Source organism: Ranitomeya variabilis, chromosome 5 (genome assembly GCF_051348905.1).
Source record: "Ranitomeya variabilis isolate aRanVar5 chromosome 5, aRanVar5.hap1, whole genome shotgun sequence".
Classification (NCBI taxonomy): domain Eukaryota; kingdom Metazoa; phylum Chordata; class Amphibia; order Anura; family Dendrobatidae; genus Ranitomeya; species Ranitomeya variabilis.
The window spans coordinates 328,296,478-328,440,656 of NC_135236.1; the positions used below are offsets into that span (position 1 = coordinate 328,296,478).

General features: G+C 44.9%; 1 protein-coding gene across 2 annotated transcripts; it reads right to left on the bottom strand.

Annotated features, from left to right (window-relative positions):
• Positions 1-7,466: 7,466 nt before the first annotated feature.
• On the bottom strand, positions 7,467-88,103 carry GNAI1 (G protein subunit alpha i1). 2 transcript variants are annotated; one of them, XM_077264679.1, is made up of 9 exons: positions 87,563-88,032; positions 50,096-50,138; positions 49,854-49,995; positions 33,447-33,604; positions 27,232-27,360; positions 22,133-22,262; positions 11,197-11,350; positions 9,551-9,757; positions 7,467-9,099 (listed from the first exon to the last, which is right to left on the bottom strand). In XM_077264679.1, exons 1-8 carry the CDS (start codon positions 87,678-87,680, stop codon positions 9,567-9,569), a joined length of 1,065 nt encoding a protein of 354 aa, XP_077120794.1. In that variant the 5' UTR covers positions 87,681-88,032; the 3' UTR covers positions 7,467-9,099; positions 9,551-9,566. The 2 variants fall into 2 exon arrangements, with proteins under 2 accessions (XP_077120794.1, XP_077120793.1); XM_077264678.1 differs by having other exon boundaries at positions 7,467-9,757; positions 87,563-88,103.
• Positions 88,104-144,179: the final 56,076 nt, after the last annotated feature.

Sequence of the window (144,179 nt, forward strand, 5' to 3'; positions counted from 1 at the left end):
ACTTAAATACGTGGCACTGAAATACGTGGCACTGAAATACGTGATACGTGGCACTTAAATACGTGGCACTTAAATACGTGATACGTGGCACTTAAATACGTGGCACTTAAATACGTGATACGTGGCACTTAAATACGTGATACGTGGCACTTAAATACGTGATACGTGGCACTGAAATACGTGATACGTGGCACTTAAATACGTGGCACTTAAATACGTGATACGTGGCACTTAAATACGTGGCACTTAAATACGTGATACGTGGCACTTAAATACGTGGCACTTAAATACGTGATACGTGGCACTGAAATACGTGGCACTGAAATACGTGATACGTGGCACTTAAATACGTGGCACTTAAATACGTGGCACTTAAATACGTGGCACTAAAATACGTGGCACTTAGGCTATGTTCACATTTGCGTTGTGCGCCGCAGCGTTGGCGCCGCAACACACAACGCAAACAAAAACGCAGCAAAACGCATGCACAACGCTGCGTTTTGCGCCGCATGCGTCCTTTTTTTGATTGATTTTGGACGCAGCAAAAATGCAACTTGCTGCGTCCTCTGCGCCCGGATGCGTGCGCTGCAGTGACGCATGCGGCGCAAAACGCAAATGTGAACGTAGACTTAAATAGCTGGATAGAGCTGGATCCGCGGGCTGTGATCTGGCCTACGCTCAGCACTCTGCGGAGCGCTGTCATTCAAAACACGTCCAACTCATTTTGGTGTTTAGTCCCAAAATGGAGGATGGAAGAAGAAAAGGGTTGGACAAGGAAATGACATCATTTCTTTTTTTTTTTCCCCCCACTGCAGTTAAAGCTTTATTTGTGTCAAACACAGACAATCTGCAGAGAAAACTGCATAAAAAACCGCATCAAAAACGCACCTGCGTTTTCTGCCAAGAGCTGCGGTTTTAGTCCTCAAAAAAAAGGATTGAAATCAGGAACGTGTGAACATACCCTGAAACATTAATAAACAGCGGAGTACATATATTCAATGGAGCACCAACACACTAGTCCCTTATATGCAGGAGCCTAACCGTCATATTCGACTGTATCCAGCAAGTGGGGTATTTTTTGTACAAACCACTCGTATAAGAGAAACCAACTATCAAATCCGTTCATGAATACCAGGCGGTTAGTAACGTTCCTAAAAGAATGAACCGATTTTGTTAAGTTACTAACCACCTGGTATTCATGAACAGATTTGATAGTTGGTTTCTCTTATACGAGTGGTTTATGCTTAACATAATCTGAAGTTTCAAGTTTCACAGCCCATGGCGCTAACTAATCTGCCTGGACTTGGATGGCAGAGAAAAAAAAAAAAAATTAATAAAATATATATATATTAGCAGCCGGACTGCGCCTGTCGCTGATAGTACAGCCACGTAGTATATAGCACAGCCACGTAGTATATAGCACAGCCACGTAGTATATAACACAGCCCACGTAGTATATAACACAGCCCACGTAGTATATAGCACAGCCCACGCAGTAAATAACACAGCCCACGCAGTAAATAACAGCCCACGCAGTATATATTAGTCACGCAGTATATAACACAGCCCACATAATATACAGCAGTGTGGGCACAATATCTCTTAAAAAAAGAATTAAAATAAAAAATAGTTATATACTCACCCTCTGGCGTCCACTGAAGTTGTCCCGATGCGTGCGAGGCTGCCGCCAGCTTCCGTTCCCAGAGATGCATTGCGAAATTACCCACATGACTTAGCGGTCTAAGTTATCTGGGTAATTTCGCAATGCATCTCTGAGAACGGAAGCTGGCGGCAGCCTCGCCGCTCGCGCGCATTAGTGGACGGCGGAAGGTGAGAATAGCACCATTTTTTATTATTTTTAACATTATATCTTTTTACTATTGATGCTGCGTAGGCAGCATCAATAGTAAAAAGTTCATCACACAGTGCTAATAGCAGCGTTAACAGACTGCGTTACACCGCGGTGGAACGCAGTCGGTTTAATGGACTGCTAAAACACTATGTGGGCGGCGGGTGCTGCCTGGGAGGGGAGTATGGAGGGGGCACTGACTGCAGGGGAGTAGGGAGCGGCCATTTCGCGGCCGGACTGTGCCCGTCGCTGATTGGTCGCGGCCGGCTGGCCACGACCAATCAGTGACTTGGGATTTCCGTGACAGACAGACGGAAATGCCCCTTAGATGAGACATATATATATATTTCTCGATGAAAAGCTGCAACGCAGGATAGTCTGGATGGCGAATAAGCAGCCACAATCAAGTTCTAAAGAAATGACTCATGGTGCATCTGTATCAGTGCAAACTATCCGTTGACATTTGAAAGACAAAAAAAAAAAGAGCTAGACTGCAGTTTGCCAAAACATATGCAAGCTAAAATCCTTCTGGGAAAGTCTTTTTCAACAGATGAGACCAAGATAGAGTTTTTTGATAAAGTACATCATTTTACTGTTTACCAAAAACAGAATGAGGCCTACAAAAAAATTAAAAAAGTACCTACAGTCAAAGATGGTGGCATTTCAAAGATGTGTTGTGGTCTTTTTTTTTTTTTTTGCCTCTGGCACTGGGTGCCCTGACAGTTTGCAAGGAATCATGAAATCTGAAGATTACCAAAGGATTTTGGGTCACAATGTAATGCCGTGTCAGAAAGCTGGGTTTGCGTCCAAGGTCATGGCTCTTCCAGCAAGACAGTGGCCCCAAACATACTTCATCAAGCAACCAGAAATGGATGAAAACAAACCGCTGGAGAGTTCTGAAGTGGCCAACAATGACTCTGGATCTGAATGCCCTTGAACACCCATGGAGAGATCTTAAAATCGCTGTTTGGAGAAGGTGACCTTCAAATATGACCTGGAGCAGTTTGCAAAAGGAGAATGGTCCAAAATTCCAGTTGAGAGGTGTAAGAAGCTTGTTGATGGTTATAGGAAGTGATTGATTGCGGTTATTTATTCCAAAGTGTGTGCAACCAAAAATTCAGTTGAGGGCGCCAACAATTTTATCTGGCCCTTTTTGGGGTTGTGTGTGACATTATGTTCAATTTTTTTTTTTTTTTTTAATGTTGTTCCAATACACACAAAAGAAAAAAACGTGTCATTTCAAAATTTTTCCTGGAGAAATACTTCATTCTCTGGAACAATTTCAACGCTGCCAACACTTTCTACCATGGCTGTACATTACAGGAGACATGAGGCTGGGACAGACAGAATTATAAAGTGCTGCGAAATATGTTGGCGCTATATAAAGATTACACTGGTCAACAGCATTTTTGGTGCCAAAGATATTTCATCGAATTTAGGGTATTTTTGGGGTGCTGATTCTGAATATGTCATCAGTTTTGCCAGATTGGCTCAAGTTTTTGAGATTTTTGGTATCTTATTTATAGCACTTGTTGGTAAATGCGACGCATCATCTCATTAATTTCTTTGGATTAGTACTTGAACTGAGCAGTTCTCAATATAGTTTTGTGTTAATTAGTGTTCTAAAAGTTTGTTCATAGCTTGATTTTTGCACTAACTTTATGTTGTTGTCTGTTTTCCAGTGAAAAGCATGAACTCATCAAGAAGAAGTTGTCTTAACGATCCAGACTCATTCTGTTACATTTGTGGTGAATACACACTGCCAAAACATAGAAGAAACATAACAGACTTCGTAAAAAAAAGTGTATTTTGCCTATTTTGGGGTTATGCTTGGGGACCAAGACAAGTTTTGGGCACCACACATAGTGTGCAAAGCATGTATCGAATTATTACGAAAATGGAGCAAAGGACAAAGAAAAAGCTTCAAATTTGGTGTTCCAATGGTGTGGAGAGAGCCAAAAAATCATCATGATGACTGTTATTTATGGTAAACACAGGTACAGGCACATCTTCACAATGAGGGACAGGCCTTCTTGCAGATTCCATGTTACTCCCATTTTCGTTTCTTATGCTTATTGAATCCTTGCACTTGCACTGCACAGAAATAACAGTCATCATGATGATTTTTTGGCTCTCTCCACACCATTGGAACACCAAATTTGAAGCTTTTTCTTTGTCCTTTGCTCCATTTTCGTAATAATTCGATACATGCTTTGCACACTATGTGTGGTGCCCAAAACTTGTCTTGGTCCCCAAGCATAACCCCAAAATAGGCAAAATACACTTTTTTTACGAAGTCTGTTATGTTTCTTCTATGTTTTGGCAGTGTGTATTCACCACAAATGTAACAGAATGAGTCTGGATCATTAAGACAACTTCTTCTTGATGAGTTCATGCTTTTCACTGGAAAACAGACAACAACATAAAGTTAGTGCAAAAATCAAGCTATGAACAAACTTTTAGAACACTAATTAACACAAAACTATATTGAGAACTGCTCAGTTCAAGTACTAATCCAAAGAAATTAATGAGATGATGCGTCGCATTTACCAACAAGTGCTATAAATAACATACCAAAAATCTCAAAAACTTGAGCCAATCTGGCAAAACTGATAGCATATTCAGAATCAGCACCCCAAAAATACCCCAAATTCATTAAAATATTTTGGACACCAGAAAAATTTTTTTTTTTTGTTGACCTGTGTTATTATTATCACAGGAGACGCTGCCACTACTGTCTTCTACACAGAAAACAAAAGTCAGAAAAGCAGTATATATCACAGCGGCCAAGAGAGGAAAAACCTCACTCCCAATATAGATTCACCTAATTTCATAGAGAAATGTGGAATACTCCCAAAATGTATGCAAACCAAAAGGACGGAGTACAGAAACACCACCAGAAATGTAAAAACCATAAGTTATTTTATTAAATATATTGTATCACATATAAATGTATCATACAATATGGCACAGGGAGGAGAAAAAGATGAGGAAACAGACTGGTACAGCAAGGAGAGAGCGGGCACCTAAATAACCAGGGGTGCATGGGAACAAATAGTTTAATAAGAATAGTACATAGAAGGAGCTGGTGAGCAATATGCACACAATCACAGCTGTCACCAGACTCCTAAGACATAAGGAGTTAACCCAGCTTACCCACAGAAAGTGGCAGTGTGCGCTTGTCTCCCTGCGTCCCCTTGATGCGCGTTTCGCGTGGAAGCTTTATCATCTGCAAGGAGTTTATATGTTCTCACCGTCTATGCATGGGTTTGCCCCAGGTTCCTCGCATGCTCAAGACACATACTGATTGGGGCTCACAATCTAGATTCCTGCTGTGCCAATAATGTCTTTAAAGCGCTGTAGAATTAATGGCGCTATATAAGCGAGTAAAATAAAATGTATTTTTCTGTATCTCTATTCCTCCTCTCTGTAAGAACTATTCTATCCTCTCTCCCATTTTATTACTTCAGCCCAGGTCATTTTCCACATTTATACAGACTTAAAGTTTGCAAATGGGACTCAGTAGCATGTCTCTTTCTCAGTGGTGGGAATCCAAAACGATAAAAATCAGTGTGGGTAAAAAATTCATTTTTTTTCCCCCTAATAAAATTCTTCAATAGGAAGCTGAGGTGGATGTTTAGCTTCACCACTAAAGTTCCTTTTGGCCTGAAGCTTCCGTTTCCTCTCTTGTCTCACTGGTATACACGGTCTTCAATATTATTGTAATATAGTATTCTGTTTCCGAGAGGAGTTAAGCAGGAGGCATGATACTTCCCCATGATGTCAGCCAGGCTTGCAAATTATTTGCCTGTACTTAATTAGCTTGCTCCTGAGCGTACCAGAACCAGAAACTATCTTATAAATGACAGCAGTGGGAGAGTTAAAATAACCATCAGTAAGTTCACGGTGCCAGAAACGCATTGATGGTACCACAGATTTCTAGGGAATTGTAGCCATTTTAACTTTCTAATAAAGCAGCAAAAAATGTTACACATAGGTGAGCGGGCCTGATTATTTCCTTCAAACTGTCACCCATCTAGCTGGCTCATTGTCCTAAAGGCTTCGTTTACTAGTTCCACAACGCAGTGGAGTACGCACGTGAACCCAGCTATCAACATAATGTATATGTACAAAATATATATAAAAATGAAACGTGGTCATCAAATCAGGCCAGCTAATTCTATAACTCCATGTTGAGGTACTAATGCTCATATGTCCATGGTAGGTGTGTTCAGCAGTGGACTGGAGTCAGCATGTGCACGTCGACTGATCAAGTATGGTCAGCCTTCGCTACTCATGCTCCTTAATGAACATGGACAGACCATGACCCTGGTTCACCACCTGCCCTTTCCAAAGAAAAAAAAAAAAGACACTGTTTGTGGCGGCGCCAATGCAGTAGCCATCTATTGCATTCCAAACTACTGTGCAGGCATGGTCGGCGCCATTTTGAGGAAGACATTTTTTTCCCCTCAAGAAATTTATATTACTAAATAAAATGAATATTATACATCCGATCATGCAACAGTGCAGGTGCTGCCGCCTGCATGATGAATATATTTTTTTTACCAAGCAATAAGATATACAGTATGTAAAGCCATAAGCCATACAGATGAATATGTAAGCAGAGCACTACATAATGAACCCCCCCCACAGGCCGACCCAGAATCTCATTAACTTTAGACTGCAAATACAGATGAAACAACAACCACAAGACGGATTTCATCACCTAAGATATCATTTTAATCAGTATAACGGTGCCGACCTCATACTGTCTGTAGGTTACTGTGCTCAATCCTGCTGAAAGGTTCCCTTTAAAGAAGTTCTGCCACACTGAATGTATTTGGGCACACAAATCAAGATTAGCGGCTGGAAGCTCCTTTTGCAATTGTTGACCAATGACACCTCAGATCAGCTTACTGGCAGACAAGTCCAGAGACGTGAAGGCTCATCTATGATTTTCATACGCTCCTTTTCCTGCATCACATATGACTGGTTGTTATGTGATGATCGCAAAGCAGAATCCTAACTGCATTCAGCAGGCTATAGTGCTGAACTAAAAATTAGTGCTGCTCTAGATTAATCTTTCATGTGAGATAAGCTTTGTGTCCATGAGCCCACTTGAGGGGCACATCTCATAACAGATACACTTTTATCTAATATAAGCTCATTCAAAAAGGTAATGTCCATGAAAACCATAAAAATAGCCACAGAAAAGCCTTTATTTTAAGGACTTACCTAGTCTACTTACATTGTCTTCTTAGGACTGACACATATTCTTATCACCTTATTGGGTGAAGACATCACACTACTTTCCCAAGGCACAAAGCCATATTTTTATGGTTTCTAGCTGCAGCAAAGGGAGCTATACTACCACAGGTTATCTACAGGGAATACCCAGATGTTGAATGGTGACTATGTAACACCTACAGATAGTATAGGATGCTGGAGATCTACTGTTGGCACTTAATGGAGCGGCTCAGGTAGTTTCCAACAAATATCTTACAGATCTCATCCAGATTTCTGGTAAATATTCACATGGGAAATTCTGGTTTCAGCACAACGTTCATGCAATAGTATATTCCTAAAAGTAATATCTAAACACTTAACAGATCAGATGTAAAACCTGAAAAACTGCAAGGTTTATTAGGATTCATTAGCAACATGGTTTTACATGAAAAAGTCAAGGAACCCATCAATAATGTTGAACAAAGCTGTGCTCTATTATATACAAGGTGAAGATGACAACATTGATAAGTCAATACATTGTTACAAACATGTATCAGGTTGTCTGCTGAATACTTTTATTTAAATAAACAAAAAAATCATTCAAGGCACAAAGAATTCATCTGTAACTTTAGTAATTATTAATCACCAAGAATTCATTCCATATAGTGAAGTACAAAACTTTAATGAAGAAGGTAACAATGAGTACAATTCATTATTTTTATTTTTTTTACAAGTTCTGGACAACACAAAAAAAAGATACTTGTGAATTTCGGGTAAAATGTGAGGCAACAACCTTTATGCTTTGTGAAGTCAACTGTCAACCTACAGTGAGCTAAAGGGTGGAGATCTTATGAAAAAAGTGTCCCAATCGCTGATGTTTTTTCTAGTGAGTACCCATATAAAATTAGAATGGCTCAAAAAGGTGCAGGATTAGTTCACCTGTCTTAAAAAATAAAAAATATATTAAAAAAAAAATGGTCACAAGATTTAGGAATATCTTGATTTCCAGTGGGGAGGTTTACAACATAATACCATCCAAAAAGTTTGCAAGGATGAAGGAATGATAGGACTGTAAGACTAAAAGGAACAGTGAGGCAATTACAAAGACAGCATCACAAAGCCAAACATTAAAACGGAATCAAATGGAGAGTCATCCGGCTGCACATTTCAATGGAAAAGCTGAGGTGTAGTAAAATGGAGCACATATGTGGAATTTAATTAATGCCAGACTGACTCATCTATACAAAGTACTGCCATGGTCCGCATGCCAAGTACAGGATTCTTCCAACGAGAATAAGATCATCTCAAAATGTTTGTTTGCATGTCAGCAGCCCACAAAATGTTCTGGACAAACACCTGAAAAAAAATCTATTTACAAATAAAAGATTACTTGATTCTTAAAATGTATAAAAAAATGCAGTTTTGGCACCACCTGTAAGGCAATGCGCAAGAGAATATTACATAATAAAAATGCACAGTGAAGGCTCAGGCCAACAGGATGATTCTGTGTTACATGCCCCAGGATTGTGCAACTGTAAGGTGTCCAGATCTCATTCTGCTTCAGTATACATAATTATATCTTACAGGCTTGCAAGGAAACATTGCAGAACACAGAATAAGGCAGCATGCATGCTTAAGAGGGAAGAAAAAAAAAATATTAAAATAAAATATACATTATCTCTTTAAATAACCTAACAGGCGAGAAAAGAAATGTCCTCTAACTGCATTTCATAAAACAGAGGAGCTTTTTTTTTTCTTGTTTTCTTTTTTAAACAATTCAAATTATTAAAATATTCTGTTCAATGTCTGTACAAATAACATTCCTACAATTACAGTATACATACAATCAAGATACCTTCTCCATTGTGTGGCCTAGGAAATAGCGGTTACTTCGGAAAATTTACAAGACATGAACATAAATAAAGCTAATAAAACTGGCAAAGTACAGTACTGGTCCGCCGTTCATTGAGTCTTAAATCACTCCAAAAGCCATCAAGCTATAACAGGGTGAAGTCAAATGCAATCTACAGGAGAAAGTAGATATAAGCATCATTAGATGTATGAAATACTGGGGATTTATTACACAGTGAAAACTGTTCTTAATCTCGGTCTCTGAACCACCCCTATTATACCCCCAAAAAGAAAATAAATTAAAAAAATAAACTTTTCATGTATGGCCTTATATCAATTTATGCTATACACTAGTAACTGGGCTGTGTGATAGATCATATTGAATTAACAACTCAAGGGTCCATATAACCTTGAACAATAAGCTACAAAAGGGATCGAGTTTTCAATTGCAGCTCAGGTGGCGGACACATGAGCTGCGGGTAAAGCTGAACCAACAAGCTCTTACTATTGCATCCGAGTCCTAAGCAGACCGATAAAGACAGGGATCAGAAAAGAAACTAATGGTCTCATCAGGAGTCATATTTGCATTGGTAGCTCTACCTGGTAAATATCGAACCATCTTACCATATAATGACATGTTTTAGAAAAGGCCACAGTCTTTGAGATTGTTTTTTATGATGACATCAGTCACTGCATCAAACACAAACTGCACGTTCTTGGTGTCCGTCGCACATGTAAAGTGGGTGTAGATTTCCTTTGTATCCTTTCTCTTGTTAAGATCTTCAAATTGACACTGAATGTATGCAGCCGCTTCTTCGTACGTGTTTGAACCTGTAGAGTCAATAAGTGTTGAGTTTTACACTTTTTAATAAGGAAGAAAAAAAAATAAAATCACAGCATCCAAGTAGTCTGCATCAAAGGCAAAACATTTAGGCAGGAGTAGCTGACCACCACCTTATGTGTACGAGAGCCTCCCGGATTTCCCTGAAAGATATCGGAGGAGATGAGGATCAGGATGTTAGATCTCAAAAGCCAGATCCGTTTGTTCTCCTGGGAGATCAGTCACTACTAGTGATGAGTGAACATACTCGTTACTTGAGATTTCTCGAGCACGCTCGGGGGTCCTCCGAGTATTTTTTAATGCTCGGAGATTTTGTTTTTCTTGCCGCAGCTGAATGACTTAGATCTGTTAGCCAGCATAAGTACATGTGGGGGTTGCCTGGTTGCTAGGGAATCCCCACATGTACTTATGCTGGCTAACGGATGTAAATCATTCAGCTGAGGTTAGGAAAACATTCTCCGAGCACTAAAAAAAATACTTGGGAGGACCCCTGAGCGTGCTCGAGAAATCTCGAGTAACGAGTATATTCGCTCATCACTAGTCACTACCAGTCAGGCTGAGGGTCTCTCAGCTCTTCATTGACAACACATGAACACTCTCCCAAGCCTATGTTTCTGTATAAACGGGAGATGGAAGAGTTGTCGGTTGAACGGGTCTGGCTGACATCTATACAAGAAGAATGTACACCTTAAAAGGGTTTTCCACTACTAGGACAACCCCTTGTCAATCTGAATGATTGCCCCCCGTTAAAATAAAAACACCTACTCTCACTTCCCGTGCCGACATCATTCCAGCACTCTTGTTCCCGGGGTTCACATGAGACTTGCACCCACCACTGGAATGGCGCCAGCAGAGGAAGCGAGTATTTGTGTTTGTTTTTTTCATTTTAACGGGGGAAAACATTCAGATTAATAAGGGGTTATTCTAGTAATGCACAACCCCTTTAAAAGGGGTGTCCCGTCTTCTGTCACTTTATATGAATGCAGAATTCTGAACCCTTGCAGCGTGTACACTGCACACTGTCAGGATATCCAGATGTTGCCCGTGAGGTCACATGACCACAAGTATTGAGCTGCATACATGTGTAACGTGCAGACTTTTAGTGCTTGTTCTCACTCAATACAACGGCGTTTTGAGACTGGAGTAAGATTTCTGATGCAAGACATGCTGCACCTAGTCTTAAAATTAGATGTGCGGGCGTTGCGATAACCATGGGCCCCTTTTGGCTGAGGTGTCCAGAACTAGCTTAAAAATGTGTTACAAAACGTTTGAAAATTTTCAATGCAATTTATTCTGCCATAATTGCTTTGATGAGTTGGGGCCTTAAAGGCGAAGGACACGAGACTGTAGATCCCACTAGAAGGGCTCAGGCAAGGACCAGACATGAGATTCAGTATGCTCCACGTATCAGCAGAAGGCAGAAACGTACCTGCATATTCTGGGTAACAAATTGTTAGCGGACTCCTCTTGATTTTTTCTTCAAACAGATCTTTTTTGTTTAGGAAAAGGATAATGGAGGTGTCTGTAAACCACTTGTTATTGCAGATGCTGTCGAAGAGTTTCATACTTTCGTGCATTCGGTTCTAAACATAGGAACAAGAAAATTTAAATCACCAAAAAGGCAATAAACAGTACAATTTCTTGATGTGACGTAAAACATACACTTCATAAAAAAGTAAAGAACAAAGGGCTTTTCATAAATAAGATGATGACAATTTATAAAGGGTTAAACTACGAAGAACTGAGAAACAAGGATCTTTACTCATTAAATCCATCAAAGAACAGGACAGACTAAGGTATACTGTAATAAATGCATTGTCTATTGTGTAGAGGTTATGTGCCTTATTGCAGTTCCCATTCCCTTCAATGGAGCTCCGAGGTACTACCAGACATGTCCTGTGGACAAGTGTGGAGCTGTTTCTGGAAGACAAAGCTTTTTTAAATCCCACAGATCCCTGGAGCACACAGCGCTGATGATTTGCAGTAGGTATTGCCCACTACTGTTTTTTAAGCTATGTGCCATTTATACAGGACACTAGTTTTTAACCATATAATGTCAATAACCTGAGAGTCATGTCAGTAATAAATTCTAGTATAGTTCTATTCTTGAATCCTCTTTGGTTGAGGTATTCAACACATCAGTAATTCTGACACCCAAGAGCTTAAAGGAGTTGTCCAAGCTGGCTATATTAATGATTTATTTTGAAGATCGGTCATCAACAACAGATTGTCGGGAGTCCGATTCTTGGCACACGCACCGACAGCCATTTCAGCTTCAGCCACAACAGAATGTAATGAATGAACAGAGCCAAACACTACAGCTACTCACTCTGTGTAGTGGCCACTCTCAGCTACGGCAGCTTAGCTCCTACTGAAGTCAATGGGAACAGAGCTGCAATACTTCGGAACGGCCTCTGCACAGTGTGAGGATCTCTGTTGTTCAGACCCCATACACAGATTATGGCTGCAGCTGGACCTGCAAACAGCTGAGCGGTAGAGGGTCCACAACCTGCAAAAATCTGATTTTGATGACGTCCATTAAAGGAGGTTTTCTACTACAATGTGTAGGGAGCAGATCGATTTAAGCCTTGGAAATTAGGCTCTCTTTAACTACATTGTGTTTCCAATTGTACATTTTTAAAGGGAACCCGTCAGTTTCTTCATGCCATCCTACCCAGCAGCATTAACATATATGCCTACATTCTCAGCCTATCCACCCCTGTATAATGCTATTTACTCAAATCTATGTTTAAAGAAAGTACACTTAACCTCTGCTTTTCGAATGTTAATTAGGGCTTTGACTAGTCGATACGGCATTTGTATCCCCAGACTAGTCTTTCCATGTTATCACTCTCTGTGCGTGATAACAATTTACATGGGACAGTATCAGCGCCAGCCCCTGCAAATCTCACGCTGCTCATTTTGGCATCATCTGTATCCAGGTGTACAATTCTCCGGCTTCAGAGGCACACTGTGCATGCAGTCTTCTGCACTTCCGGTCACGCTCAGTGCGCCTCTGAAGATGGGAGCGTACACCTGGCTACAGTGGCGCAGTGATGCTGCCGAAATGAGCCGAGCGTATGTGCGAGATTTGGAGGAGCTGCTGATGACACCAACTTGTGCAAATTATTTTATAACACCCACAGGGATGTGATAACATGGTAAGAGGGCTGACTAATCTGGGGAAACTAAAGCCCCATCGACTAGTCAAAGCCCTAATTAATTAGCAGAGGTTAAAACTGCTTTCTTTAAATGGGTATTCCCGTCTCTAGGATCCTATCGCAATATGTAGTAGAATTAATAATAATAAAAAATATCACCACATACCTCCAATTAGAAATGTAGTATAGTTTTTCTGATTCGCTATGTCTTTCCTCATGTGCAGGCATTGCAGGACCTTAGGTATCCATGGTTACGGACACTAACAACTAGCTAACTATATCAGTGGTCGTAACCATGGATACCTAAGGTCCCGCAATGACTGCACATAAGGCAAGAGACCTAGCAAATCAGAAAAAATATTCTACCTTTCTAATTGTAGGTATGTGCCAATATTATTATTACACCTACTACATATTGGGAAAGGATCTTGGAGGTGGGAATACCCCTTGAAGCATAGATTTCAGCAAGTAGCATTACAGAGCTTGTTAGGCAGGGCATGTAGTCATGTATATGTTAATGTTGCTGGAGGGCATGGGGGACCCTTTAAGAATCGCTCATCAATATAAGAAGTCTGGAAAACTCATTTAATTCAGAATAGCAGCTAGCAGACAAGTTAAGAAATATACTGAACAAAATCTGTCTTTTCAAATAAGTCAGCAACGTCTTGCAGGGCCAAGCTATCCAAGGTATGAGGTTCAGCTTACAATCAGTGTGAAAAGGTCACAAAAAGTCCTTATGACAAAAAAAAAAAAAAAAAAAAAAAAAGAGTTTACAACTTTATAAGTGAAGACGCTGTAAACACTTTCCGTGTAATTGCATGTTTGCGGGTCGTCATGTGGTGTCATATGCTCCAAAATGGGAAGACGACCACGTGTGGCAACACTGCCTGCACCTTCTGTTAGGGTTGGTGGAAGGCACCAAAATAAAATATAATTAGGTGCGTTCACAACTCGGGGTCAACCGTGCAGAGATGTTAGCTGCTGCTATGTGAGATCGGAACCAGATGTTGGGTGAACAACGAACACACGCGGGTTAAACGTCACCCGGTGTGAACTGCAGCGACCTCTGATAATTCACAGAACCGCTGCAAAGAAGTATAAAGACGCTGTTCCTTGTTAGCTGTCACAGGGCACAGCAAACTTAGCGCAAGACTCCTAGGACGTTGGGGTTAGAGCCGGACTGGACTTACTATGCGCATGGCGTCGCGCTGGCAATGCCACTACTCGGCGCTGTCTTTTACTCCAATCTCCCTAAACGCATACACAACAAGAGGGTAGGGGATCATTAGGAGCTTGCACCAGAGACATACACACACCTCACATGTTTGGACTCTACTAGCGCACGGCCGTGAGATCCTTTTATAGATGCCAGTCCGCAAGGACCTTGGTAGTGAGCCAATCCGGACGCGCTTGAGGACATGGGCATGTGACCTCCGACCACCAATGAGTGGTAGTCTCCCGGGCAGCTTCCCGCTGGTTGCTATAGCTGAACCTGTAGAGGTAGCAGCAACCAGATGCACAGCTCAAGTCTGAGCAAGACGCTAGGACAGACGTTTCTGCTGAGCAGGATCCTCTGTGGCCGAGATTGAAAGGGAGACTGCAGAAGACACAACTGGGGATTCCTCCTGTGCAGTGGCGGGAACTCGACACCTAACACTTTTTTATGGTGATCTGGTGAGGTCAGACGATTTCTCTGTCGTTCTTCTCCACTAATATTAGCTCACTCATGTGCTACAAGGCAGCCCAATCATTATACTCTGAGAGAATCCTTGTGGTTAGACCCACGCGTCTCAAGCATTCAATACATTTTTAATGCCCCGGTCTGTAAATGCACGGCTATATGGAGGGAGGTCTGGCCATGTTCACAGCCATCAGGAACAGATAAAAAGGGCAGAGGGCAAATTCCTCAAGGAGAGAAATGCAAAGTTCAACATTGCTATAGTAACATTTGCTTAAAGGGGTTTTCCATTTTTGGAAAAGCTCTGTTCCCTGGCTACTGTTAGTTTTAAAACAAAAACAAAAAACACACACACACTTGGCCGTCAACTTGGCCAAAGCCGCTAACACCGACACTAAAAAGCAGGGTAGGAGATTCAGTGCTGGACCTGGGGAGGACGAGCAAGTAAAGTAGAATTTTTAAAAAAGTTTTTCTGAAAAAAGACCACCCCTTTAAAATGATGAAACAAAATAGATGGACATTTTAACCCCTTAGTGACAGAGCCAATTTGGTACTTAATGACCGAGCCAATTTTTACAATTCTGACCAGTGTCACTTTATGAGGTTATAACTCTGGAACGCTTTATCGGATCCCGCTGATTCTGAGATTGTTTTTTCGTGACATGTTGTACTTCAAGTTAGTGGTAACATTTCTTCGATATTACTTGCGATTATTTATGAAAAAAATGGAAATATGGCGAAAATTTTTAAAATTTTGCAATTTTCAAACTTTGTATTTTTATGCCCTTAAATCAGAGAGATATGTCACAAAAAATAGTTAATAAATAACATTTCTCACATGTCTACTTTACATCAGCACAATTTTGGAAACAATTTTTTTTTTTGTTAGGGAGTTATAAGGGTTAAAAGTTGACCAGCAATTTCTCATTTTTACAACACCATGTTTTTTTTAGGGACCACATCACCTTTGAAGTGATTTTGAGGGGTCTATATGATAGAAAATAACCAAGTGTGACACCATTCTAAAAACTGCACCCCTCAAGCTGCTCAAAACCACATTCAAGAAGTTTATTAACCCTTTACGTACTTCACAGGAACTAAAACAATGTGGAAGAAAAAAATTAACATTTTACTTTTTTTTGCAAACATTTTACTTCAGAACCATTTTTTTTAATTTTCACAAGTGTAAAAACAGAAATTTAACCACAAATTTTGTTGTGCAATTTTTCCTGAGTACGCCGATACCCCATATGTGGAGGTAAACCACTGTTTGGGCGCACCGCAGAGCTTGGAAGTGAAGGAGCACCGTTTGACTGTTTCAATGCAGAATTGGCTGGAATTGAGATCGGACGCCATGTCGCGTTTGGAGAGCCCCTAATGTGCCTAAACAGTGGAAACCCCCCACAAGTGACACCATTTTGGAAACTAGACCCCCCAAGGAACTTATCTAGATGTGTGGTGAGCACTTTGAACCCCCAAGTGCTTCACAGAAGTTTATAACGTAGAGCCGTGAAAATAAAAAATCGCATTTGTTTTCACAAAAATGATTTTTTCGCCCACAAATTCTTATTTTCACAAGGGTAACAGGAGAAATTAGACCACAAAAGTTGTTGTGCAATTTCTCCTGAGTACGTCGATACCCCATATGTGGAGGTAAACCACTGTTTGGGCGCACCGCAGAGCTTGGAAGTGAAGGAGCACCGTTTGACTTTTTCAATGCAGAATTGGCTGGAATTGAGATCGGATGCCATGTCGCGTTTGGAGAGTCCCTGATGTGCCTAAACAGTGGAAACCCCCCACAAGTGATACCATTTTGGAAACTAGACCCCCCAAGGAACTTATCTAGATGTGTGGTGAGCACTTTGAACCCCCAAGTGCTTCACAGAAGTTTATAACGTAGAGCCGTGAAAATAAAAAATCTCATTTTTTCTACAAAAATGATCTTTTTGCCCCCAAATTTTTATTTTCACAAGGGTAACGGGAGAAATTAGACCACAAAAGTTGTTGTGCAATTTCTCCTGAGTACGTCGATACCCCATATATGGGGGTAAACCACTGTTTGGGCGCACCGCAGAGCTTGGACGTGAAGGAGCACCGTTTGACTTTTTCAATGCAGAATTGGCTGGAATTGAGATCGGATGCCATGTCGCGTTTGGAGAGTCCCTGATGTGCCTAAACAGTGGAAACCCCCCACAAGTGATACCATTTTGGAAACTAGACCCCCCAAGGAACTTATCTAGATGTGTGGTGAGCACTTTGAACCCCCAAGTGCTTCACAGAAGTTTATAACGTAGAGCCGTGAAAATAAAAAATCTCATTTTTTCTACAAAAATGATCTTTTTGCCCCCAAATTTTTATTTTCACAAGGGTAACAGGAGAAATTAGACCACAAAAGTTGTTTTGCAATTTCTCCTGAGTACGTCGATACCCCATATATGGGGGTAAACCACTGTTTGGGCGCACCGCAGAGCTTGGAAGAGAAGGAGTGTCGTTTTACTTTTTCAATGTAGAATTGGCTGGAATTGAGATCGGACGCCATGTCACGTTTGGAGAGCCGCTGATGTGCCTAAACAGTAGAGACCCCCCACATATGACACCATTTTGGAAACTAGACCCCTTAAGGAACTTATCTAGATGTGTGGTGAGCACTTTAAACCCCCAGGTGCTTCACAGAAGTTTATAACGTAGAGCCGTGAAAATAAAAAAATCGCATTTTTTCTACAAAAATGATCTTTTTGCCTCCAAATTTTTATTTTACCAAGGGTAACAGGAGAAAATGGACCCCAGAAGCTGTTGTACAATTTGTCTTGAGTACGCCGACACCCCATATGTGGGGGTAAACCACTGTTTGGGCGCATGGCTGAGCTCGGAAGCAAAGGAGCGCCATTTGACTTTTCAATGCAAAATTGACTGGAATTGAGATCGGACGCCATGTCGCGTTTGGAGAGCCCCTGATGTGCCTAAACAGCAGAAACCCCCCAAAAGTGACCCCATTTTGGAAACTAGACCCCCCATGGAACTTATCTAGATGTTTAGTGAGAACTTTGAATGCCCAAGTGCATCACAGAAGTTTATAATGCAGAGTCGTGAAAATAAAAAATATATATTTTTTAACAATAAAGATTTTTTAGCCCCCAAGTTTTTATTTTCACAAGGGTAACAAGAGAAATTGGACCCCAACAGTTGTTGTCCAATTTGTCCTGAGTATGCTGGTACCCCATATGTGGGGGTAAACCACTGTTTGGGCGCATGGCAGAGCTCGGAAGGGAAGGAGTGCCATTTTGGAATGCAGACTTTGATAGAATTGTCTGCGGGCGTTATGTTGCCTTTGCAGACCCCTAATGTACCTAAACAGTAGAAACCCCCAACAAGTGACCCCATTTTGGAAAATAGACCCCCCAAGGAACTTATCTAGATATGTGGTGAGAACTTTGAATGCCCAAGTGCTTCACAGAAGTTTATAATGCAGAGTAGTGAAAATAAAAAATATTTTTTTTCCCACAAAAAAGATTTTTTTAGCCCCCAAATTTTTATTTTCACAAGGGTAACAAGAGAAATTGGACCCCAAAAGTTGTTGTCCAATTTGTCCTGAGTATGCTGGTACCCCATATGTGGGGGTAAACCACTGTTTGGGCGCACGGCAGAGCTCGGAAGGGAAGGAGCGCCATTTTGCAATGCAGACTTTGATAGAATTGTCTGCGGGCGTTATGTTGCGTTTGCAGACCCCTAATGTACCTAAACAGTAGAAACCCCCACAAGTGACCAAATTTTGGAAACTAGACCCCCTAAGGAACTTATCTAGATATGTGGTGAGAACTTTGAAAGCTCAAGTGCTTCACAGAAATTTATAATGCAGAGTAGTGAAAATAAAAAAATATATTTTTTTCCAACAAAAAAGATTTTTAGCCCCCAAGTTTTTATTTTCACAAGGGTAACAGGAGAAATTGGACCCCAAAAGTTGTTGTCCAATTTATCCCGAGTACGCTGATGCCCCATATGTGGGGGTAAACCACTGTTTGGGCGCACGGCAGAGCTCAGAAGGGAGGGAGTACCATTTGACTTTTTTAGCGCAAAATTGGCTGTCGTGTTTGGAGACCCCCTGATGTACCTAAACATTTCCGCGGATGCGTGGCCGTAACTCTGCCCCCTCCTCCCCAGGACATAGACTGGGCAGCGGATGCGTTGAAAAACTGCATCCGCTGCCCACGTTTTGCACAATTTTCACAACGTGCGTCGGTACATCGGGCCGACGCATTGCGACCGCCCCGTACCGACGCAAGTGTGAAAGAAGCCTTAGGCTACTTTCAGACATAGCGCATTTTTGAGCGCTATTTTGCGGGCGCTTTTCAAAAATGCGCAATGTCATTTTCGTCTGCCGGCAAAGTGAATGAGAAATTCACTTTGCCGTTCAGACACACCGCAAAAAAACGCGGCGCTTTTGTCTGCAAACACGCCGGCGTAAAAAGAATTGACATGTCAATTCTTTACGCAGCGGCGTGTCTGCGTATCCCCCTAGGGCCCCATATTACCTTCCACACACAGCACCTTTGTCCTGGGTGTCGGCGTCTTTGTACGGAGGGGTTGACACCCAGGACCGGACGTGACGTCGGACAGGAAGAGGGAAGCCCCCGCCCCCCAGTGAAGCAGCATGGAGTCCTTCTGTGTGTGTGTGTGTGCGTGTGTGTGCGTGTGTGTGTCCCCATGCGACGCTAGTGCCACCATTGTGCTAAGTCGCCGTATGGGACTACTACTCCCATCCGGTATTAGGATGGGAGAGTTGTCCCTGTGTCCGGCGACTTAGCACAATTGTAAAGTTACACAAAACACCTACACACAATACACATACATGACACACAGTACATACAACATATAACACAGAGTATATACTCACCAACAGCACACTTGTAGGCGAAGCCCTCGATCCTCCAGGAAAAAATCCAAAAATAATAAACCAAATTCATACTCCCTGTCCGCAGAATCCATAAAACGAGTGTCCCACGCCGATCGGCTGCTCTCCGGCGATACACTGCCAGGAGCGAAGCTCCTAGCAGTGTATCGCGTACTGTTCCGGAGTTCAATGACTCCGGCGTCTCGGTTAACAGCAGTACAGCTGCGTTGAACTTTCCCACGCAGCACTGCCGTTAAGCGAGAGTGCCGGGGTCAATGACCGCCGGTAAACTCGCTCGCGCATGCGCAGTGACACACCGACAGGAACTATGGCTCCTGTCAGTGTGTTGCTGCAGCCGTGGAGAGCTGACATATCTCTGGATGTGTCTGTTCTCCATGGAAAATCTTGATACGTGGCACTTAAATATGTGGCAATTAAATGCGTGACACGTGGCACTTATACGTGATACGTGTCACTTAAATACGTGGCACTGAAATACGTGATACGTGGCACTTTGATACGTGGCACGTGTCTCTTAAATACGTGGCACGTGGCACTGAAAGATGTGGCACGTGGCACTTTGATACGTGGCACGTGGCACTTTGATACGTGGCACGTGGCACTGAAATATGTGGCACGTGGCACTTTGATACGTGGCACGTGGCACTTTGATACGTGGCACGTGGCACTTTGATACGTGGCACGTGGCACTTTGATACGTGGCACTTTGATACGTGGCACGTGGCACTTTGATACGTGGCACTGAAATATGTGGCACGTGGCACTTTGATACGTGGCACGTGTCACTTAAATACGTGGCACTGAAATATGTGGCACGTGGCACTTTGATACGTGGCACGTGTCTCTTAAATACGTGGCACTGAAAGATGTGGCACGTGGCACTTTGATACGTGGCACGTGGCACTTTGATACGTGGCACGTGGCACTTTGATACGTGGCACGTGGCACTTTGATACGTGGCACGTGGCACTTTGATACGTGGCACGTGGCACTTTGATACGTGGCACTGAAATATGTGGCACGTGGCACTTTGATACGTGGCACGTGTCTCTTAAATACGTGGCACGTGGCACTGAAAGATGTGGCACGTGGCACTTTGATACGTGGCACGTGGCACTTTGATACGTGGCACATGGCACTTTGATACGTGGCACGTGGCACTTTGATACGTGGCACGTGGCACTTTGATACGTGGCACGTGGCACTTTGATACGTGGCACTGAAATATGTGGCACGTGGCACTTTGATACGTGGCACGTGTCACTTAAATACGTGGCACTGAAATATGTGGGACACGTTGCACAAAAAAGTTACATGTAGTTTTTTTTGTGTTGACGGTCCGCCGAAGCACGACGCATCCGTCGCACGACGGATGCGACATGTGGCAATCCGTCGCAATGCGTCGCTAATGCAAGCCAATGGAGAAAAAACGCATCCTGCAAGCACTTTTGCAGGATGCGTTTTTTCTCCAACGACGCATTGCGACGGAAGCCAAAAAACGCTAGTGTGAAAGTAGCCTAACCCTAGCCCTAACCCTAAATTTAGCCCCAACCCTAACCCTAACTCTAACCCTAACTCTAACCCTAACCCTAACTCTAACCCTAACCCTAACTCTAACCCTAACCCTAACCCTAATTTTAGCCCCAACTTGTCTTCTCCTGCCGGCCGGCAGATGGCAGCAGATGGCGGGCGCACTGCGCATGCGCCCGCCATGATGAAAAAGCCGGCTGGCAGGAGAAGACAGAAGAGGACCCAGGGACCCCGGGTGAGTATGATAGGGTCCCCGAATCCCCCTATTTCTCTGTCCTCTGATGTGCGATCACATCAGAGGACAGAGAAATAACTGATCGCTTTTTTTTTTTTTTTTTTTTTTGCGGTCGCCGGTAAACTGTTAATTACCGGCGATCGCAAAGCAGGGGTCGGTGCAAATCGACCCCGATCATGTTCTTTGGGGTCTCGGCTACCCCCGGCAGCCGAGACCCCAAAGAACATCCGGGTGCCGGGCGGCGGGCGCACTGCGCGTGCGCCCGCCATTTTTTCCCGGAAAAAAGATGGCGGCGCCCATGGGGAGACACGAGGAGCACCGGGGGAGGTAGGTAAGTATTGGGGGGCTATTGGGGGCCATCGGGGACCACATTTCTCTGTCCTCCGATGTGCGATCACATCGGAGGACAGAGAAATTAAACGGCAAATCGCGTTTTTTTTTTTTTTGTTGCGACCGCCGGTAAACGGTTAATTACCGGCGATCGGAACTCGGGGGTCGGTAAAAACCCCCCGAATCATGTTCTCTGGGGTCTCGGCTACCCTCGGCAACCGAGACCCCAGAGAAAATCCGACTCTGGGGGGCGCTATTCACTTTTTCCACAGCGCCGTTAATTAACGGCGCTGTGGTTTAAGTACCCTTAGCGGCCGCCGTTAAAAGGCGTATCGGCGGTCGTTAAGGGGTTAAAAGTGGTTTAAAAAAAACAAACAAAAGACAAAGCAGAGAGTCAAGTAAAAGGTTAAATAAAGCAATGTATCTGAATGTAGCAGATAGCTGTAAGTATAATCCACAAAGCCTAGAAATTCCCTCTACAGGTAGTTGGCACCTTCTGCAGTTTGCAACCTTCATACTCACCATTTCTTCATCTTCAGCTAGGACCAAGTCGTAATCACTCAGTGCCACACAGAAAATGATTGCAGTAACTCCCTCAAAGCAATGAATCCACTTTTTTCTTTCAGATCTTTGGCCGCCAACATCAAACATCCTGAAAAGAAGGAAAATGATCAGCAGTCAGTGTCATTGCTAAATGTGATGATGAATCCGAGCTTTGTGGACAGCAAATTGCTTCTATCAAAGTTTCCTATAAACACACCACTACTGAAAAACATCTATACTATGTGATTAATGGGCAGCCTTTGTCACCAACTATCAAGGAGAAGGTCACACTACAGACTACAACTTTGAAGTGGACAAGTCAGCATGAATGGCTGATCGAATACAAACTGCTCATGTCATCTTAGCTATTCACATGCTGAGCACTCCATTTTATAAGTCAGCAGAAACTCCCAACATGCAACGCTGTCTGAGGCCCCTACTTAAGCTTGCTGTACAAGCATACAGTCCACACGAGGCCTTAGGCACCACTGGCATACAGTCCACGCGACGGCCTTAGGCACCACTGGCATACAGTCCACGCGAGGCCTTAGGCACCACTGGCATACAGTCCACGCGACGGCCTTAGGCACCACTGGCATACAGTCCACGCGACGGCCTTAGGCACCACTGGCATACAGTCCACGCGACGGCCTTAGGCACCACTGGCATACAGTCCACGTGACGGCCTTAGGCACCACTGGCATACAGTCCACGCGACGGCCTTAGGCACCACTGGCATACAGTCCACATGACGGCATGGAGTGCAGTGGGCTCTGCAGTTTCAGTAACTCAGGAGTTACGATAAAAGCACACCTCACTTTTCTACGCGGTCTACCTAACGCCTATTCACTTCTATGGGAGCTGCACAGTACACCATAGCTGCACTCGGCTGTGTTTTTATACCCAATCTCTGCAACCTGCAGATTAACCCCACATCTGCCGTTTAATAGCATGGTTCTGTTTAAATTATAAAATCGTAACGGCTTTCTCCAAACAGTAAAAAAATGAAAACAACCAGCAACTCATCTGTGCATTGTGTGCGCGGTATTGCAGCTCATCCACATTTACTTTAATGGAGTACAGCTGTAATAGTAGACAAACCATGTATGAGTATTATTCACAGACCATTTTTATATACTGATAACATGTCCACTTCAAAAGGAAATATTTCATTTCACCCTAAAGGACTATGGTGGAGACTATAGCCAATATTAAAGGGGTTAATAAAATCTGCAAGCGGTATTTAACATAACTTGATTAAAAAATAGCCCATGCTTTTCTTTTCCCCAGCAATTCAGAATAGAAGCAGCAGAAGTCCTCCAGGTGGCAGGCAATCAGTGGCCACAGGGATGGCATGCCATACTGCGGGCATCATGGTGCACTGCGGTGGCCACTGATTGGATACAACGGTCACATGCTGGCTTCATGTAATCAAACACCAGACGGACTGCCAGAGATACTATACTGAATTGTCAGGAGAATAAGGAAGGGTTGTTTTGTCTTCGAACAATTGCAGGTGTTTAAAAAAATAAATAACGTTTGATAACCCCTTTAGCATCCTAAAACCAGGAAATAAAAACCAGAAGAGAAGCAAAACATACTTTTACACCGGAGATTAGTCTGGAAAGAAATAAAAACAAAAGTCTGTGAAACACAAAAAAAAAACATTGTAAGCAGTGACCATTAACAACATTAATAGATGCCGTGGTGTTTAACTGGGGAATCAGCTGAAATCTGCAGAGAAGATTAAGCAAATGAGGGTGCTCCGTGCCCCCCAGCCATGGGCAAACTCTCGGAGCACAGTTCTACCCGTCCTCCTTTGATGATTGACAGCGCTTGCTTGGCCAGAGCAAACTCTCCCTAGACTGACAGTGGGAGCCGACACTGCACAATGTCTTAAGTGGCCGCTGCAGACAGGAACAAGCAACGTACGCAGTGTCGGTGCAGGGTACGAGAAGGAGCAAACCAAGGGGCGGAACGGTTCAGAGTTTGGCCACACCAAGAGCATAAAAGAAACTACTCTACAGGCATGACTTTTATAGGAGGCAAGTCCCCTATACGGGTTATTAGCTTAAATTGATTTTTAGAGGGGAGGGATGACAGATTCCTTTTAATGAAGTCCAATCACTACTCCAAACAAGATTACATTAATAAACATCCGTTTGCTTCATGAACTAGCACATCTTGGGCACCTTTACTCCCAACTCTACCATTCCTCTGTTATTCCTCATAGAAATCTATGAATAAATTAGCCACTAGGCGTTCTCATTTCTCCTGTTAAAGCGGTGTATACCTGCACAGTGTGGCAGTGACTGGGGGACACACCTTACGCCCATTTGCTAATGTATTCCCATGTTTCTAGGAGGAATAGTAGAGGAACAGGACTATACAGTAAATAACAGAAATCTTAAAATAAAGTTCTAGAACTTCTTGCTGCAATGCTTTCGCTGAAGGCGACGCGCTAACATTTCAATAGCAGACTTACATTCCTTAGTATTGGCATATTCTCCAGAGATAATCTACAGAGTAATATGCATTTGCATTAATCAAAATATATTTTTAGCAGGCAATTTCACTTGGGCATTTCTGCCTGTAATCCTCTACACAGATCACAGCTTGCTGTGTTTCCTAATGCAGATTTTGCTTCCCCGTCTCCTGAAGTGCTGCCGGCCTTTGAGCTTGGCTGCTCTATAATGACGGATTCTTCACTTCCAGTCACCCTTTAAACCTTCAGTGGTGCATGTGTATGATGGCACTGACACCACTGATCGTGAGCTGCGTGTATAGTTACAGCAGCCACAAGCATGTCATACAGGACCAGCTCACACATTTACAAGCCAGATAAATGTTCATTCTACAAAAAAAATAATAATCCTAATACAGTAGTAATCTAATTTGAAGACTGAAATCTACGCACATACAATTTGCAGAAATTTCAGGCTAGATTCTTCAAATATAGTAATGCTAGAGACCAAGTGTCACATACTTTCAAGTTCAACAATGTAACCTGAAAGCATTTTCTACAAAGAAGGGGAGAAAAGAATTAATAGAAAAATAGGAGCTGATGTGCAGTACCGGCAGCGGCCACTAAACATTGTACGGTGCTGTGACCACTGCAGCTGATTGATTGGGGTACTGCGTGTATGGCGGATTCCTGCTCCACATGCACACAGGAGCGCCTTCCTACCAAGGAATCCGCCATACTTACCCCTTCTGGGATCTCCATATGCCATTTGGACTCTATACAGAGCGACTATGTGATCGAGGCCTGGGAGCGGGTCGAAAAGTGAAGTCGCTTCTAACGTGTATATTTTTGCCTTGTCCGCCACTTGCACTTATCTTGAACAACCATTAAAAATTAAAAACCTGCTGACAGATTCCCTTCAAGAGTCCGTGGTATGTGAATAAATCTGGCAAATGTAGTGGTCTAGGTTTTACAAGGTACAAAATGAAAAGATTATTCAAGCTGCTGTTTGCCCAGCACAACTTAGAAAGGCTGACACTTCAATAAAGTTACAGAATGCAATCAGCAGAGACCGCTCATCTGGATCTTACTGGTAACACACTGGTGTGCAAACAATCGCAAAGGAGGACCGACTACATCTGCTGTGGCCCGCAGTGCCGCTTTCCAACATGTTCTTGTACTTTGGACAAACAGTCTGTAATAAAGCTAACATTTAACAACAGCAAAACAGGGAGCTATTGTCTGTGTATATACATAGCGCTAGGGAATGCCATAACATTCTGGACATTCTTTCTTTTAGCAAATCTGTTCAAGTGGACACAATTCCATTATATTAACCCTACCAGCAAAAAACAAAAGTGATTGAGCTGTTTGGCTAAGAGCTTAAAGAGAATCTGTCAGCAGGTTATTGCTAAGTAATCTGAGAGCAGCATGATGTAGGGTCAAAGACCTGGATTCCAAAGATATGTCACTTGTTGTGTTGCATGATGTCATTTTGATACAATCAGTTTCCTCTGCTGCAGATCTCAAAATGCTGAGCCCTGTATAACCCCGTCCACACCACACCACTGATTGGCAGCTTTCTGTGTATACTGCACAATGACAGAAAGCTGCTAATGAGTGGTGAGCAAACCTGACTGCTGACACTAGCGTGAGTGACGACAGCGGCTTAATTACCAACACCTGCTTGAGACACTATATAGTAGTGGTTTGGCATACTAGTATTGACGACCCACCCCAAGGAAGCCCACGTGAAACGCGCGTCGGGGTTTGAACGATCGTGGTATTCACGCAGGGAATAATGAGTAAGCAGCGTTTCCTTGCACCATATCATTGGTTACTTACTATTCAAGACTCCGCTGTGCACTATTTTTCGATATTATTGGGTATGGTACCTTAGACATTTAGGTAGATTTCCTATTTGACCGGCTGCTTATTTTGCCCTCCCCTGTACTTTAGTGTTATTAGTGAAATTGGTGTTAGAACTTGCAAGAATGAGGAGCCTTGGCGTGGGTTGTGAGCTTATCTATTTTGGCCAAAATATCAACCAATACCTCATTTAATGTATTCATCATATGCATCATTTTTTTCATCTTTTTTATTGCACATTTTACCATTTTTTGCAAGATGCAGCCAGGCCCCTTTTTGTTGGATGGGTGTACTGGGGCGTCTGTCCCTGTGGAGAGCACTCACAGTGCTGGACAGCCCGCCGGATAATATTATGGGCGTCATCAATAGGCTGTAAGCCAGACCCTGAGCATCACACCGATCTGTGCGACTGGCGTTCTATTCAAGTCCCATGTGTGCATTTTTTCTACTAGGCATTCACCCCGTCCATAATTTGGTAGGTTTGCGGGTGGCTGCTTTTATCAGTAGTTTGCACTGGTGCTGTCCCTGCCTTTATAATGGGGGTCTGCTGCATCCTGCCTGTGAATTCTGTGATCTTACTGGTGTTGGTACGGCTGTTTCCTTCTGGTATATTTTTCAGATTTTTTCTATGTTGCTGTAGTATACCACGATGAAAGATCCAATATAATTAAAGCATAAAAATCATAGCTATAAAATGATCACATTATTTCTCTTTAGAACACAAGTTAGCATTAAAAGCTCTTACTTGAAATGAAGGTCTTTAAAGGTGAAATGTGTTTCCACTATGCCAGTCGTCTTCACCCTGGTCCTGAGAACATCTTGCTGAGTGGGAATGTAACTGTTCTGAGCTATTCTGTCCAAGTCATTGAGATAACTGCAAGCAAAAGAAAAATATCTTGTTGTAGAGTATTTGTATTGAACTCACTGTGAATTTACCATTAATCCCGTAATCCAGCTTTCCTAGTTATGTATGTAATGATGTGTAAGTGCATTACAATACTTAACAATTGCTTTCTTCCCTGGTTTCCAGCTATACTCCAACCCTCTTCTGGCTGACGTGACCTGAAAAAAGACTAACCAGCTCATACAGGAGTTTGCGTGTGGATCGCAAGTCACTTTCTCAATGTAGGTCTATGGAGCTTCGTTCTGAAGCTCATTAGACCTACACTGAAGGAAGCAGGAGCTTGTGTGAGCTAGCAAAAAAGGGGAGCAGTCACGTGGGACAGAAAGGTCACTGGAAACCAGAGAAGACTGCAATCAGTAAGCATATTAATGCACTTTATCCTTAATTGCATATGTAATTATATGCAAGAAACTAAAACATGAACATTAGACTTCTTTTTAAGTTCTATATTTATTTTTTATGGTTATACTATGAGTAACTCCCTGTCGCTCCAGAGCCAGCCACCTCGGTCACCCACCAGGACACTGAGCGAGGAGGTCTTGTTCTCTATTCACCTGACCAACGAAATCTGGAATTGGCAGCAGCGGTCAAATGACTGGAATGAGAAGTAATTCTATACACATCCTCTCTCAATGAATGTCCACTCACTGTCCCGCATAAAACATCAGAAATGTCTTGTGCTGGATCAACGACAGCGAGTATTTATACCACTTTTTTTTTTTTTTTTACTTTACTGCCTTTTAAATTTGATTATCCTGTTTTTCTAAGTCTGACAATCTTTATAGATGTATAATCTTCAAACAGCTGATCAGAACGGGTGCCAGGCTGGATCATAAGTGACCCAAGACTGATAGCCCTACTAAGGACAGGACATTAATTATAAAGAACGGGAAGATGACTATAAAAGACATACAAAATAACCGTGTGCACTACTGGAAGGGGTGGTGCTAAGGTTAGGTTCCCACACCTTTTTAAGCCATAACAAAGAAGAACCTAGCACTCAACTTGATGCCTTTGAAGTGAGATTTATTGTAGTGGTACACAGTAAACGTTTCGGTCCTACACCTGGACCTTCGTCAGTAACGTACTACAATGTAGGAGAGGGCAAAAAAAGTCAGACGACACACAGAAACGGCGTCTTGTAGCTTATAGCTGAACCATACAGGAGCTGAGCTGTAAAGACTGTGGCTGGTTGTGGCAGGAGCTGACGCGGAATCCACCGCTGGTCACGTGGATTCCGCGTCAGCTCCTGCCACAACCAGCCACAGTCTTTACAGCTCAGCTCCTGTATGGTTCAGCTATAAGCTACAAGACGCCGTTTCTGTGTGTCGTCTGACTTTTTTTGCCCTCTCCTACATTGTAGTACGTTACTGACGAAGGTCCAGGTGTAGGACCGAAACGTTTACTGTGTACCACTACAATAAATCTCACTTCAAAGGCATCAAGTTGAGTGCTAGGTTCTTCTTTGTTATGACTATAAAAGACAGACTTGAGAGGAAGAGAGCATGCTTTCCATACTTCATTATACTCTTTCATTGTCAGATATCTGTAAATTCTTTATTCCATTTTCCTGAAAAGGATTAGAGTTCCTGAAAAGAAAGTTGGGTTGGAAAGGTTTTCCTCATAGTAGAAGTTCAGTTCCGCTTATATATTGTTGTGCTGCCAACTGTTCATAGTTTAGTTATGTGACCGAACCCCTTAACGACCGCTGATATGCCTTTTAACGGCGGCAGTTAAGGGTATTCGTTTTTCAGCGTCGCTTTTTAACGGTGCTGAGAAATACGGTTATAGCGCCCCCCAGCGTCAGAAAATCTCTGGTCTCCGCTATCGGGGGTAGCCGAGACCCCGGAGAAAATGATTCGGGTCAGATTGTACCGTCCCCAGTGTCGCGATGAAATTGAAAAAAAAAAAAAAAAAAAAAAAAAAAAAGGCCAAATTCCCATTTATTTGTCTCTCCTCTGATATGATCTAGCACATCAGAAAAGAGAGAAATGGGGTCCCCCAATCCTCTGCAGTGTCCCCCCCCCGACTTGGCTTCTTCTTCCAGGAAGAAAGTGTCAGGCGCATGCCGAGATCTGTCGGCTATCACCCAGCAACAAAAGGAGATTTTTCCCATTTGTTCATTTTGATCACTGTGATAGGGTCTATCACAGTAATCAAAATAAAAAAAACATAGTAAATAAAACCGCCTTTATCACCCCCTTAGTTAGGTAAGAAATAATAAAAAATAAAAAAAATAATAATTCCATTAGGGTTAGGGTTTGGGGTTGTGGTGTTGGGGCTAGGGTTGTGGTGTTGGGGATAGGGCTGTGTTAGGGTTGGCGTTAGAATTGGGTTGGGATTCTACTGCTTCAGTACATCAGGGGGTCTCCAAATGCGACATGGCGCCCACCATTGATTCCAGCCAATTTTGCGTTCAAAAAGTCAAACGGTGCTCCCTCCCTTCTGAGCCCTGCCATGCGCCCAAACAGTGGCTTTCCCCCACATACGGGTATCGGCGTACTCAGGAGAAATTGTGCAAAAAATTTTGTGGTCCATTATCTCCCGATACACTTGTGAAAATAAAACAAATTGGTTGCAAAGTAAATTTTTGCGAAAAAAGTAAAATGTTCATTTTTTCCTTCCACATTGCTGTAGTTCTCATGAAGCACCTTGAGAGGTGCAGGTTTTAGAATGGTGTCACTTTTGGGTGTTTTCTATTATACTGATCCCCCAAACTCACCTGAAAATTTTAATGGAAAAATGAGAACTCGCTGGTCAAATTTAAGCCTTATATCGTCCTAACAAAAAAAAAAAAATTATGTTTCCAAAATTGTGCTGATGTAAAGTAGACATCTGGGAAATGTTACTTATTAACTATTTTGTGCAATATGACTCAGATTTAAGGGCACAAAAATTAAAAGTTTGAAGATTGCAAAATTTTCAAAATTATTGCCAAATTTCCATTTGTTTCATAAATAAATGTAAGTCATATCGAAGAAATTTTACCACTAACATGAAGTACAATATGTCACGAAAAAAAAAGGTCTCAGAATCAGTGGGACCCGTTGACGCGTTCCAGAGCTATAACCTCAAAGTGACAGTGGTCAGAATTGTCAAAATTGGCCCGGTCATTAAGTACCAAATTGGCTCTGTCACTAAGGGGTTACCCTACTCGCCATCGAATCCGATACTTCTCAATTGCCTCTTATTTACATTGTCACTGTTGACAAAGGCGCAACTAAAGAGCAAGTGAGTTTAAGATAACATGCAGAGGCAAACCTAACCAAAAGTGAAGCTAATCTTTAAAGGGAACACTGACATCAGACCCAAGCTGCCTGAATCAGAGTCTCACTGCATGTTTTACTTGGAAACTTATCAGAGAGAATATACTCTGGAATTCCAACCTGGGCCCATGCGTCTCAGAAGACTAGTCAGAGACATACCCCTAGCGTCTTCTCTCCGCCACGCTCCCCTACACGGCCGCTCCGATAACTCTGATCTCCTTCCTGTATCATACTATGCCAACCTGAAGAAATACTCAGCTTTATATCAAACTTTATGGTAGCAGAGCATTTGGAAGGAAATATTAAAGGATCATACATATTAGATTGGTAGCAAGATCCAGTACCATTTTTGTTATGCATATATAGACTAGGTAGCTGGTTTTCTAGATGTCTGAGCCTTGAGGTGTCCATACACCTTCGATAGACATCAGCCGAGAGCTATACCTCCTCCTGACCCGTACAATCGTAGACTGTGGTCAGCTAAGGGAATGTGTTTTCAGTGGGGAGAAGGGAGTAAGTCAATGCCATGAAAAGCTACGTACAATGAAATGTAACACCCCTGATATTGAGGGACACTTGGGAGCCCTCATTTCTTTCCCTGTCACCTCAACATTCATCTAATACCTAGGGGGAGGTACGCAGACATAACTGGTAAGAATCAGCTGTAGTAAATATGCACACTCCGCCAAGGAATTACTAGGGACGCCGGTTATATGTACCGTTATACAACAGAGAAGGTAGAACCTACTGCTCTGCCAACATTACTATTCCTGTATACATCAACAGGGACAAGGATATTCTGAAAGAACAAATATTATAAGGAATGTCAAGACTAAAGCATTGCCACAAAGACATAACAAGGGCTTTGTACGCTTCCTTTCCGAGACGCTTTCTTCAACATTGCTCACATATTTCTGGACTTATTTTTAGAAGCAGTAAAGAGTGCATCATGCATCAGTCATAGGGATAATTATGTGACAGAAATAAAGCCGTGGGTGGACAGAATCACTACAGCTACAGAAAGCGGCCTCTCTCGACTCGGCTATGTTTTTTCCTATCATTTTGGTGGACTCCTAGAAGATTGCACTCAAAGCTGGTATGTCAGAGCTAAGTGGTTCCCTTATAAACCCACTATGGGTGCCAGCTCACGTGCTCTACAAGTGTGCCGACAGAAGTTCTCACCATTAAACTAGTTGTCCGAGTAACAACATTTCTTAGAAAATAGCAAAAAGAAGTCACTCGCCTTGTCGTTCCAATAACTTACATTGTCCCAATTTTGTTTACACTTATTTTTAGTATTTTGTAGTTGAAACCGACTGCTGCAGAAATTATTTCCTAAACGTGCCCTACAGGTATGGTAGATGTCAGGAAGAGGTCACCAGGTCAGAAGTGGAATTTATGTTCTTATTTTATTCCTGCTGCTCTCCTCTGAGTATTCAGTTTGGTGCTTCTAGAGTTGTGGGTCTTTTTATTTAGTGCCAATTTTTAGGATCTTTACCAAAGGGTCATTGCTCACAGGATTCTCTGGGTGGGATCCTTTAGGCTGGCCAGCATTATTTATTACCCTTGGTAAAAATTATCACAGAATAAGAAGACAAAAAAAAAAGCGAATAACTAAGGGAGCATTGGAAATAAAATAAGAGCCCACACAGGCCACTTTCGACCTGGTGACAGGTGCTCTCTAAAAGGACTGTCATTCTAGACTGGATAAGTCAGGAGTCAATGTGTGACTGTAGACTTGTGAATCCTCCCAGCACACGCACTGTGTGCTGCAAGGATTCTTTGGTGCCTGCTCCAGGAACGGCGGTCAAGTATGCAATGTGCATATTCTCGGCCTGAACACGTCTAGCGGGCACGGCCTCACTCAATACACAACTGCAGTGTTCCCAAACTCCAGTCCTCAAGAGCCACCAACAGGTCATGTTTTCAGGATTTCCTTAGTTTTGCCCAGGTGATAATTACATCCCCTGGACAGGCAAGAATTCCATCTCCAGTGCAATACTAAGGAAATCCTAAAATCATGACCTGCTGCTGGCTCTTTAGGACCGGAGTTGAGGGATGCTGCACTAGACGGTCCCAAATGCCACTGTTGGCAAAGACTCGTTAAAGGGTTGACTGTGACTTGTAGGATCTTCCAACAGGTGATGCCATAGAGTTCAAGTCCTCTTTTTCTCTGAAGAGGCAATTTGCATATTAAATTTCCCAGAGGAGCTTTGCATGGCGAATAAGCCTCCTTACCTTGACAAGTCAGCTGGTAGGTCACTCACCACAAGGAGAAACGTTACCCCTTAGACCCCAGTCCAGAGCCTCTCACCTAGCCAAATCAGTTCTCATGCTTCGCACTGACGAGAGCCAACAGCCCGAAACACCGTGTCTGCGAATTGTGATACCAATTTGGCTTTTATCCTAAGTCATATTGCAAGACTCGTTAAAGGGTTGATTGTGACTTGTAGGATCGTTACTTCCAACAGGTGGCGCTATAGAGTTCATGTCCTCTTTTTCTCTGAAGAGGTAATTTGCATATTGTCGGCAAACACACAGTAAGTGTAGACAGAGGAAATATGTTATATTATTACAAATTATAGTAATCATTTTTCCTTTTGTTAAATGTTAATTTTTTTTAGAATGTTACCCCAGTCATACATCACAAGTATTTTATTGGTTGTAGGGTTTGTATGCAGAAGCATCTGAAGGTGTCAATCTGTCTAGACCAGATAGCTGGACATACTGTACTTCCCAACAATATAAAGATAATAAAATGCTGCTTGTAAATGGGAGATTTATACTCACTAAGCAGCAGAGTCATTCAGCTGGTATTCTCTCGATCTGTTGAAACAGGCCTGTACACCGCCATCTTTCCATAAACGCTTGATGACTCCGGCCAGCTCAGCCGTCATAAAACCTTCTTCTGCTGCTCCAGCTAATACAAAAAGTTGTCGTGCGTCATCCTGGATATAATAAAAGCAAGATATTTACAGATCATTGAAGATTTACTACTTATTTACAAAATTCAGCAATCCACATTTACCCCAGCATAGGCTTTAACATTTATTTTTTCTTAACTGGAATATTTTAAGCATCAATAATATAGTGTGGATTATGAAAAGTTGTGTAAAGCTTGCAAATGTATCATAAAAAGCTAAATAGACCTTCAAAGTTGTCCAGCATGAAACAAAAGGACTTTTGTGAGATTAACAAAAGAGGTTCAAGTCTAAATCCAACTATGGACCATCATTTCATATTTAGGCTGCAAGGAGACAGGATTATGAAGGAATTTGGATCTCTGCACTAGAAAAAAAATGGGCTATGATCTTTATAAAGTAACTTTCCAAAATTTCAGAGTAGAGGTTTAGACCTAAAAACAAATGGCGTTTATAGTTGGACTTACAATTTTAGCTAAGCGCCGAAAGCTTCTCTTGTAAATCTCAGAGACCAAGAGTTTAAGGGGTTGAATATTAGTTCCTGGCAATCGGCTTAAAAGGACACATCATAGTGACTATACTAAGCAGCTCCAGTCAGGCAATGCCCGCTCAGCATTTCTATGGGTGGTCTTTTTCAGCAGAACTTTGATTTCCTCAACTCGGGTGGTGTGCAGTGATGATGGAACCTAATGGGAAAGGGTGTCATCTGGCTAACAGCTGCATGTATCGCAGCTGTTAGCTAATCCCTGCATGTGTTGCGGCTGTCAAACAGCCACGAGACATGCAGCCGCGGGGACTTGAAGACACAGTGATCACACACGACCATGCTCGGATGACACCTTATCCCAGCACATTCGCTCATCACTAATAGTATGATGAGGGATGATCTAAGCAAGGCACAGTTGACCAAATAAAATAATTAAACGCATATAATCCTTTACTGGAGAATACAGTCCTAAACAACATATTTCAAGACAGTAATGTGCCCTACTTGAGTAGAAGAATATATTGGGTATACGTTATACACGCACACACACTTAATAAAATTCTTTGAGACATGGGCTGCTTCATACCTACTACATGCCTACAATAGTGAGTGTTGTGCCTACCTTCCAAGATGAGCCTCCATATTAGACACATGCTTTTTCCTACCCAGCTCAGTGATTGGCTGTAACAGTGATGTACAGTTAGGTCCATATATATTTGGACAGAGATAACATTTTTCTAATTTTGGTTATAGACATTACCACAATGAATTTTAAACAAAACAATTCAGATGCAGTTGAAGTTCAGACTTTCAGCTTTCATTTGAGGGTATCCACATTAAAATTGGACGAAGGGTTTAGGAGTTTCAGCTCCTTAACCTGTGCCACCTTGTTTTTAAAGGGACCAAAAGTAATTGGACAGATTTAATGATTTTAAATAAAATGTTCATTTTTAGTACTTGGTTGAAAACCTTTTGTTGGCAATGACTGCCTGAAGTCTTGAACATCACCAGACGCTGGGTTTCCTCCTTTTTGATGCTCTGCGAGGCCTTCACTGAGGTGGTTTTCAGTTGCTGTTTGTTTGTGGGCCTTTCTGTCTGAAGTTTTAGTCTTTAACAAGTGAAATGCATGCTCAATTGAGTTGAGATCAGGTGACTGACTTGGCCATTCAAGAATCTTCCACTTCTTTGCTTTAATAAACTCCTGGGTTGCTTTGGCTTTATGTTTTGGGTCATTGTCCATCTGTAATATGAAACGACGACCTATCAGTTTTGCGGCATTAGGCTGGATCCGAGCACACAGTATGTCTCTGAATACCTCAGAATTAATTCGGCTGCTTCTGTCCTGTGTCACATCATCAATAAACACTAGTGACCCAGTGCCACTAGCAGCCATGCATGCCCAAGCCATCACACTGCCTCCGCCGTGTTTTACAGATGATGTGGTATGCTTTGGATCATGAGCTGTACCACGCCTTCGCCATACTTTTCTCTTGCCATCATTCTGGTAGAGGTTGATCTTGGTTTCATCTCTCCAAAGAATGTTCTTCCAGAACTGTGCTGGCTTCTTAAGATGTTTTTTAGCAAAGTCCAGTCTAGCCTTTTTATTCTTGATGCTTATGAGTGGCTTGCACCCTGCAGTGAACCCTCTGTATTTACTTTCATGCAGTCTTCTCTTTATGGTAGATTTGGATATTGATACGCCTACCTCCTGGAGTGTGTTGTTCACTTGGTTGGCTGTTGTGAAGGGGTTTCTCTTCACCTTGGAGATTATTCTGAGATCATCCACCACTGTTGTCTTCCGTGGGCTCCCAGGTCTTTTTGCATTGATGAGTTCACCAGTGCTTTCTTTCTTTCTCAGGATGTACCAAACTGTAGCTTTTGCCACTCCTAATATTGTAGCAATTTCTGGGATGGGTTTTTTCTGTTTTGGCAGCTTAGGCTTCTTTCACACTAGCGTCGGGCTCGGTCCGTCGCAGTGCGTCGGGCCGAGGTCCCCGACGCTAGCGTTGTCTCCGCCGCACAACGGGGGCAGCGGATGCATTTTTCCAGCGCATCCGCTGCCCCATTGTGAGGTGCGGGGAAGTGCGTGGAGGTGGGGGCGGAGTTCCGGCCGCGCATGCGCGGTCGGAAAAAGCAGACCATCGGGAGCAAAAAAACGTTACATGTAACGTTTTTTGCTCCCGCGGTCCGCAACAACACGGCGCAACCGTCGTACGACGGTTGCGACGTGTGTCAATGCGTCGCTAATGTTAGTCAATGCAGGAAAAACGCATCCTGCAAGCACTTTTGCAGGATGTGTTTTTTTCGGCAAAATGACGCATTTGCAACGTATTGCAGTTAACGCTAGTGTGAAAGTAGCCTTAAGGATGGCTTGTTTCACCTGCATGGAGAGCTCCTTTGACCACATGTTTACTTCACAGCAAAACCTTCCAAATGCAAGCACCACACCTCAAATCAACTTCAGGCCTTTTATCTGCTTAATTGAGAATGACATAACGAAGGGATTGCCCACACCTGTCTATGAAATAGCCTTGGAGTCAACTGTCCAATTACTTTTGGTCCCTTTAAAAACAGGGTGGCACATGTTAAGGAGCTGAAACTCCTAAACCCTTCATCCAATTTTAATGTGGATACGCTCAAACGAAAGCTGAAAGTCTAAACTTCAACTGCATCTGAATTGTTTTGTTTAAAATTCATTGTGGTAATGTCTATAACCAAAACTAGAAAAATGTTGTCTCTGTCCAAATATATATGGACCTAACTGTAAGCTATCGACGGAACCTCACCACTGCAGTGACAGATCCAGTGCTTGACCCGTTGCGGGCGAGTACCTGTTCTGTTTGTTAAGAACGGTATATATAGTTACAGTGCCTTGCGAAAGTATTCGGCTCCCTGGAACTTTTCAACCTATTCCCACATATCATGCTTCAAACAAAGATACCAAATGTAAATTTTTGGTGAAGAACCAACAACAAGTGGAACATATAACTATGAAGTTGAACAAAATGTATTGGTTTTTTTAAATTTTTGTGGAAATTCAAAAACTGAAAAGTGGGGCGTGCAATATTATTCAGCACCTTTAACTTAATACTTTGTTGCGCCACCTTTTGGTGCGATTACAGCTGCAAATCGCTTGGGGTATGTCTCTATCAGTTTTGTACGTCGAGAGTCTGAAATTCTTGTCCATTCTTCCTTGGCAAACAGCTCAAGCTCAGTGAGGTTTGATGGAGATCGTTTGTGAACAGCAGTTTTCAGCTCTCTCCACATATTCTCGATTGGATTGAGGTCTGGACTTTGACTTGGCCATTCTAACACCTGGATACGTTTATTTGTGAACCATTCCAGTGTAGATTTTGCTTTATGTTTGGGATCATTGTCTTGTTGGAAGACAAATCTCTGTCCCAGTCTCAGATCTTTTGCAGACTCAAACAGGTTTTCTTCAAAAATGGTCCTGTATTTGGCTCCATCCATCTTCCCATCAATTTTAAACCATCTTCCCTGTCCCTGCTGAAGAAAAGCAGGCCCAAACCATGATGCTGCCACCACCATGTTTGACAGTGGGGATGGTGTGTTCAGAGTGATGAGCTGTGTTGCCTTTACGCCAAACATATAGTTTGGCATTGTTGGCAAAAAGTTTGATTTTGGTTTCATCTGACCAGAACACCTACTTCCACATGTTTGGTGTGTCTCCCAGGTGGCTTGTTGCAAACTTTAAACTACACTTTTTATGGATAGCTTTTAGAAATGGCTTTCTTCTTGCCACTCTTCCATAAAGGCCAGATTTGTGCAGTGTACAACTGATTGCTGTCCTATGGACAGACTGCCCCACGTCAGCTGGAGATCTCTGCAGTTCATCCAGAGTGATCATGGGCCTCTTGGCTGCATCTCTGATCAGTCTTCTCCTTGTTTAAGATGAAAGTTTAGAGGGCTGTCCGGGTCTTGGTAGATTTGCAGTGGTATAATGCTCCTTCCATTTCAATATGATCGCTTGCACACTGCTCCTTGGGATGTAGTTTTGGAAATCATTTTGTATCCAAATCCGGCTTTAAACTTCTCCACAACAGTATCATGGACCTGCCTGTTGTGTTCCTTTGTCTTCATGATGCTCGCTGTGCTTCAAACAGAACCCTGAGACTATCACAGAGCAGGTGCATTTATACGGAGACTTGATTACACACAGGTGGATTATATTTATCATCATTAGGCATTTAGGACAACATTGGATCATTCAGAGATCCACAATGAACTTCTGGAGTGAGTCTGCTGCACTGAAAGTAAAGGGGCTGAATAATATTGCACGCCCCACTTTCTTTTTTTGTAAATCACATAGGTTTTTATTAAAGCATATGACAAGCCAGTAACACAGTGTGACACAATTTCCAGACAGGTACAGTGAATACAAGACCTATTAATACATTTTCATTTTACTAAACAACCTTACCCCCTAACCAACCCCCCCCCAATCTCTTGCCCGATATCCACTAAAACCATCTGACAACACCTCTTGAAAGATGGTACCAATCATTACATAAGCACACCTGTACATGTAGAAGTCCCCCTAGAAGCAACTAAACAGCACGCATTCTACTCTGCAATAACTCAGCAGACGCTACGCCTGGGTAATCAATCTATTCGCCCCACACATTTTAAAATTTTGTATTCTGATCTCTCTTGATGTAGATATTCCTTTCCATGAGGGCAATAAAATTGATCTTGTTTATAAATTCCTTTTTCCTGGTGGTCTTTAATCCAACCAGTAAATCGCAATAAGCTTTCTCGCAGCATACAACAATCTTGCAACAGTCAACCTTCCACACTTATCCGTAGCAATATCATCCATACAGCCCAAAAGGCAAGTCAGCGGGTTACGCACCACATCTACTCCTGTCACCTCCTGGATCAAATTAAGCACATTTACCTAAAAGGGTTGGAGGCGAGCACACGACCACATCATATGTAAGGCTACGTTCACATTTGCGTTGTGCGCCGCAGCGTCGGCGCCGCAGCGCACAACGCAAACAAAAACGCAGCAAAACGCATGCACAACGCTGCGTTTTGCGCCGCATGCGTCGTTTTTTTCATTGAATTTGGACGCAGCAAAAATGCAACTTGCTGCGTCCTCTGCGCACCGACGCGGGCGCCGCAGCGACGCATGCGGCGCAAAACGCAAGTGCGCCGCATGTCCATGCGCCCCCATGTTAAATATAGGGGCGCATGACGCATGCGGCGCCGCTGCGGCGCCCGACGCTGCGGCGCTGGCCGCAAATGTGAACGTAGCCTAACAAATCTGCACCTTCCTCAGCGCACCTTGGGCATTTTGAGTCACCTCTCAGTCCTGCCTTCATCATCCACACAGGGATCCTGTACACCCTATAGACCAGGTATAACTGCGACACCCTTAGCCTCACTTAGAGAAACCCTGGGGATGTATTGAAATATAGGCTCCCATAATAACCAATACATTTCGTTCAACTTCACAATTGTGTTCCACTTGTTGATTCTCCACCAAAAATTTACATTTGGTATCTTTATGTTTGAAGCATGATATGTGGGAAAAGGTTGAAAAGTTCCAGGGGGCTGAATACTTTCGCAAGGCACTGTAAGTGTTTGGGGTCCATTATTTAAATAATGTAAAATCCCAAGATTTTTGCAGGTTAGTGCTGTTCTAGCTGTCAAAATACCAGATTCGCCAATACCTCTTGGAAAACAGATCTGATTATTAGTAGTGATAAATTCTAGTGGGAACTTACATGATGAAAGTCTATAAAAAGGAATCATTTAGCTCCATTTATACAATGAGCATCGCTAATTGTGAAAGAATGATCCATTATGAACAGTGTGAATTCAGTCAGTTTATTAACAAATCCCACTACCGTATTAATGAGTTTTTCAGGTTTCGAATATAGCCCATGAGAAAAACAGCACAGCAAGCAATACTATTCTTGATGTTAAAAATGACCAAAACAAGAGGCTGAACACATAACTCGGCATTGTATTTCTATAAGAGAAACTGGAAAATTAGCAAAACCTATATACAGTGCCACAAGAGTGTAAGAATTTATGCTGTATATGGTCAATATAATATTACTTCATTATATAGGTTGAAAAAAGACCTAGGTCCATCAAGTTCAACCTTCCTCCACCAATTATACATTTTTATCACCTAAATTAACCATAACCCAGAATATTATATGTACTGAAGAAATCATCCAGTCCCTTTTTTAAAAGCTGTCTGCCATTACTACGTCTTATGGTTGGGCAATCCACAGTCTGACTGCTCTAATCATAAAGAACCCTTTCCTGTTTAGATGCCGCAATCGCCTTTCTTCCACCCGTAATGAGTTCTCCCTGGTCCTTAGTATGGTTCTTGGAAGGGATAAGTCATGTACCAGTCCTTTGTACTGGCCACATATATTTATACATATAAATGAGATCTCCTCTGAGGCGTCTTTTTTTCTAAGCTAAACAAGCCCAACTTTTCCAACCTCTCCTCATATGAGAAGATTTTAACCCTTGTAATAATCTAGTTGCCCACCTTTGAACTGATTCTAACCTCTGAATATCCTTTTAAAAATGTGGAGCCCAAAACTGGATCCCATATTCTAGATGTGGCCTCACCAGTGATTTATAAAGTGGTAATAATATGTTGGGATCACGGGATTTTTTCTCCCTTTTTATACATCCTACAATCCTGTTTCCCTTTGCAGCTGCTGCTTGACATTGAGTACTACTGCTCAGCTCTCTTGTAACCAGAATACCCAAGTCCTTCTCCTGTTCTGTAGTCCCGAGTAGGGTCCCATTTAATGTATATGCAACAATAGGATTACTCCATCCTAGGTGCATTACTCTACATTTATCTACATTTAATTTGCCTAGTTTTTGCCCATTCGGTCTATTGTACAAGCAAGTGTATAACCCACATACGAAAAGCTCTTCTATCATTGTTTATCAGCATTAATGCACAGAAGATTATTTATGAGATTTAAATTACTACCCCTCCTCCCGAGCTACAGAAAGTGGACAGAGGTGGGCAGGTTTTACCACTCTAAGAAACGGGTGAATAGAATAAATGTTAATTTCACCATATATTAGTAAATCTGTGGGATGAGTGACAGGCCAACTAATCACTATGCATATGTTAGGCCATGTTCACACAGTGCGTTTTTTACTGCAGAACCGCAGCGGTTTTGCCGCTGCGGTTCCGCAGCTGTTTTCCATGCAGGGTACATTACAATGTACCCCTATGGAAAACAGGAACCGCTGTGCACACGGTCCTGAATTTCCCTTAAAAAGCCGCGGTGAATCGGTGCGGGAAAAAAGAAGGAGCATGTCACTTCTTTCCCCGAAACTGCAGCGGTTCTGCACCCATAGACCTCCATTGTGAGGTCAAAATCGCAGTAAAACCCGCAGATCAAAAATATATCTGCGGGTTTTACTGCGGTTTGTTGTGCAGAACCGCTGCAGCCGGAAGTGCGGGGAAGCCGGCGGAAGTGCGGGGCCGGAAGTGCGTGGGCGGAGAGACATGGAGGCATACCGGCGCATGGGGATCGTGTCGGCCGTTTGATTGATTTGGTATGTGTGTCTGTGTGTGTGTATGTGTCTGTGTGTGTGTGTATGTGTGTGTGTATGCGTGTGTGTGTGTCTGTCCCCATGCGACGCTAGTGCCACCATTGTGCTAAGTCGCCGTATGGGACTACTACTCCCATCCGGTATTAGGATGGGAGAGTTGTCCCTGTGTCCGGCGACTTAGCACAATGGTAAAGTTACACCAAACACCTACACACAATACACATACATGACACACAGTACAGTACATACAACACATAACACAGAGTATATACTCACCAACAGCACACTTGTAGGCGAAGCCCTCGATCCTCCAGGAAAAAAATCACAAAATAATAAACCAAATCCATACTCCCTGTCCGCAGAATCCATAAAACGAGTGTCCCACGCCGATCGGCTGCTCTCCGGCGATACACTGCCAGGAGCGAAGCTCCTAGCAGTGTATCGCGTACTGTCCCGGAGCTCAATGGCTCCGGCGTCTCGGTTAACAGCAGTACAGCTGCGTTGAACTTTCCCACGCAGCACTGCCGTTAAGCGAGAGTGCCGGGGTCAATGACCGCCGGTAAACTCGCTCGCGCATGCGCAGTGACACACCGACAGGAACTATGGCTCCTGTCAGTGTGTTGCTGCATCCGTGGAGAGCAGACATATCTCTGGATGTGTCTGTTCTCCATGGAAAATCTTCGTGGGATACGTGGCACTTAAATACGTGACACGTGTCACTTATACGTGATACGTGTCACTTAAATACGTGACACGTGTCACTTATACGTGATACGTGTCACTTAAATACGTGATACGTGTCACTTAAATACGTGGCACGTGGCACTTAAATACGTGGCACTGAAATACGTGATACGTGGCACATGGCACTTAAATACGTGGCACGTGGCACTTAAATACGTGGCACGTGGCACTTAAATACGTGGCACTTAAATACGTGGCACGTGGCACTGAAATACGTGGCACGTGGCACTTAAATACGTGGCACGTGGCACTTAAATACGTGGCACGTGGCACTTAAATACGTGATACGTGGCACTTAAATACGTGGCACGTGGCACTGAAATACGTGGCACTGAAATACGTGGCACGTGGCACTTAAATACGTGGCACGTGGCACTTAAATACGTGGCACGTGGCACTTAAATACGTGGCACGTGGCACTTAAATACGTGATACGTGGCACTGAAATACGTGGCACTGAAATACGTGGCACTGAAATACGTGGCACGTGGCACTGAAATACGTGGCACGTGGCACTGAAATACGTGGCACGTGGCACTTAAATACGTGGCACTGAAATACGTGGCACGTGGCACTTAGGCTATGTTCACATTTGCGTTGTGCGCCGCAGCGTCGGCGCCGCAACACACAACGCAAAGTAAAACGCAGCAAAACGCATGCACAACGCTGCGTTTTGTGCCGCATGCGTCCTTTTTTTGATTGATTTTGGACGCAGCAAAAATGCAACTTGCTGCGTCCTCTGCGCCCGGATGCGTGCGCTGCAGTGACGCATGCGGCGCAAAACGCGGAGCGCTGTCATTCAAAACACGTCCACTCATTTTGGTGTTTAGTCCCAAAATGGAGGATGGAAGAAGAAAAGGGTTGGACAAGGAAATTACATCATTTCTTTTTTTTTTTTCCCCCACTGCAGTTAAAGCTTTATTTGTGTCAAACACAGACAATTTGCAGAGAAAACTGCATAAAAAACCGCACAAAAAACCGCACAAAAAACCGCACAAAAAACCGCACCAAAAACGCACCTGCGTTTTCTGCCAAGAGCTGCGGTTTTTGTCCTGAAAAAAAAAGGATTGAAATCAGGATCGTGTGAACATACCCTTACTTACAAAGACAGTAACACTCTGCTGTAGCAGTAGTTTTTTGCAAAAGTGACAATATCAAGTGCAACCTTATATTGTGTCCGACCGCTCAAAAATAGAAAAAATATGCTTCTTAAAATATAAACAAACAAAGCTTCTATTTTACTAACAATAGAAAACTAAACGGGGATGACGTTACATAACAGGGAAGTTACACTGATTACCTAACCTTGAGGCCATGTGCACACGTTCAGGATTGTTAGCGTTTTTTTCGCGTTTTTTCGCTATAAAAACGTGATAAAAACGCGAAAAAAAACGCTTACATAAGCCTCCTATTATTTACAGGGTATTCCGCATTTTTGGTGCAAATGTTGCGATTTTTTCCGCGAAAAAATCGCATAGCGGAAAAAAAAGCAACATGTTCATTAAAAATGCGGAATTGCAGGGATTCCGCACACCTAGGGGTCCATTGATCTGCTTACTTCCCGCACGGGGCTGTGCACACCATGCGGGAAGTAAGCAGATTATATGCGGTTGGTACCCAGGGTGGAGGAGAGGAGACTCTCCTCCACGCACTGGGCACCATATAAGTGGTCAAAAAATAAGAAATAAAATAATAAACAGTCCTATACTCACCCTCGATGTCTTGCCGCCTCCTCGCACGCTGCCGTTCGGTTTCTGTACCTGGTGTGCGCTGAAGGACCTCGCCGAATGACGTCACTGTCCTGTGATTGGTCGTGAGCGGTCATGTGACCGCTCACGTGACCGTGACGTCACGGGAGGTCCTGTGCGCACAGACCAGCTATACGGAACGGACGCCGGTGAGATGTCTGGGTGAGTATAAGCATTTTTTTATTTTTTTTATTATTTTTAAACATTCTATCTTTTACTATAGATGCTGCATAGGCAGCATCTATAGTAAAAAGTTGGTCACACTTGTCAAACGCTATGTTTGACAAGTGTGACCAACCTGTCAGTCAGTTTTCCAAGCGATGCTACAGATCGCAGGGAAAACTTTAGCATTCTGCAAGCTAATTACGCTTGCAGAATGCTAAAAAAACGCGAAAAAAACGGAAAAAAAACGCAAAAAAAAAAATGCGGATTTCTTGCAGAAAATTTCCGGTTTTCTTCAGGAATTTTCTGCAAGAAATCTGCAACGTGTGCACATACCCTTAGGATAGATCATCAATATCAAATCGGTGGGGGTCCAACACCTCCACTAATCTGCAGTTAATAGCCCTGGAGGGGGCCGGGTATATACATTCAATGGCTGCTGAACAATTCTGATGCGCTCAATGTGTAGTGGCTGTTGCTGGGTACTGCAGATCAGTTCCTAGACAAAAGAAAAGGTGCCGTTGTGCATTACTCAGGAGCAGCAACTATCGGTGAACGACACGCAGCTGTTTCACACGGTTTGCATCCTTCTACGAATGAAGCAAAACAATAGCTGATTGTTGGGGTACTGGACATCAAAAAGATCCGAGATTGATGACCTATCCTAAAGGTCAACATTGCATGCACAGACAACCCCTTTAACCCCTTCCCGACCCATGACGCCACGTAGGCGTCATGAAAACCCGTGCCAATCCGACCCATGACGCCTATGTGGCGTCATGGAATGATCGCGACGCTGCAGATCGGGTGAAAGGGTTAACTCCTATTTTACCCGATCTGCAGAGACAGGGGGAGTGGTACTTCAGCCCAGGGGGGGTGGCTTCACCCCCCCGTGGCTACGATCGCTCTGATTGGCTGTTGAAAGTGAAACTGCCAATCAGAGCGATTTGTAATATTTCACCTAAAAAACTGGTGAAATATTACAATCCAGCCATGGCCGATGCTGCAATATCATCGGCCATGGCTGGAAAACTTGAAGTGACCCCCCCCACCCCACCGATCGCCCCCCTCAGTCCTCCGTTATGGGGTCCGGTCCCCTCCGTCCTGTGCTCCGCTCCCCCGTCCTCCTGCCCGCTCCCCCCCTGCTCCTATGTCACCCCCCGGTGCTCCGACGCCCCCCCCCCCCCGATCTCCCCCCCCCTTATACTTACCAAGGCTCCCGCTGTCGGTCCGTCTCCTCGCTGGGCGCCGCCATCTTCCAAAATGGCGGGCGCATGCTCAGTGCGCCCGCCGAATCTGCCAGCCGGCAGATTCATTACAAGTACATTTTGATCGCTGTGGTAGGTTCTATCACAGCAATCAAAATAAAAAAAATTCATAAATAAACCCCCCCCTTTATCACCCCCATAGGTAGGGACAATAATAAAATAAAGAAAATATTTTTTTTTTCTTTTTCCACTAGGGTTAGGGTTAGAACTAGGGTTAGGGTTAGGGTTAGAACTAGGGTTAGGGTTACGGGTAGGGTTAGGGTTACAGGTAGGGTTAGGGTTATGGCATGTGCGGATTTGGCCGCTGCGAATTCGTAGCAGTTTTCCATCAGGTTTACAGTACCGTGTACACCTATGGAAAACCAAATCCGCTGTGCCCATGGTGCGGAAAATTCCGTGCAGAAACGCTGCGTTGTATTTTCCGCAGCATGTCAATTCTTTGTGCGGATTCCGCAGCGTTTTACACCTGTTCCTCAATAGGAATCCGCAGGTGAAATCCGCACAAAAAAACACTGGAAATCTGCTGTAAATCCGCAGGTAAAACGCAGTGCCTTTTACCTGCAGATTTTTCAAAAATGGTGCGGAAAAATCTCACACGAATCTGCAACGTGGGCACATACCCTTAGGGTTAGGGTTGGAATTAGAGTTAGGGTTAAGATTAGGCTTGTGGTTAGGGTTACGGATAGGGTTAGGGGTGTGTTGGGGTTACAGTTGTGGTTAGGGTTGGGATTAGGGTTAGGGTTGGAATTAGGGTTACGGGTGTGTTGGGGTTAGGGTTGTGGTTAGGGGTGTGTTGGGGTTAGGGTTGGGATTAGGGTTATGGCTACAGTTGGGATTAGGATTAGGGGTGTGTTGGGGTTAGTGTTGAAGTTAGAATTGAGGTGTTTCCACTGTTTAGGCACATCAGGGGTCTCCAAACGCAACATGGCGCCACCATTGATTCCAGCCAATCTTGCATTCAAAAAGCCAAATGGTGCTCCCTCCCTTCCAAGCCCCGACGTGCGCCCAAACAGTGGTTTACCCCCACATTTGGGGTACCAGCGTACTCAGGACAAACTGGGCAACAACTGTTGGGGTCCAATTTCTCCTGTTACCCTTGCAAAAATAAAAAATTACTTGCTAAGACATAATTTTTGAGGAAAGAACAATTATTTTTTATTTTCACGGCTCTGCGTTATAAACTTCTGTGAAGCACTTGGGGGCTAAACGTGCTCATCACACATCTAGATAAGTTCCTTGGGGGGGTCTAGTTTCCAAAATGGGGTCACTTGTGGGGTGTTTCTACTGTTTAGGCACATCAGGGGCTCTGCAAATGCAACGTGACGCCCTCAGACCATTCCATCAAAGTCTGCATTTCAAATGTCACTACTTCCCTTCCGAGCCCTGACGTGCGCCCAAACAGTGGTTTACCCCCACATATGGGGTATCACTGTACTCACAACAAACTGGGCAACAAACATTGGGGCCCAATTTCTCCTGTTACCCTTGTGAAAATTAAAAATTGCTTGCTAAAACATCTTTTTTGAGGAAAGAAAAATGATTTTTTATTTTCACGGCTCTGCGTTGTAAACTTCTGTGAAGCACTTGGGGGTTGAACGTGCTCATCACACATCTAGATAAGTTCCTTGGGGGGTCTAGTTTCCAAAATGGGGTCACTTGTGGGGTGTTTCTACTGTTTAGGCACATCAGGGGCTCTGCAAATGCAACGTGATGCCCGCAGACTATTCCATCAAAGTCTGCATTCCAAAACGTCACTACTTCCCTTCCGAGCCCCGGCATGTGCCCAAACAGTGGTTTACCCCCACATATGGGGTATCAGCGTACTCAGGAGAAACTGGACAACAACTTTTGGGGTCCAATTTCTCCTGTTACCCTTGGGAAAATAAAAAATTGTGGGCTAAAAAATCATTTTTGAGAAAAGAAAAATTATTTTTTATTTTCACGGCTCTGTGTTATAAACTTCTGCGAAGCACTTGGGGGTTCAAAGTGCTCACCACACATCTAGATTAGTTCCTTGGGAGGTCTAGTTTCCAAAATGGGGTCACTTGTGCGGGAGCTCCAATGTTTAGGCACACAGGGGCTCTCCAAACGTGACATGGTGTCCGCTAATGATTGGAGCTAATTTTCCATTCAAAAAGTCAAATGGCACGCCTCCCCTTCCGAGCCTTGCCGTGCACCCAAACAGTGGTTTACCCCCACATATGAGGTATCAACGTACTCAGCAGAAATTTCCCAACAAATTTTAGGATCCATTTTATCCTGTTGCCCATGTGAAAATGAAAAAATTGAGGCTAAAAGAAATTTTGTGTGAAAAAAAAGACTTTTTCATTTTTACGGATCAATTTGTGAAGCACCTGAGAGTTTAAAGTGCTCACTATGCTTCTAGATAAGTTCCTTGGGGGGGTCTAGTTTCCAAAATGGGGTCACTTGTGGGAGCGCTCCAATGTTTAGGCACACAGGGGCTCTCCAAACGTGACATGGTGTCTGCTAGCGATGGAGATAATTTTTCATTCAAAAAGTCAAATGGCGCTCCTTCCCTTCTGAGCCTTACCATGTGCCCAAACAGTGGTTTACCCCCACATGTGAGGTATCGGTGTACTCAGGAGAAATTGTCCAACAAATTTTAGGATCCATTTTATCCTGTTGCCCATGTGAAAATGAAAAAATTGAGGCTAAAATAATTTTTTTGTGAAAAAAAAGTACTGTTTCATTTTTACGGATCAATTTGTGAAGCACCTGGGGGTTTAAAGTGCTCACTATGCTTCTAGATAAGTTCCTTGGGGGGGTCTAGTTTCCAAAATGGGGTCACTTGTGGGGGAGCTCCAATGTTTAGGCACACGGGGGCTCTCCAAACGCGACATGGTGTCCGCTAAAGATTGGAGCCAATTTTTCATTGAAAAAGTCAAATGGCGCTCCTTCCCTTCCGAGCCCTGCCGTGCGCCCAAACAGTGGTTTACCCCCACATATGAGGTATCAGCGTACTCAGGATAAATTGGACAACAAAGTTCGTGGTCCAGTTTCTCCTTTTACCCTTGGGAAAATAAAAAAAGTTTCGCTAAAAGATCATTTTTGTGACTAAAAAGTTAAATGTTCATTTTTTACTTCCATGTTGCTTCTGCTGCTGTGAAACACCCGAACGGTTAATAAACTTCTTGAATGTGGTTTTGAGCACCTTGAGGGGTGCAGTTTTTAGAATGGTGTCACTTTTGGGTATTTTCAGCCATATAGAACCCTCAAACTGACTTCAAATGTGAGGTGGTCCCTAAAAAAAATGGTTTTGTAAATTTTGTTGTAAAAATGAGAAATCACTGGTCAAATTTTAACCCTTATAACTTCCTAGCAAAAAAAAAAATTGTTTCCAAAATTGTGCTGATGTAAAGTAGACATGTGGGAAATGTTATTTATTAACTATTTTGTGTCACATAACTCTCTGGTTTAACAGAATAAAAATTCAAAATGTGAAAATTGCAAAATTTTTGCCAAATTTCCGTTTTTTTCACAAATAAACTCAGAAATTATCGACCTAAATTTACCACTAACATGAAGCCCAATATGTCACGAAAAACAATCTCAGAATCGCTAGGATCCGTTGAAGCGTTCCTGAGTTATTACCTCATAAAGGGACACTGGTCAGAATTGCAAAAAACGGCCAGGTCATTAAGGCCAAAATAGGCTGGGTCATGAAGGGGTTAATAACTTTTTACTACTGACTATTTTGCCATCAGGTGTCTAAGTCTGGTCTCTAATACTGTATACTCTCTTCCCTAAAATGAAAGTGCTGATCTTTTTTACAAATAGTTGTTGGCAAAGTTCACACTATGCGTTTTTTTTCTTTATGCCAATTTTCAGCTGCCTTTTACAATACCAGCAAAGCCTATGATGTTTCAGAAATCTCATGCACACACATTTGTTTTGCTGTCATTTTGAGCATTGCATTTATTTTTGGACATAGAGCATGTCCCTTTTTGTGTTTTTTTCAGCTTTTTTTCACCGATTGACTTGTATGAGTTGTGAAACATATGCTGAAAAAAAAAACAAAAAAAAACAATAACCCAGGTTGCTGTGTTTTTTGTGCCAAAACCTGATTCTATGGAATAGGACTTTTTATTTTTCAACATTAAACTTTATCAGCATGCACAAAAAAAACTAAACAAAGAAAACCTGTTTTTATTTCTACAGCTTCTTTCCTGTCAAGAGATCAGGTTTTGCTGCAGGAAAAAAAAAAAACCGCTGAAAAAAAGGCTAGTGTGAACTTAAGTCTTATTATTCCATATAAATGACACATTAGCAATACTTACCGCTCTTGTCGGGTCTCCAAAGTCTATCTTCAATCTGCCCATGGCCCGGATAATGGCAATGATGGACTGTATAGTGTTACTGTATACCACAGCTTTGTACTGTTTGCATTCCTCTTCTGAGTAACCGGCTTCATGGATAATCCTAGAATGGAAGAACAAAGTTACCCAAAAACTCTTTACAACAGCCCTGATTCACTTAAGTACAGAAAGTATGGATGATCTACAAAAGGAATCATACTTACTTCATCTGTTTGACAATTGTGCTTTTTCCCGATTCTCCAGCACCTGGGGGAAAAATAAATAAATACAAGATCAATCAAAATAAAGGTGGTTATAAAGATTTATTTACTTAAAAACCGATAAAATTCTACTAAAATATAATAAATGTATTACAAATACTGAACATGTTCTGGTAGGACAGGAAAATTTAATAATAAATAAAAAAAATTATACCTTTATAAAAAAAAAAAAAAAAAAAAAAAAAAAAAAGTGGATCTATTAAGGTACCTTCACACTAAACGATATCGCTAGCGATCCGTGACGTTACAGCGTCCTGGCTAGCGATATCGTTTAGTTTGACACGCAGCAGCGATCAGGATCCTGCTGTGATATCGCTGGTCGTTGAACAAAGTTCAGAACTTTATTTGGTCGTCAGATCGGCGTGTATCGTCGTGTTTGACACCAAAAGCAACGATACCAGCGATGTTTTACACTGGTAACCAGGGTAAACATCGGGTTACTAAGCGCAGCCATGCGCTTAGCAACCCGATGTTTACCCTGGTTACCCGGGGACCTCGGCATCGTTGGTCGCTGGAGAGCGGTCTGTGTGACAGCTCTCCAGCGATCAAACAGCGACGCTGCAGCGATCGGCATCGTTGTCGCTATCGCTGCAGCGTTGCTTAATGTGAAGGTACCTTTAGCAGATTCACAACACACAAACTGCATATATTACATTTATCTCTTAGGCTACGTTCACACTAGCGTTGTGCGCCGCTGCGTCGGCGACGCAACGCACAACGCACGCAAAAACGCGGCAAAACGCACGCAAAAACGCTGCGTTTTGCGACGCATGCGTCGGTTTTTGCCGAAAATCGGACGCAAGAAAAATGCAACTTGTTGCGTTTTCTTGGTCCGACGCTTGCGGCAAAAAAGACGCATGTGTGGCACAACGCAACAAAAAAAAACGCATGCGTCCCCCATGTTAAGTATAGGGGGCGCATGACGCATGCGTCGCCGCTGCGTCGCCGACGCAAACCCGACGCACATTAGCTTAACGCTAATGTGAACGTAGCCTTAGACCTTAGATTGGAGAATTTCCCAATGGGTGAAAGTTTTCTCACCTGATATAAAAAAAAAAATAAGGGGTCAAACAGAGACAAAAGGACACAGCAGGACATTTTTACTGAAGGCCTCAAACAAAGGCAAAAACCAGAGTGGGATTTGTAGCAGCCATATAGCGGTGTTTTCACGCACAAAAATCCACAGCAAAAAATGTTAAGGCTATGTGCACACGTTCAGGTTTTTTCGAGTTTTTTTCACGATAAAAACGCTATAAAAACTCATTAAAAACGCATACATTATGCATCCTATAATTTAGAATGCATTCTGCATGTTTTGTGCACATGGATGCGTTTTTTCTGCTAAAAAAACGCATCGCGATAAAAAAAATGAGCATGTTCATTAATTTTGCGGATTTTCCGCGTTTTTCCCGCAATTCTATGCATTTGAGAAAAAACGAACAAAAAACGCATAAAAAAAAACAAAACATGAAAATAACGCCTGCGGATTTCTGGCAGAAATGTCCGGTTTTTGTCAGGAAAATTTCTGCAAGAATTCCTGACGTGTGCACATACCCTAAATGTCGAGTGCCGGTCAAGCTGGGTTGCAGACCTTCTGCAGTGTGGCCAGGTTCAGATGGCCACGTTCACAAGCCGCAACATCTGGGCAGACCATGGGTGTATTAACCGAACATCCAGGTGCATAGGCACATATGTGGTTGTAAGTTTGGGGCAGGAGACCCACGGCATTTCAGAAAATCTCATCCACACGGCTGCTAGTATATTAGTGAAATGTCAGGGGACAATTGCACTGCTTATTCAGCCCATTGGATGACAATCTCATAGGAAGGTAGGTACTCAATCGTGCATTCACCAGCATCTGCTGCACCATAGACACCACAGTACTGGCTACTGGAACTATGCACATACGATGTTTCCGGATGGTATTAGGACAGAAACGTATGCGCGGCCCACCCACATTACTCAACAAGTGAGGACAAATACATAACATGTTCTAATCTATTTATACAATTAATGACATTGAGACGTCCAGGAAACCCCGATATTATACACTACAGCACTGCTGGCTGAACTGGTTACAGGAGAGGAAGTGAGCAATACCCAGATAGAGACATCCGTACTGTGTTGTAACACCACAAAGGCCAACTAGAGCAGCTTCCTGCAAAGAATCAGAACTCACCCCTTTAAGTGAATATTTCATGCATGCAGTATGAAGAGGTCATTGTAACCAGAATAAATATTAGTCTGATATTTACCGTAGCTACAAGTAGCATAGACTGCGGTGTTAGGAGACAACATCACTGGCAGCGCTGGAACATTTTTCAATGTCAAATAAGCTCAGGACAAGGAACACGGACATTGTAGCGTGGAAATGTCAGCATACTCCCTGACCTCAGCCAAAACAAATGAAATCCAGGTGAAGACAAAGAACAGAGGCTGGTTACTTAATAAGGATAGCCTTTTATCTCCGGAATACCTTCCATATGTATGCATGCTGAACCTCCCCCAATAAGATAATCACTAGCCCGCGGATCTGTTGCCCCTCTTGCTATCTGTAGGATAAAAAGAATCGTATGTTCCCCCTCCGCACAGCATTCTATAGTTGGCAAATACAATCTACATTAAGGCTATGTGCACACGTTCAGGATTTTTTGCATTTTTTCGACCATTATCCGCTGGAAAAACGCTAAAAAAAGTATACATAAGCATTCCATCATTTTTAATGCATTCCGCAATTTTTGTGCACATGCTGTGCTTTTTTTTCCGCAAAAAAACACATTGCGGTAAAAAAAGCAGCATGTTCATTAATTTTGCAGATTTGTCATGTTTTTGCCGCTATATTATTGCACTGGGAAGCTCCGGAAAAAAGTGTGAAAAATCTGCAAAAAAATACACGCAAAAACCGTATGCGGATTTCCTGCAGAAAAAGTCCAGTTTTGTTCAGGAAAATTCTGCAGACATTCCTGAAAGTGTGCACATAGCCTAAAAGCTGAACAACTTTGTAAAAATATAGTACGGCAGCTTGTAGTAATCCGGTCTTTACAACATGCTATAGGATGGAGCCGTAATCAGCATTCTGCTGGATGTCAGTGGAAAGACACCGATGACAGACCCCTCGCCCCCTCTAACAATGAGCTTAGCCAGACTCCTATACATGTATCAATGAAGACTACAATTCCCAGAAGTCATATCACCCAAAACTCTGCAAAACAAATTAAATGATTTATTCTCATTCCTCATCCCGCTGCTCTGAAGCCGCTGTCCAGAGGGGGGCGCTCACACAAGAGCAGACACAGATTAAAATAAATGATTCTACACAATACCAAATATTTTACAATAATGAATTTTGTGGTGTTTTGACCCTTATTTCTTATACAGCAGATCCTCCAAAGGGGCGTCAGAGCCACAGCATCGAGCCCTGAACTACATTTCCCATACTGCCCTGCATCTGTTGTAGAAGCATGGTTACCATCTTAAACTAAGCATAACCAAGAACTGGCACACACTTCGGATAAGAAACGAAGCCCAAAATTATGGCGTATCACATGTACCATAAGTGGTCTACAGTGGGCCTGTAGGGGATACAAAGATGGCAGGTAGCGTCACGTAACTCCCTTTGAAAACGTGGGATTGGAGTTCAGGTCCTTAGCTATACAAAGGTCCCCATACAGATGGGACTACAGTCAGAGAAGCCCACCAATATTAGCAGTAGAGATGAGCCGATCACTTTCTGCAACCAAGATCCATGGTTCAGCTCAGTGCTCTCTCGGAGGACAGGAGCAATGTGAAATTCCAGAGTTTCTGGGTTACCCGGCATGGAGTTTGATTCGTTGGCCTGGTGTGACATCTGTGCGGTGGCACGCCGGCCTGGCAAATCATAAGCCGAGCATTGGATTCCGGAAGAAGTTTGCCTGTCCACGGCCAAAAAGCACTAACCTGAACCATGGATTGGGGCAGTAAAGCAACCCGCTCATCTCTACTCAGCAGGATGCTCACAGACTTGTGTAGTGGGCCTTCCTGACAACCTCGAATACATGATTACTGGGGGGAGAAGAATCCAGCCTGTCGGGTTCCTATGACTGACCTTTTTTCTCTCCCTGGATCTATGCCTTTGTTAGAGGAGTATGACAGCGACTGTCTGAGAGAAGACTGGAACGCTAGGCCGACAGCTAACATGTATGGGGGTCCTGTGTTCTATAAGCAAAATTACCCTATATACTCGTGTACAAGATGAGATTTTCAGCACTTTTGAAAACGCCCCCCTCTGCTTATACATGAGTCATTGTCCAGAAAGCCAGCGGGGGAGGGGAGCGGTGCAGCAGCGACAGGAGCCGGCGGCTGTGACATCATACTCATCCTCCTCGCGCTGTCGCTGAAAGGATTCATTAATGAATATGCACGCATTTCCACTCCCATATGCGTGGAGCGCATATTCATTACCTTAATGAGCAGTACCATGTGACCGCTGAGCACAGGAAGAGCTGCCACATCAGGACAACAGAGATGCAGGGACGTGCAGCAACGGCACGAGGAGGGCGAAGTATGAAGGGGGAGTCGAGCTGAGCCATGCAGACAAGATGGGACTGGGGGGGGGGGGGGGGGGGAGCCACTCATGAGGGGAAACGGGGGAGCCATGCATACAACAGGGGGAGTCACACAGAGCAGGACAGGATGGCGGGGGGCCACAGAGCAGGACAGGACGGCGGGGGGGGGGGGGGGGGCCACACAGACCAGGACAGGACAGGGCAAGTCTACTTTCACATTAGCGTCGTGTGACGCACGTCGCAATGCGTTGTTTCGGAGAAAAAAACGCATCCTGCAAAGTTGACCGCAGGATGCGTTTTTTCTCCATACACTTGCATTAGCGACGCATTGCCATACGTCGCATCCGTCGTGCGACGGATGCGTCGTGTTTTAGCAGACCGTCGGAATAAAAAAACGTTCCATGTAACGTTTTTTTGTGCGTTGTGTCCGCCATTTTCGACCGCGCATGCGCGGCCGAAACTCCGCCCCGGAACTCACAATGGGCAGTGGATGCATTGTAAAACTGCATCCACTGCCCACGTTGTGCTACATTAACACACTATTGCGACGGCCCGTACCGACAGACTAGTGTGAAAGTAGCCTAAGCCACACAATGCAGGACAGGACGGGGGTTTGGGGAGAGCCACACAGAGCCGGACAGGACGGGGGGGGGGGAGCCAAACAGAGTAGGACAGGAGGGGGGGGGGGGGGAACAGCCACACAGAGTAGGACAGGACGGGCAGAGCCACACAATGCAGGACAGGATGGGGGTTTGGGAAGAGCCACACAGAGCAGGACAGGACGGGGGGGGGGGGGGGGGTGGGCGGGCACACATAGCAGGACAGGACGGGGGGGGGGGGGCGTGCACACAGCAGGACAGGATAGGGGGAACCACACAGAGCAGGACAGGACCGGGGGGGGGAGCCACACAGAGCAGGACAGGACGGGGGGAGGGGGGCACACAGCAGGACAGGATAGGGGGAGCCACACAGAGCAGGACAGGACGGGAGGGGCTACACAGAGCAGGACAGGACTGGGGGGACAATACATACCCGGCTTATACTGGAGTCAATAAACAGCCAGTTTTCTGTGGCAAAATTAGGTGCCTCGGCTTATACTCGGGTTGGCTTATACTAGAGTACACACGGTATTTGACTTTTTGTGTAGAATATTCTATGGGGACATTATGAAACGTGATCATGCACTGAACAATTGAAAATTAGCTTTTTTCTTGCTTTTCCAAATGCCATTTACAGCTAAACAGTGGAAATTTTTCATGGCTGATGTGTGCCCCCATATAAACAGATCAAGCAAGAAGAAATTCCAAGTGCCCAATAAAAGGCATGGGACTGTAAAAAGAGCAACAAATTAGCTGCAGCAGAACTGAAGTTGGCAGCTGAGCCTCCCCAATTACACAGCCTGCACTTCAGGAGGTACATGCGACCTTGGAAAACCTTCCTTTAATCCTTCCACACAGATCACTAGGTTATTTGCATTGAAGTGCTTGCTGTGATTAACCCCACGGGACCTCTGTGTAAAAGTATGTGCAAAGGAAATAGCTTGAAGATTCCCTCCATACCCTTCAGATTAGTGGTCTGGCAGCCATCTCACCCAACTACCCCATACAGTGGAGTGCTGGCTCTGCAGATGTCGGAGGGTTTGGCCGACCATAGTATAATGTGGACATTGCATTAATACACAGATAAAACACGCTTTAGGCGGAGTATTACCATCTCAGAATCTTATGGTGCCTCTACACAGGGCTGTGGAGTCAGTAAACCAAACCTCTGACTCCCAACCCCACAGCCCTGGTCACTACTGAGCATGTACATAAAGTGCAGCACAGATTCATCTCAGCTGAAAGCCCAGATCCTTAGATCAGGAACAGAACAGACATTTATAGGACATATAACTTTCCCAAATTGTTATGAAAACATTTACAGCACATCCTCCATTGTACTACTGTACCCAATGTATGATGTATTTTAGGAGTCAGTATGGGAGGAAACTCAAGCAAACACGGGAGAACATACAAATTCTTGCAGATGTTGTCCTTGGTAGGACATGCATCCATCAGGAATTTATGGCATATACCGTGTACATGTTCTGTGCATATTTAGGTTACGTTTAGAGATGACCGCTGAATGTGAACACACCCTTAAAGAGGATCTCACTGATGCTTTATTTGGAGGGGAATTTTCAAGCTGCGTCTGATATTTTTTATAAGCCTTTCCGTATGTATCATACTATAACCTGCAATGTTAATTTGTAGTGTCTTAACTTTGAAAACAGTGTTTTGGGGGACTAGAAAAAAAAAACCGATCCATTAAAATAAATGGCTTCTGAGCACCATGTGCTTCAGCCGAGTCACATGCCTAAATAAAAAAAAAAAAAACAGTCAAAGGACATACGCAGAATTTACCAGAGCAGACTCACAAATAAATAAAAAAGGAAGATTTGGGTTCCTGTGATATCTGTCTTATAGTATGTATGAATATGCCCCAACGTGCAGGAGAAAGTGACCGTCCAACTGATTGCAGAAAAAGAAAGGTTGTTAAGCACAAAGCACACTGGATTTTCTGTGTATATTACTATCCTTGATAAATGATGAACGTTTACAAAGAATAATGTGTAATAACGCAAATGACAAAGCATATTTTTGCCATAAATGTACTAAACAGAAGTCTGTCACCAAGGTACGGGGGACCTAAGTATTTCAATAGGTGACATTGTTTGTTTGTTTTTTAACATTTTGTAGAAGAATGACTTCTTTCACAACAGCCATTAATAAGAAAAAAAAAAAAAAAGTCCAATTAAGCCGTTATATCCGTAGGGCACGATACTGACGTACAAAAATAAGTGCTGGCTATGCATGATTTAACTCCATGACAACCGCTATAATAAATTCAATTTAAGTTTCTAGCAAGTGTCGCCTCAATGAAAGGTGAAAACCACCGCTTCATCATTTCTTTACCTAAAGGCCGAGCAGAACGATACCCCACAAATACATAAAAGCCCCCAAAAGCGACGGCTCCACCTGTACTTGGAGGAAAAAGGCTGAAATGCTAGTAAACCACAACAATAGGAAGGCTCTATGCCTGATTCACTAGAAGACTGTACAGCTGCCTGGCATCACAGACAACTGCCCCATAATAATCCCCCCTATTCCTTCACCTCTACCCTGAAACCTTCTTCCCAGCTCTCCAGCCCTGAAACCTACGGTGTGGGATCCCGTTGCTTGGTTACTACTAGCTGCTACTCAATATTTCATCTGTTATCTCTCCCAGTTCATCACCATGGACGTGTGGACTGTACACGCACATACCGCGCCGTTATCAGAGCACGCCCGAGCGAAAAACAACAAAAACAGCACACAGCTTTCAGCCTACAAAGCAAGTGGAGTGGTGTGCTGTCACATATAGTTGGTAGATGGATCCAGAACTGACAACATATCTTATCGGCTCCATCCTTCTATTGATCATATACATGCACTTTCACAATGGACCTCACTGTCAAACTGTATAAAGAAAAGAAAGCAATTAAAGGTAAGTCAACATCAGGAAATTACCCATTATTAAATCAGGTCTTACATCCATTTACAAAAAAAATATAAACAAATAAAAAAAAAAAAAAAAATTCATATCATGATCTAATATAAAACAAAAAAAGGTCATCTTGGTCATCAGACTTACCAGTTTCTATCCTTTCACAGGCAAGATTACATTGACAGGTAACACCTTTCCTCAATCTCTTTACAATCACCTTTGCACATGTTCGCTATATGCTTCAACACAAAATATAGGGTCAGTCTGCTCATCGAGGTCAATGTACACGTGTTGTTTCCTAAAACAGGAAGTTAAAAATGCCCTACCTTCCCTTTAAGGCCCCCATACGTATTAGACTAAAGTCATCTGAACCCATTGATATCAGCGGAAGTGGCCGACATGTATATGGGGTCTCCAGACTGTCCCCCAATAGATGATGTCAAAGAGAGATGGATGCGGCTTGCTGAATTTCAGAGTCCAGCTCTCTCCGAGATCACAGATGAGTGTTCTTGTGAATGGGGGGGGGGTCAGCAGAGAAGGCCACTGCTGCCCAGCGTTATGGAGCATTCACATGTATGACCAGCCTATTGTCTGAATGTAGATGGCAGACATCCACATACAGGCAGCAGCATGAATTCACTCTTGGGTTCTATACACTATATCATTTGCTATGGAAATATTTTATATTACTCAACCAATTACACAGATTCCCTTCTATTGCCATGCCTACGTTTGCTGCCATTTCTTTAAAGCAACGGGTATAAAATACAAAGTCACTTTCCATATAGCCTAGATTACAGAAGTGCTGCCATTTTATACATATGGATCCTATGAGTCTCCAAGGTAACAGAATACAAACACATCCTGTGCAGGATCACTCTGCATATGGGGCCTTCCATCTAGCCAAATGATTACAGTTCTTAACCCCCCAACATGCTGGGGGAAATCTGCACATATGGCTTTCCATCTGGTCCTCATTTTAATTACTTCTGAAAACTTAGCAAGTTGGGTACTGTATGCTGTCATCATGGAGACACATTCACTTGCAGCATCCACAGATGTGAAAAAAAGCCAACTGCATAGAAACTTCAGTTTTCATTCTAAATTCACTGATACATTGAAACATACAGCCTGAAAGTGGAATTCCAGGCATTTCTCATAATTACTGAAATGTTCATGATAGGGGTCATTTTACATATAAGAGCTGGTATTTATTGCTGGTCTACTAAATGCAAGACTTGCCTTCCTTTAATCATATTACCATGGGACATAAATCGACTGCTCATTAGTGAGTCACACAGTCACATTTTGTGGGGGCGGGAGACCACCAGTGTAATGTATGTAGACCACATGACTGCTTCCTACTGCACAGCATAGATACTGGAGGAGTTGGGCTCTTCACACTCTTGCAGATGACAGTTATGATATCTGTTCCTGCCGCCAGGCTGACATAAGAAAAGTACATTATAAACCTATGGGTTTAAAAAAAAAAAAGAAAAAAAAAAAAAAGAGGGAGGTTCCTGATCACGAACATGGACACAGTTGCATAGTGCACATACACACAGACACACTAGGTAGAGTAGCTGAAAGGGGTTGTCCACTATTAGGACAACCCCTTCTTGATCTACATATTTGGCCTTGATAGAAAAAAAGCTTTACGGTATACTCACCTCCCGTGACTCCCCGCCTTCGTACGAAATAAACATGAAGACAAAGTCAGAGAGGAGCTGCAGCCCGGACTACCTCTTCATGTTCAATTCGGCAGAAGGCGGAGACAGGGACGCCAATGCTGATTGGGCGCAGAGCACCACGTGTCATGCAACGAGAGCCCTGGGACCATGAGTGCCAACACCGCTGGAACAGCGCCGGCAAGGAAGGCGAGTATAGGCTTTTTTATTTTAATCTAGGCCTAACATTCAGATCAGATGTAGGGCATAGATATCCCAACATTCCCGATCGCATCACTTAAACTAAGTGATGTGCATTCAGGCGGGTGTATTCTCTTCAATGGCACTGCAGAGTAATGGGATGTCAGCATGTTAGCAGGCATTGTGCCATCCTTCCATTCTGCCCACACAGCAGACATGCCCTTGGATTGAATGCAATACAATAGACAACACATCATTCCCACAGAGTTATCACATAGTAAATGCTCAGATATCAGTGGGTTTTCTTTTTTGGACCATTAGCAATTTTCTCATGTAGGTAAGAAATAAAAAAAAAAAAATTCTCCTCTCCATTGCAGATAAAAATGGATTTTGATGGAACCATAGACTTGAATTGGCGGGTTCGATCCATTACTCAAACAGCAACAGCTCCATTTTTCCTTTGACAACCACAGTCACAGATATGTGAACAGTAGTGATGAGCGAGCATGCTCAGATATCACGTTATCCGAGTATCTCGGGCGTGCTCGAGTAATATGTTCGGGTCCCCGCGGCTACATCTTTCACGGCTGTTAGGCAATCTCTGCATGTGTTGAGGCTGTCTAACATCTGATAACATCCGAGCACGCTCCCTCATCACTAGTGAACGGCCGTACAGCTCAAAAAGGTTTTCCCCTACCTTACAATTATGTTTGCATGTTGCTTATTTGACGCGAGAATTTGTGGTCAGGAAAGCAGCAGCATAATTAAGTATCAGCCAAGTAAACCTCAGGAAATCGACATGCTGTGCGGATTTTGAAATCTGCAACATGTCTATTTGCTCAGAAACTGCAGGGATTTCACCCTTTGTAATGGACCAAAATACGCAGTAAAATTTGCTGTAACAGGTAGATAAGACTGCAGATTCCGCTGAAAAATTTGTACAAAATGTGCAGCGTGTGACCATTTCCTAAAAGTTGATCTCAATAGATCCCAGCAGGGCTGTGGAGTCAGAGTCGGTATTGTCAGACTCCTAAACTACATAATACATTGGGTACAGTAGTACAAGGCAGGATGTGCGGTATAGGTTTTCATAAGAATTTGGGAAAGCTCTGAAATGTCCTATAAATGTCTGTTCTGTTCCTGATCTAAGGATCTTTCTTTTAGTTGAGATGAATCTGTGCTGCTCTTTATGTACATGCTCAGTAGGGGGCAGTGCTGTGGGGCCGGAGTCAGGAAAATTGAAGAGTCGGAGATATTACCCCACCCCACATGTTTATTAACCCCTTTAAACTATGAGTGCATGTTGCTTCGATTCTCCCCCCCCCCCCCCCCCAACTGTGACCCGATTTTCATACATCCTAGTTTTGTTGTGTTCTTCAAGGGTGCGTGCACATGATCCGTTTTTCAGGCAGGTGAACCGGCAGAGTTTTCCCAAAGGAAAAATGCTTCAGGAAATATGGCGTTTCCCCAAAAGCATCTTCTTTTTTTCCTTTATCATTCACTGCCAACAATGGCCCTTTATTAAAACGAACATAAAAATGTCCTTGTGACGTGTAGCAGCCAATCACCGGGCAGCTTCCATATCACCAGAGCCGTGGTAGAAATTGAAGTCATGCTGCTATGAAAAAAAAAAAAAAGACCAGAAATTCATCAGCCGCATTGGCTTTCAATATAGAAAGTTAGTGAAGGGACACATTAAGACCCCCATACACCATAGAATAACTTCGGCCGAACCGGCCAATATCTGCAAGCTCAGCCAACAGTCCAATATTTATGTAGGTCTCCCCACTATCACCCAACAGATGATGTCAGGGGAGATAAAGATCCGGCACTTCAAAGAACTTACTTGCACTCCTAACAGGTGAAAATGGAAAAAAAACACTCAAAATACTGAACATATGAAGAGCAAAGCAGTATTACTATAAGAAAGAAGAGTCTTTCAAGCATTTTCTCTGGCTTTTTTTTATTGCAGACCCTAAGGGTATGTGCACATGTTGCAGATTGTGCAGAAAAATCTGCAGACAAATCTGTATCTCTTGGCAGAAAACACAGGTAAAAATCCGCACTTTTTTATGCGGTTTTTGTGCAGATTTTCAATCGTTTTTGTAACCTAAATAAAGATCTATTATATAACAAAAAAAACAAAAAAAAACTGATGTAATTTCTTGGCCAACCTCTTCATTTACATACCCCATTGAAGAATAAGGTTTACACACACACAGACGATAGATAATACATAGATAATACCAAGGCCGATGTTTAGTAATGAACCTAATAAAATGGTACATAAATAGCTAAATAAAGACACACAATCTGCACGCAATATCTTTAATTTATAAAAAAAAAGGAAAAAAATGACGTGGGCTCCCACGCAATTTTCTGCGCCAGAGAGGGAAAGCCGACGGCTGGGGGTCGATGTTCATAACCTGGGAAGGCGTTAATACCCATGGAGCTTCCCAGGCTATGAATCTCAGCCCGCAGCTATATAATTAGCCTTTACTGGCTATTAAAATAGGGACCCCACCAAAAAAAAAATGATGTGGGGGCCCCCCTAAAATTAATCGCTAGAAAGGCTACGCAGACAGCTGCGGGCTGATATTCACAGCCTAGAGAGGGGCCATGGAATTTCCCCCCCCCCCCCCCCCCCGGCTAAAAATACCAGCACCCACCAGCCGCCCCAGAAAAGACACATCTGAAAGATGCGCTAATTCTCTTCCCACTGCCCTGTAGCGGTGGCATATGGGGTAATAAGGGGTTAATATCACCTATGATTGTAAGATGACATTAAGCCCAGTTAGTAATGGAGAGGCGTCAATAACATATACCTATCCATTACTAATCCGATAGTAGTGAACAAGTTAAAGACACATCCAGAAATCATCGGGTGATGTCACTGCTCTACAGGGCCTTCCACAATGCCCTGACAGGAGACAATGGCTCCTGCAGTACATCGCTGAAGAGGTTACCTGAGTTCAGGCTCACTTTATGGCAATGCTGCGGGGAACTATCTCACAGCGCTGCCGGTGAGAGAATGAACTCGGGTGACCTCTCTCCCAGCAGCGGCGGAGGGATACATCGCGGAGGATTACCTCCGCCTGTCAGTTCATCACAGAGGTCCTGTAGAGCACGGACATCGCCCGATGCCACTGTTCTACATGGGAGATCGTCATGGGACACTCGTTATTAACTGGACTACAGCGAAAAGGTAAGTATAGGTTGGTTTATTTTGTTATTTTTATTACAGGTGATCGAGGGCTTCGGGGACTAGGTGATTGGTGAGTATGTACTCTATGTTATGTGTTGTATGTACTGTCTGTAATGTATGTCCTGTATGTTTATTTTATTTTTTTTTACTACTGAACACATGCATTGTCTGATGGGACTAATTTCCCATCATAGGCTAGCTGTCACTGTGAGCATTCATAGCCGGATGGGAGAAGTCCCAACAGACAATGGCTGCTTACACAGACCCACGCACACAGAGGGACACACGCACACACACAGGCCCACACATACACCCAGACACGCAGTCTCCGCCCACACACTCACCCCCCCCTTCCTGATCTGCAGTGTTTCTCGCACCCACATCCGCAGATATTTTTTACACCTGCGGTTTTGCTGCGGATGTGCCTGACTCAATGGAAGTCAATGGGTGCAGAAACACTGCAGATCTGCAAAAAGAATTGATATGCTGTGGAAAATAAAACGCTGCAAATCTGCGCGGATTTTTCCACAGCATGTGCACAACAATCCTTCATTTCACATAGAATAACATTGGTCGTGCACTACACTGCGGATTTGATGCAATTACGCGGGTCCAAAAATGCAGTGAACCGCATCAACATCCGCAATGTGTGCACATAGCCTAAGGGTACGTTTCCAAAGTCAGTATTTGCTGCGGATTGGACGTCCAATCCGCAGCATCCAGACGTTACAGCATAGTGGAGAGGATTTTATGAAATCACATCTCCAATATGCGTTCAATGATGCAGGTGGCAGACCTGTGCAACCGGACTTGCGGTGCTTCGTTATAGACCGCAGCATGTCTATTTATCTTGCGGAGACGCTCCGTCTCCGCAAGATAAATAACACAGTCTATGGATAGGATGCGGTGATTCCGCATGTGTTCAACACATGCGGAATCAACGGGCGTACAAAAGGGGGCAGCGCTTTGGGCAGAGCGGGGTATCGGCTGCGTCCAAAGCGCTAGGATTCCAGACCGTGGACACATACCTTAAGGCTATGTGCACACATCGCGGATTTTCATGTGTTGTACAGTACCATGTAAACGTATGGAAAACAAAATCCGCAGTGCACATGCTGCGGGAAAAAAAAGCGCGGAAACGCAGAGGTGTATTTTCCGCAGCATGTCAATTCTTTGTGCGGATTCCGCAGCGGTTTACACCTGCTCCTAAATAGGAATCCGCAGGTGTAAAACCGCAGGCGGAATGTGCACAACAACTGCACAGAAACTGCCGTAAATCTGCGGGTAATCCGCAGTGCGGTTTACCTGCGGATTTTGTAAACAGTGCGGAAAAATCTGCACACCAATCTGCAACGTGTGCACATAGCCTAAGGGTTCATATACAGGAGCAGATAATTGTTTAAGTGATGCGATCATAACCCACGACCAGCAAACTATGTCAGACAAGTGTTTGTACAGGACGAGAATGGCGAATGAAATGGTTGAACAGCGATTGCTACATTGTAGGTGCACTGTGCTCTCACAGACAGATATCTGATGTGGATGTGTCTTCAAATCCAGTAAGTGATATTTATTATTTTGAATACGTGAATTCTTAAAGTAAAGATTTCTAAGCGTCTATTGGCACTGTAAAACACAGATTTCCGCCAGAGGAAATGTACCCCGGAAAAAAATTAAAATGAATGCTGACCTTGTGAACGTACCCCAAGGGTAGATGCATGCAATTTTTTGAAGAACCTTTTGGAGCAGGTCTACTCCAGAAACACCTTAAGAAAAGTAAATAGAACGCTTAAAAGACTCTTCCCATTGACTTCTATTGTAAACCACTGTGCTTCATATATTCAGTCTTTTGCACGGCTTCTTTTTCAAGTTTTTAAATATGTCTCCTAGGGGAAAGAAGACGTTCATCACTTTTATGAAGCGCCTGCTGATGGCATCTGATGCAAACGTGTTAGTTTCCAATCAGAGGGCGGCAAAAACCACCTCTTCTGTAACATTTCAAAAATCTATCAGAAAATGATTCAAGAATTGAAGAATGCCTATAAAAACGTCTCAACAAGAGCATTACTTGAAGCCTTTCCTAGCATAAAGCTGGTCAATATTGACAGCCTCACACAAATTCTGTGACCACACAACCTAAGACATCAGTTTGCAAACAGACCCATCGCTGCTCCACCAAAAATGGAAGCCATTACATATTAGCAGATGATAAAGTACCATACTAGCTGGTCTTTTGTATGATTTTTTTCTTTAATATTTTTCATTTACCAATCCGTTGAGAAGTGGTTTTCTTAATTAAAGCAGGATGTCCAGTTGCATTTCATTTTCATGTTTGAGCGGAAGTTGGTATAAGGCTATGTGCCCACGTTCAGGATTGTTTCGCAGGACACCAACATCATAGATCATGTAGACACCAGAAGCAGTGGCGGAGATTCAGCATCGCCTGAGGAAGATGAGCAAAGCAGTTTTTTTTTTTTTTTTTAACCTATTTTTTTTTTTTTTAACAAACTACAGCAGGGGACAAGGGTTTCCAGGAACTGGAAAAACAACTAAGCCTATTGCTCACACATTGCGTTTTTCCAGATTTTTTAAAGCAAATTTTCACCTGCATTTCACAGTACAGTACAAGCAAAGTATATGATATTGGAGAAATCTCATGTAAACACTGGTTTTTTTTCCTGACTTTTCCTGATCTCATCGCGTTGCTCCAGTGGGAGAGCGCAGGGAGCCCCCGTCCCTGTGCGATCCCCCTCTATGCCGCTGTCACTACTGACAGCGGCATCAGAGGGGTTAAATGCCCGCGATCGGCGCTAGCGCCGATCGTGGGCATTGCTGCGGGGTGTCAGCTGTCATATACAGCTGACACCCGCACCCGATCACCGCGGCGCTCAGCGTGAGACCGCGGTGATCGGTGCGCCGTACTAGTACTGCTGCTGGCACAAATGCAGCATGTCACTTTTCCACCCATTGATAGTACAAACGCTGCAAAAACACTGAGAACAACGCAGGAATCAGGTTTTGGTGAGTTTTTTGGTGCCAAAATCTGATGAAGTTTTTATGCACAAAACTATCAGCATGCACAAGAGACAAAATGAACCCTGACAAAAACGCACCAAAAACCAAGCAAAAATGTGGCAAACTTTCAGCAAAACTTTTTTGACGTTGCTTCATTTCTGCCAAGTGAGTAGGTTTAGCCTGCAGAAAGAAAAGACGCAGCAAAAAAGCAACGTGTGAACATAGCCTTGTAGAGGAAGTCACGATAGACTGAGCCAGGCACACGATGCAGGAGGTGGAATAGAGCAGGGCTAAATGGGCAGAACCAGTAAGTGTTCTAATGCATACACTGTTCATTATTAATAGCTAACGGGTGGCTGGGGTAGAAGTAGCACTTTAACCACTTGGCTTCCCAGAAAGTTTTAGACTAGATAAACTTTATTTTATTGTTGCGCTTCAGGAAGCATACTGTAGTTTTAATTTTTACAGCGACAGTTGTATGCGGGCTTGTTTTTTGGGATTAGTTGTATTTGTCAGTGGGATCTTTTCAGGATACATATAACCAAGTCTAAGGCTACTTTCACACTTCCGGCTTTTGTCCTCTGTCGCAATCCGTCGTTATGGGCAAAAAATGGACCCTGCAAATGTGCTTGCAGGATGCGTTGTTGGCCCATAGACTTGTATTAGCGACGGATCCGTCGTGTTTTGGCGGAAGCGACGCACAAAAAGACGTTCAATTTAACTTTTTTTGTGCGACGTGTCCACCATTTTCGACCACGCATGCGCGGCCGAAACTCAGCCTCCTCCTCCCCGCTCATCACAATGGGCAGCGGATGCCGACGGAAGTGTGAAATTAGCCAAAGTTCACATCGTGTTTTAGGCTGCTTTCACACTAGCGTCGGTACGGGGCCGTCGCGCTGCGTCGGCCTGACGTGGGCAACGGAAGCAGTCTTACGACGCTTCCGCTGCCCCATTGCAAGGTCCGGAGAGGAGGGGGCGGAGTTTCGGCCGCGCATGCGCGGTCGAAAATGGCAGTCTCGACGCACAAAAAGTTACATGTAACTTTTTTTGTGGCGGCGGTCCGCCAAAACACGATGCAACCGTCGCACGACGGTTGCGACGTGTGGCACTGCGTCGCTAATAAAAGTCTATGGAAAAAAACGCATCCTGCGGGCAACTTTGCAGGATGCGTTTTTTCTCCACAACGACGCATTGCGACGTGCAGTGCCCGACACTAGTGTGAAAGTAGCCTTACTCTCAAGTTAATGCCATCATTTCTGAAGCCGTGGAAAGGTGATGGGGTCATTGAATGCATAAGCCCAAATCCAAGTTTCCAGCACTTCAGACAAAAGCTTATGTGAGGGTAGAATGCAATGTCAACATAGCCTCATAAATAGCGATTAGCGAACTTGCTCTCCGAGCGTGCTCGGATGTTATCAGAGTATATTCGGCGAGCTCAAATAATATGTTTCCATCTTTTTGGCTGCATGATTCGCAGCTGTGAGGCAATCCCCGGGGGCATGTGTTGCAGTTGTCTAACAGCTGCAAAACATGCAGGGACTCGAACGTATTACTTGAGTGTCACGACACAGCTGTCGGGTGACCGGGGAAAGGGGCTCTTTCCATGTCCCCAACACTAGGGGGCGCCCTAGCTCACCCTATTCCCCGGGATACTTCTGAAGGTGAAGATACCAAGGTCTCCACCCTTATCTCCCGAGTCAGCCCTCCTTCTGTTCTCTTCCCCAACCCAGGGAAGAGGGGCACTACTGTGTACCGTAGTACACCGTGACAAACAAGGCAACACAAACAAGGGTTAACAGAAAGCTCCAGGTATACAAAATATTCACTCACGTATAACATAGGAATGCACCGGGGCGTGAAGGTAGGGGTATAAACCAAAATAGAGAAGGATAGAGAATTACCACACTTAGGCTGGTTTCACACTTGCGTTTTGATCTGCAGCGCTTTTACCGAAATGTTTATGTTAATGTTTAACATTAAAAACGCATGCGTTTTTTTTGTACGCGTTTTGCCGCGTTTAACGACGCATGCGTTTTTTTTGCTGCATGCGTTCTTTTGCAGAAATGCAACATGTAGTAATTTTCAGAGGCGTTTTTTTTGCCGCAAAAAAAACGCATGCGTTCATTTGCGTTTGATTTGCGGCAAAAAATACATTGATGTCTATGGAAACTCATGCGTTTTTGCGTACATGCGTTTACTTGCGTTTTAAACGCATGCGTTTTTATAGAAAAAAACAAGAATACACCCTGATAAGCCACCCCCCACCATCAGGGTGATAAAGGGACCCTAACCCTAACCCTAGGGATCCAAACCCTAACCCTAACCTTAACCCTACCCCTACCCCTAACAATATGACAGTGAATACTCTCAGAGTTTATATTTTTAGTACTCTATAGCAATACCGTATATCTTGGGGTGTCCACATTGAACAAAGCTTTTTATTAGAAGAATGTCCTGGTCTCCAGGTCAACATAATAGCCAATCCCTATGGATCCCTAGGGTTAGGGGTAGGGTTTGGATCCCTAGGGTTAGGGTTAGGGGTAGGGTTTGGATCCCTCGGGTTAGGGATAGGGTTAGGGTTTGGATCCCTTTATCACCTTGATGGTGGGGGGTGGCTTATCAGTGACCTGGTGACCAGGACATTCTTCTAATAAAAAGCTACCCCTAACCCTAAGGATCCAAACCCTAACCCTACCCCTAACCCTAAACCTAACCCTAGGGATCCAAACCCTAACCCTATCCCTAGCTAATTCTATTAATAGTGGGCTTTCTAGTTCATTTTGATGATTGGCAGCTGTCACACACTTCTCAGCATGCGTTTCATAAACGCAAACGCAGGAAAAAACGCATGTAAACGCAAAACGCGTTTGCACGCTTTTACATGTGTTTTTTCACCACATGCGTTTTTTTTTTTTTTTTTTTTTACAAACGCTGCAGATCAAAACACAAGTGTGAAACCAGCCTTACAAACTAAAGAACAGTTAGATAACTTTGCCAACACTCCTCATATGTACTCCTCTCCCACCCTTAGCCATGCAGCAAATGCTAGCTCTGACAAGGATTTGTAACAAAGCCCAGATTATAAAGTGGAAAGAAGTGCTAACCGAGCTCAGCTGTGAGCGCAGGGATTTCCAACATGGCAGATTAACCCCTGTTCTGCTAGAAGGAATAAACATCATTAACATGAAGGAGAAGGGCTTCTTCTCAGCCCCGAAGTAGGAGCAATCAGACGCTGTGGTCTTCTGGTTCCACACTGTCACGGTAACCCCGTGACATCGAGCTCGCCGAAGATACTCTGATAACATGTTCACTCATCACTACTTATAAAGAAGACTTTATTAAAGGGGTTGTTCTCTACTATGACAACCAATTATCGATCTGAATGTTTGCCCCGGTGAAAATAAAAAAAACCACTTATACTGGCCTCCCGTGGTGGCGGTGTTCCAGCAGTGTTGGTGCTCACGTTGCCCTACTAGTGGACAACACCTTTAACTTATTAGTGGGAAAAAATATAAACAAAAAGGCAATTCTGACACTGCTAACTTGTGCTTTAAATTTTATGTTATTTCACATGCTGAAGAAATAATGCGTTGACTTTATTCTGTAGGTCAGTACAAGTATGAAGATAGCAAATATATTTAGTTTAAATCATGTTTTATGAATTTTGCATCACAAATACGGTACACTTTGAAGAAAAATAAACTTTTCATTGGTCCCATTTCATACTATGTGCTAATTTTGACTTTTTATTACACTCAGACTACATTCCAACGATGTCTGAAACAGAGCATCTTAAAGTCCCAGCAAGGTGAGAAAATAAAATGAAAAAATAAAAATTCTATACATTTTTTCGCTTCTCGTTTGGTCACTATATTCAGATACTCCTTTTTCTATACATGTGAAATTTATTCCCCGTATCAGAGTGATTTCAGGGATAACTTAAGATTTGTACTTGTTTGTTTTTTATTTACTGTATATCCTCGAGTATAAGCAGAGATTTTCAGCCCATTTTTTTAGGCTGAAAGTGCCCCTCTCGGCTTATACTCGTCATTGTCCCAGGGGGTCGGCAGGGGAAGCGGCAGCTGTCAAATCATACTCACCTGCTCCCGACGTGTCTCTGCATGTCCCTGCTTCTAAGGCACCCACAGCTCTTCCTGTGTTCAGCGGTTACGTGGTACTGCTCATTAATGTAATGAATATGGACGCGACTCCACTCCCATAGGGGTGGAGCACATATTCATTAATTTAATGAGCGGTACCTGTGACCGCTGAACACAGGAACAAGCTGCCAGCTTCAGAGACTATCGCATCGGAGAAGCAGGGACCGCGCCAGGAGGGCGAGTATAACCAGGGAGGCTGAGCATTGCGATATTCACCTGTCCCCGTTCCACTGCCGCGCACCGCTCCGTCTTCCGCGTCTTCTGGCTGTGACGTTCAGGTCAGAGGGCGCGATTATTATTATTTATTTATATAGCACCATTAATTCCATGGTGCTGTACATGAGAAAGGGGTTACATACAGGGTTATAGATATCGTTTACAGTAAACAGGTTTACAGTGACACACTGGTACAGAGGGGAGGCGATGACGTGTTTAGTGTGCGCTCCGCCCTCTGCCTGAACAGTCACTGCAGAGACCCGGAAGACAGAGCGGCACGCGGCGGTGGAACGGGGACAGGTGAATATCGCAAGTGCTGGGGGGCCTGCTCAGGACAAGAGGTGAGTATGTCATTTTTTTTTATTTTTTTTTTAAATCGCAGCAGCAACATATGGGGCAAATGTTTCTATGGAGCATCTTATAGGGCCATAATAAACCTTTATGCAGGATTATATGGGGTAAATGTTTCTATGGAGCATCTTATGGGGCCATAATCAACCTTTATGCAGCATTATATGGGGCACATTTTCTATGGAGCATCTCATGGGGCCATAATCAACCTTTATGCAGGATTGTATGGGCCAAATGTTTCTATGGAGCATCTTAGGCTACTTTCACACTATGCGACGTGGCGACGTACCGACGCATACTGTGAAAGCGCCGCACAACGGGGGCAGCGGATGCAGTTTTTCAACACATCCGCTGCCCCAATGTGAGCTCCGGGTAGGAGTTCTGGGCCCATCATGAACTGTATGGAGCATTATATGGGGCTCCGGATTCAATATGGATATTCAAAAACACAACCTACTGATGTCTCAATTTTACTTTTATTGGTATCTATTTTTATTTTTGAAATCTACCAGTAGCTGCTGCATTTCCCACCCTAAGCTGATACTTGAGTCATTAAGTTTTTCCAGCTTTTTGTGGCAAAATTAGGGGTCTTGGATAATACTCGGGTCGGCTTATACTCGAGTATATACGGTACTTTTTTGAAATTGTGAGAAACAAAACTTTCGATATTTGGAGCACTGTGCTATATGATGGCTTTTTCTTGCATAACAAACTGTAAATTTTAGATACAATTATCCACAAAACCTTTTTTGAGCAGTATTTATTATTACTTTGTGTGGGGGCAGCATGAACAAAAACACCAATTCTAGCAATTTTTCACAATTTTTTTGACGCTTTTCACCGTGCGCAATAAACAACCTTTATATAGTACTGGGTGCTACAAATACAGCAATATCAAATGCGTGTTTTTGGAGGGTTTATTTATTTATTTATTTTTTTTTTTTTACACAATTCTTTTTACTATTGAAAGTGGGATCTCTTGATCATATTAATGATACCTTACAGTACATCGCCTTACCTAACCTGTCGGGTGTTTGACTCACAAACTATATATTAGACACAGGTGGGATCTGTTAAAGTGTGTTCACACTACAAGATAATTGTGAATGAGCATTGGTAAAAATGCTTTTTTCATAATTATCTTGCAGTGTAAAGGGGCTGCCGATCACCCGATCAATGAGCAAAATGCTCATTTATTGGGTGAAGTGATCCTTTGCACTGCCGAGAACCATGGCATATATAAAAACTAGCTGTTTCCAGCCAGCTAACGCTTGGCATGCTCATTGCTATCTAATTAACACTGCTAGTGATTAACCCCTTCACCACCAAGGGTGGTTTGCACGTTAATGACCGGGCCAATTTTTACAATTCTGACCACTGTCCCTTTATGAGGTTATAACTCTGGAACGCTTCAACGGATCTTGGCGATTCTGACATTGTTTTCTCGTGACATATTGTACTTCATGTTAGTGGTAAAATTTCTTCGATATAACTTGCGTTTATTTGTGAAAAAAACGACTATTTGGCGAAAATTTTGAAAATTTCGCAATTTTCCAACTTTGAATTTTTATGCCCTTAAATCACAGACATATGTCACACAAAATACTTAATAAGTAACATTTCCCACATGTCTACTTTACATCAGCACAATTTTGGAACCAAAATTTTTTTTTGTGACGGAGTTGTAAGGGTTAAAAGTTGACCAGCAATTTCTCATTTTTACATCTCATTTGAAGTCATTTTGATGGGTCTATATGATAGAAAATACCCAAGTGTGACACCATTCTAAAAACTGCACCCCTCAAGGTACTCAAAACCACTTTCAAGAAGTTTATTAACCCTTCAGGTGTTTCACAGGAATTTTTGGAATGTTTAAATAAAAATGAACATTTAACTTTTTTTCACACAAACTTTATTTCAGCTCCAATTTGTTTTATTTTACCAAGGGTAACAGGAGAAAATAGACCCCAAAAGTTGTTGTACAATTTGTCCTGAGTACGCTGATACCCCATATGTGGGGGTAAACCACAGTTTGGGCGCATGGCAGAGCTTGGAAGCAAAGGAGCGCCATTTGACTTTTCAATGCAAAATTGACTGGAATTGAGATGGGACGCCATGTTGCATTTGGAGAGCCCCTGATGTGCCTAAACATTGAAACCCCTAACAAGTGACACCATTTTGGAAAGTAGACCCCCTAAGGAACTTATCTAGATGTGTGGTGAGCACTTTGACCCAACAAGTGCTTTACAGAAGTTTATAATGCAGAGCCGTAAAAATAAAAAATCATATTTTTTCACAAAAATGATCTTTTCACCCCCATTTTTTTAATTTTCCCAAGGGTGAGAGAAGAAATTGGACCCCAAAAATTGTTGTGCAATTTGTCCTGAGTACGCTGATACCCCATATGTGGGTGTAAACCATTGTTTGGGCGCAGGGCAGAGCTCGGAAGGGAAGGAGCGCCATTTGACTTTTCAATGCAAAATTGACTGGAATTGAGATGGGACGCCATGTTGCATTTAGAGAGCCCTTGATGTGCCTAAACATTGAAACCCCCCACGAGTGACACCATTTTGGAAAGTAGACCCCTTAAGGAACTTATCTAGATGTGTGTTGAGCACTTTGACCCAACAAGTGCTTCACAGAAGTTTATAATGCAGAGCCGTAAAAATAAAAAATCATATTTTTTCACAAAAATGATCTTTTAACCCCCATTTTTTTATTTCCCCAAGGGTAAGAGAAGAAATTAGACCACAAAAGTTGTTGTGCAATTTGTCCTGAGTACGCTGATACCCCATATGTGGGTGTAAACCATTGTTTGGGCGCATAGCAGAGCTCAGAAGGGAAGAAGCGCTATTTTACTTTTCAATGCAAAATTGTCTGGAATTAAGATGGGATGCCATGTTGCGTTTGGAGAGCCCCTGATGTGCCTAAACATTAAACCCCCCCACAAGTGACACCATTTTGGAAAGTAGACCCCCTAAGGAACTTATCTAGATGTGTTTTGAGAGCTTTGAACCCCCAAGTGTTTCACTACAGTTTATAACGCAGAGCCGTGAAAATAAAAATTATTTTTTTTTTTCACAAAAATGATTTTTTAGCCCCCAGTTTTGTATTTTCACAAGGGTATCAGGATAAATTGGACCCTAAAAGTTGTTGTCCAATTTGTCCTGAGTACGCTGATACCCCCTATGTGGGGGGGAACCACTGTTTGGGCGCATGACAGAGCTCGGAAGGGAAGGAGCGCCATTTGGAATGCAGACTTAAATGGATTGGTCTGCAGGCGTCACGTTGCATTTGCAGAGCCCCTGATGTACCCAAACAGTACAAACCCCCCACAAGTGACCCCATATTGGAAACTAGACCCCCCAAGGAACTTATCTAGATGTGTTGTGAGAACTTTGAACCCCCAAGTGTTTCACTACAGTTTATAACGCAGAGCCGTGAAAATAAAAATTATTTTTTTTTTTCACAAAAATGATTTTTTAGCCCCCAGTTTTGTATTTTCACAAGGGTATCAGGATAAATTGGACCCTAAACGTTGTTGTCCAATTTGTCCTGAGTACGCTGATACCCCCTATGTGGGGGGGAACCACTGTTTGGGCGCATGACAGAGCTCGGAAGGGAAGGAGCGCCATTTGGAATGCAGACTTAAATGGATTGGTCTGCAGGCGTCACGTTGCATTTGCAGAGCCCCTGATGTACCCAAATAGTACAAACCCCCCACAAGTGACCCCATATTGGAAACTAGACCTCCCAAGGAACTTATCTAGATGTGTTGTGAGAACTTTGAACCCCCAAGTGTTTCACTACAGTTTACAACGCAGAGCCGTGAAAATAAAACATATTTTTTTTCCCACAAAAATGATTTTTAGCCCCCCAAATTTTTATTTTCCCAAGGATAACAAGAGAACTTGGACCCCAGAAGTTGTTGTTCAATTTGTCCCTAGTACGCTGATACCCCATATGTTGGGGTAAACCCCTTTTTGGACGCACGGGAGAGCTCGGAAGGGAAGGAGCACTGTTTTACTTTTTCAACGCAGAATTGGCTGGAATTGAGATTGGACGCCATGTCGCGTTTGGAGAGCCCCTGATGTGCCTGAACAGTGGAATCTCCCCAATTCTACCTGAAACCCTACCCCTAACCTCACCCCTAACCGTTTACTGAACATTTTCTGACAGTCATAAGTGCCACGTATATAAGTGCCACGTATTTAAGAGCCACGTATTTAAGTGCCACGTATTTAAGAGCCACGTATTTAAGAGCCACGTATTTAAGTGCCACGTATTTAAGTGCCAAGTATTTCAGTGCCACGATATTTCAGTGCCACGATATTTCAGTGCCACGTATATCAGGCACTGAAAAATACGTGGCACGTAAATACTTCAGTGCCACGATATTTCAGTGCCACGATATTTCAGTGCCACGTATTTCAGGCACTGAAAAATACGTGGCACGTAAATACTTCAGTGCCACGATATTTCAGTGCCACGATATTTCAGTGCCACGATATTTCAGGCACTGAAAATACGTGGCACTTAAATACGTGGCACTTAAATACGTGGCACTTAAATACGTGGCACTTAAATACGTGGCACTTAAATACGTGGCACTTAAATACGTGGCACTTAAATACGTGGCACTTAAATACGTGGCACTTAAATACGTGGCACTTAAATACGTGGCACTTAAATACGTGGCACTTAAATACGTGGCACTTAAATACGTGGCACTTAAATACGTGGCACTTAAATACGTGGCACTTAAATACGTGGCACTTAAATACGTGGCACTTAAATACGTGGCACTTAAATACGTGGCACTTAAATACGTGGCCACTGAAATATCGTGGCACGTATATACGTATATAAACGTATATTTCAGTGCCACGTATTTCAGTGCCACGTATTTCAGGTTAGGGGTAGGGTTAGGGTTTTTTGTTTTTTTCTTGTTTTCTTGTGTTTTTCTATAAAAACGCATGCGTTTTACCGCGTTTACATGCATTTTTTCACACATGTGGTTTTTTTAAAAAAACGCATGCAGATAAAAACGCAAGTGTGAAACCAGACTAAAAGACGCTTTTTATAGCAAAAAAGTTTTTGCGTCTCCACATTTTGAGACCTATAATTTTTCCACATTTTGGTCCACAGAGTCATGTGAGGTTTTTTTTTTTTTGCGGGACGAGTTGACGTTTTTATTGGTAACATTTTCGGACACGTGACCATTTTTTATCACTTTTTATTCCGATTTTTGTGAGGCAGAATAACCAAAAACCAGCTATTCGTGAATTTCTTTTGGGAGAGGCGTTTATACCGTTCTGCGCTTGGTAAAATTGATAAAGCAGTTTTATTCGTCGGGTCAGTACGATTACAGCGATACCTCATTTATATCATTTTTTTATGTTTTGACGCTTTTATACGATAAAAACTATTTTATAGAAAAAATAATTATTTTGGCATCGCTTTATTCTGAGGACTATAACTTTTTTATTTTTTTGCTGATGATGCTGTATGGCGGCTCGTTTTTTGCGGGACAAGATGACGTTTTCAGCGGTAACATGGTTATTTATATCCGTCTTTTTGATCGCGTGTTATTCCACTTTTTGTTCGGCGGTATGGTAATAAAGCGTTGTTTTTTGCCTCGTTTTTTTTTTTTTTTCTTACGGTGTTTACTGGAGGGGTTAACTAGTGGGCCAGTTTTATAGGTTGGGTCGTTACGGACGCGGCGATACTAAATATGTGTACTTTTATTGTTTTTGTTTGGTTTTTTTAGATAAAGAAATGTATTTATGGGAATAATATTTTTTTTTTTTTTATTATTTATTTAGGAATTTTTTTTTTTTTTTTACACATGTGGAAATTTTTTTTGTTACTTTTTTACTTTGTCCCAGGGGGGGACATCACAGATCGCAGATCTGATAGTGTGCACAGCACTCTATCAGATCCGCGATCATACTTTCATCGGAGCAGGCTGCAGCTTTCATCTGCAGCCTGCTCCGACCCGGAAGTGCTCCCTGCAGGACCCGGATACAGCCCCTCGGCCATTTTGGATCCGGGGCCTGCAGGGAGAAGACGTTCGGTACGAGGTGAGTACATCACCTTGTACCGATCGTCTCAGGGAAGCACGCAGGGAGCCCCCTCCCTGCGCGATGCTTCCCTGTACCGCCGGTACACCGCGATCATGTTTGATCGCGGTGTGCCGGGGGTTAATGTGCCGGGGGCGGTCCATGACCGCTCCTGGCACATAGTGCCGGATGTCAGCTGCGATATGCAGCCGACACCCGGCCGCGATCGGCCGCGCTCCCCCCGTGAGCGCGGCCGATCGCGTATGACGTACTATCCTGTCGGCGGTCATGGGGGCCCACCCCACCTCGACGGGATAGTACGTCAAATGTCGGGAAGGGGTTAAACTAAAGTAAATAATGACAACATTCAATAGCGCTTACGCAGGTGGTAAATTAACTTAAAATGAAGTTAATAATAATAATTAAAAATCAGAATAATACTGATACATTTTATTCACAGTGTAAAATCAAAAGCAAACTGGATTCGTGTGGTAATGTGTAGGGACAGAGCCTCGTGTGGTAATGTGTGGGGATGCAGCCTCGTGTGGTAATGTGTGGGGACGGAGCCTCATGTGGTAATGTGGAGGGACGGAGCCTCGTGTGGTAATGTGTGGGGACACAGCCTCGTGTGGTAATGTGTGGGGACACAGCCTCGTGTGGTAATGTGTGGGGATGCAGCCTCATGTGATAATGTGTGAGGACAGAGCCTCGTGTGGTAATGTGTGGGGACGGAGCCTCGTGTGGTAATGTGGAGGGACGGAGCCTCTTATGGTAATGTGTGGGGACGCAGCCTCGTGTGGTAATGTGTGGGGACGCAGCCTCGTGTGGTAATGTGTGGGGACGCAGCCTCGTGTGGTAATGTGTGGGGACGCAGCCTCATTTGGTAATGTGTGGGGAAGGAGCCTCGTGTGGTAATGTGGGGGGACAGAGCCTCGTGTGGTAATGTGTGGGGACGGAGCCTCGTGTGGTAATGTGTGGGGACGGAGCCTCGTGTGGTAATGTGTGAGGGCAGAGCCTCGTGTGGTAATGTGTGAGGACGGAGCCTCGTGTGGTAATGTGGGGGGACAGAGCCTCGTGTGGTAATGTGTGGGGACAGAGCCTCGTGTGGTAATGTGTGAGGGCAGAGCCTCGTGTGGTAATGTGTGAGGACGGAGCCTCGTGTGGTAATGTGGGGGGACAGAGCCTTGTGTGGTAATGTGTGGGGACGGAGCCTCATTTGGTAATGTGTGGGGAAGGAGCCTCGTGTGGTAATGTGTGAGGGCAGAGCCTCGTGTGGTAATGTGTGAGGACGGAGCCTCGTGTGGTAATGTGGGGGGACAGAGCCTCGTGTGGTAATGTGTGGGGACGGAGCCTCGTGTGGTAATGTGTGGGGACGGAGCCTTGTGTGGTAATGTCAGGGGACGGGATTATGTGTGGTAATAGGGTGGGATTGTGTGTGGTAATGTGGTGGGGGGGCGGGATTGTGTGTGGTAATGTGGTGGGGGGGCGGGATTGTGTGTGGTAATGTGGTGGGGGGCGGGATTGTGTGTGGTAATGTGGTGGGGGCTGGATTGTGTGTGGTAATGTGGTGGGGGGGCGGGATTGTGTGTGGTAATGTGGTGGGGGGCGGGATTGTGTGGTAATGAGATGGGGGGCGGGATTATGTGTGGTGATGTGTGTGGGGGGCGGGATTATGTGTGGTGATGTGGGGGCGGAGCTACTGTGCAGGGGGCGGGATTAGCGAGTAATCACGATGCTATATATATATATATATATATATATATATATATATATATATATATATATATATATATATATATATATACACACAGATTGAGCGATCTAGTGTAAACAAGCAGTCAAAAGACCGCCAATTGGGAAAAATTGTTGGTAAAACCGTTGTATCGCACCACCAGTCACTACATGTTAACGGACCTCAAGTTAGGCCTCCTTTCTGCCACAGCAACCATTGCTAGCTCACAATCTCCCTTTGCCAAACTCCTCACTCGCCGCTATGACAGAAGCATTTGAGGGGTATAAGTACTGGGATCAGAGCTATCCTTGTGATGTAACCGCACGACAGAGGCTAGGCAGAAAAGCGCCAGCAATCTTGACACTGTTGCGTTATTTTGCAGTAATGGGTTAAAATGTCCAATTTTCATTTCACAATAACATTTAATACACATGTAGGGCAAAAGCAGCCTGAAAAACGTGTCACAGCATGCACAATAACCAGAATAACCGGAAACAAAGGTTTACTCAACCAACCATGAAGGAGTACCTGGAAAATTTCAGACACTCATCAATACACTGACTGGTGTTGAATATAAACAGACAGGGACAGAACCTGATTCATGAAGCACAAACACACATAATTAGTATTGGGGGTAAGCACTTCTGTAAAGGGGAGAATAAAACATTGATGTTTATGAATCATATCCAAGGCTTTATTCACACCTGTTTGATGCACATGTGCTGTCATGGTTCTTTCACTGACACGGTTGAGTTTTTTTTCTTTGATTTTTAAAAGACATTTTTTTTTTTAAACCTTCATGGTCTTTGCTAACATTTTTCAAAATGGTGCAAGTTCTTGAATTATGCACTTTTTTTCCTGATCGTTTAGACAATAAGTAGTGTAAATATAAAAAATATATATATATATATATATATATATATATATATATATATATATATATATATATATAATGTTGTGACTTTAAAAAATGGACATGCAAAATGAGACAAAAGACAAATGAAAAGACTTAAAAGGTGCAAAAAGTAAAAGAGGTAAAAAAATGGCATAAGACGATAAAAAACAAGATGCAATAATTATAATCAATGGGGCCCTTGATATTATATGGGCCTTTTCACATGACAGTTCTAAACAGCAGATACTTAGCCCCACTGCGGTCCATTTTGCAAATAAATGAAAAAACTCAACTGAATGTGACAGTAGAGGAAAAAAAAAAAAAAAAATCGGACAGCACACTGACAGCATCTATGTCACTGTCTGATCCCTGAGAAAATCCTTAGAGCAGCACATCACACTGATGGTAAAATGAACACATGGACCAACCAAGGACACGATAAAATGATCAAGAGTTTTTGCTTTTTTTTTTTTTTTTTACAAAGGAAAAAAAAAAAAAAAAATCACCGATACGTGAATAAGACTTATCGGTGTGTACAGTCAGTACTGGCATCCTTGTGGGCAGGTAGTGTTGCCTAGCTACAAACATTTGTGTGGGCGCATTAAAGAGAGCCTGTCGCCTGTGGGCAGCATGTTGGAAAGCTGTCAAGATTGAGATATTGGTTTGTGGTCATAAATTCAATACAACTTGGATTTTATTCATTTAAAGCAACCACCCACTAGACTGTCAAATATTGTGACTACCACACCTAAGGGCCACACAAAATCTGAAAGGGTATTCTGACCCAATGTATTTTTATCAATACTAGTACATAAGTAGGCAATTGTCTGCCCCCCATTTAGCACTCTAGGTAACCACACAATGAGTGCAGCTATGCCCATAGTTTGTGAAAGTTACTGAGCACAGAGGGAGAGAAGGCTGGGGCCGCACAGAGTGACATCACAGCCTTCATGTTGTAGACGCCTGTTATTTATCAGTCAATCAATATCATACTGCCAGGACATCAGACACTACAATGTATCAGTGTCCCTTTAAATCTACGAGTGTAAGGCCTTGTTCACACGGTCAGTATTTCATATCAGTATCTGTAAGCCAAAACCAGGGATGGGTGATAAATACAGAAGTGGTGACGAGTTTCTATTATACTTCTCTTCATCTGGTTTTAGCTTACAAATACTGACACAAAATACTAACCAAATACTGAATGTGTGACCGTAGCCAAATGTTACGTGACCAATATAAAGGAACCTTCTTGTAACACTATGTAAGAGAAGGATGTGCCCCACTAGTGTTTTCTATTACTTGGTTGTAACTTTGATCTGTGCTAAAGAGAAAATAAAGCTGAAGCTGAGTACTGTTTTTATAACATCACACAGTGGTAAACCCAAATTTAAGTAACTTCCTATGAAATGCTGCACTTAGCATTACTTTCTCAACCTGAGACTAGAGTTTATCTGTACGGGAATAGGTGGAAATAAATAAAACAAGTATATATTCTGCTTTATTTATTTCCACCTAATCCAACACAGATACATATGTATATCTCAGTCTTTATAATCATAGTAGTGAGACCATACACAGGTTGTCTAGGACTAAACTAATGGTGATCCATCTGAGACAGGCAGATCTCTGCTCCGGCAGCATCAGATGGAGGCAATGTATGGAGCAATACACTCCAGCTCTGAACATCGGTTAGTGTTTCAAGTGAATAGGAAAAACTGCAGCACCCGACAGCACCCACTAAGCAATGTACATTGCTCACACTGGGCTGCTACTGAAGTACATGTCAACTTATGGGTGGGGATGCAGACATTAGAACCCCCATTGGTCTCATTTATGGGTAAGTGGTGTCAGGCTCCCACCGGTGTCATATGGACGCGTTATAATATGGATAAGTAGTGTCAGACCACCACCGGTCTGGCAAGTTTTAATATTGGATAGGTCAAAAATAGTTTAGTCTCGGACAACCCCTTTAACTAGCAGCACTATGGAGACAGATGCTATACTACTGGATAAAACACTACAACGAAGGGAGAGAGTGATCTGAAACTGCTGGGAGTGTGGCAGGCACCTGATGCCACCCTAGGTCATGGGGCAAATACGGGATCCGTTACGGCCATCACTACAAAGTTATATTATTAGAAAACACTGGTCTCTTCTTTCTGATATAATGGCCATATAGCCACTTCTCACTTGTTGATTGATATAGAATGCTCATAGACCACCTCCCTCTGCCCCCAAGTAGGAAACAAGCAGCTTTTACATGCCCACTGCCACAGTGGTGTATTAGTTTTCTAACTTGTCAGAAAAATCAGCCGTACTGAACAGTTTTGTCACCGGCAGGAAACATTAGAATGAATGCCCAAGAGGCAGAGATGGAGAAATGCACAGCTCGCAGCGACGTCTTTCATAGCACAGATTCCAGTGCAGGCAACCCCATTACTATGGACGGCATCCACTCCGACAGTCACCGCCACCTTGGCATGCTCACCACACAGTAATAATAGGGATTAACTCCAGCCTGTAGGGAATTACATTGTGTCCAAACATCACTACTACAGTTTATCTAGGGAAATAAACAAGTCAGACAGTGAAAACATTCCTGCAAAGAAAGACTGAACAGAGCCCAGAGAGTTTACACGCCTGCACCCGAGGCCTGTACATGGGCATCATGTATATATGGCTCAGGAAGGGGGTCTACGTAGCCTCAACTTAATTTACGTCAATGTAACCATTTCCTACCTGCACAATAATAAGCAGTAAACAAGACATGGACACTTGAGGACTCATCGCTGGTGGCCAACAGCTACCAACTTCTCCAGTAATGTAAATATTTGGCTCGCCCTAAAGGCCCCGTCTCACTTAGCGACGCTAAAGCGATCCCGACAACGATACGACCTGTCAGGGATCGTTGCTGCGTCGCTATGTGGTCGCTGGTGAGATGTCAAACAGTGAGATCTCCAACGATCGCAGCTGCGATCTCACTGTTTGACATCTCACCAGCGACCTGTAGCGACCTGTACAACGATGTCACATGGGAGCTATTATGACGATTCAGTGTCTGAGTCGTCAACGAGGTCGTTGGTAAGGTGTCAAACACAGCGATGTGTGCTACCCAGCGGGACCTCAACGATCAAAAAAAGGTCCAGGCCATTCCGACACGACCAGCGATCTCACAGCAGGGGCCTGGTCGCTGCTACGTGTCACACATAGCGAGATCGCTACTGAGGTCGCTCTTGCGTCACAAAACTTGTGACTCAGCAGCGATCTCGCTAGCGATCTCGCTTAGTGAGACGGGGGCTTAAGAAGGGACCAATGATCCAGGCAGATCCTTGGTCTGGGACTGTTTATCAAGAGAAGCAGTCATCCTTTGCAGCTTCTGGGAGCTTACAGTGGAAAACTGCAGTTTCTACATCCTATCCCCAGTAACAAAGGAGACAGCTAAGATAAGGTCCTGTGAAACATTTACACAAGGGGACATATGGCTAAGTATATTTACAAAGCAATTTACTGGGAAAACAAAGCAACTAATAATAGCCCTAATGTATGTCAGGACATGGGCTGCTCTCCTTCATTTTCCTGAATAAGAGAAGTTCCCACCTGGGGTCAGATAAATGCTGCCCCCCCCCACAGGGGGTAGAAACATTTGGTGCCTTCTGCAGAAATCAAAGAGGATACTTGAAATCAGGACAATGCTGTAACTAGCACTGCTGGCCACAGTGGAAATGTGATACTGATGACTTCCTCACTGAGCCACCATGAACCGCTGGAAACAGCAGCTACAAAAATCATGATTAAACTCCAGGCAATCAGCAACTGATGTAACAGGGAGATCGGAAGCCAGGGAGTGGTGAAGTCAGAGAAAGGGTAGGTTTCCAGGGGGCATAATGGATGCAGCTAATACCCCGCTCCGCTCAAAGCGCCGCCCCCCTTTGTACGCAAGGCGATTCCGCATGTGTTCATTGAACACATGCAGAATCACCGCATCCTATCCATAGACTGGGTTATTTATCTTGCAGAGATGGAGCGTCTCCGCAAGATAAATAGACATGCTGCAGTCTGGAAAGACGCGCTGCATGTCCGGTTACGCAGGGCCACAGGATGCGTCCCTGCACGCATAGTGGAGTTGGGAGTTCATAAAATCCTATCCACTATGCTGTAACATCTGGACGCTGGGGATTGGACGCTGAGGCTGTACACAGCGTTCAATCCGCAGCTAATCCTTATGTAATACGCCATGTGGAAACATACCCATAGAGTTTGGTGGAGTCAGAGATTTAAGCTTCTAGAAATGTATTCACTTCGACTTTAAAAAAATAAATAAAAAACATTATCTGTTAATGTATTAGCCTTCATAGGAAAATCTACAAGTTTAGAAATGTTCACATAAATATTATTATGTCATTTTTCATAGAAAAAGAGCAGATACAGAGATGTGACCAATAGGCTACAGTATATTACCCGTAGAATGCAAGTCCGCAAGGACAGGGTCCTCTCCCCTCTGTACCAGTCTAATTGTAAATTTGCTTACTGTAAACGATATCTATAACCCTGTATGTAACCCCTTCTCATGTACAGCACCATGGAATTAATGGTGCTATATAAATAAATAATATTACTAATCATTGGCCATTTATGAAGGTGTCAAGAGTCACAACCTCGGCTTACCAACCCCACAACCGGGCCAGAAACTTCCTAATCTCACATGAGCTTCAGCTTCCAATTCATCAATACATGTAAAGGCTTTTATGCCTACAAGGACAAAATTATTCTTTGTGTGTTCCTTTATTGGCTAACCAGAGAAATTCTATGTGCAAGCATCCGTGGGCTCTGTAATCAGGCAGCCCTTGTTAGCCAACACAGCTATCACTCTTAGTTCATTTTTGGGGGCTCAAAAGTATTTACATGGCTTTTTCTGGCCAACACGGCAACACTTTGTAAGTTTTTATTGTGCATTATCTATTTACATAATTGCCTTGTAATGTTTTCATTTCCTGTTCTGTCCAGATGTCACCGTATCCCAGAATTCCAAGCAGAGGAACTTCACCGACCGCCATATTGGGACACCCAAGTGATGGGTGTCTCAATATGGAAACTGCTGGTGGTACCAACCTATTGCGCAGTACCACCAGCGAAACACCGTCACACCACACACACTATACACTGTACCTACCACACTCACGCAACCTCCTGCGCAGTACCACCAGCGGAACACCGTCGCGAACACGCCACCGCCAGGATCAGCCAATTGATTCACTGACTGCCGCCATCTTTGTACAGGAAGAGCGCATGCACAGTTTTAATGTGACCGCCGCTATCTGTCTGCACAAAGATGGCGGCGGTCTGATTTACTATGCAGGCGCAGTGAATCATTCGGCTGATCCCAGCGGCACATGCGTGACGTGTCTACAGGCAGAGGAAGACGGTCACATTAAAGAGGTTTTCCCCATGAACGTAAGTTCATTTTAAAAATGGTCTGTATCTGACCGTGTACGGAGCATACCACATCTCCTGGGCAGGGGAGGAAGCAAAAGACAATACTGACATTACAGCAGGGGATCGCAGAGGATTCATTTTGTGAGGTAAAATATGGTTTAAAAACAGTCAGTGTAATATTTTACCTGACAAAATGTAGACTCTGCGATCCCCTACTGTAATGTCTGCATTGTCTTTTGTCATTAGATTATCACAGGATGCCATTAGGCAACAACAGCACCGCATGCCTGCCCCCATCGTGACATTACCGCCCTCCCGATGCTATCGCATCGGGCCTCCATCTAGTTTCATCAGTATGTTTTATTGTGACTGACTACATGTACTGCCCAAACAGCAATTAAGCAGTGATCACAATCATGATGGATGGTCCTTACTGTGCTTATAGATGGGACTGGTCTACAGCGGGCAGAGCTCCAGCTTGTGTGCCCATCACATTACAAGGAAAGACCCCAATCACAATTAAAGGGGTTTCCAATGAGAAGAAGTTATCACGCTTAGCATGGGGCATGAATGAAGCAGTGGTTGGGCATGTCACTAATCTAGCTGGGATTTCAGTGCCCAGTTCAGGAGATTGTGGCCCCCCCTGAACTGTACATAATCAGCCTGCGGAGAGGTGGTAACTTCTTTTCACCTGACCACCCCTTTAAGGATTTTAGTCAATGACTACAAGCTAACCCTGTAATTGGTATACAGAGTATATTGCACAACATCTCATTATACAATGGAGAACATTTGTTAGAACTGGAATAACCCGTTGCATGACCTTATAAACAGAGTACCTGCCAGTTTGCACTAGATTTCTAATACACAAACGCAGGCAGCCATCTACCAGGCGCAGTTTTACCTCCACCAGCGCAGAGCCACACACCCTGCCACTGTCACCCAGCAAACGGCCACAAGTATGGGGAAAATACTACGAGGGGCAGCCATCAGTGCAGATCCATGGGACCATCCCCGACTAAAGAGGGGCCACATGAGTAGCTGCGCAGTCACTGGCAGATGGGGATTTAACTTTTCATAACGCAGAATTGGTGGCCGTGACTAAGAGACAACTCCTAAGGAATCGGTCATACTGGTCATGATGGTTGTCACCCAACCCAGCGTTCCCAGCAGAAGACAGCACTTTATACTATGACTTGTAAAGTACAGAGAGGCCCCAGACAACCCAAAGGCAAGGAGCCCCCAACCCCCCCCCCCCCCCGGGGACCCAAAGGCAGGGAGGCCCCCCCACTGACAACCCAAAGGCAACGAGGCCCCCCCACTGACATCCCAAAGGCAACGAGGCCCCCCCACTGACATCCCAAAGGCAACGAGGCCCCCCCACTGACAACCCAAAGGCAACGAGGCCCCCCCACTGACAACCCAAAGGCAACGAGGCCCCCCCACTGACAACCCAAAGGCAACGAGGCCCCCCCACTGACAACCCAAAGGCAACGAGGCCCCCCCACTGACAACCCAAAGGCAACGAGGCCCCCCCACTGACAACCCAAAGGCAACGAGGCCCCCCCACTGACAACCCAAAGGCAACGAGGCCCCCCCACTGACAACCCAAAGGCAATGAGGCCCCCCCACTGACATCCCAAAGGCAACGAGGCCCCCCCACTGACATCCCAAAGGCAACGAGGCCCCCCCACTGACATCCCAAAGGCAACGAGGCCCCCCCACTGACAACCCAAAGGCAACGAGGCCCCCCCACTGACAACCCAAAGGCAACGAGGCCCCCCCACTGACAACCCAAAGGCAACGAGGCCCCCCCACTGACAACCCAAAGGCAACGAGGCCCCCCCACTGACAACCCAAAGGCAACGAGGCCCCCCCACTGACAACCCAAAGGCAACGAGGCCCCCCCACTGACAACCCAAAGGCAACGAGGCCCCCCCACTGACAACCCAAAGGCAATGAGGCCCCCCCACTGACAACCCAAAGGCAACGAGGCCCCCCCACTGACAACCCAAAGGCAACGAGGCCCCCCCACTGACAACCCAAAGGCAACGAGGCCCCCCCGGGGACCCAAAGGCAGCGAGGCCCCCCCCCCGGGGACCCAAAGGCAGCGAGGCCCCCCGACAACCCAAAGGCACGGAGGCCCCGACACCCCTGAAACCTTGCACCACAGGAGCACATCGCGCCCGCGGTCGAGCAGCCATCAGACTCCGGCCGTCACAGGACGGACCGCGGCCACCACACCCTGTGTTCCCGCGGAGCAGACAATGCCGCACCCTCCATCACTTGCAATCAGTGCACAATGGAGCAGCAGCTGTCACACACACGGGCCGCCATCCTGCAGGCTGGGGCTCATCTATGGGAATGCGGCGCTGACCGGGCACATGGACACAGCACCTACCCAGGAGCAGCAGCTTCACCTCCCGGGCGGCCTTCTCCCCATCCTCCCGGAGGTTCCTGTCGATCATCTTGCTCCTCTCCACCGCCGCCTTGTCCTCCGCGCTCAGCGTACATCCCATGGCTGACACTCTGCGCACACACAGCGGGACGGGAGCGGCGTCCTCACCTCCGATCAGGCGGCTGGGGTGGGCGGGGGCCGGTGGGGTTAATCAGCCGTCACTGAGCGGCCAGAGGCGGAATGTGAGCGGTCTCAGGGGGAAGGCGCTGAGGTAAATGAGGGCTAATGACGCCGAGGAGCCAGCCAGACGCTCCCCTCCCTGACTCCGGCTTCCACTGCTACGGCTTCTCCCCAGAGCTCCTCTCGTTCTCGTCTACCGAGATGACGACGGAGCAATACAGCGCATGCGCAAAGCCTCTGGCTACTCCCCAAGGGTAAAGCCTGCGACTCTCAACAGTACCCGGATGGAGCAAGCGGACGCTCCCCGCCTCTCGCTAGTGATTGGATGGCGACTGACACGCAGGCGTGGTTTAACCCATTCTCCACCAAATATCGCTTTGCAGGAGGCTGAAATGAAGGCGAGCAAGGACTATGCGGACGCGAAAGAGTTAATAAAATCTGCCGTTTTAGTGATGTCACCACGCAGCGTGTGTTTATAAAACAGTCTCCCAGGGAAGCGTTGTATTATTTGAAATTGAATATCAACGGTTGTTGTGTGTGACGGGGAACCGGGGCAATGGGCATTACCACAGGGGCTGACACAACGGCTGCAGCCATGGCGAGTGGGGTGGAGGGGGCTGACCGTGCAGCCATGGCGAGTGAGGTGGAGGGGGCTGACCGTGCAGCCATGGCGAGTGAGGTGGAGGAGGCTGACCGTGCAGCCATGGCGAGTGAGGTGGAGGGGGCTGACCGTGCAGCCATGGCGAGTGAGGTGGAGGGGGCTGACCGTGCAGCCATGGCGAGTGAGGTGGAGGAGGCTGACCGTGCAGCCATGGCGAGTGAGGTGGAGGGGGCTGACCGTGCAGCCATGGCGAGTGAGGTGGAGGGGGCTGACCGTGCAGCCATGGCGAGTGAGGTGGAGAGGCTGACCGTGCAGCCATGGCGAGTGAGGTGGAGGGGGCTGACCGTGCAGCCATGGCGAGTGAGGTGGAGGGGGCTGACCGTGCAGCCATGGCGAGTGAGGTGGAGGGGGCTGACCGTGCAGCCATGGCGAGTGAGGTGGAGAGGCTGACCGTGCAGCCATGGCGAGTGAGGTGGAGGGGGCTGACCGTGCAGCCATGGCGAGTGAGGTGGAGGGGGCTGACCGTGCAGCCATGGCGAGTGAGGTGGAGGGGGCTGACCGTGCAGCCATGGCGAGTGAGGTGGAGGGGGCTGACCGTGCAGCCATGGCGAGTGAGGTGGAGGGGGCTGACCGTGCAGCCATGGCGAGTGAGGTGGAGGGGGCTGACCGTGCAGCCATGGCGAGTGAGGTGGAGGGGGCTGACCGTGCAGCCATGGCGAGTGAGGTGGAGGGGGCTGACCGTGCAGCCATGGCGAGTGAGGTGGAGGGGGCTGACCGTGCAGCCATGGCGAGTGAGGTGGAGGGGGCTGACCGTGCAGCCATGGCGAGTGAGGTGGAGGGGGCTGACCGTGCAGCCATGGCGAGTGAGGTGGAGGGGGCTGACCGTGCAGCCATGGCGAGTGAGGTGGAGGGGGCTGACCGTGCAGCCATGGCGAGTGAGGTGGAGGGGGCTGACCGTGCAGCCATGGCGAGTGAGGTGGAGGGGGCTGACCGTGCAGCCATGGCGAGTGAGGTGGAGGGGGCTGACCGTGCAGCCATGGCGAGTGAGGTGGAGGGGGCTGACTGTCTGCAGCCATGAGGTGTGGAGGGGCTGACGGTCTGCAGCCATGATATGGAGGAGCTAACGGTCTGCAGCGATGCAGGCTTACATCGGTCTCTCATTCGCCTTTTAATTTCAGAGCTGTAAATGCTGGGCCAATCCCTCTCATGCACGGCCCATGCCTGACTGCTCTGCCATGATAACATTTCTACTGTGGGTCAATTGATGCCACTTTTCCTGTGGTCTACCCCTAATTTTTGGAACTGTTTGGACCCCCAATTGGGTCTCCATGTTTCTTCCCTGAATTTGGCAGAGCTCTGAGCACCAGGCCTCCACCTGTTGCTGATCAATGTTTCTTCTAGAAATGCTGGTCCGGGCTCTGTCCCACGCATGCATGCTGCACAATTACACTATTTGTACTCTGGGTCAATTCATACCACTTTTCCTGGTGTTTGCCACTAATTTGAGCTGTTTGGGGGGCTTTTGGGCTCCCTGAAGGTGTTGTCTACACTTTTGGTTTTGGCTCCCAGTGAATTCATTGGTGTTCAGCGAACAATGGGAAGTTTGCTGAACCAAATCTTGAAAGTTTCGCTCGTCTTCTAGTGCTGAGTGACCGCATTTCTAGATTACTGGCTTTTAAAGCGCTGCCATTCTGGCTAGTGGCGATGGACACTTTAAAAAAAAAAAAAACTGATGGTGGCTGACCCACAGTAAGTTGTTCCTAGCCACCACAAGTTTCCCAGGTGAGCTATCCCTGCACAAACATGTCATTGACAATCCGGTGTGCATTGCTCAGCACCATCAGTGGCGAGGTCCACAAAACCAGGCGTTTTATGACAATAACATAAGAAAATTGGTGACACATAAATAGAAACATGAACAAAGATAAGACCATGATGATAGAAAGATATCCTGGTGCCAATTGATCGGTAGTACAAGTACAATATTAAACCTACCTGTGGCAGCCCAGGATGATGACCTTGCAAATTAGCTGTACAATAACGCAGGGTTAAGGTTGTCTTGGCGGCTATCACTGAGTCTAAACCATTGCTCAAGTGTTGTACCAAAAAGTGCTTGTGCATAGTTGAAAAGTAAATTAAAGTATTGCACCCTTGGCATTAGGAGTAGTGTCACCAGGATATTCATGGACCCCAATGCATGTTTTGCATATGTAGTATGTTGCTTCTTTGGGGGTGGAATACAGAAATGGCTTAGTAAATAAACGTGTGCACAGCTTTCGACGTGGTGCCCAGGCAGGTTCCAACACCTTAATTATTTGTAATAAAACCTGGCACTCAACTTATGTTTGGAAGCTAATTTATTTTCAGCAACAAAAAACATTTCGGTCACCAATTTGACCTTCATCAGTTACTGTAGACACAATGAAAAACAATATACACAAAAGAAAAAAACAAAATAAAGTATATACAGGACTGGACTTCCAGTGTAGAAATAGCATGGCAACATGTTAGGACTGATATACAGCTAGTACGAAAACAGTACAGAACCAACCAATCTTGGCACAATACTAATAAGGGGAAAGAGGTGAGTGGCTAGATAGTGGAAGTATAAAACAATAAAAAGCACAATTAAAAGAATACATTTATAAAAAATACCATAGAAACTATACAGAAAACTATAGAGAAGGAGGTGGAGCTCAAGGATTCATTTAATCCTTTGGGTGTCATAGTTCCCAACCATACAATACATTTAGCCTCTCTATGAGCCGGGATTTTTGTAATATTATCCCCATGCATGATATCGATGCCACGAACCATGAAGGTCTTGAGATTACTCCCTTGGTACATTTTGTAATGATGTGACACCGTCTTTAATGTTGTGTCAATCACTGTACGAAAGCTACTCGCATGCTCTGACTCTTATGCATAATTCCCTAAATGTTAGTCCTATGTATATCTTCCTGCAACCACATGTTGCATAGTAACAAAGGCGGAAGACATAGCCGATGTTCTGCTTCCACCTACTATTGCTGGATGTTTATCTGTGCAGATTACTTCCTCCACCGCCTCCTAATCCGGTCACAGTAAGGCTATGTGCACACGTCAGGATTTCTAGCAGAAATTTTCCTGACAAAAACCGGACATTTCTGCCAGAAATCCGCATGCGTTTTTTTTCGCGTTTTTTTCAAATGCATAGAATTGCGGGAAAAACGCGGAAAATCTGCAAAATTAATGAACATGCTGCTTTTTTTACCGCAATGCGTTTTTTCCGCGGAAAAAAAACGCACCATGTGCACAAAACATGCAGAATACATTCTAAATGACAGAATGCATAATGCATGAGTTTTTATAGCGTTTTTATCGCGAAAAAACCTGAACGTGTGCACATACAAGACTTGCACCAACAACTTCAGCACAGCCAGGGGGAAACAGCAGGCTGTTATGAAACTCCTCTGTTTGGGTGGCAAATCCCACAACGTGCAGGACCTTTGCACTAGGGTCAAACAGCAGACAGGAGTGTTTGGTGCCAATAAATCTATAGCCCGGCCTGGTGGTGTATGATGATTGACAAAATCTTGTAGCAGCTTGTGGCCTAGTTAGTTTGACGCACATCTCTTGCCTGGCACATTTGCTGAGCATAGCGGTGCAGAGCTTTCTGGAAAACTACCCAAACATGTTGGAGCTGCTGCTGAAAGTGCAGGCAGTTTGTGCACATTTTTGGCATTCTTTGCAGAACAAGAGAAAGACATACTATACACCAGGGACCACCACGATATCTAAAAGAGTAATACATTTTATTGAAGTCGAAAACACACCAAAAACTTAAAAACATTTAAAACGATGACACAAACCCCCTATTGGGGTGTCCCCCACCAGGAGACCAATGCCAATATCACAAAAAGATCAATGAATTGTACTTAATCACAGTGCACTCTGGACATGTAAAACATAATATAGACTTGTTACATATAGTGAGCCTGAAGACCAAAATATAGACTGTTATTCGGGTTATGGTCCAGAGAATGAATTCTCCCATGAATAGTATTTCAGTAATATATCAGGATAAAAGGTATATAACCTGAATAAAAAGGAGCTCCCTTATACACAGATCTATATATATGCCCCAAAAGGTCTAAATGAAACAAGGGGAAAAGTCAATGCACTAAATCAGCAATTTAGAAATGAATAAGCTCCCCATCCAGTGCGGCATGAGGTACGGTATATGCAAATAGACAACAATAAATAAAATACTTGCAAATATCCCATATAACTATATTAAAGAAGCCTAGTAAATGCTACCTATAACTGAAGAGTTACCCAACTGAATGGGGTGCCCAACATAGATCCTAATGTAGGTGGAAATATTGTAGCTATAAGGGCCAACAAGGTAGCACTGCAAGATATCCCTACAACCGCATATGATGTCCAAGTAAAGCTGACATACACTTAAAAACCTTATTGGGGCAGAAGGGTGACCACAACTCACAAACATGACCAGAGTATTTGAGGCAGGAGGTCTGGGGGGCACTGAGCCCAACATGTGTCGCCACAAGAGTACCATAATCGTTCGATCTTTATCAGCTGTGCAGATCATAACCTGAGTCAGAGGCGGCACCTCTATTTTGGTCTTCAGGCTCACTATATTTAACAAGTCTATATTATGTTTTTCATGTCCAGAGTGTACCGTGATTAAGTAAAATTCATTGATCTCTTTGGGATATTGGCATTGGTCTCCAGGGGGTCACCCCAATAGGGGGTTTGTGTCATTGTTTTAAATGTTTTTCATTAAGTTTTTGGTGAGTTTTGGACTTTAGTAAAATTTATTACTCTTTTAGATATTTTGGTGGTCCCTGGTGTATAGTATGTCTCTTTCTTTTGTTCTGAACAGTCTTTTTTGACGTACTCCAGGTAGATCCCATACGCCTATTTTGGCTGATGGTGCCCTCTGCCCCTTGCTTATTTGTCACTTTTGGCATTCTTGCCATGCTTACTGCTCGCCAGTCTGTGCTGTAGCATCACTTCTGCCTTCCCGCTCGCCATCTGATATGCAACATACCTACAAGGTGGAACTCCTCCTTGCATATGCTGGAGAGACTGTGAGTAGCAGCAGGCAATAGTGAAGTTTATTCGGACTCCCATGACAGCACCACGAGAGAGGGGATCCGCCCTTCAGGAACATGAAACCTACAGATACAAAAGGGCGGCATTTCTCACACGCATCAGTTGTTTTACTGTTCCTGATGGGACGGATCCCTACAAATGCCTACAGAATTTCGGATCCCAGGCAAGGTCAGTCGACTCAGGTAGCGGGAGGGTCTCCTACCTCGACCAGATGCAGGGGTCCTGGAAGCGCCATGGTGCTCCTCGATGGGGGCACGGCAGTGAGCGAGCGGCAGGAAGCAGGGTCCGGAGGATCGCTGTCTCCGTAAGTGGCCAGCACCGAGGTATTTTCCCCTTGGCTCCCTGAAGCTCCTGCGGTGCAGGGTCTCTGTGTGTCCTGGGCGGCAGTGGTTCCGGGGGGGCATGTGTGGCTCTCTTCCGGCGTCCAGGAGCGGCCCCTGGTGCGCTCAATGCCATCGGGAGGCGGGGGCGGCGCGTACTTCCGGGTCACCGGCGCCGGCTCCCTTCTGCGCATGCGCGGGGGGTTTCTGTCACCGGGAAAATGGCGGCCGCCATATAGAGGGACCGGAGACCAGATTCAGTTCCATTAGGAACTGATTAGCGGGGGAGAGGCGCGGATTCACCTGCCGACCTGGAATAGAGGAGGGTATATAGGGCCCTCAGAAGGAGGGATCCCTGCTTCTGGCCCATTTTCCTCATAATGGGAGGATGAGCAGCTGCACACTGTGCAGCCAGTGGAAGCTGCAGTCCAGCAGACTGCAGTCAAGCCTCAGGCCGCACGGAAAAGTCAGGATGGAGGTGGCCAGCTGTGACCGATCCAGCCGAAACACTTCTTCCCGGCGAACGTCATCAGCTGAAAAATTCCTTCCCTCATATTCCGTTACCTATCTCTGCAGACACTGGTGAGTGATCTTTGTGAATGTTCTCTCAGAGATGTAGCCTCCCCCTTATGTTTTTATTCTTAGGGGAAGAAGTGCACAGCTAAGGCAAGGCACAGGGAATGCGCCCTCTGTGGATGCCCCCTACCGACTCTTGTCCAAAGAGATTATGCTCCCCCTGTATCTAACAGACGGTGAGGCAGGGGGAAACGATGTCGCTCCTACATGGCCCTTATTTCCCGTTAATGTTCCCCTCAGGTGGTGGAAGAGACTCCTAACTTCAAGTCTGAAAGAAATTATCAGGACAGAAGTAAGGCAGTCTATAAAATCCCTGTCCCATGGAGAGAGTTCTAGGCAGAAGGATCTCCCAGAATCAAACTCATCAGTAGACTGGAGGAGGGATAAAATTTCACCTGATTCATCTCTCTTGGCCTCTTCATCTGAAGAGGATTCAGGCCGCTTCTTTCTGCCCCTAGACCGTGTGGATAAACTTGTAAAAGCTGTCAGGGGAACAATGGGGATAGTATGACCCAGACCTGAAATGTCCATACAGGATGTCATGTTTAAGGGTCCAGATCAGTGTTTCTCCAGTCCTCAAGACCCCACAACAGGTCATGTTTTCAGGATTTCCTTAGTATTGCACAGGTGATAATTTCATCACCTGCTCAAGCATTAATGCCATCGCCTATGCAATACTAAGGAAATCCTGAAAACATGACCTGTTGTGGGGTCTTGAGGACTGGAGTTGAGAAGCACTGGTCTAGATCAAAAGAAACGTAGATCTTTTCCCTTGAATGAGAAGAATCAGGGTCTGATCCTCCGTGAGTGGAAAAGGCCGGAAAAGAGGGGCTCCTTACCTCCGGCCCTCAAGCGGAGATACCCCTTTGATGACCCAGCCGTTAATCTCTGGGATAAAGCCCCTAAACTAGACAGCAATCTCAAAGGCATCTAAAACATCTTCCCTACCCTTTGAGGATATAGGCTCCCTTAAAGATCCTCTAGATAGAAAGGCGGACATTTTCCTTAAAGGAACCTGGGATATGGCAACCGGATCCCTGATGCCAACAGTGGTGTCCACTTGCGTAGCCAGATCTATGATGGTCTGGCTAGACCAACTTGAGTCTCAGCTCAAAGAAGGAATGTTTCTAGAGACGATACTGGGAGCCCTTCCAACAATTCAGGAGACTGTGGCTTTCTTGTCGGATGCCTCGATTCAGTTAGGATGGCGGCAAGAGCAGCAGGTCTCTCCAACGCAGCCCGCAGAGCGCTGTAACTAAAATGCTAGCCAGGAGATATCCAAGCAAGGTCTAAGCTTTGTGCCATCCCGTGTGACGGGGAATACCTCTTTGGTTCCATCCTGGATGAATTGCTGGATAAAGCAGGGGATGAGAAAGATTTCCCAATCCATCGTCCTCTTCCTTCCGACGTCCTTTTAGCAGGAGAAGTTTCAGTCAAAAAGGATTGTCAAGGGACCGTTTTAAATGGGATGACAAGAAGAAGAGAGGTACCGGCTTCATGTCCAGGCGTTCATCCCAGGAAGGGAAAAAACCATCCCAATGACTAGCGGCTCCCGTGCGTGGTAGATTGTCAGCCTTTTATCCATCGTGGTCTCTTATCACCAACAGCAGTTGAGTGCAGGGCGTGACATCCACAGGACTTAAACTTGAGTTCCTTTCGACCCCAGGGGATCATTTCAAGATGATTCCAGTCCGTTCTTCCCCGAGTCTGCCTTAGAGTCTGAAGTCCTCAAATTGTGCCAAAAAAGGGTCCTGGTGGAGGTTCTGGCTTCTGAGGAGGGTAGAGGTTTTTACTCTCCCCTGTTCTTGGTCTAGAAGCTGGACAAATCTTATAGGACCATCATTAATCTTCGGTCCCTTAATAGATTTCTGGTCGCTCGACCCTTTAAAATGAAAACAGTTGGCTCAACAATAAAAATGTTGTTTCAAAACTGTTTTATGGTGGTTTTAGATTTAAAAGACGCGTACTACCATGTACCCATTCACTCAGATTACCAATGCTTCTTGAGAGTAGCCGTCTCCATAGATGGCATAGTTAGGCATTTCCAGTATAGAGCTCTCCCCTTTGGCCTTTCAGCAGCACGACGGGTTTTTACAAAACTAATCTCTGAAGTTTTGGCCCATCTTCGAGAATCAGACATCTTGATTATCCTGTACTTAAGGTACCGTTACACTGAGCAACTTTCCAACGAGAACGACAGCGATCCGTGACGTTGCAGCGTCCTGGATAGCGATCTCGTTGTGTTTGACACGCAGCAGCGATCAGGATCCTGCTGTGACATCGCTGGTCGGAGCTAGAAGTCCAGAACTTTATTTCGTCGCTGGATCACCTGCTGTCATCGCTGGATCGGTGTGACACCGATCCAGCGATGTGTTCGCTTGTAACCAGGATAAACATCGGGTTACTAAGCGCAGGGCCGCGCTTAGTAACCCGATGTTTACCCTGGTTACCATTGTAAATGTAAAAAAAAAAAAACACTACATACTTACATTCCGGTGTCTGTCACGTCCCTCGCCGTCAGCTTCCCTGTTGTGAATTCTGCTCTTGGGTTCCCTCCGGTGGTTGTTGGTGGTAATGCAGTTGTCCCTGGGTTGCAGTCCTGAGCAGGAGTCCCTGCTGATTGCAGCTCTCTCTGGGTATTTAGGTTTGCAGGATCCATTAGCCCTTGCCAGTTGTCCATTGTTCTTGGAGGTTTTACATCTCTGTCTGGTTCATCCTGCCCTGCTGCCAAATCAGCCAAGATAAGTGTCTGGGTTTTGTTTTTGCAGCACACATGCTGTGTGCTTTACTATTCAGTACTATTCATTGTTTTTTCTTGTCCAGCTTAGACTTTGTTTGGATTTTTTCAGTCAAGTTGGATTCTCAGGAGATGCAGATATACATTCCATGTCTTTAGTTAGATGGTGGAATTTTTGTATTATCTGCTGTGGATATTTTTAGGGTTTTAATACTGACCGCTTAGTATTCTATCCTATCCTTTTCTATTTAGCTAGAGTGGCCTCTTTTACTAAATCCTGTTTTCTGCCTGCCTGTGTCTTTCCTCTAATACTCACAGTCAATATTTGTGGGAGGCTACCTATCCTTTGGGGTTCTACTCTGAGGCAAGATAGAATTTCCATCTATAGGGGTATTTAGTTCTCCGGCTGTGTCGAGGTGTCTAGGATGTGTTAGGTACACCCCACGGCTATTTCTAGTTGCGGTGTCAGTTTAGGGTTTGCGGTCAGTACAGGTTCCACCTACTCCAGAGAAAGTCTCATGCAGCTCCAAGGTCACCGGATCTTAACAGTACAACTGGCCAATAATGAGTTAAATGCATCTCAGAAGAAGGGAAGAAAGGTGTTGAGCCATTTTTTTTTCTGTAGCCTGTTTTGTCTTTCCTTCCCTCTTTTTTTTCTGGGTGGCTGAGGAGTCTTGTGCTAGCATGGATGTTCAGGGATTAGCTTCTCGTGTAGACCCGCTTGCTGCTAGGGTACAGGATATTTCTGATTATATTGTTCAGACTCCAGTTTTAGAGCCTAAGATTCCTACTCCTGATTTGTTTTTTGGGGACAGGTCCAAATTTTTGAGTTTTAAAAAAACTGTAAACTGTTTTTTGCTCTGAAACCTCGATCCTCTGGTGATTCCATTCAGCAGGTTAAAATTGTCATCTCCCTGCTGTGCGGCGATTTTCCCTGGAATCTGGGAATCCGGCCTTGCTTAATGTAGACACCTTTTTTCAGGCTTTAGGATTATTATACGATGAACCAAATTCTGTGGATCAAGCACGGAAGACCTTGTTGGCCCTGTCTCAGGGTCAAGAAGCGGCAGAATTGTATTGTCAGAAAATTAGAAAATGGTCTGTGTTGACTAAATGGAATGATGATTCTTTGGCGGCAATTTTCAGAAAGGGTCTTTCTGAATCCATTAAAGATGTTATGGTGGGGTTTCCCACGCCTTTCGGTCTGAGTGATTCTATGTCTCTGGCCATTCAGATTGATCGGCGATTGCGGGAGCGCAGAACTGTGCGTGCTGTGGCGCTGTCCTCAGAGCAGATGCCTGAGCCAATGCAGTGTGATAGGATTCTGTCTAGAACGGAACAACAAGGATTCAGACGTCAGAATAGGTTGTGTTTTTATTGTGGCGATGCTTCTCATGTCATTTCAGTCTGCCCTAAGCGTACAAAGAGGATCGCTAGTTCATTTACCATCAGTACTGTACAACCTAAATTTCTGTTATCTGTGACCTTGATTTGCTCATTGTCATCATTTTCTGTCATGGCGTTTGTGGATTCAGGCGCCGCCTTGAACTTAATGGACTTTGAGTTTGCCAGGCGTTGTGGTTTCCCCTTGCAGTCTTTGCAGAACCCTATTCCTTTATGGGGCATTGATGCTACACCTTTGGCTAAAAATAAGCCCCAGTTTTGGACACAGGTGACCATGTGCATGGCGCCAGCCCATCAGGAAGATTGTCGTTTTCTGGTGTTGCATAATTTGCATGATGCTATCGTGCTGGGTTTTCCGTGGTTGCAGTTACATACTCCTGTGTTGAATTGGAAGTCTATGTCTGTGACTAGCTGGGGTTGTCAGGGGGTTCATAATGACGTTCCTTTGATGTCAATCTCTTCTTCTGAAGTTCCAGAGTTTTTGTCTGATTTTCAGGATGTATTCGATGAGCCCAAGTCCAGTTCCCTTCCACCGCATAGGGACTGTGATTGTGCGATTGACTTGATTCCAGGCTGTAAGTTTCCTAAGGGCCGACTTTTCAACCTGTCTGTGCCTGAACATACTGCCATGCGGAGTAATGTTAAGGAGTCTTTGGAGAAAGGGCATATTCAGCCATCTTCTTCACCGTTGGGAGCGGGTTTTTTTTGTTGCTAAGAAGGATGGCTCCTTGAGACCCTGTATTGATTATCGCCTCTTGAATAAGATCACGGTCAAGTTTCAATACCCTTTACCTCTGCTTTCCGATTTGTTTGCTAGGATTAAGGGGGCTAGTTGGTTTATGAAGATTGACCTTCGGGGGGCATATAATCTTGTTTGTATTAAGCAGGGTGATGAATGGAAAACTGCGTTTAATATGCCCGAAGGCCATTTTGAATACCTTGTGATGCCATTCGGGCTCTCTAATGCTCCATCTGTTTTTCAGTCCTTCATGCACGATATCTTCCGGACTTATCTTGATAAATTCATGATTGTATATTTGGATGACATTTTAATTTTTTCCGATGATTGGGAGTCTCAGTTGGAACAGGTCAGGAGGGTATTTCAGATCCTTCGTGATAATGCTTTGTTTGTGAAGGGGTCTAAGTGTCTCTTTGGAGTGCAGAAGGTTTCTTTTTTGGGCTTCATTTTTTCTCCCTCATCTATGGAGATGGATCCGGTTAAGGTTTAGGCCATTCATGATTGGATTCAACCCACATCCGTGAAGAGCCTTCAGAAATTTTTGGGCTTTGCTAATTTTTATCGCCGTTTCATTGCTAACTTCTCCAGTGTGGTTAAACCCTTGACCGATTTGACGAAGAAAGGCGCTGATGTGACGAATTGGTTCTCTGCGGCTGTCTCTGCCTTTCAGGAGCTTAAACGCCAATTTACTTCTGCCCCGGTGTTGCGTCAACCGGATGTTTCTCTTCCATTTCAGGTTGAGGTTGACGCTTCTGAGATTGGGGCAGGGGCTATTATGTCTCAGAGGGATCCTGTTGGTTCCTTGATGAAACCGTGTGCCGCCTTTTCCCGTAAGTTTTCGCCTGCTGAACGCAATTATGATGTCGGCAATCGAGAGTTCTTGGCTATGAAGTGGGCGTTTGAGGAGTGGCGACATTGGCTTGAGGGAGCTAAGCACCGTATTGTGGTCTTGACCGATCATAAAAATCTGATTTACCTCGAGTCTGCCAGATGGCTGAATCCTAGACAGGCTCGATGGTCCTTGTTTTTTTCCCGTTTTGATTTCGTGGTCTCGTATCTTCCGGGTTCTAAGAATATTAAGGCTGATGCCCTCTCTAGGAGTTTTTTGCCTGATTCTCCTGAGGTCCTTGAACCGGTCGGCATTCTGAAAGAAGGGGTGGTCCTTTCTGCCATTTCCCCTGATTTACGACGGGTTCTTCAGGAATTTCAGGCTGACAAACCTGACCGCTGTCCAGTGGGGAAACTGTTTGTTCCTGATAGATGGACTAGTAGAGTGGTTTCTGAGGTTCATTGTTCTGTGTTGGCTGGCCATCCTGGGATTTTTGGTACCAGAGATTTGGTTGGTAGGTCCTTTTGGTGGCCTTCTTTGTCTCGTGATGTGCGTTCTTTTGTGCAGTCCTGTGGGACTTGCGCGCGGGCCAAGCCTTGTTGTTCCCATGCTAGTGGGTTGCTTTTGCCTTTGCCGGTCCCTGAGAGGCCCTGGACGCATATTTCTATGGATTTTATTTCGGATCTTCCGGTTTCCCAGAGGATGTCGGTTATCTGGGTTGTTTGTGACCGGTTCTCTAAGATGGTTCATTTGGTGCCTTTGCCTAAATTGCCTTCCTCTTCTGATTTGGTTCCGTTGTTTTTTCAGCATGTGGTTCGTTTGCATGGTATTCCGGAGAATATTGTGTCCGACAGAGGTTCCCAGTTTGTTTCTAGGTTTTGGCGGGCCTTCTGTGCTAGGCTGGGCATTGATTTGTCTTTTTCTTCTGCATTTCATCCTCAGACAAATGGCCAGACCGAGCGAACTAATCAGACTTTGGAAACTTATTTGAGATGCTTTGTGTCTGCTGATCAGAATTATTGGGTGGCTTTCTTTCCATTGGCCGAGTTTGCCCTTAATAATCGGGCTAGTTCGGCTACCTTGGTTTCGCCCTTCTTTTGTAATTTTGGTTTTCATCCTCGTTTTTCTTCGGGGCAGGTTGAGCCTTCTGACTGTCCTGGTGTGGATTCTGTGGTTGACAGGTTGCAGCAGATTTGGGCTCATGTGGTGGACAATTTGGTGTTGTCACAGGAGGAGGCTCAACTTTTGGTAACCGTCGTCGGTGTGTTGGTTCCCGGCTTCGGGTTGGGGATCTGGTCTGGTTGTCTTCCCGTCATGTTCCTATGAAGGTTTCTTCCCCTAAGTTTAAGCCTCGGTTTATTGGTCCTTATAGGATTTCTGAGATTATTAATCCGGTGTCTTTTCGATTGGCCCTTCCGGCCTCTTTTGCTATCCATAATGTCTTCCATAGATCTTTATTGCGGAAATATGTGCTGCCCGTGGTTCCCTCTGTTGATCCTCCGGCCCCTGTGTTGGTTGATGGGGAGTTGGAGTATGTGGTTGAGAAGATTTTGGATTCTCGCTTTTCGAGGCGGAAGCTTCAGTACCTTGTCAAATGGAAGGGTTATGGCCAGGAGGATAATTCTTGGGTTTTTGTCTCTGATGTCCATGCTGCTGATCTGGTCCGTGCCTTTCATCTGGCTCGTCCTGATCGGCCTGGGGGCTCTTGTGAGGGTTCGGTGACCCCTTCTCAAGGGGGGGTACTGTTGTGAATTCTGCTCTTGGGTTCCCTCCGGTGGTTGTTGGTGGTAATGCAGTTGTCCCTGGGTTGCAGTCCTTAGCAGGTGTCCCTGCTGATTGCAGCTCTCTCTGGGTATTTAGGTTTGCAGGATCCATTAGCCCTTGCCAGTTGTCCATTGTTCTTGGAGGTTTTACATCTCTGCCTGGTTCCTCCTGCCCCGCTGCCAAATCAGCCAAGATAAGTGTCTGGGTTTTGTTTTTGCAGCACACATGCTGTGTGCTTTACTATTCAGTACTATTCATTGTTTTTTCTTGTCCAGCTTAGACTGTGTTTGGATTTTTTCAGTCAAGTTGGATTCTCAGGAGATGCAGATATACATTTCATGTCTTTAGTTAGATGGTGGAATTTTTGTATTATCTGCTGTGGATATTTTTAGGGTTTTAATACTGACCGCTTAGTATTCTATCCTATCCTTTTCTATTTAGCTAGAGTGGCCTCTTTTGCTAAATCCTGTTTTCTGCCTGCGTGTGTGTCTTTCCTCTAATACTCACAGTCAATATTTGTGGGAGGCTACCTATCCTTTGGGGTTCTGCTTTGAGGCAAGATAGAATTCCCATTTCCATCTATAGGGGTATTTAGTTCTCCGGCTGTGTCGAGGTGTCTAGGATGTGTTAGGTACACCCCACGGCTACTTCTAGTTGCGGTGTCAGTTTAGGGTTTGCGGTCAGTACAGGTTCCACCTACTCCAGAGAAAGTCTCATGCGGCTCCAAGGTCACCGGATCATAACAATTCCCGCACTGACTGTGAGCGCCGGCCGTAAAGTAAAAGCAGAGTACAGCGGTGACGTCACCACTGTGCTGTGCTTTACAGCCGGCACTGACACCGTCAGTGCGGGAAGCTGACGACGAGGGACGTGACAGACACCGGAATCTAAGTATGTAGTGTTTTTTTTTTTTTTACATTTACAATGGTAACCAGGGAAAACATCGGGTTACTAAGCGCGGCCCTGCGCTTAGTAACCCGATTTTTACCCTGGTTACCCGGGGACTTCGGCATCGTTGGTCACTGAAGAGCTGTCTGTGTGACAGCTCACCAGCGACCACACAACGACTTACCAACGATCACGGCCAGGTCGTATCGCTGGTCGTGATCGTTGGTAAATCGTTTAGTGTAACAGTACCTTTAGGGTATGTGTCCACGGTCAGTAAACGCTGCTTGTTTGACGCTGCGCAGGGCTGCAGCATCAAACACGCAGCGTCCAGATGTTCCAGCATGGTGGAGGGGATTTTATGAAATCCCGTGTCCACTATGCGTGGAAACACGCGTCCGACTTCCCTGCGACTCCGGACATGCTGCGCGTCTTTTCAGATCGCAGCATGTCCGTGCTACCTGCGGCGATGCTGCGTTGCCGCAAGTAATATCACAGGGCGCTATGCGAGGGTGCGATGATCCCGGATGTGTACAGTTAACACATCCGGCATCATCGTGTCCCAGAAAGGGGGCGGGGCTTAGCGCCGAGCGGCTTCGCCGCTCCGGGGATACCGCCGGCCATCCTGACCGTGGACACGTACCCTTAGACAACTTTTTAATTTTAGGCAATTCGGCAGATCATTGTCTCTCCCATTTAGAAAGGTCGATATCCTCTCTAGAACACCTGGGTTGGTTAATAAACTCGTAAAATTCCCGGTTACAACCCTTGAGGGTCCAGCAATTTCTCGGTCTCAGTTTAGATTCAGAGAATCAAGAGTATCGTCTGCCAACTGACAAAATAAACCACATCCATCATCAGGTTCGGCGGGCAGTAAATAGACCCTCCATTACCCTCAGGCAGGCCATTTTCCTTCTAGGTTCCCTAAGGTCTTGTATTCTGGCCGTCAAATGGGCTCAGGTTCACACGAGGCCTTCAGAAGGATGTTTTATTTTATGATAGGGGTCTGCAAGGGTCCCTACAAAGAAAAATAACATGACGACCATCTGCCGTAAGCTCCTTAAAATGGTGGCATAATAGGGATAATTTATCTTCAGGAGTTCCCTGGGAGAATAACATATCTCGTATAGTAACTACTGACGCCAGTCCCTCAGGATGGGGGATATGGTGGTTCAGGGGCAATGGGATTCCCAGGTAGGAGGTTCTCCCAACCTGAAGGAACTATTGGCAGTAGAGCTATCAGTTAAAAAACTCCTTGTATACCTGCAGGGTCACCATGTTAGAATCCTCTCGGACAATCAAGTCACATTGGCCTATATCAACCACCAAGGTGGGACCCGATCCGAGGCTCTGATGGAAATAACGAAATGCCTTTTTTAGACAGCTGAAAGACATTTTCTGTCTTTGACGGCACTTCACATCAAAGGAAAAGACAACATCACAGCAGATTTTCTAAGCCGCAACATGCTGAAGCAGGGAGAGTGGTGTCTGAATGGAGCTGTCTTCAGCCAGATTGTCCGCCTATGCGGTCAACCAGACATAGACCTTTTTGCCACAGAAGGAACAGAAAAGTTAAACAATTCAGTTCTCTCAACCTGAGGGAAAATCCCCTTGTGGTGGACGCCTTCCTACGGAAGTGGGATTTCAATCTGGCCTATGCCTTTCCCCCGTTGTCTCTGTTGCCTCTGGTAGCAAGGAAAATCAGAGAAGACAAGGTGAGGATTATATTAATTGCCCCATTTTGGCCCAGGAGGGCTTGGTTTTCATGGTGGAGGACAATGTCAGTCTGCGACCCCCTAGGTAAATCCCAATCTTCCAGATCTTTTGGTCCAGGGTCCAGTCAATCACCCACGAGTAGCAGGGCTCCACCTGACAGTGTGGAGTTTGAAAGGGCATTATTAAAGGATAAAGGATTCTCCCCCAATCTGATAGATACACTTCTAAAAAGTAGAAAATCAGTTACAACCAAGATCTACGCTAAAACCTGGAGACGATTTCTTGCCGTACAAGTCTTGGCCCTTGGTGCATTATTTAATTATGACATCGCAAGAAATTACCGGATATCTCAATTTATTAAAGCAGTTGGCAGATCTAGGCCCATACACCGGGTTTTTTGTCCCATGGGACTTGAACTTAGTCCTTACGGCTATGACGGCGCCTCCATTTGAACCTATGATATTTCCCTCAATTAAAATCCTATCCCTTAAGGTAGCTTTTTTAGTGGCCTGTAGATTAAGCGATATTCAGGCACTGTCTAGAATTCCCTCCTACACACAAGTTTTGGACGACAGGGTAGTAATTAGGCCACATCTGGCCTGCTTGCCCAAGGTTGCCTCAAACTTCCATAGGAAACAAGAGATAGTTCTCCCTTCCTCCCTAATCCCACTAACCAAAAGGAGGAAAAACCATGGAGGTCCTCTCAAGCTCTGTAATCCATGCGATACGTGCCACTCTTTAGTATCTGTAGGTTTCCTGTTCCTGAAGGGCGGATCCCCTCTCTCGTGCTGTCATGGGCCTTCGAAAAATGCCGTTACTGGTAAGTAACTTAATGCTTTCAGCAGCAGCATGCACAACTGAGTCGCTCTGCAGAACAACACTTACCACCTGTGTGTGCTGTCTTGTGCTACTTCGAATATGCCACCAATATGGCCAGCGCTGATGACACCAGCGTTAACGTTACTATACTACTTATATGCCTGCTGGAAGAAGCAAGTCAGGCAATGATGGGTAAGGTGGTGGCATCGGAGGAGCAGGGCCAACTATCAGGCTTTTTGTCCACACATGGCTCTGATGGTGGGTTACTGTCAACAGCAGAAAGGGTCCCAACTGTACAGCCAGAGGACATTTTAGGACGAGGATGAACAAGCATGTTCACAGCAGGGTGGCACTCAGATCAGCTCATGGCCATCACTGGAACGTGGCTGTGGGGATACAAAGTACCAAGCCGATCCACCTCCCACAGTGGAAAGCTTGTTGCCTCAGGGCAGCCTGGTACACATGAGCCAATACATACTAAAGTGTCTGTGCAATGACCTTTGAGCTTCCCTTATTTTTACCAGTGCTAATTAATAGGTGACCACTCTGCTGGATCCCCGCTACAAAGACAATGTACCATCATTGCGTCCGTTATTCGAGTGGGATAGAAAAATGTTTGCGTACAAGCAAACGCTGGTAGAGAAGCTACTGATGAGTTTCCCACTTGACAGTGGGGGCTCGGTGAAAGAACAAGGCAGAGATCGAGGAGTAAGTTGCCCACACATGGGTCTGCAACATTTAACTATTGGGAGTCCAAATTGGACACATGGCCAGAGCTTCCCCTGTAATGCCTTGGAGGTACTGACACTTGCTGCAGAAAGTGTCATGTCAGAGCATGTCTTTCGCACCACAGGTGTTGTGATCACAAACAGGTGTATCAGACTCCTCTTCCACATACACCTCCTTCTCCACTTGGACCTCTGCCTCATGGTTCTATTTTTTTGTCTCTTATTTTAAAGTCATTTCTTAAAAAAAACAAAAGTGAGATTGGTGGATGAGGGAGGGAGGGATAGATAGATGAATGAGGTATGATGGAGGAAGGGATGGATGAGGGAAGGAGGGACAGATGAATGAGGGATGGATAGACCCATTTTTGATAACCAGCCAAGAGAAAGCTGGGGGCTGCAGCCCTCATCTGTCTGCTTTCCTTTAGCTGGTTACTAAAAAGAGCGGTGAACCCTCAAGGTTTTTTTCATTTATTAATTAATAATATATATAAATTGAAAAAAACATGGGGTCCCCCCTATTTTTAATAATTAGCCAAGGGAAAGAAGACCGCTATGAGCTGGTGTTATTATTCTGGGAAGATGCCAATAGCCATAAAGGTTCCCAGGCTATTAATCACAGCTGTTTGCTTAGCCTTTACTTACTGCTTATTATAGAGGAGACATCCCCAAACCTAAAAAAATGATATGGTGTGCCCCCTATATTTAATAACCGTCAAGGGCTAGGCAGACAGCTGCAGGTTGATATTAATAGCCTAGGAAGGGGCCATGGATATTGGCCCCCAGTCGCCCCAGAAATTGGTGCATCCATAAAATGTGCGCTTGACCTCGACTTTTCGTTTACCCTGGTGCAGTGGCAATTGGGGTAATGGATTTGGGGTTGATGTAGGGTGTTTTATGTCCTCTGATATCAAGCCTAGGACATAGTAATGGAGAGGCGCCTATCAGACACCCCCATCACTAGTAATGGAGAAGCGCCTATCAGACACCACCATCACTAACCCCTTAGTAAAATTTAATAAAGACACAGTCTGAATAAAGTCCTTTATTTGAAATAAAACTCCCCAACCCGGTTTTACCAATTTATTCACCAAAAATAAAAAAGCAAACTTATACTCATCTGTCCACCGATAATCCATATTTCTCGCGACGAGGTCCAAGTCTGCTACATCTGGATGCATTGCTGAGCGATAGCATGATGCGACCGCTCAGCCCTGCATCCAGGAGATACTGAGTGTGAGAACGCGTCAGCGTGTAACCGTTGATAACCTTAATGACATCACCACCTGTCACACGCAGCTGCATTCTCACGCTTAGCTCAATGTATCCTGGATACAGGGCTGAGTGGTCGCATCATGCCACGGCGCACCAATGCATCCAAATGTATCAGAGTTGAAGCACATCGTGGGACATATGGATTATCGGCGGACAGGTGACACTGATTTTCTTAATGTTTATTTCAATTAAAGGACTTTATTTGGTGTGTTTATGCCAATTAAATGACTTTTTCCTGTGTGTTTATTACTTTTATTTACAGGTTTAGTAATGGAAGTGTCTTATAGACTCCTCTATTGCTAACCCCTGGGCTTGATCACGGCAGACAAAACAGCTGACATCAACCCAAAAACCTATCACCCCACTTGCCACCACACTAGGGCAAGTGGGAAGAGCCGGTCAAAGCGCCAGAATTGGCACATCTAATGATGTGCCTTTTCTGGACCGGCTGCAGGCTGTCATTTTTAGGCTGATGAGGACCAATATCGATGGCCGCTTCCCAGTCTGAGAATACCAGCCCCCAGCTGTCTGATTTAGCTTGGCAGGTTATCAAAATGGAGGGATCCTACGCCATTTTTTCAAACTATTTAAATTATTTAAACAGCATGGGGACCCCACAATTTTTGATAACCACCCAAGATAAAGCTCATAGATGAGGGCTGGTGGTACCCTATACCATTTTTATTTATTTTATTAATTCAATAAATACATTTAGAGTATGCTACACACGCACTGCATTAATTATCTCATTGACATATTTATTACTATGGACAGGTGCTGACTGGTGAATACTCTAATCAGCCTCATCTGCTCTTGCTGCAATCATCGAGACCAGGCATATGCTTATGAGATTAGTATTCTCATTAGTTGACCCCTGTGACCAGCGGTAACCTTTTCACCACCGGTCATAGTTGGGCTTAGACTGTGTCCATTTTCAGGCTTATACACCGAGTTCCGGTACCATGGATTTCTGGGTCATCTCAAATTGGACCAGTAGCAAGAACTGGTCCAGTGAGCTATTAGGAATATTGTGCTGTCAAGTCTCCAGTGTCATGTCAGAAAGAGTATTCTGTGTAGCTGATTGATTTTTCACACCAAAATGAACCAGGTTATCTGACACAAATGTTAGGATGAAAACCTAACATTTCAAAAAAGAGGAAAGACATATATTAACCCCTTCATGACCTTGGGATTTTCCGTTTTTCCGTGTTCGTTTTTCGCTCCCCTCCTTCCAAGAGCCATAACTTTTTTATTTTTCTGTCAATATGGCTATGTGAGGGCTTATTTTTTGCGAAACAAGTTGTACTTTTGAACGACATAATTGGTTTTAGCATGTTGTGTATTAGAAAGCGGGAAAAAAATTCCAAGTGCGGTGAAATTGCAAAAAAAGTGCAATCCCACACTAGTTGTTTGTTTGGCTTTTTTGCTAGTTTCACTAAATGCTAAAACTGACCTGCCATTATGATTCTCCAGGTCATTACGAGTTCATAGACACCTAACATGACTAGGTTATTTTTTATCTAAGTGGTGAACAAAAAAACCTTTGCTAAAAAAAAAATTGCGCCATTTTCCGATACCCGTAGCGTCTCCATTTTTCATGATCTGGGGTCGGTTGATGGCTTGTTTTTTGCGTGCCGAGCTGGCGTTTTTAATGATACCATTTCGGTGCAGATATGTTCTTTTGATCGCCCGTTATTGCATTTTAATGCAATATCGTGGCGACCAAAAAAACTTAATTCTGGTGTTTCAAATTTTTTTCTCGCTACGCTGTTTAGCGATCAGGTTAATGCTTTTTTTATTGATAGATCGGGCGATTCTGAACGCGGCGATTCCAAATATGTGTAGGTTTGATTTTTTTTTTATTGATTTATTTTGAAAGGGGGGTGATTTAAACTTTTATATTTTTTTATTTTTTTCACATTTTTTTAAACTTTTTTTTCTACTTTTGCCATGCTTCAATAGCCTCCATGGGAGGCTAGAAGCTGGCACAACTCGATCGCCTCTGCTACATAGCAGCGATCATCAGATCGCTGCTATGCAGCAGAAATGCAGGTGTGCTATGAGCACCGACCACAGGGTGGCGCTCACAGCTATCCGGGATCAGTAACCATAGAGGTCTCAAGGACCTCTATGGTTACTCTGCAGAAGCATCGCTGACCCCCGATCATGTGACGGGTCAGCGATGCGCTCATTTCCGGCCAGAAGCGCAGGTTAAATGCCGCTGTCAGCGTTTGACAGCAGCATTTAACTAGTTAATAGCGGCGAGTGAATCGCGATTTCACCCACCGCTATTGCGGGCACATGTCAGCTGTTCAAAACAGCTGACATGTCCCGGCTTTGATGCGGGCTCACCGCTGGAGCCCGCATCAAAGTGGGGGTTCTGACCTCGGACGTACTATCCCGTCCGAGGTCAGAAAGGGGTTAAAGGATTGGTTGAGGACCTCATTCCCAAATGACGCTTTTTCTATTAGCCAATTTACATTTGTAACTATGCACATGGCACTTTATTGCATATACAGTGGATATGGAAAGTATTCAGACCCCTTTAAATTTTTCACTTTTTTTTTTCACATCAATGTATACTCTGCACCCATCTTGACTAAAAAAAACAAATGTAGAAATTTTTGAAAATGTAATAAAAAAGAAAAACTGAAATCACATGGTCATAAGTATTCAGACCCTTTGCTCAGACACTCATATTTAAGTCACATGCTGTCCATTTCCTTGTGATCCTCCTTGAGATGGTTCTACTTCATCGGAGTCCAGCTGTGTTAAATTAGACTGATAGGACTTGATTTGGAAAGGCACACACCTGTCTATATAAGACCTCACAGTGCATGTCAGACCAAATAAGAATCATGAGGTCAAAGGAACTGGCCAAGGAGCTCAGAGACAGAATTGTGGCAAGGCACAGCCCTCCACCAGTCAGCCTTTATGGCAGAGTAGCCCGACAGAAACCTCTCCTCAGTGCAAGACATAAGAAAGCCTGCATAGCGTTTGCTAAAATATAAGAAAGACTCCCAGACTGAGAAATAAGATTCTCTGGTACGATGAGGTGAAGATAGACCTTGTTGGTGATAATTCTAAGTGGTATTTGTGGAGAAAACCAGGCACTGCTCATCACCTGCCCAATACAATCCCAACAGTGAAATGTAGTGGTGGCAGCATCATTCTAAGGGGGTTGTTTTTCTGCTGCGGGACAGGACGACTGGTTTTTATTGAAGGAAACATGAATGCGGCCAAGTACAGAGATATCCTGGATGAAAACCTTCCAGAGTGCTCTGGACCTCAGACTTGGCCGAAGGTTCACCTTTCAACAAGACACTGACCCTAAGCACACAGCTAAATTAACAAAGGAGTGGCTTCAGAATAACTCTGTGGCCATTCTTGACTGGCACAGCCAGAGCTCTGACCTAAACACAATTGAGCATCTCTGGAGAGACCTGAAAATGGCTGTCCACCAACGTTCACCATTCAGCCTGACGGAACTGGAGAGGATCTGCAAGGAAGAATGGCAGAGGATCCCCAAATCCGGGTGTAAAAAACTTATTGCATAATTCCCAAGAAGACTCATGATGCTGTACTAGCTCAAAATGGTGATTCTGCTCAATACTGAGCAAAGGGTCTGAATACATATGACTAGTGATGAGCGAGCACTAAAATGATTGGGTCGAACAAATTGGAAAACTCGGGTACTTGGACAGAACAATGAGCCCAAAGTAAGTCTATGGGAGACACTGGTGAAATATGTGTATATATATATATATATATATATATATATATATATATATATATATATATATATAATATGTGCAGTGGACTATGTATAGATTTATGGTGTCACTGGCAATAATGTAACCTCTGTCCTGAAAAGCTGCAAGTTGCACCCAGGTGTTAATATGTATTTTCCTGACAAGTAGACTTCTGTCTCCAATCTCACCAGGGGGTCCTGCTGGAAGTCAAGAAGAAAGGTAGCATTTGACACCTTCCAGCTCTTATGTTAATTACGGCCTGATAGTATCTCTGTGAGTACTTTTACACAAAGGATCTCAAGAGAAAATAATATATTTATTGGGGGGCGCGGCCGTGGTCCAATCAAAAAACAAGCAATTATGATATTAACCTGAGGGGCTAGTCTAAAAACCTGACCTCCAGACCAAAGCTATAAATTAGACCTGTATACCTAAAAAACTTGTTCACATGTGAGGTCAGCCTGAGACGCTGATGTGTTCCACCAACTCCATTCACCCCCCTCAGGGAGCAGAAAGCAAACTACCAGGTAGATGATTTCTTTACGTTTTCTCTTGTTTATTTTTATACTGTTTTGCATAAGTTGTATGTCTTTTTATTATCATATTTTTATACCTTTTCTTACTGTAAGCATTGAACCTTTTTGTATTAAGTATAAAACTTTAACAAGTTGAACCTTGAATGTTCTAAAAGAATCCATAGCCTAATGTGTGTGAGCCTTATGAGTGGTAGACATTATTAGTATTAATATTTCCGGGACTCATCGCCCGTGTGTTCAATGAGTGGTGGCAGCGTGTATGAGCGGGTGTGTGGCCTGGGTCTGTGTGTGATTTATGCTCCCATTACAGCATAGTACAGAGGTTGAATGCTGGACTGAGAGTGGGGAGATAGATTAACCCTTGCAGGCACAACCCAAGTCACGTGCTGAGAGCGGGCACGTGACAAATTAGTTACTCCACAGAGAAGGGATCCGTGACAGAGACCCGAGCATTTTTAATGCGATCACCCCCGGGGGTCCTTTTAAGGTCTAAAAATGATGGAAACACTGCTCAAATGACACGGGAACATCACGGCAAATGTCCCTGGGAGCATTTCTGACTCCTAGGTCACAGCTGTAAACAATGTTGTCAGTGTTTCACGACATTTTTACAGGTGTACCAAAAAATATACAAAAACAAAATGGATTTTGGTGGAAAATTTGTTAAGGTACATCCTTTCCAGGGTAATGACTTGTATATAAGGCAAAATAATTAACTTCAGACCAAAATGTTCCTCCACCACTTGGGCTATGTTCACATGCAGCATTTTTGATGCGTATTTCAACTTTAACATTGCTTTCAACCAATACAAATGCATTCACTGGGAAATGTCATTGTAACATTTAACAACCCTAGCTGGCCATGTGGTGTGTGACACATAAGCAGACACATCTTGTTTTATTTACGAAGGCGGGCCTCTTAAAGTCACAAAGCCTATTTTTAGAGGGGCATCAGGCGGCATTAGTATTCTTAAAGGGCCATTATTAAACAGTGGGTCTCCTATGCTGTTATTGCCTATGCAGTAAGTGGCTGGGCTGCCAAGAATTACGACGCACCCCAATACCCCTTTCACAAGAGATACAAGAGGGCTTCCTGAAAAAAATGTTGCATTGACTGCAAGGCCTGCCCTGCTACCAAGTTATATGCACCCCAATAAGCCTTTGAACCCAGGTACTGGATGGTCACAGGAAAACCCACTTCACATTCTTCAGTTGGTCCTGCCATACTGTTTCCTTATGCATTGAATGCAAGGGCCGCCTTGACCCAAATTTGCACGCACCCCAATCCCCCTTTGGAAGAAACACGGAGGAGGGCCTCGTAAAAAAAACTGTCCCATTACAAAGGAGCTGGTCTCCTAGACCTGAGGGGTACACATCAACATACTGTGAAAACATTTTTATTACGGGCATCATAAACACCCTTGCAAAAAGCTAAAGTGGCTGTAGCAGCACAGAACACATTAACCCTGGTGATCTAGTGGCCGTGGATGATGAGACGTGGAGGAAGGCCTCATTAAAAAATAGGCCCAATTTAAAGGAGCGGGTCTCCTAGACTTGGAATGCCCATACACCAAGTGCATGGGCTGACAAACATTTTCCCCTGAGGGTACATATCAACATAGTGTGTAATTTTTTTTTTAGGGGCATCATAAGCACCTTGCAAAACTGTAAAGTGGTTTCCTACACAGTTGCTGCAGGGAAGGTGCAGGTTTTTAGTGAAAATATGGCGGACGAATCGTTGGATGAAGTGATCAGGAAAAGGGGCATGGTGATGACCGAAATGGGAACATACATGATTAATAACAGTGGTGGCTATGGGAGGTATGAGATCCAGGATACAGTCTACAATGATTAGTCGTTAAGCCACCACTAATTACCATAATGTGTTTCATGCCCGTCAGAAGATCGGTGTAACAGATGCGCCTTTGAGACTCGGCCTAAAAAATGAGCGTCAAAAATATGTTGCCAAAGACGCACGTGTCTGTCTAAAGGGAAAAGTCCAACATGTTCGTGAGATGCTGAATTAGAGAAAGCAGATCAGTGTTGGAGGAAAACCAAACTGATGGATGCATGTGAAAAACTAAGTTTAACAAGGAGTGCACCGTCCGTAACTATAAACTCACCTGTGGCACAAGCTTCTTCAACTTCACCGATACATATTAACAATAATATCCAAATGTCACAGTCGAACATTATTTCTTCTAGTGTAACTAACACTGTTAAATAAATGCCTCTAAACGTATATAACCACGACCCTGGGAAACACCAGATTTCCTCTTTACAAATATGGACGATGATGGTATTGATGACGACTTTGAAATTTACCACATCCACACCAAGAAGATGAAGATCACAACTCTAAAAAATGTGCAAAAAAGGCCGTGAATGTCTGGAAAATCATTTTCTCTTGGGCAGACTTTCCCTCTTACTAAAGTGGTACCAAATGATACATTCACAGCTCTCATGTCTATTTAGCGTGAGATGGTTGAAAGATGAAGTATTCTGTTTTGTTCATGTCCACTTTTTGAAAGCGAGCAGAAAAGAAGGATGAAATAGCGGGAAAACGTGTGATTTTGGTCAGTAAAGAGGTGATGTCAGGTACAGATAGATCTGCGTGTCATCGGCGTACTGATAATATTGCACACTGGTGGTTGAAAAAACCTGCAGGCAATACGATCTACCCAGTGAGCAGTGGGCGCAGTATCTAACCCAAGGGTTGAGAGGCAAAGCCCTGGAAGTTTTTGCTGGCCTCCCACCAGACCTAGATGGTAACTGTGAGGCTATAAAAGAGGCCCTGATCAGGAAATACAACCTAACCCCAGAAGTGTATCAGAGAGCTATGCGGATGTCGTGAGCACCTTGAGGACCACGTTCCACCAATGGATCAGGTGACTTTCTGTTAACGGTTTTGAGGACTTAACGGATCTTATGGTCAAGGATCTGTAACGCTCGCGCCGAGACTGGTTGGAGCGGGCGTCTGGGGGTGTGGCCCCACTGGACCACAGACTAAAAGTCCCTTGAAGGGGTGTAACAAAGTAGCTTCCTAGGTGTTCGCTGAAGACTCTGATGGTGAGGTCAGACTTGTGCAATAGGAAGCTACCAGGTACCACTCCAGGGTGGAGTCGGACTGTGGATACTGATCCCACCGGGGACAAGACACAGGCAGGCACGGCAGTGACACTGGCTGACGAATGTGTACAGCAGAGGCCCTGATGGGCAGACTGGCTTGACGGAGATACAGGCAGGCAGACGGGCACGGCTGGCATTGGCAGACAGGCAGACAGGGCTGATACTCTGGTAGGAACTGGTATACAGGCAGGTGTATGGAAACAGGTAAGAACCTGTTCAGACTGGGGAATATAAACAATTAGGTAGAGACCTGTACGGCAAGTTGCTGAACAGAGGTAAAGCAAGAGCTGGTGCAAAGCAGAACCACAGGAGGCGGAGCAAGAGCAGAGAAGGAGAATGCGGAGCAGAGAAGAAGGCGGAGCTAAGAGCAGAGAAGGAGAAGGCGGGGCTAAGAGCAGAATGTGGAGCCACTTGCAGAAACGCAGGAGGCGGAGGCAAGAGATGTAGAACCGCAAGGAGCAGAGCCAGGTAGAACCGCAAGGAGTGGAGCCGCAGAGCGAGAGGTGAGCAGAGTAGCAGAGCAAAGCCACAGAGTGCAGAGCAAGGTCAGAGTGCAGAGCAAAGTTACAGCGAGCAGAGCTGAGAGCAAAGCCACAGAGTGTGTCAGAACTGAGAAGAGAGAAGCAGAGCCACAGACAGTGGCGAACAGAGCAGAGAAGCAGAACCACAGACAGTGGCGAACAGAGCAGAGAGAAGCAGAACCACAGACAGTGGCGAACAGAGCAGAAAGATAAGGTGGAGGTACACACAGCAGAGTGGGAAATGACAAAGAAGGAACAGGAACGGACATAGACCAGAGTTCAGACAGGAACAGACACGGATACTGTAACGGGGTCTACCGAGTTAGAGTACCTCTTTCAGTACCACCCCGTGGGTCAGGAGGTCCACTCTGCTTTGGCTGGAGTCTGAATGAAGGACGCTGGCTGGAATTCCTTGGTACATGGGCGCATATAAAAGATCACTGCTTCTCCACGTATTTCCAGTGTGACAACACTTTACTCACAGGACACAGAATATATCACACAGATACAGAGGGCAGGCCCATTGAAACGCAGCAGGCCAGACATACATTACAATAGCCGCAGGTGGCCGGAGCCTGCCGATATTTACTGTGGGAATTACAAAGGTGGGGGGAGGTCAGAAGGGGATTATCTTGTCCCCTCTGCCCAGGGGCGCAGCCTGTGGGCTGATGCATTAGGGACATACATCTCACATGGAACCTATTATACATACATATAACTGCACAACATATTCTGGGTGCTGAGGGGTTCCGTAACAGATACACAAACAGAACACAGATGAAGCCCTGCTAATTGCAGCCCTCAGAGACAGGAAACAGACACGACCTGGCAGCTCAGTAGCAACTGCTAACTGAGGGAAATAGTTTGCTCAGGCATCCTCCAATGGTTGAAGATGCCTTAAGTATCAGAGGCCTCTAGGCCATTGGCCAGGGACACCTTGGAGGTACACACAGTCTCAATAAGAATCCGGAGTTGCTGGTGCCGCCCCCCTATGCACACAGCCAGGAAGTGTACACAGAGTAAGCGGCCATGGAGTACATGGCATGGAGCCGGCATCAGACAGATCTCACAGCATGGCACTGGGTGAGTGAATTGATGTAACAGGCAGGTGGGGAATGGAAGGCCATGCAGTGATGCCGGCAGAGTTGTTGCAAGATCAATTTCTCCATATGTGCCCCACGTACGTACGACAATTTGTGTGTGATCAAGAGCCACAAACTGCAGGTCAGGCTGCAAAGATTGCAGACTGTCATGTGGCTAACGGGATGCCTGAGGTGTGGAAGCCATCGAGATTCAGCTGGAAGGGAGGCAAGCCAAACGGGGATCCTACTCCCTCTGCCGGCCGATCACCAGTGCTGTCCAATCTTAACTCCTATGGGGTTCCGGGGAATGGACATTCTTTAGGCAATGCACGCCGGTGCTTCTCCTTTAACAAAGTGGGACATGTGATAAAGTCACCATCGGTCTCAGAGATACTGGGGCAGAGGTGACTCTGCTCCTCCCAGCAATGGTAAACCATTGCGATATCATACCAGGAAAGACTATGTCTATAACCGGGATTTGAGGGGTCAGCCCTGCTGTGCCCATGGCCCGTGTGTACCTGTACTGGGGGGCAGGGAAAGGACAGAGAAGTGGGAGTATCAGGGGCTATTCCCACCAATGTGTTACTAGGCAGACTTGGGGAGGCTGATGTCCCACTATATCCCTCCCTTACAAGTAAATGCTACAGAGAAGGTGGAAGCAAGTGACCCACCTGAGATCCCGTGCGAGGAGGGAAAATGTACCAATGCACAGGACTGTACATATGTGGCAGCTGTGACCCGGAGTCAGGCTGTGGCTCAGACTCAAACCCAGAGATTAGGGAATGAGTCTCAGATAGAATTGCCAGAACAGGAGGACCATACTATGGCTCGGGAGCCTCCTCACATGGCAGACCCACTGAGGGCCCTGATAACCAACACTGAAGACCCAGCTTCAGGCCAGAGACTGGCAGTCACACTAGGCCAGGGCCTGCAGACTGACAGAGCTTCCAGGAGGCCCTGCGGAAAGATGTCAGTCTGGAGAAGCTCAGATGTCTTGCAGACCAACCCCCTACTGCTTCTGACAAATAGAGAATATTCTGGGAGCAAGGCAGACTGTATAAAGAGACTCTCCCCACGGATACTACAGAGCATTTGGACTGTGAAAAGCGGCTGGTCGTTCCTTATACATTTAGGGAACAATTATTGAGAATTGATCATGAAATTCCTCTGGCTGGACACCTTGGAGTACAAAAGACTATAGCTATGTGCACACGTCAGGATTCCTTGCAGAAATTTCCTGACAAAAACCAGACATTTCTGCCAAAAATCTGCATGCATTTTTTTGCATTTTTCATGAGTTTTTTCCCAATGCATTAAATAGCGGGAAAAACGCGAAAAATCCGCAAAATTAAGGAACATGCTGCTTTTTTTTACCGCGATGCGTTTTTTTCGCGGAAAAAAACGCATTGTATGCACAAAAATTGCAGAATGCATTCTAAATGATAGGATGCATATGTATGCATTTTTAATGCGTTTTTGTAGCGTTTTTATCGTGAAAAAACCTGAACGTGTGCACATACCCTTAAGCTCGCCTGACACAAAACTGTTATTGGCCCAAGATGTGGACAGATATAGCCAATTACTGTTGATCTTATGTTGTTTGTCAGAGAGTTGGAAAGTCCGGAAATATACCGAAAGCCCAAATAACACCGCTGCCAGTGATCGATGAGCCTTTCCAGCAAGTGGCTGTGGATATTATAGGGACACTTGCAGTACCTAGCAGCTCTGGCAAAAAGTTCATCCTCACAGTGGTGGACGATGCTACACGATACCCGGATGCTGTGGCACTGTCCTCCATCCGAGCAGACAAAGTGGCGGATGCTTTACTGACTGTTTTCTCTCATGTGGGTTTCCGATCAGGGAACCCAATTCATGTCCAATCTGATGGAAAGCCTCTGCGAAATGATACAAGTGCAGCATTTTGTGGCCATCACCTATCATCCCCAAACCAACGGACGCTGTGAGCGTTTTAACGGAACATTAAAACATGCTCAAAATGCTGGTGGAGACTGAAGGGAGAGACTGTGAGCGTTACCTCCCTCATCTGTTGTTTGCGTACAGAGAGGTACCCCAGGCTTCTACAGGATTCTCCCCCTTTGAACTGATTTATGGGAGGAGGGTCAGGGGGCCGCTTGATTTGATTAAGAACTGTTGGGAGGTGACCCCAAAACTAGTCTTGGGAGTCTCAGTGATCGAATATTTACTGCGACTCAGAGAAAGAATGCAAAAACTGAGCAACCTGGCCCATGAGAATGTGACCCAGGCCCCAATCAACCAGAAGGTCTGGTACGACCGTAATGCCAGGCTGAGGGTCTACGAGGGGGGCAGAAGGTTTGGGTATAGGTCCCTATGTTACAGAATAAATTACAGGCCGCATGGGAGGACTATACACAAGCGGCTCATCATGACAGGGAGGCCTGTGTCTTACCTGTCTGTAGCATGCCTGAAGAGGGGGAGGCTGATCTTTTACTAGATGTGGGGGCTGGGACTCAGTATATGGAGTCCCTGGAGTCAGCAGCATTTAACCCTGAACTATCCCACAGTCAGAGGTCGGAGCTGATGGGAGTGCTCAGCGAGTTCACAGAAGTCTTCACAGGAAAGCCTGGGAGGACGCACTTCGCAACTCACCATGTGGACACTGGTACTAATTCCCAATAAAGGCAGTCTGCATACCGGGTGTCAGCAGAGGTGAAGGCGCACATGAAGGAACAGGTAGAGGAGATGCTAAACCTCAAGGTAATACAAAAATCCTAGAGTTCCTTGGCCTCGCCTGTAGTTCTTGTCCTGAAAACGGACCAAACTACCCGGTTCTGTGTAGACTATAGGAAATTAAATCTACTGACTACATGTGAGGTCTACCCCATGCCGAGGATAAATGAGCTGTTAGAGCAGCTAGCTAATGCAAACTAATGCATCATACCTCACCATCATGGACCTAAGTAGGGGATATTGGCAGATACCCCTGACCAAAGAAGCTCAGGAGAGGTCTGCCTTTATAAAGCCATTCGGGCTGTTTGAGTTTCTAGTGATGTCATTTGGTATGAAGAATGCCCCTGCCACCTTCCAGAGGTTGGTCAATCACTTATTGGAAGGATTTGATGGTTTTGCCGTTGCTTATCTCAATGATATAGCCATTTTTAGTGATTCTTGGGAGGAACACCTTGTACATCTTTCTCAGGTGTTGCAAAGGCTTAATGCTGCAGGTCTTACTGTTAAGTCAGGGAAGTGTCAGGTAGCCATGCGGGAAGTACAATACCTCAGACACAGGGTGGGGGGAGGACTGCTAAGACCTGAGCCAGGGAAGGTAGAAGCCATTACAGCCTGGCCCACCTCACAAACCAAGAAGCAGATACTGTCCTTCCTGGGTATGGTTGGCTATTGTAGGAGGTTTGTGCCACACTACAGTGCTCTGGCCAAGCCATTAACTGATCTGACCAGGAGGAAGCTCCCCAAATGGTTTCCTGGACTTCTCAGTGTGAGGAATAATTTTCTGCCCTAAAGTCAGCATTGGTTTGTTCACCTGTCCTTCAGGCCTCAGATTTCACTTGCAGGTTTGTAGGGCCGACATGACAGCACCTATGGGCAAGGTGCGGTTCTCAGCCAGGTGAACCAGCAAGGTGAGGAGCACCCAATTCTCTACCTAAGCAGGAAACTTCTACACAGAGAAGTGGCTTATGCCACCATTGAAAAGGAATGTTTAGCAATTGTGTTGGCTCTACAGAAACTGCAACCATACCTCTATGGGTGCAACTTCACGGTGATAACAGATCATAACCCATTGAGTTGGCTCAACAAGGTAGTTGGGGACAAGAAATTTCTTAGATGGAGCCTGATATTACAGCAATATGATTTTACCATTTTCAACATAAGAAAGGAATCGATCATGGCAATGGTGATGGCCTATCTCGCCAAGGTGGTGGGAACCAGATATGCGCTTGGGAGCTGACCTGTAAGTCATCCCCCATGCACGTTCATAAGGAGGGAGGTGTAGTGGAATAGGTACACTCACCGGCCACTTTATTAGGTACACCATGCTAGTAACGGGTTGGACCCCCTTTTGCCTTCAGAACTGCCTCAATTCTTCGTGGCATAGATTCAACAAGGTGCTGGAAACATTCCTCAGAGATTTTGGTCCATATTGACATGATGGCATCACACAGTTGCCGCAGATTTGTCGGCTGCACATCCCAAAGATGCTCCATACAAGGCAGGATGGATCCATGCTTTCATGTTGTTTACGCCAAATTCTGACCCTACCATCCGAATGTCGCAGCAGAAATCGAGACTCATCAGACCAAGCAACGTTTTTCCAATCTTCTACTGTCCAATTTCGATGAGCTTGTGCAAATTGTAGCCTCAGTTTCCTGTTCTTAGCTGAAAGGAGTGGTACCCGGTGTGGTCTTCTGCTGCTGTAGCCCATCTGCCTCAAAGTTCGACGCACTGTGCGTTCAGAGATGCTCTTAGGCCTACCTTGGTTGTAACGGGTGGCGATTTGAGTCACTGTTGCCTTTCTATCAGCTCGAACCAGTCTGCCCATTCTCCTCTGACCTCTGGCATCAACAAGGCATTTCCGCCCACAGAACTGCCGCTCACTGGATTTTTTTTCTTTTTCGGACCATTCTCTGTAAACCCTAGAGATGGTTGTGCGTGAAAATCCCAGTAGATCAGCAGTTTCTGAAATACTCAGACCAGCCCTTCTGGCACCAACAACCATGCCACGTTCAAAGGCACTCAAATCACCTTTCTTCCCCATACTGATGCTCGGTTTGAACTGCAGGAGATTGTCTTGACCATGTCTACATGCCTAAATGCACTGAGTTGCCGCCATGTGATTGGCTGATTAGAAATTAAGTGTTAACAAGAAGTTGGACAGGTGTACCTAATAAAGTGGCCGGTGAGTGTATATGTATGGATGTATGGCCAGCAGTAATTAGCATCTGTTCTAGGCTGCAGGTCTTCACAAAAATCAAGACCTATGTTATCCTGAGAAAAAGACAGTCTTCCTAGTATCAACTCCAGGGGGATTTCATGAGAACACATTTCAAAACATGCTTGGATTAAGATCTGATAAGATCATGTATGCATGGCTCATCTCCCCCCCGTATGCATGGCTCATCGGCTCCGTGCTCCCATCATGCATGGCTCATCTCTTCCCCCCCCTCCCTGTATGCATGGCTCATCTCCCCCTCCCTGTATGCATGGGTGGCTCAGTCATCTCCCCCCCTCCCTGTATGCGTGGCTCATCTCCCCCTCCCTGTATGCATGGGTGGTTCATCTTCCCCCCCCTCCCTGTATGCATGGCTCATCTCCCCCTCCCTGTATGCATGGGTGGCTCATCTTCCCCCCTCCCTGTATGCGTGGCTCATCTCCACCTCCCTGTATGCATGGGTGGCTCATCTTCCCCCCTCCCTGTATGCGTGGCTCATCTCCCCCTCCCTGTATTCAAGGGTGGCTCATCTTCCCCCCCTCCCTGTATGCGTGGCTCATCTCCCCCTCCCAGTATGCATGGCTCATCTCCCCCTCCCTGTATGCATGGGTGGCTCATCTTCCCCCCCTCCCTGTATGCGTGGCTCATCTCCCCCTCCCTGTATTCATGGGTGGCTCATCTTCCCCGCCCTCCCTGTATGCGTGGCTCATCTCCCCCTCCCTGTATGCATGGGTGGCTCATCTTCCTTCCCTCCCTGTATGCGTGGCTCATATCCCCCTCCCTGTATGCATGGGTGGCTCATCTTCCCCCCCTCCCTGTATGCGTGGCTCATCTCCCCCCTCCCTGTATGCGTGGCTCATCTCCCCCTCCCTGTATTCATGGGTGACTCATCTTCCCCCCCTCCCTGTATGCGTGGCTCATCTCCCTCTCCCTGTATACATGGGTGGCTCTGGCTCATCTTCCCCCCTGTATGCATGGGTGGCTCTGGCTCATCTCCCCCCCCCCCCCCGTATGCATGGCTCATCGGCTCCCATCTTGCATGGCTCATCTCTCCCCCTGGCTATCCATGCATGGCTCATCGGCTCCCCGCCGCTCCCATCTTGTATGGCTCGGCTCCCCATCCTCCTTCATCTTCCCCCTGTCCTCCCTGGCTGTCATAATACTCACCTTTTCCAAACCATGCAGAACGGAATCCTCCACCTCTGTCCCGGCGCAGCACCCTCGTCCTGTGTGAGCGGTCACGTGGTACCGCTCATTAAGGTCATGAATATGCATCCATATTCATCACCTTAATGAGCGGTACCACGTGACCGCTCACACAGGTCGAGCTGCCATTGCTGAGACCAGACCAGGCATCGCTGGAGTAGGTGAGTATGAATCATACTGTATGATGTCTTCAAGGAGGCAAGCGGGCGGGCTGGGGGGAATTTAAGGTGACCCCGGCCCGGACTTTATAAAAAAAAAAACTTGCTCAGGTGCCGCCCCCCCGCATCGTCCTGCCCTAGGCAGTGCCCTCAAGTGCCTAGTGGCAAATACGGCCCTGCTGAGACCACATGATGATTCCCAAGTCCAGAAAGCAATAAGATGTGCCATGCAAAAGATGACTCAGAGGATTGATTTCCAGGCATTTTTGCGGTATTTAGTGATGAGCGAGCATGCTCGCCTATACTCAGTACTCGCCTGAGCATCTCACTGCTCGAGATGCTCAGACCTCGCCGAGTATTTCCGGGGTTGCTCGGCAAGAGCTCAGGTTCCCTCTCTTCATGTTTGGCGCTGTATAGAGAGCCAATGAACATGCAGGGATTGTTTGCCACACACTGTAATGTAGCAGCCATGTTGGTTGTGTCATTACAGTGATTGGCTGGCTGCACAGCGTCATCACGTCTATATCAGACCTGCCACCGCCATGCTCGTCACTGTCTACTCCAGAATCAGGCAGTGTAGGGAGAGGTGCTGCTGAGCTAGGGAGAGATTTTCTTGTTTCTTAGTTGGTGTAAGTATACCACAATATATTATACACATGTCCATCTCAACTAACAGTCCTTCTGAGGATTAATCCAGCTGCATAGATATCAGTGCATATAGCAAGATGGTCCATTCCAGTTCTTTCTGCTGCTGCTTTTACAGATACTTTTAGACATGGCCCTAGGTATCAGGGACAGAAAATTATTTTTTTTAATCCTGATTATTTTCTTAAAAAGCAATCCAGAGAACACTGTTTTTCTGCACCATTTGCTTGTTGGCACTGCAGAATACAGCCAGATTGTCACGAAGTAACTGTCCTGGCGTGACACGACCCAACGGGTGGTCGGGTCACAAAGCGGCGAGACTCACAAGGGAACACCGGGGATACAATAACAATGGTGGGCCCTGCGATAGGGAACGGGGAAATGGACACCTCTTAAGGATGTGCCCTAATCTTCCTGATGTCCCTATACAGGTTCTTTCAACCTGTCGCCCAGCTGGATACCTTAGCCCTCACTTTCCCTGCACCTATCCCTGGGTAGTGAATTGGCGAGTGAGAACACTGGTCCCACCGTTGCACTAATAAACACAAAGGGAAAGAAAGACAAACAAGGTATCAGCAAAAAACAATTAGCTTTCATCTGCTGCAATGCACCGCACAGCAGAGTAAGGCACCAGGAATAAGTATTCAGCTGAAGAACCACTGTACTCAGCAAACTCCTTCTCCAGCTAGGTTGATCACCAGAAGGACCTGTATAACCAACAGTCAGCTGATGCATCAGGTGACCTTATGAATGATGGTGGGAGTGGTCACCACTAACATCAGCTGACCCAGCAGCAATGCAAAGCAATGCAATAACACCAGCGGCCACCGAGGAAGGGGGAACTGCATTAACCCCCGATGACCAGAAAGGAAAAAAGGTTTAAATCAGAGGGAAACCAGATCTGCCACAGATCCAAACATGGATCGTGACACAGATCCTGTCATGACTCTGTCCTGGTCAGGTCAGGGTTAAGTTTGTCCACCTCTATTTGGTTCTGGAGTGGCTAATTAATGCTGGTAGTTCCTGGGTCCAGTGTCGGTGATACTTCTGTTTACTGGGCTAGAGATTGTTGATCCAGGTTACTTGTCTGTAATCGCTGTTCCTCTGCGTGTGTGAGTTTCGCTGTGTATGACCCGGTTTGTCCCTTTACTACTGTCTCTGTCTTACTGCTCGGTACTGCTTTGTCCCTCCTGGTATTTTGACCCCTTGGCTCGTCCCTGTTTACTCGTCTGTCTTGCCCTTGGTTACCTAGTACTTGTCTGGTTTCTGACCCTTGGGTTTGCTTTGACTTCGTTATTTGGTTTGTGCACCTTTCTCCGCAGCATGGTTGGCTCGCCGTCTGCTCGCGGAGTAGCTCTGCCCCTGTGGTCACGTGACTGGCCTAGCTCAGGTCCTGTGCGCTCTACACACCTCGATATTCTCGCTCTGTGTGTATCGGCTCGTGTTCTCGGCTAGCACACCTGGCCTAAACCCCGGTGACACTATCCCCGTGTCACTACAGATCTGTTTCATATTACGGCGCTAAAAATCCATCTATTTAAAACTGTGGTTTGTCCGTCACACAGATCACATGTAAGGGTATTTGCACACATTGCTGATTTGCCTCTGGAATTTTTTGTGCGGACTCTGCATCTCTTGGCAGAAAACGCAGGTGCTGACTTGATGCGTTTTTATGCAGATTTTCTGTGGATTTACTGCGGATTTTGTGCGGATTTAATGTGTTTTTACCCCTGCGGATTTCTATACTGGAATGGGTACAAAAGCACTGCAGATCCGCACAAAAGAAGTGACATGCTCCTTCTTTTAATCCGCAGCCTTTCTGCACCATTAGCACAGCATTTTTTCCCATTGATTTACATTGTACTGTAAATCACTTGCGGATCTGCAGCGTTTCTGCACAGAAAAAATGCTGCGGATCCACAGTAAATTTGCAACGTGTGCATATAGCTAAGTTATTGACACCAGTTTGCTGTTAAAAATAGTTACCTACAGACCAGCTATTTAAAACTATGGTTTGTTTGTCACATGGATCACATATAAGTGTGCTCAAAGTTCTGCCATTTTTGGCCTTCATTTAAATATTATTGCAGTGTGTTAGCGAAGTTATTTACACCAGTTTGCTGTTAAAAATAATTACCTACAGGCCAGCTATTTAAAAGTGTGGTTTGGCCGTCACATGGATCACATATAAGCCCGCTCGAAATTCAGTCATTTGTAGTGAACGTAGAAAACATTGTCCTCCATTTAAAATGGGCAAGGTGCGTGATAAGGGATGGGGAACTGGATGTGATGGTGATGGTGCATGCAGAGGCCGAGGCCGTAGGCAAGCTGAAATTGTGCCACAACAAACACCCACATCTTCTCACCTGACCTTCCTGTCCCAATTACTAGGGGACTGCAGCACACCACTATTGAACCCAGAGCAATGTCAAAAGGTTGTTGGTTGGATAGCGGAAAATGCTTCCACTTTGCCACCACCACCACCACCACCCTGTCTTCCACACGGTCAAGTCTCAGTAGCCGTGAGTCTGGACCGCATATTCCTCACCCTGATCCTCCTTCCTCCCTCTATGCCAAGTGCCTGGAGACAACTGATTCCACACTTGGACACTCCGAAGAGATGTTCACTTTTCCATTTATAGATTCGGGCCTCTTGCCGGTCTACTTGAAGCGGGACAAGAGGAGATTGCACGTAGTGATGCCCAAATATTTGAGCAGCCACAGTCACATGAAGGCGATGGTGGGAATGTGTCACAAGAGGTGGACGATGATGAGACACAATTGCCAGAAAGTCAGGAGGAGGACCAGGGTGTGGAAGTGGAAGACGAGGTGGTGGATGATATAGTAACTGACTCAACCTGGCAGGATGACATGCAGAGTGAGGACAGCAGCACACAGGGGGATGGAGGCGTAGCACCCCAACAGGCAGGAAGAAGCAGTGTGGTGACCGCAGATAGAAGGCAGGCAACCGTTCCTTGTAATACCAACACAACAGAAGTTGCCAGTCCAACCGTTAGGTCTTCCCGAGTCTGGTTGTTTTCTAAATACTCTGCTGATAACCCCAAAAAGGCCCACATCAGCAGGGGTAGGAAAATTACCAGTCTAACCACCACCAGCATGATCAGGCACATGGCAGCAAAGCACCCGACTTTGTGGGCCGAACCTCAGGGTCCAGGAGCAGTGTCTGCGGGTGACACCACTGCTTCTTCCGTTGTTGTACATGGAAGCCAATCCCCTGCCCATGGCGCATGCGAAGATGCCTCCTGCCCTGCACATGTCATTGCACACACTCAACTAGCACCATCAGCAAGTACATACACGTCCTTGTCCCAGAGCAGCATTCAGTTGTCCATACCCCGTCCTTGGAACACAAGCGCAAATACGCAGCCAACGGCCCACAGGTCACACTACTAAATTCCCACATTTCGCAACTGTTTGCACTCGAAATGTTGCCTTTTAGGCTTGTGGAGATGGAAACTTTCCATAACCTGATGGCGGCGGCCGCCCCTCGGAACTATTTCCCCCGGTGTACCGTCCCCACATCACACAAGCATGTGTCCCACAACATTAGCCATTCCCTCAACAATGAAGTTACTGGGAAAGTCCACCTAACCATGGACACGTGGACCAGTGCTTGTGGGCAAGGACGGTATATCTCGCTGACTGCACAATGGGTTAACATACTGGAAGCCGGGACTCAGTTGGACCTTGGGATGGAACACGTCCTCTCGATGCCGAGGATTGCTAGTGCAGCGCCCCCACTGCCGCAGGGCCGAGGGGTACCCGGTACCGGGCCTCTGAGTCTCTGCTCTGGGGTTGTCACGGTGGCTAGACCCGGTCCGTGACCCTGCTGAGGGGCGCTCAATGAAAGGGAGTGAATGGTGGTGGTAGTGCGGTGCAGTAAATAACGAGGACACCAGGTTGCAGTCTCTTTACCTCTTTACTGAAGGCTTCTGAGTCCTCAATCCAGAATACGGTTAACCGGGCTGCGCAAGTCCGGCCGGTCCAATGGCACCTCCAGAATTCCCTTTGCAGGTGGAAATCTGTGCCTACCTTCCTGCGCTTGTGTGTTGTGGTCCTCCCCTGCTGTGCTTACGGGATAGTCCCCACAACTGTTGTGTCTGTTTCTCGTGTTCCCCCACAACTCAATTCTGATGTTCTCCCTCTACGTCCCCCTGATCTTACGGTTAGGATGCACCCGTATGACGGGGAGGCTCGGAGCTCTTCCGGGACTCCAGCGTCGCCCCACTCCTGTTGTTACCCCCCTGTGTCTTCCTGGGTCTGGGTGAGACAGCCCGCCTGTAACTGACTGTCCTGCCGTAGGTTTGAAGTTTGGCTTGGAGCTCTATACTTCCTCGGCGTTCCGGCCACCGGTTATGCGCCTCAATAGGATGTTGCCTCGTCTTACAGCACGACTCCTACTGGTATTCTCCTTGTTGCGTTGATCTCGTTTCTCACTCAGCACAATATACCTCGCTTCTTGTCCTTTCTTGGGGTACCGCCGCTATATCGTGCAGGCGCGGTCCCGTAACGTTCTTCTCTGTTTGCTAGGCCTCTGTCAGGATCCCACCCCTGACAGGGACCCCTCTGAGTCTCTCCCTGCAACACCCTCTGCTACAGGGTGCTGCCTGTTTAATCCCCAGTCAGCTTCCTCTTCTAACTTCCTGCCTAACCCCCAGTTTTACCAGATTGTGAGGAGTGGCCTAATAAATAGAACCCTTAGCTCCCCCTGGAGGCCAGACTGTGAAATGTATTGGTGTCTGTGATACCTGGTCAGATGAACTCCTTCAGTGCCATCAGACGTACCATAGCCCCCCTTAGCGGCGGAGCCACAGTACTGCAACGACCAGGACTCTGGAGCGCTGCACTAGCCCTATGTCAATCAGTATTGCCCCCACAGTCTACAGCTCCTGCACCTTATCTTGTTCCTCCTTCTCTTCAGCCTCCATCTCCGAAATGACCACATCGGTCACAAGCTGGAAGGACTGCAGCACTGCCTCAGCCAAGCAGCAACAGGCTGTGCTGAAGCTGATATGCTTAGGTGACAAACCGCACAATGCTGAAGAGTTGTGGACAGCTCTGAAAGAGCAGGCAGATCTATGGCTGACACAGCTGAACCTACAGCCAGGCATGGTTGTGTGTGACAATGCCTGGACCTGGTGGCGGCTCTGAGGTGAGGTGAGCTCACACACATACCATGCCTGGCCCATGTGCTTAATCTCGTGTTCAGAGGTTTCTCAAAACCTACTTGGAGCTGCCGGATCTGCTTGTCAAAGTATACCGCCTGTGTGTCAGATACAGCTTCTGCCTCCCTTGTGCCGTGCTTTAGCAGCATTTGCAGCTTCCGGCTCACCGACTGGTGTATGATGTTTCCATGCATTGGAACTCTACACTGCAGATGTTGAGAAGGACTTGTGAGCAGAAAAGGGCAGTTGTTGACTACCAGCATCAATAAGGCCATCGGTATTCAGTTCAGAATCCACAGATATGACCTCATGAGTGGACATGGATGTCAGACATATGTACCATCCTCCAAAACTTTGAAAATGTCACCAAGATGGTGAGCGGTGATGACACCATAATTAGCGTCACCATCCCACTTCTCTGTGTTCTGAATTGCTTTCTGCTCACAATTAAAGAGGATTAATTGCAGGTGGAGCATGATGAGATGGAGCAAGGAACTATACAGGGTGATTACATACAGCCCAGCCTCATCTCATCCCAACGTAGATTGGGTGACAATGAGGAGAAAGAAGAACAGGAGCTAGTTTCATGCGCTATAGATGGTACTACCTGCACAACTGTCATATTGTCTGTTTAGCGTGGATGGCGTGAGGACAGGGAGGAGAAGGAGAAGGAGAGCATGGTCAGTCATCCTCTTGGTGAGGACATTGAAGTCTTGCCTGTTAGCAGTCTGGCATGCATGGCTGAGTTTATGTTATGCTGCCTTTCTCGTGACCCTCGCATTCTTAAAATTTTGGGTTACAGTCATTACTGGTTGGCGACACTTTTAGACCCACGCTACAAAGAGAACTTTCTTGTTGGACAGGTCTACAAAAATGGGGCAGTACCACCGATCTTATCCTACAAAAGGGGACGTAACTTGAAGGACCAGCTTGTAAAATCTGATATAGGGTCAACAGCTGGTAGTGTACAGAAGTTGTTGGGTCCTTTGAGATCTGGTAACTTCCCTTGTTTGGGATGTGCATGTTGTGGGAACATGATTAAGGGAGATCAGTTTAGTCACCCACATACGGGGAAGAGGTTCTATATCAAGGAGAGGTATACATGCACGTCCAGTTTCGTTGTCTATTTAATTGTTTGCCCTTGTGGTCTTACCTATGTAGGTGAGACCACCATGGAAATTAAATCCCGTATCGGAAAACACAAGAGTACCATCAGAACTAAAAAGGTAGACTTACCTGTACCTAAACATTTTGTGGAGTGCGGGCATTCGGTTAGTCAGTTACGTTTCAGAGTGATTGATGATGTACCCCCCCTCCGTAGAGGTGGTGATAGGGTTAAACTACTTAAGAAGAAGGAACTCAAATGGATTTCTAGGTTAGGTTCTCGCCAGCCTGGTGGATTAAACATTGATTACAACCTCTTATTATGTGTATCCTGATCGGTATAGTCAGATAGGCGTTTAGTGATTCGTGCGACTCGGATTCAGTGGGATTCGGTGGGATTTGTTTGTTTTTAATGGGTGGTTGTTTTATCATTTTGTCCTTGTGGTGGTTTTTTGCGATCATAATGGGTAATATTGATTTAACGTTATGTTCTTCCCCCTCCCCTATAAAAAAATCTTTTTTTGCCATGAATATGTCCGTTATTCTAAGGGACCCATGAATAATCATGGCTTTTTAGGCCATGTGGGTTATGTTACATTGACCTAATAATATGTTTTTTACCCTTTTATATCATGACTCCCATGTTTTGATGGGATGTACTCTGGGGTTAATTGTGGTGACGATCTATGTATAGCCAGAGGACCGTCTCATTTTTAATGATTTCTTTGGATGTCATCCCTTTTTAGCGATCGGAGGGTCTGGATCGCAGACTATAGCTTCAGTGATATAGGTCTTTGGCCTCTGGACGGAGTTTGGAGTGACACCGGTATCTGGAGTAGCCAGTTTCCTACGGTGAGTGGGATATATCACTGACGCTGCGGCGCTGTTAGTTGTTTACTCATAGCGTTACCATGGGGAGGGCGGGCATGCGCAGTTGTGACATCCGGTCTTTTACTTCTGATCGACAATGGCAACAGCCGAGATATATATAATAGAACTTTTTAGACTCCGTCCTTTTTGGCGATCAGAGGCTGTTTTTTGCTGACTATAGCTCCAGCGGTGGAGTGGTTTCACTGCTGGACGGGGTTTGGAGAAACTCCGTTACCTGGAATAGTCGGTTTTCCTCTGGGCTGTAATACATCGCTGACGCTATGGCGTTGTTTATTTACAGTGTTGCCATGGAGCTGACAGACATGCGCAATAGCTATGTCCGGCCCTCAGCTTCCGTTTGGTGAAATTAACAGCTGCGGACTCCGACATCAGACACCTTGATTCGCTGGCTAATGTGCAGGTATTGGGCGAGGATTAACCGGAGTAACGTGAGGAATGATTGGCCTTTTCTAATGGTGGATATATTGGGGATATGTAACGGTGTGGGCCATTGGTAGTCTCACTATCATGTGGGATGATGCTGATAGGTTTGTAGTTAATAGACGACGTTGTTTGTTTATTTAGAACTGGACACATGTGCTCATTAAAGTGATCGTAGAGGGAGTTATTGACTACTATGCTTCTCAAGGACATCATGATGTGTTTTTAATTATGTATATGAGATGATTTTCACAACTTTTGTAACTTTTATCACCGGTTTTGTAATATGTAAATTTGTATGGGCGGACCTGAGTGGGGGTAGTTGTCTACTTCCTATTTAAGGCCGTCAGTTTCACTGATATGTATGCTTGACAAAGACCTGTAAAGGTTGAAACGTTGCATTATGGCACAATAAATCGTTTGTAACTTCACCTGGATTGGATGCTGTCCTTCACTCTGAACTCTTGGTATGTAAATCTCCACTTGGATCCTGTGGAGCTAGGACGTGCAGCCACAAGTTACGGTAGTGCTGTTAGCCGCCATTTTTTCAGTTTACATTGCATTTGGATCTTGGCTAGCGTGCACCTGTGAACAATGACGCAAATTAACTTTAATCTAGATATTGGTGAACTGGATGGTGCCAGTAATATTTTTTCCTACACGGATGATGATGCCGCACGAATCATTAACGCTGCACAGACTGATGTTGCCTTCTTGAGTGTTCCCTCTGGTGACATGTTGAAAAGGAAATATGAGAACGAAAAACGGAGGTTGATCTCACTGGAACTGCATATGTCTACATTGACGGAATATTATAAGGTGCGTAGAATACCTCGTGGACTACGTCCGCACCTTCGGCCTACATTATTGACTGACAACACCTTGTTTTGCTCTAAATTTGAGTCTATAACAAACAAATATTGCTTTGATTTAATGTTATTGAACATTGAATTTCTGAATAAGGAAATTGAGACTCTTAGGAAAACTATCATCGAATATGAGCAGTTGCTTACAGTTAATTTAACAACAGCCGATATGAGTGCTTTTATGACGCGGTTGAACACTAACCTGATGAAATTCCGTGCTGATAATGAAAGCACAAAAAGGACAAAATGGTTTCGTGATAATGAAGACTATAGGACAGGACGGGTCTTTCCCTGGCATATGGGGAAACAGACATACCCCTATAGGAACAACAGGACCTCTCAACCTCGTCGCCGTAGGAGAGCCCAGGAGGGTAAACAGCACTTTGGTTTTACTACCGGCGACTCTGACTCCACGGACGATTCGAATATGGGAGCTGCAACATCTGTACATTTTTTGGAGAAGGAAACTGTGACAGATACCGCTCCGGGAGGAGATACCGGAGGGGCGGAAGGAAACATAAGAGGAGTGAAATCTATACAAGGACAGAGAATGACACGGAACACAGCAATGAAGCAGAGAACTGGAGAGGAGAGACGGAGACTCAACAACTAAGAGACAAGGCCTTAGTAGTCAATATCTCTTCTGTAATGTTGTCCCCAATTGAATTGAATGTTCTAGAAAAGGGTTTGTCATTCTGCCCTACCAATCTTCCGGACTGGTTTGAACTTGAAACTGATCTTTTTGCCTTCTTTAGGAGATGTCGCTTAACATCATTTTTTGCAGATAAAAAACGGGACTTGAGGGGTCCGGTCAATACTGATAATACTGATGTTGGTAGCACTAATTTTTCTTCACAGGACCTTGGTCTATATAATAAGAGTGACTTTGTACCACCCACTAAAACCCATGTAGTTGAGGCTTTTATACAGCTGGTTGAAAAAGACTTTGAGATATTAAAACGGACGCATAGAAATCGTGTTCAATGTAATCTTACTGCTGGAGAGAAACAGGCCTTGAAAGATCTTTCTATGAATACATCCATCACAATTAAGGCAGCCGACAAAGGCGGGGCAGTGGTTGTGATGGATACTATTAAGTACAAAGGGGAAATATTACGCCAATTAGCTGATACCAATGTTTATTGTAAACTTACAAGTGATCCCACTTTGCGGTTCCAGCAAGAGTTGCAGCTTATAGTCAATGAGGCCCTGTTAGATGGCCTGATTGACTCTAAGCTGTCTGAATATTTGGTTATTAAATGTCCAGTTCGGCCATTAATATACGTTTTGCCGAAAATCCATAAGGATTACTTTGACCCTCCCGGCCGCCCGATTGTGTCGGGCCGGGACTCTGTTTTTAATAGGGTCTCAATTTTTCTTGATAAAGTATTGTCGGTGTTTGCCTCACAAGCAAAATCCTACATCCGAGATACGGATGATTTTCTGAATAAGATTGAAAAACTTGATGTAACAGCTGACACATATTTGGTATCTTTTGATGTGGTTTCGTTGTACACCTCTATTGATCATGATAGGGGTTTGGCAGCTGTTGATGTGGCGCTATCGGGCGCGGACGTGGGGCCGGACCGTGCACGTCTGGTCCTCCAGCTGTTGGAGTTCATCCTCAGAAGGAATTATTTCCTTTTTGGGGATGATTACTACCTGCAGCTGAGGGGCACCGCCATGGGGTCCAACGTGGCCCCCACATATGCCAACATCTATATGGCGGTGCTCGAGGACCAGTACGTGTATGCCTCCCGGTTCTGGCCCCGCGTTCGGGCCTGGTGGCGCTACATCGACGATGTATTTGTGGTCTGGGAGGGATCACTGAATGAACTTATGGATTTCCACAATGAGCTTAACAACATATACCCGGAGCTTAGCTTCACAATAACACATTCTCAGGAGCAGGTACAGTTTTTGGACACAATGGTGTATAAGGAGGGGTCCTCCTTGAAAACAGATCTGTATGTGAAGACGACAGACAAGAATAGTTTGCTGCAATTTAGTAGTCACCATCCGAGGAATATGTTGGAGTCATTACCTTGGAGCCAGATGCTCAGAGTCAGGAAAATAGTTTCAGATGAATCCCGTCTAGACATTAGACTTGAAGAAATGTGCAACAAATTTTTGAGAAGAGGGTACCCGGAGACTAGTGTCAAAGGTTTTCTGAATAGGGCTAAGGAGACACCGAGAGTGTCGGTAAGGGAGAAGAAAGTGAGGGTGGAACAAAAGCGAATCCCCTTTGTATCTACGTTTAATACGGCTAGTGGGTATGTAAAAAATGTGATTTTTAAACATTGGCATATTTTACATAAAGGATTTCCAGATATTGCAGAATTTGCCCTACCACCGATCTTATCCTACAAAAGGGGACGTAACTTGAAGGACCAGCTTGTAAAATCTGATATAGGGTCAACAGCTGGTAGTGTACAGAAGTTGTTGGGTCCTTTGAGATCTGGTAACTTCCCTTGTTTGGGATGTGCATGTTGTGGGAACATGATTAAGGGAGATCAGTTTAGTCACCCACATACGGGGAAGAGGTTCTATATCAAGGAGAGGTATACATGCACGTCCAGTTTCGTTGTCTATTTAATTGTTTGCCCTTGTGGTCTTACCTATGTAGGTGAGACCACCATGGAAATTAAATCCCGTATCGGAAAACACAAGAGTACCATCAGAACTAAAAAGGTAGACTTACCTGTACCTAAACATTTTGTGGAGTGCGGGCATTCGGTTAGTCAGTTACGTTTCAGAGTGATTGATGATGTACCCCCCCTCCGTAGAGGTGGTGATAGGGTTAAACTACTTAAGAAGAAGGAACTCAAATGGATTTCTAGGTTAGGTTCTCGCCAGCCTGGTGGATTAAACATTGATTACAACCTCTTATTATGTGTATCCTGATCGGTATAGTCAGATAGGCGTTTAGTGATTCGTGCGACTCGGATTCAGTGGGATTCGGTGGGATTTGTTTGTTTTTAATGGGTGGTTGTTTTATCATTTTGTCCTTGTGGTGGTTTTTTGCGATCATAATGGGTAATATTGATTTAACGTTATGTTCTTCCCCCTCCCCTATAAAAAAATCTTTTTTTGCCATGAATATGTCCGTTATTCTAAGGGACCCATGAATAATCATGGCTTTTTAGGCCATGTGGGTTATGTTACATTGACCTAATAATATGTTTTTTACCCTTTTATATCATGACTCCCATGTTTTGATGGGATGTACTCTGGGGTTAATTGTGGTGACGATCTATGTATAGCCAGAGGACCGTCTCATTTTTAATGATTTCTTTGGATGTCATCCCTTTTTAGCGATCGGAGGGTCTGGATCGCAGACTATAGCTTCAGTGATATAGGTCTTTGGCCTCTGGACGGAGTTTGGAGTGACACCGGTATCTGGAGTAGCCAGTTTCCTACGGTGAGTGGGATATATCACTGACGCTGCGGCGCTGTTAGTTGTTTACTCATAGCGTTACCATGGGGAGGGCGGGCATGCGCAGTTGTGACATCCGGTCTTTTACTTCTGATCGACAATGGCAACAGCCGAGATATATATAATAGAACTTTTTAGACTCCGTCCTTTTTGGCGATCAGAGGCTGTTTTTTGCTGACTATAGCTCCAGCGGTGGAGTGGTTTCACTGCTGGACGGGGTTTGGAGAAACTCCGTTACCTGGAATAGTCGGTTTTCCTCTGGGCTGTAATACATCGCTGACGCTATGGCGTTGTTTATTTACAGTGTTGCCATGGAGCTGACAGACATGCGCAATAGCTATGTCCGGCCCTCAGCTTCCGTTTGGTGAAATTAACAGCTGCGGACTCCGACATCAGACACCTTGATTCGCTGGCTAATGTGCAGGTATTGGGCGAGGATTAACCGGAGTAACGTGAGGAATGATTGGCCTTTTCTAATGGTGGATATATTGGGGATATGTAACGGTGTGGGCCATTGGTAGTCTCACTATCATGTGGGATGATGCTGATAGGTTTGTAGTTAATAGACGACGTTGTTTGTTTATTTAGAACTGGACACATGTGCTCATTAAAGTGATCGTAGAGGGAGTTATTGACTACTATGCTTCTCAAGGACATCATGATGTGTTTTTAATTATGTATATGAGATGATTTTCACAACTTTTGTAACTTTTATCACCGGTTTTGTAATATGTAAATTTGTATGGGCGGACCTGAGTGGGGGTAGTTGTCTACTTCCTATTTAAGGCCGTCAGTTTCACTGATATGTATGCTTGACAAAGACCTGTAAAGGTTGAAACGTTGCATTATGGCACAATAAATCGTTTGTAACTTCACCTGGATTGGATGCTGTCCTTCACTCTGAACTCTTGACACCATAATTAGCGTCACCATCCCACTTCTCTGTGTTCTGAATTGCTTTCTGCTCACAATTAAAGAGGATTAATTGCAGGTGGAGCATGATGAGATGGAGCAAGGAACTATACAGGGTGATTACATACAGCCCAGCCTCATCTCATCCCAACGTAGATTGGGTGACAATGAGGAGAAAGAAGAACAGGAGCTAGTTTCATGCGCTATAGATGGTACTACCTGCACAACTGTCATATTGTCTGTTTAGCGTGGATGGCGTGAGGACAGGGAGGAGAAGGAGAAGGAGAGCATGGTCAGTCATCCTCTTGGTGAGGACATTGAAGTCTTGCCTGTTAGCAGTCTGGCATGCATGGCTGAGTTTATGTTATGCTGCCTTTCTCGTGACCCTCGCATTCTTAAAATTTTGGGTTACAGTCATTACTGGTTGGCGACACTTTTAGACCCACGCTACAAAGAGAACTTTCTTGTTGGACAGGTCTACAAAAATGGGGCAGTAACAGAAGGCCCTTGTTGCAGAATTATTTTAAAAATTCCCATCTGAAAACGCTGGTGGCAGAGGTTACAGTTTGTTGGACAACCAAGGAGTACAGGCGAGAGAGACACAACTCCAATCCAGCAAAGGCAGGGGAACACTGTCAAAGATCTGGGGAGTTTTCTCAGACCCTCCCATCACACAGGCCCTGAGGCGCGGGGTACTCTCACAAGTAGTGAAAAGTTTGGGAATATGCTGAGGGAGTACCTTGCTGACCGTACCAATGTCCTCCTTGATTCCTCTGTGCCTTATAATTATTGGGTATCCAAGCTGGACACGTGGCATGAACTGAATCTCTACGCCTTGGAGGTCCTCGCCTATCCTGCCGCTAGTGGTTTGGCAGAGAGGGTTTTTAGTGCCCCTAGTGGAATTATAATTGATAAGCGCATCCGCCTGTCAACTTAAAATGCAGACAGGCTATCTCTTATAAAAATGAACAAGGGCTGGATTGGGCCAGACTTCTCAACACCACCGAATGATAGCAGCATAATTTAAACTCAAATCCAGTGTCTTTTTTTGGGAGGTCTATTCCCATGCACCTCTTCACACACACATGGGTATATGCTTTCTAATTTTGGCTATTTGCTGTTGTCCTCCTCCTTCTCCTCATCCTCATCCTCCACCACCATATCACCAGGGTGACCTTGGTCCATGATGCAACACCCACATCATTTTTTAAAGGGTGTTTATGATGCCAGTAAAAAAAATGTTATACACTATTCATGTATACCCCCCAGGGGTAAATGTTTGTCAGTCCATATACTTAGTGCATGGGCATTACAAGTATTCCTTTGTAATGGGAACATTTTATTTAAGAGGCCCTCCTCTACTTCTCTTCCAAGGGGTATTAGAGTTCCTCCAAATTTTTGGTAGCCGTTGCTTCACTGCATAGGCAAACACTATAGGAGACCCAGTTCCTAATAGTGGGAACATTTTTTTCATGACGCCCTCCTCTATGTCTCTCCCAAGGGGCATTGGAGTAGGTCCAAATTTTTGGTAGCCCTTGCATTCACTACATAGGCAAACAGTATGGGAGACCCACTTCCTAATATTGGGAACATTGTTTTCAGGAGGCCCTCCTGTATGTCCAAATTTTAGGCAGCCCTGCCACTCACTGCATACTTAATAACAGTATAGGAGACTCACTGTTTAATAATGGGAACAACAAAGCATAACCGGCTGATGGCCCTCTAAGAATAGTGAGGGCCGACTGCTGGCCCTTTAAGAATAGTAAAGGCCGCCTGATGGCCCTATAAAAATAGGCTTTGCGATTTTCAGAGTCTCTCCTTCATAAATTAAACAGGATGTGTCTGATGATGTGTCACACACAACATGGCCAGATAAGGTTTTAAAATTTTAACATGACATTTTCCTGTGAAGGCCTTTGTCTTGGTTGAAAGCAATGCTAAAGTTCAAAAACGCATCAAAAACTCTACGTGTGAACATAGCCCAAGTTGTGGAGTAGCGTTTTTGGTTATTCATTTTGCCTCATATAAAAGTCATTACCCTGGAAAAGATGTTCCTTAACATATTTCCCAGGAAAATCCATTTTGGTTTCATTTTTGTATGTTTAATTGTGAGTCTGTAAAAGTGGGGTAAGACTCTGACAAAATTGTTCACAGCAGTGATCTGGGAGTCAGAAATGTTTCCAGGGGTCTTCCCCATGCTGTTCCTGTATCATTTGAGCACTGTCGATTTCCGCAATTTCTAGTCCCTCTGCAGACCGCCAGAAAAATGCTCGAGTTTCCCGTAGACTTACATTGGGCTCCTTGCTCGGGTCGAGCACCCAAGCATTCCAATTTGCTCGACCTGATCAATGAGCACCCGAGCATTTTAGTGCTCGCCCATCACTAGCGGTATTCAAAGGGATTGCAGAGTGGTAGGATCAGCCGCCAGATCAGTGGGTGGGAGTGCTGGTGCCCTATCTAGCTGGCAGGACCCAAAAGGCTTATTATGACCTTACAGGACACAAATTAATATGCCAAACTAAAGACAGAAATATTGTCATGCTTGGGAGTGACTTTGTCAGGGCAGAATGGGTCCACCACTGGGCATATTTTCACCCCTTTCTCAAATATTTGACTTTCTATATCTTGTCCAGAAGTGATTGCAGCCAAAGTCCTCCACCTCAGCTAAGATGGTAGCGTGCGTGCTGATGGACAGATTTATTCATGCTCTTCCTACACTGGTGCAGGCCTGTGTTGCACAGGAAAATCCTTGGAATGGGGACGACCTGGTTGACCTAGTGGAAAGGTACCAGGTGGTCTAGAAGTCATTAGGGAAACCAGGTGCCATTGCAACCCCCATACTGGAGTATCCAAAAGGAGACTGACTCTCAAAAAAGGGGTACTAGAGCCACAAATGGGGGGCATCCAATGTACCAAGGGCCTACTGAGCGGTTCTCGAGGGTCAGAGTTAAGAAGTTTGTTGGAGGTTTCAGGGACTAGGAACATAGCCGCTTGTTGTCCCCTGAACTGTTGGACTGCAGTCTAGGGCAGTGTTGTTCATATTACGCTTATCCAGCCTGCAGTTTAGACTGCCAACCCAGGAAGGCTGCAGACATGTCCTGTGATGATAAATGGAGTACTAGTGCTGAACTCTTGGACACGAGGAGCATGGTGACACTCGTAAGGGCCAAACTCCCTCACCAGTTGATCTCCAGAAAGAGGGTAGGCATCAGTTGTATTCATGGGGACACTAAGGACTATTGTGTCGCTCGAGTAACCATAGAAATAAACTGTGGCATGGAGTCCCATCAGGTTGGAGTGGTCAATGACCTGATACACCTGGCTATACTAGGGTAAGACTTTACTTTATTCTGGAACTTAAGATGATAAAGGGAGATATAAAGTGACTCAGATAAGAGCAGGTTCACCCTTAGAAAACCCCCATCGCAGTCTCTCACTTTTGGAGTCCCCTAGTGCCGTTACCCAATATGGAAGTCTCATTTGACCACATTGCCATAGATCAAATGGTTCTCCTTCCATGGAAGTTTTCAAACAGAGGCTGGACAGACATCTGTCTGGGATAATTTAGTGAATCCTGCTTTGAGCAGGGGGTTGGACCAGATGACCCAGGAGGTCCCTTCCAACCCTACCATTCTATGATTCTATAATTCTATCTAGTCAGGCATTTGGTAAAGTCCACCTGAAGGCATCAATATATCCAGGGTGTCCTGGACTACACAACACGGTACTAGAGATGGAACCCCTAAGAAACTTCTCAGCCAGAAGTATAGTTCGAGAAATGGTCCATATCTTTTCCCAGACTGGCCTGCCAAAGGAGATCCTGATGGATCAAGGAATTAAATTAATGTTCAAAGTGTTGGGAGTTGTATAAGGCACCCTAGATTACGGAGGACATCGACAGACCATCCACAAACGGATGGCCTGGTGGAAAGGTTTAATAACACCCTAAAGGCCATGCTCAAGAAAATGACGATTGTGACCTGGACTTCCTACTCCCTTATCTTCTGATTCCCATCAGTGAAGTTCCACAGGACTCTATAGGGTTCTCTCCATTTGAACTGTTGTATGGCCGGGGAATCCTGTAGAGTATGTTGCAAAGGATACCTGGGAAGCAAAAGTTACACAGAACATCATCAAGCATGTGGCCCCCAATGCAGCAGAGAATTGCAGATGTAATGCTGATTGTGACATAAAGCCTCCTACAGGTATAAGAGGCATAGTCAAGGGTCTGCAATCGGTCGGCAAACCTGAGACAGTTTAGCCCTGAAGATTGAGTCATAGTGTTGGTTGCTACCATGGAAAGAATATTTCGGGCTATGTGGCAAGGACCATATTCAGTGGTCAAAAACTTAGCGAAGTTAACTACAAGGTCCATCAGCCAGGGGGAAGAAAACCATATCCGGTCTAACACGTCAACCTGCTCAAGCCATGGTGTGATTAGGAGCCGATGGAAGCTCTATACCTGGAGACTACCCAGGAGCCAATGTTGAGGATATTGAGGTAGGTATTGAGACACTATCACCAGCCCAGAAACAACAGTGCCAAGAACTCCACAGCAAAACTGAGATTTCTTATCAGAGTTGCCGGGATATACTCAGACCGTGGAAAATGAAGTTCTATTGGGACCGCATGTGCGAGTAAACCTTAAGCGATATTGAATCCCTGATGCCCGCCACAGCATGATTTCAAAGGAGGTAAGAAGAATGTGGAGCCTGGGCATCATCATAGAGTTGAGTGGCTGATTCAGTCCCATTGTCTTTGTGCCAAAGCCAAATGGATAATAGCAGTTTTGTAATGATTATTGTTAGCTGAAAGAGGTGTCCAATTTTGTTGTATATCTGATGCACCAGGTTGATGAGCTCATTGAGGGGTTGTAATCGGAAAGCTACATCAATAGTTTTGACCTAGCAAGAGAGTACTGGCAAATTGCCATGTCCTAAATTACCAAAGGAAGACAGCTTTCTCTGCTACTGATGGGAGTTTCCAATACACCAGGATGTATTTTGGTCTGCAAGGATCCACAGCCACCTTCCAGAGGATCTTGGATAAGGCTCTAACTCCTCTCAAGAATTACGGCACAATTTACCTAGACAATATTTTGATCTTCAGCCCAGATTGGGAAAATCATTTACAGAAAGTTCAGGCCATAATAAATGCACTGAAGAAGGCGGGGTTTACCATAAACCAGAAGAAGTGCGCCGTGGGGAAGGAGGAGGCCAAATGCCTAAGTTATATCGTCGGTAGGGGCGAAATCAAGCAGCAACAAGGAACAAGAGCAAGGTGGCAGCTATCCAAGAAAAAGGTTAGGGAGTTTTAAGTAATTTTGGGGTACTATCTGCGATTCATTCTGAAATACACCATGAGAGACACAACTCTGACTGACCTCTTTAAAAGCACAAAGTCATGAATGGACAAATGGACTTCCGAAGCAGAAAACGGCTTTCCAGGAGTTGAATCTAGCCCTGTGTAAAAAGCTGGTCTTGGTGGCACTTCACGAAGGAGTTAGTGGTCTTGAAGGAAGCTTCAGAAGTCGGGTTAGGAGCTGTGTTGTTACAGGAAATAAATGGGTAGGAACATCCAATCCTTTACCGAAGTAGGAAACTTTCCTCCTGTGAGAAAAATTATGCCATAGTGGATAAAAAATGCTTGGCCATCATATGGGCGATTGACACATTGAAGTACTGCCTGTTGGGCCCAAAGTTCAGATTAGTGTCAGACTTTGTGCTCTGAGATGATTAGGTGGTTTCTGTCACTCCATGACTTCAGCTTCCATTTGGAGCATAGGCCAGTGAAACTAAGCACTAACTCAGATGCCCTGTTGAGGCTTCCCTGTCGAGTGACTGAAGATGTAACCCCCCCTGCTTCGGGAAAAGGGGGGATATGTAAGAGGGTCACTAGTAATGTGCTGGAGAGGAGATATATTTCACTGAGGTTATTAGTTTCAGTGATATAAATCTGGAAGTTTGCTCCAGCATGTTATGTGCTGAGAGGGGTTAAACTGCCATGACAGGCTGAGGTTCATTGTGAACAGCTAAAGAGTTGGTCAGGACAGCCAGTTCACCATATCTCCACCCAAGGGTGTGTCCCAGGAGGTAAAAGTGAAGACTCTGAAGTTAATGATTGTTCTCTGTGCTCTGAAAGGGAACAGACCAAATGAGCAGAGCTCTTGTCTAAAAGAGCTGAACCCTGATTTCTGAGCGACCAGATCCCTCAGCTATATGGACTGTAATGTATGCTGTTTATTTACGCCAACAAGACTGATAATGTGTCTATTTTATTTTTGGACTGGTTTATGAGGCATGTTTAAATAAATCAGCTGAAGATTTAAACGAAAAGCATTCCTTTTTCTCATTAAGCAGCCAAATAAGCCGATCTACCACAGTACCCAATTCTTCATTTTGTATTTGGTGTCTGTTTTACTCACTGTGGGATCTTGTTTTATATCAGTACACTTTCCCTTCTGTAGGTAATTTACACTTGCTTTAGGGTGTCACCTATTTTCCCTTGTGAGTTGCTTCACTATCATAACATATAGCCTTTGCGTCTCTGTTCATAACCTACTTATGGATTAAACTTGTGAGAGCACCGTTGTCGTTATACTCTCTTAATTATACCCCCTATTGAACAAAATTAATGATCAATTAAAATCTTGGCAAGGCCATCTGCTGTCATTTATGGGCAGAGTCTACCTTATCAAAATGATAAGTATGGCCAAACTGATGTACCAATTACAAACCCTCCCACTGTTGCTTAAGCACTCTCACATTATAACATGCTAAACAAAGCTTTCAGTTTTTTCTTGTGAAGAGGTAAGCGCCCTATAATTCGCCTTAATTAAACTCATGACTTTTAAAGAAGATGGTGGTATTAACCTTCCTAGTTCTAGAAACTATAACCCAGCTTGCCTCACACGCTATATAATAGACTCGATCCATGAAATATATGTTTATTCAGACTTTACTTTAAAATCTGATTTTGCTTATCTTTTCAATCTAACAGCACACCTTTATTCTTGTCTTGCATCTATACCTCCCACAATCAAGTGTTTGATAATTATCAAAGACACTATCTCAAATACTATCTCAATTTAGAAGGCAGTTAGGAAAATATATGGCTTCTCTTTTACAATTTTAAAACATCTTCGCCTGTGATGCATGGGGAATAAGCTCTATACAATGTGGCATAGGGCCAGTATTTCCCATCTTCTTCATCAAACTGAAACTAAATGGATGACAAGTACAGAATGCCTTAAAAAATACCACCTTCACCCCTTCCTTTAATTAATCTGCTGCGTACGGTAAAATCACAGCATAACAGGTTAGAATACAATAGCTATATACTGTACACATAGAATAGATATGTTGATGTCAGTATAAGCCGAGACCCCTAATTTCGCCACAAAAAACTGGGAAAACTTAATGACTCGAGAATAAGCCTAGGGTGGGAAATGCAGCAGCTACTGGTAAATTTCAAAAATAAAAATAGATTCCAATAAAGGTAAAATTAATTGAGACATCAGTATGTTGTGTTTTTGAATATTCATATTGAATCAGGAGCCCCATATAATGCTCCATACAGTTCATGATGGGCCCCATAAGAAGCTCCATATTAAAATATGCCCCATATAATACTGCATAAAAGGTTAATGATGGCCCCATAAGATGCTCCATAGAATAATATGCCCCATATGCTGATCCATAAAGGTTGATGGCCCTGTAAGATGCTCCATAGCATAATATGCCCCATATGCTGCTCCATAAAGGTTGATGGCCCTATAAAATTCTCCATAGCATAGTATGCCCCATATGCTGCTCCATAAAGGTTGATGGCCCCATAAGATGCTCCATATTAAAATATCTCCCATATAATGCTGCACAAAGGTTAATAATGGCCCCATAAGATGCGACATAGAAACATTTGCCCCATACAATTCGGCATAAAGGTTGATGGCCCCTTAAGGTGCTCCATAGATTATGCCCCATACAATTTTGTATAAAGGTTGATGGCCCATAAAATGCTCCATAGATTGTGCCCCATACAATGCTGCATAAAGCTTGATGGCCCCATAAGATAGTCCATAGACTATGCCCCATAAAATGCTCCATAGATTATGCCCCATAAAGGTTGATGGCCCCATAAGATGCTCCATAGATTATGC

Excerpts from the sequence above, each read along its gene's own strand:
- GNAI1 (XM_077264678.1), bottom strand. The coding sequence starts at position 87,680 with ATGGGATGTACGCTGAGCGCGGAGGACAAGGCGGCGGTGGAGAGGAGC. Across the intron at positions 49,996-50,095 it reads ACAATTGTCAAACAGATGAA|GATTATCCATGAAGCCGGTT; the intron begins GTAAGTATGATT and ends CTTCCATTCTAG. Across the intron at positions 22,263-27,231 it reads TTTAAAGACCTTCATTTCAA|GATGTTTGATGTTGGCGGCC; the intron begins GTAAGAGCTTTT and ends CCTTCTTTTCAG.